We start from the raw sequence: 144,179 nt of genomic DNA, 5'->3' as shown, positions 1-144,179 counted from the left end.
TGAAAACCATTGATTTATAATTGCTTTCAAATGCTTCTTTATCTTATGTAGGTGATGAATTGCTACCAGAACAGAAAGCTGTAAAAAAACAACAACACAGCTTTGTGAGGATGGTCCAAATTCCTAAGAAAGATTAAGTGTCTGCTAAATCAATAATGAGACCTAAATTCATACCTCTATTGTAGATTCATATTATTTTAAACAATATGTATCTCTTTAATATTGATCTGCAAGATTATTTTGTTAAATAAGAGTTGCTTATATTCAGCTCTCTCTTCCTGTATTTTCTCTGTTGAATTTGTAAATTCAATTATGCTTGATTAAAAGAAAATAATTACAAAAAAATGAAATGTTCTCTTAGGTTTCCTGAATGGTTCTACTGATACTAGGATGAGGATAATGCCATTTGCCCAATCAACATTTTTCCCTTATTTCATTCCTGGAAGAAGGCTGATACATTAGGATATTTATCTCTATTTTTTCGTGTGTGCATTAAAAAAAAAAATTTCAAATGCCTTATAGAAACAATGTTATTTTGTGTATGTATTCAGTTTAAAATAATACTCATCTCAATTTCCTGCTCAAGTACCATAATTATATGGCAAAATTTGATTTTTGTGATTTAAAGTTTGTCGTTATTATCCCCATTTTTGCAGATTCAGTCTTACAGCTTCAAATTCACAATGTCTGGCAGTTATTTAAATAATGAATGGAGGGGCGCCTAGGTGGTTCAATGGATTGAGCTTCTGACTCTTGGTTTGGCTTAGGTCATGACCTCATCGCTTCTTTGTGGGTTCGAGCCTCCATTGGGCTCCATGCTGGCAGTGCAGAGCCTGCTTGGGAGTCTCTCTCTCTGCCCCTCCCCCACTTGTGCTGTTTCTTTCTCTCAAAATAAACTTTAATAAATAAATAAGTAAATAACAAATGAGACTAATCATAGAGCAGGGTTATCATCTCTTTAATTCTAGATATCAAACTTCCCTTAAAAGCTTTGGAAGCCACATAAACCATTGAGTCCTGTGTAACATTATTTTACAAGTAAAACATGTTAGTCTTTTAAGATTGTTGTTCTCTCTCTCACATCACTTGCTCTGGGGTAAGCTGACTGCCATGTCCTAGGGAATCTTCAGAGGAACTAAGGTTTTTAGCCAATAGCCAGTGAGGACTGAGGTCTCCTGCCAACAATGACATGAGTGACCTTGGAAATGGGTCCTCTAACCTCAGCCAAACTTTCAGATAACTGCAGCCCTACTGACCTCTTCACTGCAGCTTCGTGAGAGACCCTGAACAACAACCACCCAGCTAAGTTGCTCTTGAATTCCTGACCAACAGAAAGTGAGAAAATACGTATTTGTTGTTTGAAACCACTAAGTGTTGGGGTAATGAGTTATGCAGCCATAGACGACTAATGTAGTGTAGCACCAACAAGAGATGGCTTCAACAGAAATGGTGATGTGGCATGCTTGAGCGAAAACAGCATGAGCTATTTCATCCCCACCCTTTAGTGCTTTTTGGTTAAGCACTAAGATCTGAGAGAGGAATCCAGGGCTGGAGTTATGGAGCCTGTAACAGGGTCCGCAGGATGGACTAGCTGTGCCAAGGCAACGGGCTGCATGTTACACCAGATGAGGACAGTATGGAAAAAAGTGAGACAAAAGCAATGCCCAAGGTAAAGTAGCCCAAGCTTTACCCTCACTGAAGTCACACCAGAGAGAGCTCAGAACACCCTTCCTCTCCCACAAGCACAGACAAATATCTCAGGAACTTAAAAAATCTTTGAAACTTTACACAGGGGTAAGGGGGGCAAAGGAGAAGAGAAAGATGAGAGAGTCATAAGAGACTGAGTTTTAAACTAAAAGTGATTAAAGTTACCTTGAATGGACAAGAATGAACTTTCTGTCACAGATGCAAATTAGGGCTTGAGAGTAAAATTAATTTCAGTTGTGGAGAAATAAATGTTATTTATAGACTTTTGAAATATTTGTAGTTACAAATCTTCACACCCACTATTTCACAATTGATAGGAACATCTTTATTCCAGAGCAAGATAAAAGAAATAGATCATCGGTGTCACAGAAAAGCAATTCTCTCTTTGTTCAGAGAGAATATGTAACTAAATTATTTTTGGGAAATAAGTAATTTTGGAGAACAAGATCTCTTGCTTTGTGCTAATGATGCCTAATACTTGTGATGCCATCACAATGTTCCATGGAGTTGTTCTTACCATTTTACAAACATTAAACTCATTCTGTGCTAACAACAAATTTATTGCATGCTTATTACCATCTGTCCCATTTAAAAATGGGGAAATTGGGGGCGCCTGGGTGGCGCAGTCGGTTAAGCGTCCGACTTCAGCCAGGTCACGATCTCGCGGTCCGTGAGTTCGAGCCCCGCGTCAGGATCTGGGCTGATGGCTCAGAGCCTGGAGCCTGTTTCCGATTCTGTGTCTCCCTCTCTCTCTGCCCCTCCCCCGTTCATGCTCTGTCTCTCTCTGTCCCAAAAATAAATAAACGTTGAAAAAAAAATTTTTTAAATGGGGAAACTGGGGTGCCTGGGTGGCTCAGTCGGTTAAGCGTCTGACTTCGGCTCAGGTCATGATCTCGCGGTCTGTGAGTTCGAGCCCCGCGTCGGGCTCTGTGCTAACAGCTCAGAGCCTGGAGCCTGTTTCAGAGTCTGTGTCTCCCTCTCTCTGACCCTCCCCCGATCATGCTCTGTCTCTCTCTGTCTCAAAAATAAATAAACATTAAAAAAAAATTAAAAAAAATGGGGAAACTAAGTCAAAGGAAGAGCAAGCAAACTGCCAATGGTCATAGTCAGTCCGATTCTGGAGTCTCTGAACTTAACTACTACCTTCTCATGCTCCTCAGGATCTATCTTATATTTCTTCAAATTCTTTATTTCCAGGACATCAAGTTCATGCTGAGCATTTTGACTAAGTTGGAAAAGTGTAAGATTTGAACTCAGATTTAATGTGGATCCTCCTGGTAACACTAGACGAAGAGCTTATTGGCTGGTCTCTAAAATACTGCACTCATTTACATGCATAGATATTTATGGAGATTATTCCATTAGTATCTGGATTTCACTTTAAAGGTGAATAGCATTAGGTGTCCTGGCTGTGGACTGGAGAGCCACACAGATCTTTAAGGACTGGCTTGTAAACATGTAATCAGAAGATCTGGTGCTGCCTGAGAATCCAGAGCAGGTTTTAAATAGCTTACAGAGAGCTCAGCTGGTCTTTCCAAGTCCAAGTTATCAAAAATAGTTTCCTAGTTTATGTGTGTGACCTTCCCTGGCCACAGAAACTGAGCCATAAAGACTATTCTGCCTTTGCCTGTCTCTGGAGACAAGAGCAAAACTCATGATTTTTTCAAATATGAACTACACTTTAAAAATCTAAATAACATAGGGTTAGTATACAACCCCGTGAGGCCCATGGATTTCCCTGAATTCAGTGGAATCACTCTTTCTACAAAATACTTCTAAGATAAGGAATAGGGCCGGGGCCTCAGTGGCCAAGTCCTGCCTCCATTAGAATATTTAGCCAGAATCAGAGACAGCCATAGAGAGAGGCCTGAGGATTCCTCTATAGACAACTTAAGAAACTCTGATATTGTTCATTAACTTGTTTTACCTAACTTGTCTAATAGTTTACTGGAAGAAGTACCAATACAATCCAATGGCTCTGCTCACTTCTTGGTAGGTCTGGAAGATAGGTTCCAGCATTTCTAAATCTATTTTATGAACTTTCCCCCTGAGAACAGTTCTGACCAATATGTGTATGTGAAACTAGTGGAGAAGAAGAAAAATGATTGCAATGCTGAGATATTTTCTAGAATGCTAATCATGTGGAAATATTGTAAAACATGAAAAACAAATGAAATAAAACTAAGGATAAATATTCAAAATACTTAGGGAGCCAAACTGTGGCATTATTCTTTACTTAAAAAATTAATACTACTTTGGTCCAGAAAAAAATACGTTTCAATGTTCTTTTCCATAAAAGGATTTTTTTAAGTTCCCACCTGGTAGAACTTGGTATATTCATATGAAATACTGGGCCTTGATCTTCTTAATACCATTGTTAATCAACAAGGGACTTGGTGTAATTTTCTAGGTGAGTTGGTTGGAATTTAACACTGTTTATTTTGCTGATAGGTATTTTCCTAGTAGACACAGATGTTGAGGGAAAGCGAGTTCTCATAGAAAGAGGTTTGCAACACTAGGTATAATTGGCATTTAGGGAACCTAAAGGTTAACCTACTTCCTAGAATATTTACTTCTTTTGAAATAGATTTCTTATAATTTATTGTGGAGCTCTGGAACTTGATTTGCTTCACAGTTAGGATCTTAGCACAAAGAATTAAAAACAGATCTTAAAAAACTATTGCTGACAACTGTTCGTTGGCTGATCCAACAGTTCTTCCTACCCCTGGAGTTGGAGAATTTTCATGAATTTTCTTGATTCTCTGGTGAAAGAAACATGTGAGGGAGCACTGCTACTCTCCTCTTCCTCTTGCCCTTGTTGCTGGTACTACGCCCAAGCTCTAGCAGCCATCTTGTGACCATTAGGAAACTTGATGGAGGTAAGCCACTAAATTGATGTCTACCTCAGTTTTCCTCTGATGCCAGCAGAAAGAAGACTATATTTTTAAAAGCCACGCAGATTTCCTAGAATTTGATTTGTATATACTCCTAACTCATACAATAAAATATAATTATACCAAATATCACTATACCAAAGACCTAAAGCATGATGATATTGAAGCCAGACTGGACATTGTCCCATTTTTTTCAATGCAATGAAAAATTTCTAGACCAGTGTCAAAATTGAAAAGTGCATTTACTAGTTTGCCATTTCCCCTTTCTATTTACTATTTTTCAAAAATGTTTATTTTTGAGAGGGAGAAAGAGAGAGCATGAGCGGGGGAGGAAAAGAGAGAGAGGGGGACAGATGATATGAAGTAGGCTCTGTGCTGACGGAAAACCCGATGCAGGGCTCAAATTCATGAACCGTGAAATCCTGACCTGAGCTAAAGTCAGATGCTTAACCAGCTGAACCACTCAGGCACCCCTCCATTTACCATTTTTGTCTTTTTAAGTCTAATTGTAAGTACCACCTATATGAACTGAGCAAATTGTATTTGTTTTATAGGCAGTGGTTTTTTATAAATTGGCCATTTCCCTCAAAACATTATTATAAATCAATATAAAATGAAAGAAACTTTGAAAGAACTCCTGAGATTTGAATAGTAAAATGTAATTAATAGCAAAAGGATAAATTAGATCTCCTTCCTTTCCCCATTCTTTCTTTTTAATTTCTTTCTCTTCAACTCTTTCCTTCCTCTCTCAGTGGTTTCTTTATTTAATCTTCTCACTCTCCACCTTTCTAACTTTCTTTGATTACCAGTGTAATGTGATATATTTTTCAAAAAGAATATCAATATTTTTCTCAGTACTTATGTCCCTTTGTGGCAGACATTTTTTCTTATGCATTTTGTGGGGATTTTGCCAACATGTTATACGAAAGAACCAGTAATGGAAAATTTTGAAAATTTTTTAGTTTCAAATAATTTCCCCCATTTTTTTTTCTGTAGAAACACAATCCTTGTTTGAAGTACATACCATTATGTGACAGTTGTGGATTTTTGATCCAAGCCAAATTATGAGATCACAAATGATAATTATATTGGATTATTTGCCAATATTTTTCCACTCACATGTACAAAAATACCATGTATTTTAATGTTATACATACTGACTAAAAGAAACAACTCCATCAGTGTCTGAGAAACAAGATAGGATTAAGCAACGTAATTTGGTATGTTTAAATGTTTTAAACTGAACAGGATCAGAAAAAAATGCTTAATACTCAATAAAACATATTGAAAGCAAGCCCATACCATTTCCCTGCACAAGAACAGTCACTTAGACAGTATATTAATAAAAGAAACAGAACATATTTTCCAGTTTTCACTAAATTCAAGAAAGCTTAGAATAATGCATGAAAACAATGTTTCTCTGCTCATATTAATTTGAAAACCCGAACAGACATTATTTAACCAGAATCCAAAGTTCAGGGGCAAGATTGCTGAAAGATCTCTAATTTTAAAATCACTGTTTGTAGAAGTAAACCTTTGTTCCCAGTCTGTAAATTATTAAAATGAGTATATAATGAGTTCCCAGGTCTCCTCATTAAATCTCGCACATGCAATGAGCTGTTTCCCGGTGTATCTCACTCTCTGGTACCTCATTACTAGCGATGGTACTGGCACTTTGAGATTTATTTGCAAAGGATACACAGGGATTCAATGACTGCCAGAACTTGTCTTCATGCAAATGACAAGCCAACTGTTCTGCCACGTTCTCTAAAAGTTAAAGTTTGAGAACCTCAGTGGAGGGCAGAGTTCTTACTTTAGAAGCTTCTCAAATGTCCATTCCTTTATTGTCTGTATAATTCACTTTGGTTTTTGTCTCAAAGTCCTTATTTTGCCTGAGGCAGAAATGTTAGGTTAGTCATTTTGAAGTAAAAATAAATTCAGACGTTTTTCAGTCATTGAATTTTGAAATTTAATTATATTTAGGATGTTCCCCTCCCCCTGCCTTCAGTTTTTTCTTGTTATCCTTTACCCTGGGTGGATTTTTCAATTTTAAGGGCTTATGCATATGCCATTCTGGGTGGTGTGAGAGAGGACTGATTTCATCCAGGTCTTGATTTGCTCAGTCCCAAATTAGATCTTTACTTTCTACATAATAATTTATCCTATCAGATTCATGGCAAAAGCTAAGTATGATCCTTTCTCAAATGGCAACCTGGGTAGAATGCAGCACTATCCTGGCATCTCCCCTGCTTCATACCACTGGTGACTCCCTGAGCCCATTCTTATCACTTCTCTTTTGAGGGTGGCTCCCATAGGCCCCGTTGGATACACCTCTTCTTCATCCCAGTTGTAGGACATCTGCAAGGGTAACAATGAGTTAGCTTCCATGCCATGTGTGGGGCCAAAAGGAACTTTTGGAACCCCTTCTGCACCCCACAGTTACCATAGGTATCTTGGGATGGTGTGTATGTCTCTTTCACACCTAAGTGTGCCACACTACCATGTCTAGTTCCCCATCCTTTTTCTATGTCCTTGAGGGTGTAATAGGCTCCTGACTTTCAGAGATCCCAAGTAGAGACCAGAACATAAGTTTCTTTCATTCTTGGCTTCCCACCAACACCCCAACACCAATCCCCCAGGACTTGACTCAGAAGGTATGAACTAAAAGTAGCGTGACTAAATCTCCGGATTTGGATGAGAATGAAAGAGTTCCCAGGATGCAGGAGTTTCAGTTTGAAAATACAGAAAGTCCTGGAGATGATCACTGTAGACACTCTGTAGACAGTGTAATTCTCTTTTTTCCTGTCCAAAGTCTCCTACTTCTTGCTCAGAAGATTCTGTATCTAATGAGGGCTTGTTCAGATCACTTTTTCTCCTTTAAAATATTTTCTGTCTGGAAATGGTCTTTGCAGCTTAGAAATGAAAATTTGACATCCATTTTTTTTTCCCTTTCACCTCCAAAATCTCTTGAAGAAATACACACTTTTTTTCCACATGTAGTTATATTTGGAAGGATCAATAGGAAACCAGGAAGGATAAGGGAAAATACCAATTAATACTTCACATGTCACATTACCATACTTTGTTTTCTTTTTAACTTTATTGGGGTATGTTTTACTTATCATAAAATTCATCTATTTCAAGTGTGCAATTCAATGGTTTTTAGCAATTTTATCAAGTAGTGTTACCATTCCCATAAAATAGTTACAGAACATGTTCCTTTTCCCCAATAATATCCTTCATGCTTATATATAGTTTGTTCTTTTTCCCACCCTTAGCCCCAGGAAACCACTAATCTACTCTTTATCTCTTTAAATTTCTCTTTTCTAGACATTTCGTATAAACAAAGACATTCTAAACACTCATATCATATGATACGTGCTCTCTTTGGTTAGCTTCTTTCATATAGCATAATGTGTGAGGTTCATGCATGACAGATCATGTATCAGTAGGTTGTCCTCCTTATTGCTGAATAGTATTTCATTGTATGGATATACCACCTTTTTCCCTATCTACATACCAGCTGATGGACACTTAAGTTGTTTCCAACTTTTGGTTACTTTTTTATTGCTTGTCTGAAATTTTTATTTTATTTATTTTTTATTATTTTTTATTTTTATTTTCAAATAGGATAATTGTACTTATTTTTTAATTTTATTTATTTATTTATTTATTTATTTATTTATTTATTTATTTATTTATTTATTTATATTATTATTGTTTTTACTTTACATCCAAGTTAGTTAACATATAGTGTAATAATGATTTCAGGAATAGAATTTAGTGATTCATCACTTTCATATAACACCCAGTGCTTATCCCAAAAAGTGCCCTCCTAAATGTCCCTTGCCCATTTAGCAAATCCCCCCACCCAAAACCTCTCCAGCAGCCCCCAGTTTGTTCTCTGTATTTAAGAGTCTCTTATGGTTTGTCTCCCTCCCTGTTTTTATATTATTTTTGCTTCCCTTCCCTTATACTCATCTGTTTTGTATCTTAAGGTCCTCATATAAGTGAAGGCATATGATATTTGTGTTTCTCTGACTGACTAATTTCGCTTGGCATAATACCCTCTAGTTCCATCCATGTAGTTGCCAATGGAAAGATTTCATTCTTTTTGATTGCTGAGTAATAGTCCATTGTATATATATACCACCTCTTCTTTATCCATTCATCCATCGATGGACATTTGGGCTCTTTCAATACTTTGGCTATTGTTGATAGTGCTGCTATAAACACTGGGGTGCATGTGCCCCTTTGAAACAGCACACCTGTATCCGTTGGACAAATACCTAGTAGTGCAATTGCTGGGTCATAGGGTAGTTTTATTTTTAATTTTTTGAGGAACCTCCATCCTGTTTTCCAGAATGGCCACACCAGTTTGTGTTCCCACCGGCAGTGCAAAAGAGATCCTCTTTCTCCACATCCTTGCCAACATCAATTGTTGCCTGAGTTGTTAATGTTAGCCATTCTGGCAGGTGTGAGGTGGTATCTTATTGTGGTTTTGATTCGTATTTCCCTGATGACGAGTGATGTTGAGCATCTTTTCACGTGTCTGTTAGCCATCTGGATGTCTTCTTTGGAAAAGTGTCTTTTCATGTCTTCTGCCCATTTTTAATTGGATTATTTGTTTTTTGGATGTTGAGTTTGATAAGTTCTTTATAGATTTTGGATACTAACCTTTTATCTGATATGTCATTTACAAATATCTTTCTCCCATTCTGTCAGTTGCCTTTTAGTTTTGCTGATTGTTTCCTTTGCTGTAGAGAGACTTTTATCTTGATGAGGTCCCAATGGTTCATTTTTTGCATTTGTTTCCCTTGCCTCTGGAGACATGTCAAGTAAGAAGTTGCTGAAGCCAAGGTCAAAGAGGTTTTTGCCTGTTTTCTCCTTTAGGATTTTGATGGCTTCCTGTATTACATAGATCTTTCATCCATTTTGAATTTACTTTTGTGTATGGTATAAGAAGGTGGTCCAGGTTCATTCTTCTGCATGTTGCTGTGCAGTTTTCCCAACACCATTTGCTGAAGAGACTGTCTTTCTCCCATTGGATATTCTTTCTTGCTTTGTCAAAGATTAGTTGGCCATAGGTCTGTGGGTCCATTTCTGGGTTCTCTATTCTGTTCCATTGATGTGAGTGTCTGTTTTTGTGCCAGTACCATCTGTCTTGATGATTACAGCTTTGTAATATAGCTTGAAGTCTGGAATTGTGAGGCCTCCAGCTTTGGTTTTCTTTTTCAAGATTTCTTTGGCTATTTGGGGTGTTTTCTGGTTCCATACAAATTTTAGGACTGTCTGTTATAGCTCTGTGAAGAATACTGGTGTTATTTTGACAGGGATTGCACGAAATATGTAGATTGCTTTGGGTAGTATCGACATATTAACGATATTTTTTCTTCCAACGCCTGAGCATGGAATGTTTTTCCATTTCTTTGTGTCTTCAATTTCTTTCATAAGCTTTCTGTGGTTTTCATTGTATAGATTTTTCACCTAGGTATTTTATGGTTTTTGGTGCAATTGTAAATGGAATCGATTCCTTGATTTCTCTTTCTGCTGTTTCATTATTGGCCTATAGAAATGCAACTGATTGGTTATTTTTTTAAATGTTTATTTATTTTTGAGAGAGAGAGAGAGAGAGAGTGCAAGCAGGGAAGGGGTGGTGGGGGGTACAGAGGATCCAAAGCAGGCTCTGTGTTGACAGCAGGGAGCCTGATGTGGGGCTTGAACTCACCTGAGTTGTCATGAACCATGAGATCATGACCTGAGCTGAAGTTGGAGGCTCAACTGACTGAGCCATCTAGGCATCCCAAGTTTTGGTTATTATAAATGTTGCTATAAGCATTTTTGTGCAAGTCTTTGTGCTGATAGGTATTTTCATTTCTCTTGGGTTTAGGAGTTGAATTCTGGGTTAAATGGTAGTTTAATGTTTAATATTTTGAGAAATGATCGAACTGTTTTCCAAAATGACTACATTATTTTACATTTCCATCAGCAATGTAGGAAGGTTCCTGTTTATCCACATCCTTGCCAATGCTTGTTATTGCCTGCCTGACTTATAGCCATTCTGGTAGGTGTGAAATGATATCTTATTCTGGTTTTAATTTGCATTTCCCTAACAATATTATTCAGTATCTTTTCTTGTGCCATTTTTGCATTAACCATTCATGTATCTTCTTTTCTAAATATCTGTACACATGTTTGCCTTTTTTTGATGGGCTATCTTCATATTATTGAGTTATAAGCATTCTTTGTAAATTCTGGGTATAAGTCCTTTGTTGGGTATGTGTTTTGATAATATTTACTTCCTATTTATTGCTTGTCTTTTCATTTTGTTAATGGTGTCTTTGAAGTGCAAAAGGTCTAATCTTTGGTGAGGTCCATTTTAACAATTTTTTCTATTATGACCTATGCTTTTGGTCTTTGTCTAACACAAGTTCTTGAAGGTTTTCTTCTACATATTCTTCTAAATGTTTTATTATTTTGACTCCTACATTCAAGTATATGATCCATTTTGAGTTAATTTTTGTTTATGGTCTGAGATGAAGATATAAGTCAATCTTTTTTTTTTTTTTTTAAATTTTTTTTAACGTTTATTTATTTTGGGGACAGAGAGAGACAGAGCATGAACGAGGGAGGGGCAGAGAGAGAGGGAGACACAGAATCGGAAACAGGCTCCAGGCTCCGAGCCATCAGCCCAGAGCCCGACGCGGGGCTCAAACTCACAGACCGCGAGATCGTGACCTGGCTGAAGTCGGACGCTTAACCGACTGCGCCACCCAGGCGCCCCAAGTCAATCTTTTCATATGTGGATATCTAATGGTCCCAGCACCATTCATTGAATAGACTATCCTTTCACTAAATGAATTGCTTTGGCATCTTTGTAAAAAAAAAAATCGCTGACTAAAATAGAAAGCTTTATTTTGCAGTCCTCAATTCTATTCTAAAAATCTATATAATTACATGTCTGTATACCAGTATCAGACTGTCTTGATTACACTATCTTTTTATTTGTTTCAAGTTTATTTATTTTGAGAGAGAGAGAGAGAGAAAGAGAGAGAGAGAAAGCACAAGCAGCCTGGGGGCAGAGAGAGAGAAAGAGGGAATCCAAAGCAGGCTCTGTGCTGTTAGTGCAGAGCTCTATGCAGGGCTTGAACTCACAGAACAATGAGATCATGATCTGAGCTGAAATCAAGAGTTGGACACTTAACTGATTGAGCCACCCAGGCACCCCTATTCGATCTTTTATAATAAGTTTTGAACTTAGAAAGTAGAAGTCTTCAAACTTTGTTGTTGTTTTTAACTTTGTCCTTTTTTTAAAAAGTTAATTTATTTTGAGAGAGAGAGAGAGAGAGAGAGAGAGAGAGAGAGAGAGGGGCAGAGCACATGAGCAGGGGAGGGGCAGAGAGGGAAGGAGAGAGAGAATCCCAAGCAGGCTCCATGCTGTCAGTATGAAGCCTGATGCAGGGCTCAATCTCTCGAACCATGAGATCATGACCTGAGCCAAAATCAAGAGATGAATGCTCAATCAACTCAGCCACCCAGGTGCCCCATTTGTTCTTATTTTTCAAAATTACTTTGTCTATTTTAGGTGTTTTGCATTTTCATAGAAATTTTAGGATTTGCTTGTCAATTTCTAAAAAAAAAAAAAAGGCTGCCAGAAGCTTTTCTTATTGATATATATTTGACATATAATATTGTGTAAATTTAAGGTGTTCAACATGTTAATTTGATTCATTTATATATTTTAATAGGACTGCATTGTAGTCATAATTAGCATCTCTATCACATTATTGAATTTTGATAGGGATTGTGTTGAATATATAGATAAATTTGGGAGAGAATTGTCATCTTAACAATATTGACTCTTCTAATTCATAAACACAAAATGCCTCTCTCTATTGATTTAGGTCTTCTTAAATTTACTTCAGCAAAGTTTCAAAATTTTCAGTGTATGTTTTGAATTTCTTTTGTAAAATTTATTCTTAAATATTTTATTCTTTTTAGTGCTGTTGTGAATGAAATTATATTCTTAATTTTGTTCATATATAGGAATACAATTGATTTTTGTATTTTGATTTTCTGTCTAGCAACTTTGCTGTACTTTAAAAAAAATTGTTTTTAAGTTTACTTTTATTTTTGCGAGATTGAGACAGAGCGTGAGCAGAGGAGGGAGGGAGGGAGGGAGAGAGAGAGAGAGAGAGAGAGAGACAATCTGAAGCAGGCTCTAGGCTTTGGGCTGTCAACACAGAGCCCAATGTGGGACTTGAACTCATGAACTGTGATATCATGACCTAAGCTGAAGTCAGATGCCTAACCGACTGAGCCACCCAGGTGCCTGATGCTGTACTTTATTTTTAATTAATAGAGTTTATTTTTTAGAGCAGTTTTAGGTTTACAGGAAATTGAGCAGAAAGCACAGTTCCCATGTACCTCCTCTACCTATCACCTCCCCACCCTTCCTACAGTTTTCCCTATTATTAACAACTTGTATTAGTGTGATACATTTGTTATATTTGATAAGCCAATATCGATGCGTTATTATTGACTAAGGTCCATAGTTTATATTAGGGTTCACTTTGTGTTGTACATCCTATGTTTTTTTTTTAAGTTTATTTATTTATTTTCAGAGACAGTTTGAGGACTAAGAAGGGGGTGGGGGGGCAGAGAGAGAGAGGGAGGGGGAGAATCCCAAGCAGACTCCAAGCTCAGTGCAGAGCTAGATGCAGGGCTTGGTCTCATGACTATAAGATCATGACCTGAGCTGATATCAAGAGTTGGTCACTCAACCGACTGAGCCACCCAGGTGCCCCTTCCTTTTTTAAATTTAATTTATTAATTTCATTGACACACAATATTACATTAGTTTCAGGTATCTTTGGGGTTTTTACAAATACAGTTACCATTATAGTATCATACAAATAGTTTCACTGTTCTAAAATCCCCCCTGCTACAGCTTTCTCCTTCCAAAGTCCTGAGACACTTTTTTTTTTTACTGTCTCAGTAATTTTGCCTTTTCTGGAACGTTTGTTGTAGCTTTGTAAAATGAGCATTTGTTACATAGAGTCTTGTGGTGTTGAATGGTGAGACCTGGTTCAACAAAAGACCACGAGGGAATTCAAATTGAGAAGTTTAGGGATATCTGGGTCACTCAGTCAGTTAAGTATCCAACTCATGATCTCAGCTCAGGCCTTGATCTCAAGGTCGTGAGTTCAGGCCCCACACTGGGCTCCACACTGGGTGTGAAGAAAAAGACAAATAGAAAAGTTTATTACTCATAGGCTATGGAGGAAGTACACAGCATACCTTGAGGGACTACCTGGAGTAGTCAAGGCAGAGTGTAGAAAGAAAGTGGCAGGATCTGGTGCACATGCCTTTATTAAAGTCCAGGGGTGGAGTACTTTGGGGTTCCTAGGCTGTGGCCAGATTGGCCATTCACACTAAAACAACAGGGTTTTGATAAGATACACAGTGTCTTATCTAAAGGGTGCACAAGGTGTAGGGGAGACTTTATGACAAGAGCTGTTGGGGAATCGTATCAGGAACTTAAATTTACTTGTGACTTTGCAGATTGTTATATGGGGCATGAGCTTGCATGAGGGTCTAATGTCAGTTTAAATCCCCTGAAGGTCACTTGACAAACAAAATGGATGCTGAGCCACAATACCATGGAATAACTTAGTTAAATTCTCAACAGTCGTATGGTTGGAATCATGCAGTATGCAGTCTTTTTAGATTGGCTCCTTTCACTTAGTATTATGCGTGTAAGGTTTCTCCAATGTCTTATTTCTTTTAACCACTGGATAATATTTCATTATATTAATATATACAGTTTGTTTATTCTTTCACCTATTGAAGGATATTTTGGTTGCTTCCAAGTTATATAAGTTATGAATAAAGCTTCATGTATAGGTTTTTGCGTGGAGGTAAGATTCCAACTCATTTGGGTAAATATCAAGGAGTGCAATTCCTGGATCATATGGTAGGCCAATATTTAGTTTTTTAAGAAACTGTCAAGCTATCAGTCTCCAGTGTGGCTATACCAGTTTTTTAATTTCCACCAGTAATGAATGAGAGTTCCTGTTGCACCATATCCTTACCAGCATTTGGTGTTGTCAGTGCTCTGGATTTTTGCCATTCCAATAAGTGTGTAGTATTACCTTAATTTGCAATTCCCAAATGATTTATGATGTGGACATCTTTTCATATGCTTATTTTACATCTGTAAATCTTATTTGATAAGGTATCTGATCAGTTCTTTTTTCACTTTTTTCCTTTTAAGATTTATATTTTTAAGTAATCTCTACATCCATTATGGGGCTGGAGTTCACAACCCTGAGATCAAGATTTACATGCTCCTCAAAGGAGAGAGGTAGGCACCCCTCTTTTCTCACTTTTTAATTGGGTTGTTTTCTTATTGATGAGTTTAAAGAGTTCTTCGTGTATTTTAGATAGAAGTTCCTTATCAGATATGTGATTTACAAATATTTTCTCCTGAGGTTAATTTTTGTGAAAGATGTATAGTCTCTGTCTGGATATTTTGGCTTGTTTTATTTTATTTTATTTTATTTTATTTTATTTTATTTTATTTTATTTTATTTTATTTTATTTTATTTTATTTTGCATTTGGATGTCTAGTTGTTCCAGCACTATTTGTTGAAAATTCTATTTTCTTCATTGAATTGCTTTTGTTTCTTTGTCAAATATCAGCTGATTATATTTGTGTGGGTCTATTTCTGGACTCTCTATTCTGCTCCTTTGATCTATTTGTCTATTCTTTTGCCAATACCACACAGTCTTGATTACTGTAGCTTCCTTCTGTTTTTGATTTCTAATTTAACTCCATTTATATGACTTAAATCCTTTTAAATTTATTAATACTTATTTCATTGCTTAACATATGATTTATTCTAGAGAATGCTCTAAGTGTGGTTGAAAAGAATTTGTATCTGTTGTTAATGGTGTTAATTCAAGTGGGTTGATATTTTTTTAAGCTGTATATATTCTTGCTGATTTTCTTCCTAGTTTTTCTATCAATTTTTGAAAGCAGAGTATTGAACGCTTCAACTATCAGTGAATTTTCTGTTTCTACCTCTAATTCTGTCAATTTTAGTTTCATATATTTGTGACTTAGTTGTTAGGTGTACATAGTTTATTATTTGTTCCTACTAAGTGGATTCATCTATCATTGTAAAATGTCTTTTCTGTCTAGTAACAACTTTTTCTTAACGTCTGTTTATTATTATAGCTCTTCACCTCTTATTTTGGGTACTGTTACTATTATATGGTTTTTTTCTATCTTTTTACTTTTAACCTATTTTTTTTAATATAAGGTGTTTTTTATATATAATTGGATCACGGGATTTTTTTCATGATTATTAATCCATTCTACTTGTTTCTGCATTTTGGATCAGGGCATTTCATTCTTTACATTTAATGTACTACCCATAATGTAGGATCTATGCCTTCTATTTCACTATTTTGTTTTGTATTTTTTAAAATTTCTTTCTTACATTTATTTATTTATTGAGAGACATAGAGAGACAGAGTACAAGTTGTGGAGGGGCAGAGAGAGAAGGAGACACAGAATCCGAAGAAGGCTCCAGGCTCTGAGCTGTCAACACAGAGCCCCACGCAGGGCTTAAACTAACAAACTGTAAGATCATGACCTGAGCCGAAGTCAGATGCTTAACCGACTGAGCTTAACCGACTGGCGCCCCTTGTTTTGTTTTCTGTATGTCTTTTTTATCCCTATGTTCCTCCATTACTGCCTTCTGTTGTGTTAAATAGCTATTTTCAAGTGTACCATTTAAATTCCCTCCCCCCACCTTTTTAAAAAATATTTTTACCAGGCATCTGTGGGTGTAGCACATCAGGTGAGTCACAACCATCCTCTGGGTCAGTGCCCTGCAAAGGTCCCTGGCACTGAGAAAGAGCCAGAGCTATATGCTTGGAAGACCTGTGGTGGGATTGGACATGGGGATACTGAACACTTGCTACCCTACAACCTCTCCCATGGTCTTTGCTCCATTGTTGCTCTCCTGGGCTCCATGATTTAGGCTCCATTCACTGGACCTTTGAAAGTGATGAAGCTCAAGCTGGCCCCACGGGAAGAGGAGAGAAGGAAACTGTGAGGTCAGTTCACCCTACTCCACCCTTGCTCAGATACCAGGGTCACATCGTGCCTCTTTTACTCTTTTCTTAAAGTTATTTTCTTAGTGGTTGCCTGGGGCATTATAGCTAGCCTCCCAATTTAAAGTAATCTAGCTTAGATTAATATTAACTTAATTTCAATAGTATACAGAAATTTGCTTTAATACGGCTCCATTCCCTCCCTTCTATGTGATATTATCATTATATAAATTATATCTTTATACATTATAGGACCATCAACACAGGTTTATATTAATTGCTTTATACAGGTTTCTTCTAAATCAGAAAGAAGAAGAAAAAAGCTACAAAAATTTCATTTGTATTTTTTTTATATTTATCTATGTAGTTACCTTACTGATACTCTATTTCTTTATGTGGATTTCAGTTACCCTCTAGTGTTTTTTCATTTTAGACTGAAAAGACTCCCATTAGGACAGAAGTGATGGTTGTGAATTCCTTTAGCTTTTGTTTACAGTGGAGTATCTTAATTTTTCCCACAATTTTGCAGAATATTTTGCTGGATGTAGAATTCTCGGTTGATGGTCTTCCCCTCAAACCCCCGGTACTTCAAATATGTCATCCCATTGCTTCTGGCCTCCATAGGATGGGAGTAGGCCAAGTTAAAAAATCCACAAAGTTCAGATGTTTTTCCTGAATAAATTCCCCTCAGATTGTTACAAATCTTGGATTAGTTTCTAAACTAAAGAAACGGTTGATTTTGACAAATACATATACATATATATATATATATATCATTTTTATTATATATATAAAATATATGTTATATCATATTTATTTATTTGAGAGAGAGAGAGATTGAGAATGAGTGGAGAAGGGAAGTGAGAGGGAGACAGAAGATCCAAAGCAGGCTATGTGGCTGTCAGCATGGAGCCAGACACGGGACTCAAACTCGTGAGCCATGAGATTATGATGTGAGCCGAAGTTGGAAGCTTAACCGGCTAAGCCATGCAGGCACCCCAATATCATATTTATATTTAAGTCAGGGCTACAAAAAGTATACTTTAGACATTACTATCATGAACTGTGGAATAAGATAGGACTGGAAGCACATGAATTGGGCATATTCCTTAACTTCTATGTCTTTTTTTGCATATCTGTACAATTGAGTTAATGATATACACTCAATAAGACTGACACCTTTTGATCTGTCATATGACAGATCTTCTCTTAGTGAATCAATTATAGAGAAAGAACAATAAAGACAAGCTGTAAGTTCTTCAGGGTGGCATGTCACTGTAAAATTGAATGTTCTTCAAAATGTCTCCTCTGCTGTTCTCAGTCTCCTGTTTCTTAAGTTATGTGTAAGAAGGCACAAGCATGGCAGTTTCTCATTAGCCTTCTAGAGTTTCTATTCAATGGCTGAGCTCATATATATATATATATATATATATATATATATATATATGTATATAGTGTGTGTGTGTGTGTGTGTGTGTGTGTGTGTGTGTGTGTGTAAGACACTCCTTTGGGCACTGCAGAGTGATGTCAGTGAGCCTAATATTGGATGATGTGCACATTTTCCCTTTTGATGTAGTAGCTCCACATAGAATTTTCAAGTGCATCACCCCCCCAACCCCCCCAGACCAGGGGTACTGTTTAAAGAGTGCTTCTCTTGAGTTTGGAGAATCTCTGATAGTCCTGAGAAAGCCAAAAGAGACCCAGACCAAGTCTCTTGTTTTACATTCCTCATTTTTAGAATCACAAACATACCTGAATACTGTAGGACTACAGGAATGCATGAGATAGCATAGCTTTTGCTCTTTGTATCAATCAAAGCAACAGAATCACTAGAACATCTATATCTATATCTTTATCTACATGTACATCTGTATCTATTTATCTCTGTATCTTTAGCTGTGCCTATATCTGAATCTCTATCTCTATCTAATCACATATCCATACAATTACAAGGATTTATTTATTATAGAGATCTGAATTTATGCAGTTGTGGGAGCTGCTGGGAAAGTTAAAGTTCAAGTAATCCAAAAGGAATAATGAGTGTAAAGGTAGAGGAAAACAAGGACAGGCAGGAATGTACAGGCATGAGTTGGAGCCCACGAGAACAAACTGAAATCTGTGTCAGTTCTCATTACCACTAACCTTGATGGTGTGGCTAGACTGCAGAAGTTGGGGCCCTTCATCACGGAGCTAAACACACACCTGAAGGTGGTGAAGCTGAAAGAAGATGTGAAGGTGGAGCACTTGAAGGCTTGGTCATCATCTCACCAATGAAGTAAGCCAGCAGTTACATTATAATTACAGTAAAGGGGTAGGCCATTGTATAGAAGACAATGTAAGTGGTAACAGAAAAATTGCACAAAGTGCTTATTAAAAATGGCAGGACAGGGCCACCTGGCTGGGTGAGTCCATGGAACATGCAACTCTTGACCTCAGGGTTGTGAGTTCGAGACCCACACTGAGTGTAGAGATTACTTAAAAATTAAATTTTTAAAAAAATGGCAGGACAGATTATATTCAAGATTATATAGGGAAAAGAGAGACTTCAGTTTAGAACTGAGCCTAACTCCAAATATAGCAAAGACAGCTAAGGATTCTGCCTATGGGCAGAATGAGGGAGTCAGTGGATGGAAGATAACTAAGAGGAACTTGATTAGATATCAAGGGTGTGGGCATTCTTCTAAACTATGCTGAACAGGCCAGGGAGGCAGCTTAGTTGAGAAGAGGGCTCAACAGAGCCTGATTAAAGTTTGATCAAGGAGGGGTTCCTGGTCAATATGAACTATCAAAATAACTGCTATTACACTTGTGTACTTCAAATCTCATAGAAGAATTGTCCCGATGGTCTATTCTAACTGAGAAATTTGGGAAATGTAGTTCAGGTTAGCCAAAGTGACATACTGCAGAGCTACCACACTCCTATTTGGAGGCCATGGTTCTTCCTCGGATCTTATTTTCCTGCTGTGAGATTCAGGTCATGGGTAATGGATTCCCTCACTGCCTCTTCTTAAAACAATAGGTAGGTGGGATATTGATGGGTAGGACATTGGCTAACTCTGCCTCCTATTTCTACTTTGTGTTTTTTCCCCCCACGAGTTAAATTATATTTTACTTAAAAAAATATTTTATTATGATAAGAGCAATTAATATGGGATCTATCCCCTTAACAAATTTTCAGTGTACATTATTGTTGACCATAGTGATACAGCAGATCTTTAGAGTTTATTCATTTTATTTAGCTTAAACATTGACTATTGCTTAATAACTCTGCATTTCTCCCTCAGCCTCTGGTAACCACCATTCCAGTCTTTGGTTTTACAAATTTGGCTATTTTATTTTATTTTTTTCTTTTTTTCTTTGATTCCTAAACCAGACAGAGACCCAGTAAAAAAAGAGAACAACCGGCCAATATCCCTGATGAATATGGATGCAAAAATTCTCAATAAGATACTAGCAAATCGAATTCAACGGCATATAAAAAGAATTATTCACCATGATCAAGTGGGATTCATTCCTGGGATGCAGGGCTGGTTCAACATTCGCAAATCAATCAACGTGATACATCACATTAACAAAAAAAAAGAGAAGAACCATATGATCCTGTCAATCGATGCAGAAAAGGCCTTTGACAAAATCCAGCACCCTTTCTTAATAAAAACCCTTGAGAAAGTCGAGATAGAAGGAACATACTTAAAGATCATAAAAGCCATTTATGAAAAGCCCACAGCTAACATCATCCTCAACGGGGAAAAACTGAGAGCTTTTTCCCTGAGATCAGGAACACGACAGGGATGCCCACTCTCACTGCTGTTGTTTAACATAGTGTTGGAAGTTCTAGCATCAGCAATCAGACAACAAAAGGAAATCAAAGGCATCAAAATTGGCAAAGATGAAGTCAAGCTTTCGCTTTTTGCAGATGACATGATATTATACATGGAAAATCCAATAGACTCCACCAAAAGTCTGCTAGAATTGATACATGAATTCAGCAAAGTTGCAGGATACAAAATCAATGTACAGAAATCAGTTGCATTCTTATACACTAACAATGAAGCAACAGAAAGACAAATAAAGAAACTGATCCCATTCACAATTGCACCAAGAAGCATAAAATACCTAGGAATAAATCTAACCAAAGATGTAAAGGATCTGTATGCTGAAAACTATAGAAAGCTTATGAAGGAAATTGAAGAAGATTTAAAGAAATGGAAAGACATTCCCTGCTCATGGATTGGAAAAATAAATATTGTCAAAATGTCAATACTACCCAAAGCTATCTACACATTCAATGCAATCCCAATCAAAATTGCACCAGCATTCTTCTTGAAACTAGAACAAGCAATCCTAAAATTCATATGGAACCACAAAAGGCCCCGAATAGCCAAAGTAATTTTGAAGAAGAAGACCAAAGCAGGAGGCATCACAATCCCAGACTTTAGCCTCTACTACAAAGCAAATTTGGCTATTTTAGATACCTTATATAAGTGAAATCATGTAGTACTTGTCTCTCTGTGTCTGGTTTACTTCTCATTCTTTGCTTCTCTCTTAGGGTGAGCTTTCTGGTCTCCTTCCCTCACTCCCAGGTCTTTGCTCTCTTATATGGGATTAGAGGCATGGTTTCATTTGGGAGGGGACCTGGTCATATTTATTGAGATCTATACAGTGTTATTAGTGGATTTTCTTGGATGCAATCTGCCAGAAAATAGCTACAACCAAAGCAAAAACATAAACAATTTCATTTTCATTTACTCTTAAAGGATAATTGGGAAATAATTTATTTCCAAGGCTGGGGGTGTGCCCCAAGCTCATAAGACTTTGGAGATACTCAGAACAATGCTTTGCATTGTCAATATATGTAAGAGCTACTAAGGCCCAGGCCTTGCTCAGATATTCAGAAATTTCCATCCTTCTGTTTGTGGGGTCAGGCTTTCTCCTGTATTTCCTGTTCACATTGTTCTGAATGTGACCCAGGCTACCAGAATGACGGCTGTTTAAAGGACAGTCTTGTCTTGTAGGGTATTTCATTTTCCCACCTTGTTAATTGGCTTCCATGAGCCTGATGAAAGGTAAATACTTTGTATCTTGAGAGCCTGATGATTAAAAATGGGAGGAAGAGGAAATAGATTAAGTAATAGGAAAGTAAGTGAGCTAATTCCTCCATGTTTCTGAGAGGAAATCATTAGATGCTTTCTAAAGTTGAGTTATTTAAGAATAAAAGTCTTCTCATATTATTTAGAGTTATGGATGTAACTACCAAAAAGAACTAAAACCATACATGAATTATTGTTTCCAGAGGGAAGAACTGGAAATGTATTTGGGAAAGAGTGAAGTAGAGCAAGAAACCCTGTTTTGTTTTTTTTTTGTTTTTGTTTTTGTTTTTGTAATACCCTGTTTTTTGAAATTCTTTTTTTTTCCATCTGAATGTATTATTTTGATAATAATTAAGAAAGAAGTCAAAGTAAACACTTCCAAGTAACTTCACACTATTTTACTTGGATGCATCGCATATATTTTGTTAATGATTGAAAATAGGCTCTATTTAACAAGGTGGAACAAAAAGGACAGACTGTTTTATTTCAGAGAATCCATGAATATCCTTTTCAGCACGATGGGCAGAAAAATTCAGAAATTATAATTTATATACATTTTTATATTAAAAAATACCTCAATTACAATGGATAAAGAGAAGATACAACTCAAGAGAATATTTGGATATTGCTGGGGCACAAGTTTTTTAATCACTAATGTAATTGGGGCAGGAATTTTTGTGGCCCCCAAAGAGGTACTGAAATACTCTTGCATGAATGTGGGGCTCTCCCTGTGTATTTGGTCTGTCTGTGCCCTGTTGTCCATGATGACCACTCTCTGCTCAGCAGAGATAGGTATAACCTTTCCACGAAGTGGAGCTCACTACTATTTTCTCAAAAGATGTTTCAGCAACTTAATCTCTTTCCTGAATCTCTGGACAAGCTTGTTTCTGGGGCCAGGGTTAGCTGCCAGCCAAGCCCTGCTCCTCGCCGAGTACAGCATCGAGCCTTTTTATCCCAGCTGCTCTGCTCCAAAGCTGCCAAAGAAATGTCTGGCGCTAGCCGTATTGTGGACCGTGGGAATTCTGAATTCTCGTGGTGTGAAAGAGGTGACTTGGCTTCAGACAGCGAGCCTAGTGCTGAAAATGGCTATACTCGGCCTTATTTCCCTGAGTGGAGTCGTGCTGCTGGTGAGAGGAAGGAGAATGTAGAAAGATTCCAGAACTCTTTTGATACTGATTTTCCAGAAGCTTCTGAGTTTATAGAAGCCATTTTCCAAGGATATTTTGCGTTTTCAGGCGGGGGGTGTTTTACATATATAGCAGGTAATTAACAATTCATTGAGAAAGAAAATCTCAAGTCATGACTTACTGCATGCAATGTGAAATGTACTTTCTTTTTGTATATTTTGAGTTTTACTTTAAATACATGATGATTCAATGTTTATTCTTACTAAATTGAATCAGAATATGGCAGTCTTGCACTTATCACCCAGTCTTAATGTTTTCCTCCCTTCATTCAAAGGTGCTTATTTTATTGAATGACTTCTTTTTTTCCACTTTCTTTTCTGGGGCCATAAATATGGGATCTCCATGTCAATCTAGTTTCCTTTCTGTTAATGGATGAATTCTGGGATTGTGGAAATAGTCCCCTCCCATGAAACTGTGAATCCAGAAATGATCCAATGTCAGACTGTGTTTGTGTTGTGAGTGGGTGTGACATACTTATGCTCTGAAGTACTTTTAAAGAGAAGAGAATCATAGATGGACTAAATTACTCTGAGGCTGGATTTAATGCTCTTTCCTTCAGTGTCAAGACAGAAGATTTCTCTCTGCATTTTTAAAATGCAGTCTCAGGGTGACTGGGTCGCTCGGTTGTTTGAGTGTCTGACTTAGGCTCAGGTCACAATCTCGCAGTTCAGTTCAGAGTTTGAGCCCTGCGTTGGGCTCTGTGCTGACCGCTTGGAGCCTGGAGCCTGCTTCAGAATCTGTGTCTCCCTCTCTCTCTGCCCCTCTGTATTTGGACTGTTTCTCTCTCTCTCTCAAAAATAAATAAACATTAAAAAATAAAAAATAAATAAAATAAAAAATAAAATAAAATCAGTCTCTTCCCTTGAATTCTATCCTTTCCCTCTCACCTCCTAAGGGATCTTCCCCATTTATTAATTTTTTTCAACTTCAACCTTTTTACTAGTTCTTTTCCTTAACCTTTCAATGTGAAGTGGGTTCTACTCTTAAAACACATGTGATATTTCCTTTAATCTTAGGACCCCGAGTCACTGATGTGTCCATTACTCATTAAATAATTTGGTCAGCAAATATCTTATTAAACACTGACTATTTTTGAAGCCCTGTAGTAGTGCCTTAAGATGAGTAATATGGACGCTTTATCCTAAAGAGGCTAAAGTCTAATGGAAGAGATAAAATCTAGATTTTGGTCTGACCTGTAGCACTTATGAACTGTGGAAGGTATCTTTACCTGTCTGGACTTACTTTTTTTTTTTCTCCATCCGAAAAATGGTCATTATGACTTAAAATCACTATGATTTTGTGCTTATAAGTAACAGCATGATAGTATTTAATAAGTGGTTTTAAGGGGGAACAGTATGACTACTATGAGAATTCAGTAGATGGTGAAATCACCTTTAGCTGTGTCATCAAAAAGGTGGCAACTTTCACTGAACTCAAAAAAGTCCACCAGTAAAAATATATGAGTGAGGCTGTGGAGACCAGAAGTATGAAGGTGCATATAAGACACAGCATGTAACTTTGGGTGACTTAAAAATGGTTTCCATCTGATGGGCTGGATAATAGATATGATTACTAAGGGAAGCATATAAAGAGAAGTAGAACAAAATGGCATAGGAGTGGAGACAGATGACTGGAGAAGTCCAAATTTAGAGGGTAGGTGGAGAAAGAAGATGCAATGAAGAAGTCAGAGGAGGTTTAGAGAATTATAAAAGAAAATCACTACATGTTCCAAGAAGAGGGTGTAATCAACATGGTGAAGTGCTTCCAAAAGTTGAGGAGTATGAGGATTGAGCAGAAGCCATTTCACTAAGAAATCATTGGTGAACTTTGGATACAAGAGGAAAGTCAGTCTGCATTGAGTTAAAATGTGAAGTATTGAGAAAAGGAAGCTATGGGATGAGATTACTGTCTTAAGCAGTTTGTGATTAAATGTGCCACTGCAATTGAAAAGACTAGGATAATTAGCTCAACTTTCCCTTTCTGTGTCTCGCTTCATCTTTCTCTCTCTTATAAGGATAGAAGAGATATCTCTGGTTTTGAATTTATTCATCTTGTTCCATTGCCAGAGATGTTTCACTGCTGGATAATTTTTCTCTGCTGAAAATGATTCACAAAATTTACTTACCTATAAACTATTATAGAATTCTTCACAAGCAGCTGGCAGTAAACAAAGGTGAAGGAATTTCAGTGTATGCTGGGATGTTAATTCACTTAATAAACTTTAAATACAGCTAAGCTCTAAGTAACTCTTTTACCTGTAAAAAGATGATATGTAGGCAGCTGACTTAACACATTGTAGGAACATCTACCTTCTAAGTTCAAGACCAAAGATATTGACTGTCTGACCATAATAACTTTGAGTTATGTTATGTTATGTTATGTTATGTTATGTTATGTTATATTCCTTACCTTCTCTCTATAAATATGATACACAATAAGAAAAAGTAAAAGGCCCAGAGGAAAGTATAGTTAATCCTAAAAGTTGCCTTTTTGCTTGTTCAAAATCTTTGACTAATAACCATAGTCATTAATAACTTATTGAGTGCTAGGCATTTGATTGGAATTTTATTGTCTCTGTATTTTCCATTTTCCCCAAAATACAGGTCAGGAAATTGAAAACTTAGCAGTCAATAAATTGTCCAGAAGGCCACACCTAGTAAATGGTTCAGGCAGCATTTAAATGAGAACTTTCTAATTCTTTACTCTTTAAGTGCTTAAGCAGTTCATATTATTATATATCATGGGCATTATATTCCACCCCTGGGCAGATACAGATGAAACAGATTTGACATATATCGAAGGATAATTATTAACCAGAGGGATTTGGCTTTGAGTAACAGAAACCCACACACATTGGCTTAAACAATAAAAGAGGAACCTGCTGGAAGAATAATGCTGTATTTCAAGGAAGACCTGAGTAATCAATCTTCAGGAGCAACAGGAGATAGGGAAGCTCTAGGACTTAAAAACTAGATCTATCAGTCACCTTTCTTTTTTTGCCACCATTATGATGCTTTTTTTCCTGATTCTCTCAGTTTTGTCGACATTTGGCTCAAATTCTTGAGAGGAATCTTCTTGTGTAGTGACAACGATTGGCTTCCAGTGAGTCAGAGGTCTTACTTGGTTCTCTCACCAGCAGCCAGGACACAGGGCCACATTATATATACAGAACTATAATGCTCAATTATTTATGTCAGGGATAATTCTCAGAGAATGGCAAAATTTGGGAAAACAGTGTGACAAATGGAACAATATTTGAGAATAAGATTGTCTTAGAAAATCCATTATCTATGATGCTAAATCATGACCTCTTTTCTTTTTTGCACTTAATACTGACATAAAGGGAAGACAAAGATCCTACAGGGAAAGAGAATTTGTGATTGACTCTTTTACTTTTTACATATATGCTATGAGAATGTTCATTTTCTTTTTTTTTTAATGTTTATTTTTTGAAAGAGAGAGAGAGAGAGCAAGCAGGGGAGGGACAGAGAGAGAGGGGGACAGAGGATCCAAAGTAGGCTCCTGTGGTGACAGCAGAGACCCCAATGCAGGGCTCAAACTCACAAGAGCCATGAGATCATGACCTGAGCCACAGTTGGACGCTTAACTGACTGAGTCACCCAGGCGCCCTGCTGCGAGAATGTATAATAGGACAATTTTGCCAGCCGAGGAGAGCTTCCTCTCCTATGTTCCCAAGTTATAATTTTGCTGAAATCTAAAATAAGAGTAAGGGTAAACCAGGCAACTAGGAAAGGAAAGAACATTCCACATGAGAGTATGGGTATAGGGGGCATGACATTTTTGAAAAACTGAAACCTGTAGGCCTATGACACAGATAGCACAGGGCACCATCAAATTATCATGTTATGTATTTTCATAGCCCTGTATTTCTTTTCATATGGACAGTTACCACAGTCACTATTATAACTTTTATTTATGTGATTATTTAATTTGTATATAGCTCTTCTTGAGGTTAGACTTTATGTTTGTTTTTGCTCACTATCGTATTCCACTACCCAGATTAAGTGCCTTGTACCTAACAGATGAAGCTGAAGACACAGGTAGTCTCCAAACCATACAGGATCTTATGGACTCATCTTTGATTTTCATTCTTGTGACTTTCTTCAGAAATGTTATCATCTATAAGGAAAAGGAAGAAAATGTCCCCCTTTTTACACTTAACACCAAGATTATCCAAGAAAGGAGATAGGTGTGTAGCAGTTCATCAATGTGTTTGTGCCTATGTGTATGAATAAGTGTGACAGTGGCCTGAGTGGATAGGAAGAATTCAGCCCCATTGGTAATGCAGGAAGCAGTTTTAAAGATAAATTTAAGACATAATTTTTTACCACTTGTTATTTTTCTCTTTTATATGTTATAGGGGAGCTGAAGAAACCCAGAAAGACAATCCCAAGATGCATATTTACTGTGTTACCTCTGGTAACTATCATTTATCTGCTGGTTAACATTTCCTACCTGACTGTTCTGACACCCAGGGAAATTCTTTCTTCAGGTTTGTATGCAAGTGACTAAGGCAATAAATAATAATGACAGTTCTAGTCCATTTAGTATAAGTAAGTATCACTTTACCAGTCAGACTACTGTTTGCTTTTCATTATTTTATATAGAGTCACCTTGTAATTTTCAAAATATTGAAGGGGCCAAAGAGTATGATTTGGCTTAGGAAAGAGTTTTAGATTTAAGCATGATACTATGGAAAACCATGTTTCTGATGATATGGAAAAATATCCATAATGCTGACATATGATGCAGACTAGGTTCAAAGTATTTGTATCCCTTTCATGATCTTTCCTCACCAGAGTCACACCATACAATCAGTGCTTAGGTCTGTTAAAACTTTTACAAAAAAACCTGTAACTTTTACAACAATTATTTTCTAAATATTCTTCTAGGTGACATAAAGAATGATAAACTTGAAATGTGGGACATTAGCAGTTAAAAGGGTAGAAGTTAGGGTCAATTACTGGATATAATTAATATTATTAATATGTAATATAATAATGTTTATTATAAATTACTCTAAAGTTTATGGTGGCAAAGGGGTCCTGAACATATTGGAAATATGACATAAACTTCCGATATAAACTATCATCCAGTACCTTTAGGAATAATCTCTTTTGAGTAGCTATTACTGTTTGATAAATCTTTGAGGCACTGGAGGTAAATCTAAGAGAGGTTTAATATAAAAGTTTTAACACACTTTGCCTTGATTCTTGTGTTACTGCCATTCAGGAATCTGCCTGAATGGTATCAGTATTGATTCATAATGCTCTAGTTGTCTTAGGGACATGTAAACTAGATATGATCAAGATTTTGAGTATTTGTGGGAACAAACCAAAGGCTAATTTAGATAAGAACAAGTAGTAATTTATTAACTACTTTGATTATGCAGAGAATAAATTTATAAAATTAATTAGGGTGTGGTCAGGGCTGTTGCCCAGGTGACCCAGAGGTTATGGTTCATTGAATCTGGCATTGGTTATGACTATCATTTCTCTGGTCACACTCATTGTTAAAAAATTATGATTATCTTCTCTGGGGTATCCTAATAGTTGCAGCAATTTTATGGGTGGCACAATTGTTCCACACGTGTGGAAGTCCCATGAAGGAAGACCCATGAAGTGTTTTGACTATAGTTGCTTGTAATTTGGTTTTTAATGCTTACTCTTCTAGGCGTATAATCCTCAGACCTTGTTTAGATCCTGTAATAATTTTCTGGAATTCAAATATCTATCTTCTATTGTATTAGGAATTTAAGTTAAGAAAATAATTAGAGCTATACATTAAAAACATATGTATAGGAACAACCATCATAGCATTACATATGAGGGCAAAAAATTAAAGATCACCAAAGTATCCAATAAATTTGAAATAAATAAAACATTTAGTGAAATCCAAATAATAGGCCCATTCTGAGTTTTTTCAAAGACCATATTGTTGTAAATACTTAAAGTAAAGGGACAATGTTTATAATGTAACAGCGATGGAAAAGCAGGATCTATATTATGATATAAAATGGAAAGTATATAGTTAATGGTGGAGATCTGTTGGAATGATATTGTGGGTGATTTTTGCTTGGTTCTTTCCTGGATTTCCCAAATTTTCTTTAATGAACCGTATAATTTATATAGTGAAATAAATAAATTATAAGTGAAAGAAATAGATTTCTAAATTAAGGAAATGTAAGGATTAAGGAGTGTTTTCAATCAAATGAGTGTATTTAAAAGAAATGAAAAGTTCCAGAGGAATATAGAGTATCTAAGATGTGGTGTGAATTGGATGCTACATTTTCTTTGATGAACACTGAAATAAATTATACCAAGCTGTGATACATATTAGATTCTGTGGTTTATATGGAGAAAGAACCAGTGCTATTAATCATGTATTGTTTTTGTTTGATAAGTGTTAGAGCTCTGACCTGCTTCTTTGCTGATTGTTCTGTTAGAAAAAAAATGGGCATAATTTTAAATAAGTTTTACAACACAGTGGGAAGGATGTTTCTAGAATGAGGTGTGTGCAGGGGCACCTGGGTGGCTCAGTCAGTTACGCGTTCGACTTTGGCTCAGGTCATGATCTCGTGGTTTGTGGGTTCAAGCCCTGCATCCGGCTCTGTGCTGACAGCTCAGAGCCTGAAGACTGTTTCGGATTCTGTGTCTCCCTCGATCTCTGCCCATCCCCCACTCATGCTCTGTCTCTCTATCTCTCAAAAATAAATAAATGTTAAATAAATTTTAAAAATCCACCAATTGGTAACTAATTTAACTTACAGTTATATAATAGAATATTGAGCATTCTTTAAAATAACTAGATGGATGCATATGTACTAATATGATCAAGATATATTGGAAAGTAAAAAAATCAAGCCTAAGTGTGCCTGCACACACACACACACACACACACACACACACACACACATACACACATACATACACACCTTGCATGAATGCTTATATAGGCATAGAAAATTTCTGAAGGCATATCCAAAAAGATACTAACAGTAGTTACATCTGGGGTGCATGAATGAAGGATTGGTGAGGAGAGGGACATTTACTTTTTACTTTATGTGCTTCAGTGCTATTTATTTTACTTATTACCAAAAGTATATATAATACAATTATAAAAGAAAATAAATGACATGAGGAAGAGAATAAAAAAAAGAAAAAACTTAGTTGTGGAATAAAGATAAAGATTATGTAGCAGAGTTGAACTAGAACCTCCTCTAATTAAAACCGGGTTTGTAGAATACATGACAGGAAATAAAGACCAGGAAATGATGACTTTGCCACCAGAAATAGGTATTTCTGATATGTGATGGAAAATGGAAAATGTGTGGAGGTGTGGGTGTCCAGGAGGAACAACTAATAATACTTTATTTGAAATGAACAATACGTGAGACAGGAAATACTTTAAAACAAGACCCAACATTGTAGAATAGCACTAAAGAGAGAAGTGACAATAGCATTTAAGGCTGTTTAATATATGTGCTGACGAAGTAGGCACGCACTTAAGGCTGTTTAAAATGGGTTCAAAAATAAATATTTTTAAGAACAAGGACCATTGATGATAATTTAATTTTGTCATATTGAACAAGTTTTACTATTTGTTATAAGCCATTATGTTGATGCCATAGAGGCAACGTCTGCCCCAGAGCAACGCCCCAGAGCACGACTGCCAAGGACACTAGGTCTTCGTGTGCTCATTCCACTGAAAGACTGAGACCTTAGTTCTCTGTGTCTAAATGATCTGTCCAACCTTATGTCTACACAATATGAATTGGACTTAGTTTCTCATAAGCAGTGGGTGCATTTCTTCACTGGCACCGTTTTTAATCTACTGACTTGTAACGAGTTAGTGTTTATAATAGAAGATCTCTTCACAACCTCTTCACTTGTGACAACCAAAATATGCCTCCAGATATTGCCAAAAGATCCCTGAGGAGCAAAATCACTTCCCATTGAGAACCACTGGTCTACAGTTTAGACAAGCACCCAAATGTCTTGAGTGTTTTAATCTGTGTGTAATTTGTTTTCTCTGTCTACAGGGTTGATTTTTAAATTCCTATTAAGTATTTAAAATTGCACCACAACATGGGGCCTTTGTAAGGCTCATTCCTGTGTCAGCAATGTTGCTTTTTTTTTTTTTACTCTGATTGCAACTCTTAGCACTCTGTAGTTTTAGAAAATAAACACGCAATCATGAATTCAACCTTTCATTTCACAATTATTATTGAAAACTTAAACAACAACATTTCTGAGACTTATTGAAGTACAAGCCTTTATAGTAAAGAAATGAATGATACTTGACCTCAAGAAGTGAAGTTTCTGGTCTGTTGGGGATGATGCATGAGATGGTAACCATTTATGATACAGTGTGATAGGGCTAAAATGGACATATGCAAATGGTGTTAGGTACATGTAAAGTAAATAATGAAATTAAACAAAATTGAACTTTCTTAACTCCCTTTTGAATTTCCTGCTTTCATTTAGAGATAATCTTTAAAGGTTTATCATTAATTTCTTATTTTTAATACATTGTCTTTTGTGTGTTCTTATTTTTCTGCAGATGCTGTGGCTATCACGTGGACTGATAGAGTAATCCCCTCATTAACATGGGTTATTCCTTTTGGTATTTCTGCCTCAATATTTAGCAACCTTCTGGTTAATGTACTTGAATCATCAAGAGTAACATATATGGCTGGCCAAGAGGGCCAACTGCCTTTGCTATTTAATATGCTTAATATTCACTCCTCTCCATTTATATCTGTGCTAGTACTTGTCACCATGGCATCAATTGCCATTGTCTCAACAAACCTCACTGACCTGATAAACTATCTTTATTTTGTAGTTTTTATTTGGTCTGTATTATCAATGATAGGAATACTAAAACTGAGATACCAGGAGCCAAATCTACCTAGACCTTACAAGGTAATTTTTTTCCATGTGAAATAAAATATACTGGGTGTAACCATGTTTCAAGACTATATTCAGAACATATATGGGTAGGTATTTTTATTAGTAACAAATTGTGAAGCCCATAAAGGTAATCTTGTCTTAGTTTTTATTGGGTAGATTTTACTCAGTTTAAAATCTCTTGGGTTCCATTAGGTTTGCTAGAGAGAAAGATAAACCTCTGGGTGGTGAGGCAGATCATTATGAGTCTTTTGACCAGAGACTATTTAATTTACTAATGTAGCTACCTATGCACACTGGTATCTTGTACAGTCAGGGTCAGATTTAGCAGGTGGGAAATAGAAGAGGCAAGTGATAACATCTGTCCTGAAACATCGACCTAACTTAATTTGATCACCAACAAATTCCATCTGTTCCACTTTACTTCTTTTAAACTTACTTTCATTTGGGATGAGGAGGAGTTTTACAGGAGAGCCCTTTAATGGTAGGAAAGAAAATAAACAAAAACTTGGCAGTGTAGGGATACTATTGGAGAAAAGTGACCTTGATGCTCTGATTATCAGAATAGTCTTGGTGAGCTAGGCTTCATGTTAAAAGCTTTTCTTGGATTATCACATTTAATCCTCTTAGTAATACCAAAGGCAGATACTACTCTTATCCCCATTTTACAGATGAGGAAACAGGTTTAGAAAAGTTGTTACTTGCCCAACCTCACACTGCGTGGTAGAGTCAAGATTGAAATCTAGGCAGTCCCTTTGGAGTGTTTGCCTTTTAGAACATACAAATAAATATAAGAAATATATACTATAAACAATTTAATAAAGAGCACAGGGAGAAAGAAAGCAATGTTCCAATGACTTACAACCAACCTTCCTTTTCCATCCTCCCTTCTACTTCTTCCATCCAGCCATCCCCTAACTGTTGCGTATTTGAGTATCAGTTATTGAAAGCAACTATACTTTAAGCACCTTACTAAGTATTCTGGGTGCAAAAAGGAGTAAGACTTGGCTTCTGCCCTTAGGCAGGGTGTAATCTATCTGAACAGTCAGGTGAACCAAAATTCACAGTATGATTATTGCCATATGGTGGCCTCCAGAAGGTGTTCAAAAAAAAATACATGGGGAAGGAGGGATCATTTTGTTCTTTAATCTCTGATCCTCAGTGTCTTCAGGTCTCAAATGGGAATAAATAATGCCTACCTCCTAGGACTGTGGAATATATTAAATGAGCTAAGACATACAAACAATCCAGAGTCTGACATTGATAGTTATTATGGTTTATATCATTATTTGATACATGTTTGCATTAAAAAGAAGGCAAGGGCAACCACAAGTATAACTAATTAACATTTGTCTTGAATGCCACATGAATGCTCTTTTCCCTCAGTTATTTGATAATTGATACTGAGTTGTGAGATGACAAATTATCTTTCATCTTTCCTAGGGGTGTTTTACAAATTAGGAGGAGATTCTTTTTTTTTTTTTAATTTTTTTTTTTAATGTAAGCTCTATGCCCAACTCGGGGCTTGAACTTACCACCGTGAGATCAAGGGTTGCATGCTCTACTGACGGAGGCAGCCAGGTGCCCCAAGAAGAAATTTTTAATTAACTCCCTAAGGGAATGATCTTTTAATTAAAGGGATTCATAAATATGAATATAGCTATGTTATATTTTGGGGATATAGATTCATATCTATTTATTAAAGATATATATCAAAAGTGACTGCCTATTGAATTTTCTCCCTAGGTTGGGTAATATTTGGTGCAGGACCCTTAATCCTAATGCAAAGCAGGTACCAAGAATAGGGCTTCAAGTTTTTTGGCTAAAACAAAAACAAAAGCAAAAACCCACCAAAAGTAGAATTGTCTTGGCCAAAGTTTTTGTTTTGAATTTTTTTTAATGTACTGAGCCTATAAAGTCATAATATTTACCTGTTAATATCTGCCTGAATAACAGAGTGTCTAGGGATATTCTGTGTTTTTGATATGACTTTCTTATTGCCTTGAGATATTTTCTTGGGAAAATTGTGACTTTCTGAGCTTTAGGAACTCCCTTTTAATGAATTCATGCTGCCTAGATCAGAAGATGGTTATCTTACTAGCCAATGATCATGATTATTTCCACTCATGAACAGGCAAACACTAGATGTTCATTCCCTTCAACCATTGCCTTGATGTTGAAAGTCTTCAACATTCTAAACTCAGATAATTTAACCCATTTTCTTTCATTAACTTATATCTTATTTTTGTTTATATAAATATGCAGTACTTTATATAGGTTTTCACATCTAATTTTATTTTTTGAATTTTTTTTTCAGGTGTTTTTTCCATTACCTTTGGTAACAATGGCCATCAGCCTATGCTTGGTTTTGGTCCCTTTGGTGAAGTCTCCACATATGCATTATATTTATGTGTGCCTCTTTGTTCTCAGTGGACTTCTATTTTACATACCTTTAATATATCTCAAATTGAATTTGGTTTGGTTTGAGAAAATGACATGTCATTTACAATTGTTGTTTAATATTTGCATCCCTGATGTGACTGAAGAACAGATGTCAGAAGTACAAACTTTTTAAAAAATAGCCTTTTAAAAGCACTCCCAAATTAAAAAAAAAAAATCAAGCACATTATGGAACATTAATGATGAAATGCCCATGGTAACTTTCTTTCTTGAATGAGATAGTGTATAAAGAAGTGCCCATGATAGTACCTAGTTTTAAAAATCACACAAAAATTGTTATGTAAAGCCAAAGCTCTGTTTTGGTTTGCATGGTTTGATACATTGATGATATTTCCCCCTTTCTTCCATTTTTTTCTGCACCCACCCTTTACTGCTGAATTTGTGGTGATTTTGTGATAAAAGTTAACAATTAAAATAAAAAAGCGTTCTCTTCTTCATTCCTGAGTCCTTACATTGGTGCTGAAGATAAAAGAATAACCCCAATTGTCTGATTAGCTTTTCCCTATTTGTATTTTTTCAACCTAAAAGCTATTTGAAGCATGAGTTTTTAGGTTATTTTCTTTTGTACTCCTTCTTCTAAATTCTGAGATGCTTTAGAAGAACAAGTTTACTATGTTTTCATTTGATTAAAATGTGACTTATCAAGGGACACCTGAGTGGCTCAGTCAGTTGAGCATCCAACTTTGGTTCAGGTCATGATCACACTGTTCGTGAGTTCAAGCCCCACATCGGGCTTTGTGCTGACAGAGCCCCCCCCCCACCCCTTCCCCAACTCGTGCTATATATCTCAAAAATAAATAAATAAATGTTTAAAAAAATTTTTTTTTAATGTGACTTACCAAGGCACCTGGGTGGCTCAGTGGGTTAGGCGTCTGAATCTTGGTTTCAGCTGAGGTCATGGTCTCACAGAGTCATGATCTCATGGCTGGTGGGATCGAGCCCTGTGCTATCAGCGAGGAGCCTGCTTGGTATTCTCTCTCTCCCTCTCTCTCTCTCTGCCCCTTCCCTGCTGTCTCTCTCTGTCTCTCAAAATAATTAAATAAACTTTAAAAAATGTGACTTATCTGTAACTACGTAATTGTGTGTATAAAGTGTGGGTAACAGGTGGCAGAGTGGACTGTATCCCAGTTATGGCGCCCACCCACTATCAATCAATATATAAAATATGTCTATTTAACTTAGACTTTTAAAGGACCTGGGTTTGGAGATGTCCTTTCAGAAAGCATAGGGGCAATGTGGGAAGGTGTTTAGTGACATTTGTTAGCCAACTCTTCTCCCCATCTCTCTTCATCCTTCCAAGTTGATACCCATATACGTCAAAGGACTTCCCCCTTGTGAGGATCCATCTCCTGATGTGATGACTAATTTTATGTGTCAATTTAGCTGGGTCATGATGCCAAGATATTTGACCAAACATTATTCTGGAAGTTTCTGTGAAAGTGTTCCTTGGATGAGATTAACATTTAAATCAGTGGACTTTGCATAAAGCACGTACCCTTCCATAATGTGTTTAGACCTCATCCAATTAGTTGAAGACTTTAATAGAAACACTGACTTCTTCTAAGCAAGAAGGAATTCTGTCAGCAGATGGCCTTTGGACTTGAAATGCAACAGTGACTCTCCAGCCTGCCAGTCCACAGGAAGAATTTGGACTCACCAGCCCCCATAATCATGTGAGCCAATTCCTTAAAGTAAATTAATCTCTCTCCCTCCCTCTCTCTCTCTCTCTCTCCCACCCCCATCTCTCTCTCCTCTATTCATCTTCCTATATGATATATATATATATATGTGTATATATATATATATATATATATATATATATATATATATCCATCCTATTGGTTCTGTTTCTCTGTAGAACTCTGATTTTTCTCAGCCAACTCATATACCCTATTCTTGCCAACTAAGGGCCACCCCTTCCAGGTCTTCATGTTCCATCTCATTTTGGCATATTGTTAAACATTATTCACACTTACACAATAACATATTCAACTTAGCAGGATAGGTACAGCAACACAGTATGTGGCAAAGTAATTCCTGGATTTATTTCCATAGAAGTCATTTACATTTTTCAGATTCAGCATCAGAACTTCAGATTCTGGGGACTTACCTAGTAGATATTTAAATTGTAGATGAGAAGACCACAGATTTGATTAATAATTAGAATTAGAGATTAGATTAATACTAGATGAATTAATATTAGATTTAGATTAATATTAGCTTTAGAGAATTGATTAATATTAGAATTAGAGAAAAGTTTAAATGTCTACAGCACTCCCACAAAGTAACTCACCTGCCTATGCTTGTATAGTCCCAAGGGTAGGGGGTCACTATTCGTTAAAGACTTTGGTCTTATCTTTGGAGAGTTTTGCCTTTCAAAAACATTTCTTAACAAGAAGATGAAATGTGATTTCTACCTATCAAGTAAACTTCTCTTCACATTACATACTTTCATATTTTTGGTGATAGCCATCTCATGGTTCTGAGTCTTCACTTTTCCAGATTTACACACTACTGCCCTCACCCCCCATGTGCTGCCCTGCCCAGTATTCAGGAGTTGCTACTTTTGAAAACCTTGATTCCTTAACCCCTCACTAGGATCTTTTTATGTTAAGAACCCCCCGATTTTTATGCTGTAGACAATGTAGACTTTCCAGATATGGTCTGATTGTGGCAGAGTAGAACCCAGCTATCATGTCCCTTATTCTAAATATTATAGTTTTGTTTGTTGTTTTGGAACCATAGCACAATTCAACCTCCTAAGTATTTCCTATAAATTATGGCTTGAGACATGCCTACTCTAAGACAATGTGGGATAGATATCCCCTCTACAAGTCTGTCAGGTCAATAAAACTTCTCAGGGAAACTTTTGACGTTTGTTCCACAACAGCCTGATGGTAGCAAAAGCCAGGATTTTAACATTTGTCTTTCAAGGGAAAATTGCAGCATGAATTTTCTGTAATATATATATATATTTTTTTTCTATGATATATATATTTTTCTTATTATAATATATGTATTAACATTACATATACATACACATATATGTATGTATATACATATACATATATGGAAATAAGACCTTCTAGAATGTGTGTATAGCAAATCTTCTGCTTTTCAATTCTTTTTGTACCACTCTTGACCATGAGTGCTTTACTTTCCTATAATATTTACTTTAAGTAGTGTCTGTTTTGAAGTCATCTGTCAAGAATTCCTTTGATGATGTTATGCAAGGGGCTTATTTGCTATACTCTGAAGTGCAGTTAATGACACCTATTTGACCCAAGTGAATTATGGAAATTAATTAGTTGTGTAAGACTGTACTTTGAAGTTTAAAAGTAATCCATCTCTATTGTATAAATAGGGCCTTAGAGATATTAACTCTTGTTTCATGAAATTGGCCCAGCAGATGACACCTGAGGAACTTTCACTTTCTCTCTAGCCAGAGCAGGTTCAGAATATCTCTGAGAGGGTGTATTAGCTTCCTAGGGTTGGTTGCCATAACAAATTATCACAAATTTGGTAGCTTAAGAAAAATAGAAATTTATTCTCTCACAGCTTTGGGGATAGAAGTCCGAAACCAAGGTATGGGCAAGATTGGTTCTTTCTGGGGAGGATGTGATCTAGTGATGGCTGAAATCCTTGACTTTGCTTGGCTTGTAGCTGCATCACTCTGGTATTGGCCTCTGTCTTCTTCCCCTTATCTCTCTGTATGTCAAATCTCCTTCTCCTCTCTTTTAAAAGGAAACTCACCCTAAATCCAGGACAATTTCATCTTGAGATCCTTAATTACATCACAAAGACCCTTATTCCAAATAAGATCTCATTCTAGTGTTCCAAGTAGATATTCTTTAGGGGAGCTAATATTCAACCCATGAAGCTAGGTCTTCCTAGTTATTAAATTCAATTCCCGGTTTGTGTGGTAATCTCTTAGAGCCATGCAGGCTCATTCATGAAGGCCACCCTTTTTTACTTCTTTCTGTGGGTATCAACTCATCTCCATGCTAGAATTGGAGCTAAAATATGCAATCTGGAAGGATCTCAAACTCTATCCCAGGATGTCATACTGTGAGCCTCCATATTAGCAACTTGTCCTGAAAGGACAGGATCAATATTTCACAAGAGACCATAAACTAGACGTAAGGCTCATAGCCAGGTAATCTCCAGAGCTGGATTATTATGATCCTGATGTCAGAGACCCTAGCAGACAAAGAAAGCCCTGGGAATTGTTGACAAGCAAGAATCTTTTTTTTTTTTCCTTAAATATTTATTTATTTTGGGGAGAGCACGTGAGGAGGAAGGGTAGGGAGAGGGGGACAGAAGATCCAAAGTGGGCTCTGTGCTGACAGGCTGACAGCAGTGAGCCCAATGTGGGGCTCAAATTCACGAACTGTGAGATCATGACCTGAGAGCCACCCAGGCGTCCGGACAAGCAAGAGCCTTGATGTTGCTATTTATGCCATGTTTTGTTGTCTAGGCTAATGATGTGGTTGTGAAGGAAATAATTGTGCTGCAGTGGCTCTGTTTGTGTCTTTACATTAGGCTTAAAAGACGGGGTTTTTGGAGATGATATTCCTCTCAGTTGCTTTGTTCAATTTCTTGTATGTGAAGCTAGTAGGAAGGTAAGAAAAGTCATTTTGCTTAAGTGTCAGTTCTATGTCAATGCCTTAGGCATGTTGGGATGTTTCCCAGCTTATAGTTAAGGGCTCATTTAGAAGCATGAGAAACAAACTACTTGAATGTAGAAAAGTCACACAATAAGTTTGTAGAGAATAAAGCTTCAGCATTATATTTCTAAGGAAGGCACTTCTGAAACGTTAAGATGAGGGAAAAAATTAAGCTTCCCTTTATTTTCACTTATGGTGTTGGACCTTCAATGAGCCTTTTCACTATAGAAAATATTTTTTTTTGGTTTGGGGAAATTTTTCTGGATCATTACATTGGCAATTTCTTACTCTCTGTTTCTGTTGTTTTCTTTTTATAGAGTTTTTATTATTTTGGTGTTGGACCTCCTGGACTGGTCTTCTGAGTCTATTCTTTCTTCCCTATTTTTAATCTACACTCTGGAGATTTCCTCATGCCTCCCTCTTCCTTCATTTTAATTATTATAGGTCTTATTTGCATTACTTTTTGGTAACATATTCTTTGGCTCATAGATTCAATATCTATACTTGTATTTCTGTTGTCCATGTTGAAGTAGGGCTTTTCTCAGATGTTTTGTAAGCCTTCACTGTCTGCTTATAATTAATGAATCAAAAAGTTGATGGGAATTCTGAATGTGTGCATGAGGTTTATGAAATTGAAAACTGACTAGAGTAGTCCCTCTTATCTATAATTTCAATTTCTATGTTTTCAGTTACCTGCAGTCAACCATGGTCTGGAAGCAACCTCCTGCATGTTGACAGAAGGTCAGTAGTAGCCTAACACTAAGTCACAATGCCTATGTTACTCACCTAGTTTCATCTCATCACATAGGCATTTTATCATCTCACATCACAAGAAGGGTGGGTACAGTACAATAAGAGATTTTAAGAGAGAAAGGGAGACCACATTCACATTGCTTTTATTACAGTATGTTGTTAAAAATATTCCATTTTCTTAGATATTGTTGTTAATACCTTAAGGTGTCTTATTTATAAATTAAACTTTATCATCGGTGTGTACATATAGGAAAAAAATAGTATATGTAAGGTTTAGTACTATCTGTGGTTTCAGGCAGCCAGTGGGGGTCTTGGAATGAATACCTTATGGATTAGGGGGGATTACTGTATATGGTGATATGGGTGGGCTACTTGTTGAGGACTTCCCAAAGTTAAAATCTGTATATCTGTCATCTTGGGCTGGTCAGGTTCCCCAAGGAAATCTAACCTTCTCAGGGCAAGGCTCTGTCTGCTGGTTACTGGGAGCTGAGCTGGAAAAGGACTAGAAAGCACAGTCTCAGCACTTAGTAATAGGTATATATAATTACATTTAAATCTCTTATTTTCACATGGTGTGTAGAATCCCAACTGTGCTGATGTCTCCCAGAAACCAGTAGTAGGGTAGGATAGGAGCAGTTACTATGGGTGAAGAGTAGAATGGGGAAGCTAGACATTATTTTCACTTAACCTCCCTATTAAAGTGCTGCAACTTCCGCCCCCTTCTCCAGGCCTGTGTAATTCCATGACTTTATGTGATGCTCTGAGCAGTCTGCGTTAGAAGCCAGATTGCTTCTCAGCTTTTCCACTTTTAGTTTAGGGACCCACTCTCTTGAGTCTGCTAATCAGTTACCTTTCATGAATTCACTTTCCAGTTTCTAATATTTTATTGCTTTCCTCTTTCCCTCCTTCCTTATGGAGTTATTTATGTAAAAATTTCCTCTGCGATAGTTTTAGTTGGATTCCAGAAGAGGGGCTTAAATAGAGAGGCTTCGTTCAGTCTACCATCTTATCTTAGAAGCTTAAGTTTCAATACATTTAAGAATTTATTTTTACTTATTTTTATTTTTTAATGTTTATTTTTATTTCTGAGAGAGACACAGAGTACGAACAGGGGAGGAGCAGAGAGAGAGGGAGATACAGAATCTGAAGCAGGCTGAGCTGTCAGAACAGAGCCCGATATGGGGCTCGAACTCATGAACATGACCTGAGCCAAAGTTGGATACTTAATCGACTGAGCCACCCAGGCACCCCAATACATTTAAGAATTTTAAAATATATGTTGCAAAGATTTTTAAAAATAAATACTATGTCAATCAAGAAATCTGAATTGGAGCCAGTGGCAGGCAAGAAAAAAAAATCTGAATTGATAAGACTATTTACTTTTAAAAAATTTAAAGGAAAGGTGTGGGAAGAGATTGACTTATAAATCTTTGTCTCAATGACATAAATTGTTTTAAAACAAAAATGTGATATTTCATTGTGTTTCATGGTATAATGAAAAATCTTCTTTTTCAATGGCTGTCATTCACAGCTTAAAATCTACAAAGATATCCTATATCTTTATTACTCTCCAGTCCTACATTTTTAGGTTAATTGGTCATTCAAAATTCCTGTCTGTGTTAGTCCTATGGAGGAAGATATGTGTTGTGGCAAGCTAGAAAAGTCTTCATTACATAGAATCTATAAGCACTTCAGCGCAAGGGAGATCCTATTGCTTGTTCCCTTCTCCCTTGCTAAGCAAAAACCAATTTTAAGTAAAAAGCAAAATCATTTCCAACTTCAGGGGATGAATCATAATTGATCTTAGCTAATCATTGTAATCTCATGCTTCTTGGCTGTGATTAACTTAGGTGTGGGCATGTGATCTAGTTTTTGCCAATAAAATGTAAGGGAAAATCTGGTGTAGAGTTTCTAAGAAAGATTGTTCTCCCCAGTTAAAAGACAGAAACCAAGGGTGCCGGGGTGGCTCAGTTGGTTAAGTAACCAACTTTTGATTTGGGCTCTGGTCATGATCGCACAGTTCATGAGTTTGAGCTCTTGATTTCAGCTCAGGTCATGATCTCACATGATCTCACCTGGAGATTGGCTCTGTACTGACAGCACAAAACCTGCTTGGGATTCTGTGACTCCTTCTCTCTGGCCCTCCCCCACACTAAAAAATAAACATTAAAAAAAAAAAAAAAAGCGAAACCAGAAACCAGAAAAAGTTTTCCATCCGTTCCTTTCATGGATTTTGTCCTGTAAAGATGTGATACTTGAAGCTGTTCCAGCCATCTTGTGGGCTTGAGGTGAAAGGTAGGAGAACCATGGAGAAACAGACAGAACCCTCATGTTGTTAAGCTGAAAATTTAACCTCCCCTGGAACTGCTTGTCTCCAGACTTTAATTGAACATGCTTATGATTTAAGACACTTTTACCAGTTATTCTACTTTAAGCTAAAAATATTTTAACTGGCAAAAGTGGTAAAATGCAGGGTGCTTGGTGGTGGTCACTAAGTGAAGAGAGATGGTAATAAATCTCTTTAAATCTGTTTTATCATTTATAAACTAGAGTTAAACTTACCACTTAAGTTTGTATGGAAGTCATATTAAAATGGTGCAGATGCTCTGGAAAACAGTGTGGAGGTTCCTTAAAAAATTAAAAATAGAAACTATCCTATGACCCAACAATAGCACTACTAGGAATTTATATACAAAGGATATAGGAGTGCTGATTCATAGGGGCACATGTACCCCAATGTTTATCGCAGCCCTTTCAACAATAGCCAAATTATGGAAAGAGCCTAAATGTCCATCAACTGATGAATACTGTGGTTTATATATAAAATGAAATACTACTTGGCAATGAGAAAGAATGAAATCCTGCCATCTGCAGCCATGTGGATGGAACTGGAGGGTATTATGCTAAGTGAAATAAGTCAGTGAGAGAAAGACAGATATCATATGCTTTGCTCATATGTGGAACATGAGAGAATTAACAGAAGACCTTGGGGGAGGGGAAGGGAAAAAATAGTTACAAACAGGGAGGAAGGGAGGCAAACCATAATCTTAAATACAGAGAACAAACTGAGGGTTGGGGGTGGGGGAAGAGGGGAAAATGGGTAATGCACTGAGGAGGGCACTTGTTGTGATGAGCACTGGGTGTTGTACGTAAGCGATGAACCATGGGAATTTACCCCCAAAACCAAGAGCACACTTGTATACACTATACATTAGCCAACTTGACAATAAATTGTATTAAAAAAAAAACAAGATATTTTTCTCAGTGACTGGCATATGACAAAATCTAAATAAATAGTAGTTAACATTATTTTAAATTGATTAAGACCTCTACCTTCTTTTATTAAAAAATTTTTTTATTAATGTTTTTATTTATTTTTGAAGGAGAGAGAGAGACAGAGAATGAGCAGGGGAGGAACAGAGAGAGAGGGAGACACAGAATTCGAGGCAGGGTCCAGACTCTAAGCTGCCAGCACAGACCCTGATAAGGGCTCGAACCCACAAACTGTGAGATCATGACCTGAGCCAAAGTCAGACAGTTAACCGACTGAGCCACCCAGGCACTCCTACCTTCTTTTATTTTAAAAACTGTCTTGGGGCGCCTGGGTGGCGCAGTCGGTTAAGCGTCCGACTTCAGCCAGGTCACGATCTCGCGGCCCGTGAGTTCGAGCCCCGCGTCGGGCTCTGGGCTGATGGCTCAGAGCCTGGAGCCTGTTTCCCATTCTGTGTCTCCCTCTCTCTCTGCCCCTCCCCCGTTCATGCTCTGTCTCTGTCCCAAAAATAAATAAAAAAAAAAATAAAAAAAAAAAAATAAAAACTGTCTTAATAACACTCATGATTTAGCCTAATGAGACTATGTAAATTGGAGGCAGGCACAGCCTTATATATAGCCGTACACACACACACACACACACACACACACACACACACACATATATATATTTTATGTTCAACATGTGACACATGGTAAATAATCCATAAAATTTATAAAACAACTAAACATAGTAGGTATGTAATACATTTTTATTAGAGGAATAAATAAGTGTACAAATGAGTTTCTAGTGACTGTTGTTGACTCTAAATTGCTAGAAATGGTAAAATAGTATCTAAACAAATTCTGTAAAAATCTTAGTAGAAAAAAAACTTAGTAGATATAGTTCCTCTAGAGAACTTATGACAACATGCTACATGGAAAAATATGAACTCTCCATAGAACATTGTGTTGTGCTACTTACCGCTAATAAAGTAGCCCGTCTCATCATGGGAAATTATCCTGGAGTTCCTTATGAGAAATCTCTTTGAACTGTGTTAAGGACAGACCTTGTCTCTCATTCTATCTGGGATTTTATCTGAAAATCTTACAGGCTCCTGAAGTATCAAATTTCAATTTATATAATATGCATTTAGCGTTTTGCCATAAGCAGAACTAATTAAAACAAATTGAGTGCAGCAGAGAGGCTTCTACAAAACAAGGTGTTCCTTATAAAAGCCTGTGGCCTCTGTAATTCTCTTCCCTTTCTGAACTGATGGGTTCATTCTGGGCAGCAACCAGAGTTTCTACTTGAATTTCATCATCTGTTGGTCTCAATCTTACCATAGCAGTTTGTACTTTTAAAAGACATACATAAAATTGAAAGATAATATTATTTTCTTTTGCTTACAGGAAACACGAATTGTGTTTTTCACTGAAAAATTCTGGCTCACATAATTCTTGATGTCACAACTGAACTCAAAACTCATTCTTGTTTTGGAATTTTTTAAAAGCCTGATTGCAAGTTCTGCAGAAATCATAAGAACTCAAAACTTTGTGATGTTTTGATGCTGGTTCAACAGAATCCAAGTTACTTTAGGTCAATATAAAGGAAATGACTTAAACCAATGATTAAATTTGTGTAAAGTCCACTGGAAACAAGTAAATGATTTATGTCTAAATATTTTATGACCCTAAAGGCTGAATCTGAGACATACGGTTTTGAAAAGCCAAAGTCATCGAAGAATCAATGCTGTAGTTTCTTTGGTTGCTCTTCTGGAAAGCCACTGAAAGATTATGGGCATGCATCTGTGGTTGAGGGAAAAAAGCCACTAATGGGGCAGTGCCATATGCTTTCTTCATCTTATATATGAGATGAAAAATGGCCTTTGTTGAGTCTCATGGGATTAGTAGTCTTCAAACCCCAGTCAGTGGAAGACTTAGCCTCTGGTCTGATGAGGGAAATGTTCATTCACAAACTTGTGCATCAGTAATGACAGAAGGACAGAATGGCAGATTTAGGGACTGACTACATCAAGGAGATTTTAACTGTGGTAAAACTAGTAAAATGAGGGCTCAAGCTCAAGTGTGAGAGAATATCCAGCCAGAGTTTCTAAATTAGGGTATAGAGAAAGTTTGAGAGTGACAATTATCAGTCTCTGGAGATTTCGTTTTCAGGTTAACACTGACGATGGAGGTGTGCATGACAATATCCCATTCTCATAGGGTTGTTGTGAGGCCTACACAAAATTGTGCATGTAAGTTGTGGAGCCTAGAATAAGTACCCAGCAATTGTTATATATGTGCAGTAAAAATAGCTGTTCTACAGAGGCAAATTATTTAGATTATTTTTGGATGCTACTCTAAATCAGGCAACTATGAAATGAGCAAGTCAGCCATTCAATCTCAGGGATCCATGCTCTACTGATTCTTATTTTTATAACAAGATAGAATGGATGAAAGAATTTCTGACATGTTAGGAGAGAATTACCTTTCATTCCACAAGTGTCAAGGCTTTTTAAACAGCCTTAGATAATGTTCAGCAAAGTTGAAAACATTAAGGCTAATTACTAGAACCAGAGCTTGTTGCCAAATAGTATGTCTGAGATTGTGCAGAAGTTACCCACCAGCCTCGTGTGCCTCAAAACCTCTCCTCTCCTCTCTCCCCCTTCCCACTACATCTTGCCAACTCTCTACTGCCAACTTTCTATTTCTATTAGAAATGGTTGACAACTCAAAAAGTTAAGTATACTAAAGAACATGGCCAAGCTACGTGTTCTTTTCAAGTTTTGAAGGGGTACATTTCAGAATACAGAAAATCAGAAAGAAAAGAAAACCTCTCAAAACTAAATGAAAGGGCAAAGGAAAATATGAACCCATCTTCAGAAACATGACTATAATTAGCATACCGCACACACAAAAGCATTCTCCAGCCCCTAGGTCAGTGATAGACATTTCTCTGGAAAGTGTCTAAAGGTAAGTGTTTTAAGGATTCATTTATATTTTATATTTTCTTCTTATTTGGGGTATGCCTGTTTCTCAACTTAGTAGTGAAAATTATTTCCAAATGTGTGCGTTTCTTTCAAAAGTTGAAGATGGAGAGGATATCACATGTAGAGGAAAAAATATCAACATGTCCCAAAGTTTTATGTGGGTTGATCCAATCTCAAAGAAGCAGTTCTTTCAATACAGTATAAAATTGTTACTTAACTGTACCCTAATATTTTCATTTCCCAACTTGAGCTGTTGCACTAGAATCTTTTACTGATATTTCAAACTCAGCATGTATAAAATTGAATACCTTTAGAGTAGTCTACTCTACTTTTATCTCTCAGTAGGCAGCATTAATATCTTCCTAGCAATGTAGACTCATACTTAAGGGTCATCTTTGAGTCCCCCACTTCCTCATATTTAATGGGCAATCTCATTCTATTAATGCTACCTTGACAGTGTTTCTCACATTGCTTTTCTCCTTTCCATTACTGCATCTACTTTTTTAGGACAAGTCCTTAACTTCTAACCATCAGTGCTGGGGTATTTTCCAACACCAACAACCAAAGTTCTTTTTTTTTTCCTAGCAGCTTCTGCAATACTCTTCTTTGGTATCATACAAAGATATTTGGTCTTTGTCCCCCATTCTTGGCATTCTTCCTAAACCCTTGGAATTTCCTGAGTGATAAGGTGATAGGAGCTTCTTTTGTTCTAACAAGGTGACTCTTGGTGACACCCTAGGTAGCTTCAGGATGGGGGCTGGTCACTGGAAACATCAAGCCTTACTTGGAAGCTTATACTTTTCAGCCTCACCTTTCCAATCTGGTAAGGGGAGGGGGGGCTGGAGATTGAATTAATCACTAATGGCCAATGATTTACTAAACTGTATCTATGTAATAAAACCTCCGTAAAAACCCCTGCATGATGGAGTTCAGAGAATTTCTAGGTTGCCAAACACATCCACATGCCAGGAGAATGGAACTCTCCATCTCTAGGGTTGACAGAAACTCTTGGGCAGGACCCTTCCAGATCTTGTCCTATGTGCCTCTTTATCTGGTTATTCATTTGTATCTTTTAAAATGTCCTTTGTAATATACCAGTAAATATAAGTAAGGTGTGTTCCTGAGTTCTGTGAGCTGTTCTAGCAAATTATCAAACCTGGAGAGGTGTAGTGGCAACCATGGTTTCGTAGCCTGTTGGTCACAAGTATGGGGGGAGGCTCAGGATTTGTGATTAGCATCTGAAGTAGGGGACAGCCTTATGGTACTGAACCCTTAACCTGTGGAGGCTGCACGAACTTTGGTTACACATCAGTATTGAATTGAATTGTTGAACATCCAGTTGGTGTCCAGAGAATCTGAGAAGTGGCTGCTTCATGTTTTGGAAAACATTCTAGCATTAGTGTCAGAAGTGTTACATGAAAAACCCCTTACCTTCCAATTACTTTTTCAGCATCTAGTTGCATTCTTTTCCAACCCATCTTCCTCACTGGTGCTAATTTCATCTTCCTGAAGGACAGCTACGAACATGTCATTCCCTTGTTCATCCAACTTCATTGATCCTAAAAAGATTCAGGTGATGTTTAAAGTTCTTCCATGATACTTACATATGGTTCTGGTCTTTAAAATGTGTATCATTTATTGAGCTTCCATGTTAAGAACAGGTGGAGACTTCACCTGTGTTATCTTTTATTCTGATTCTTAGGTCAGTGTGGTAAGACACTACCAAAAATCCCCTATCCCTTGACTTGGGTGGGGGTGGGTGGGTGTTTTATAGTTATTGGGAAGGTACAGTTGGTTATGGAGTCCTCCCATGCTGAATCAATGGAAGAGACTTTTGAAATGCAACCAAGGAAAGATGAAGTTCTTCTTTTAACACAAGGGTTTGAAGTTGTGCTAGTAAGAGAGATATGAATCTCTTATGGAGCTGCAGGGAGGCTGTCTAACTTGTTTCATGTTCTTTAGGACAACCAAAGAAAAACAAATCAAAGACCCAAACTCTGGTTCACACTGGAGGATTATTTTCCTTTCCTCCCCCATCCTGAAGCTTGAAGCTTCCTCTTCTTCAGTACCCGGCAGTGAAAACCAGGGGAAGGAAGGAAATGACTATGATTCACAACTAATGCTGGAAGAAAACAAAATTTCCCAGGTGCTAAAGAAAGCTTATGAACAGCTAGCTGCTGGGGAAATTGCAGTACCCAGGAAGTGGGGAGGGGGGAAGAGCAACATGATGAAGAAACTGGAGACTTTGGTGGAGAGATGACAGGAGCATTAGAAACAGAGAGAGGGTTACTATAGAATGATCTCTAACTTAGGAAGTATGCATTTGAGGGCATCCTGAAGAACTGGGCAGCTCAACTCTATACTGTTTTCTATTTACTGTGGTAAAATCTACATAACATAAAATTTACCATTTTAACAATTTTAAAAATGTATAGTTCTGAGCCATTAAGTACATTTCACATTGTTGTGCAACCATTATTACCACCATCCACCTCTAGATTTTTCTAGTTACCTCATGTAAGTGGAATCACACAATATTTGTCCTTTTGTGACTGGCTTATTTCACTTAGCATAACGTCTTCAAGGTTCATCCATGTTGTAGCCTATGTTAGAATTTCTTTCTTTTTTCTTTTCTTTTCTTTTTTTTTTTTTTAAGCTTATGTATTTATTTTGAAAGAGAGAGAGTAGAGCAGGGGAGGGGCAGAGAGAGAGAGGGAGAGAGAGAATTCCAAGCAGGCTCCATGCTGTCAGCAGAGAGCCCAACATGGGGCTCGATCTCATGAACCGAGAGATCACGACCTGAGCTAAAATCAAATCAGATGCTTAACTGACTGAGCCATCCAGGGTCCCCTAGAATTTCTTTTCTTTTTAGGACTGAATAATATTCTCTTGTATGTATATGCCATGCTTTGTTTATCCATTCATTTATGGATGGACATTTGGTCAACTCCTTATTTCTTTAGATAACTAGAATAGAGTGTGAAATGCCACCCCCTCTCCCTAAGTCTGTGTCATTTGGATTTTATCTTTAGAAACTTGAGCATAGATGGGGCTTCTGGAACTTGGCTTGGAATTTTCTGGGTAGGGTAACAAAACTCCTCACCTATGGGCCAATTCAATAGCAGGTTACTGAGACTCTTTCAGTTTTTGTGTGAGAAAGCTGAGCTAGGAGAAAAATAATGCCAAATGTCTTTACATCTTCTCATTCCCTAACCCCCCATCCCTCAGACTTCCCACCCTAAAGCCAGAGGTATTGACCTTAAGACTCAGATGCAACTATTTTACAGAAGATCCTGAAGCTCTCAACACCAGAGTTACTAAGTGGCAGAGTCAAGAGTTGAACCTAAATCTATCTGTGTCAACACTCAAAATATTTCCATCATGGTGTTGAGAAGGAAAGCTGGTAAAAAAGCAGATAAAAAGGGGCAGCCAGATGTCCGATGCCAGATAGTCCCCTTGCATGCTTTTGGCTTCTTCAAATCTTGCTTGCCTCTTTTATCAGCCTGTAGCCAGGAACCAGAAGCTTGACTGTACTAGCCCCGCCCATCGCAGAAGCACAAATGTATAAACGACCAGTAAAGCCTGAGTCAGATGCTCAGTCTTTGGAGGGGACTCCACTGGGCAGGCACCAGTGCGAAATAAACAGTCTTTTCTGATTCCCCGAGTGCTTGTCGCTTGTCGCTTGTCGCTTGTGTTTTCCTGGGCGCCAAGAATTTGCTATCACAGTGTTACTTTTACCTTGAAATGGCCACATTCTAACATCTGAGAGGGAGAGCCTGGGCCAGGAGAAAGAGGCTGCACTGCCAGTGGGGGGCAGGTCAAGGGCACAAGTAAGCGGATGGGTTGTATATAAAAATGGCAACACTTTGGACTTTTAAGTGTCCCATACGGCTACTGCTTTCACATTTCTCCCTCTAATGTATTTTTATCTCAATCTTAAAAGTCATCATGTGAACCTGTTACCTTAAACACTGTAAAATAGTATGATTGTAGAGGAATGTCCCCCCAAAATAGTTGCTCTTTCCCTCCTGCCTCTTCTTCCGATAAGTAGCAACTTCCCCTTTACTGCCTTTAATTTTACAACTTCCTTATATACAGTCATGCTCTAATTAAACTGACCTGGTTACTGTTACTTCAACATTACATTCATTTTCTCTATCTTTGTGTATTTGTTTATAGTATTGTTACCCGAAATGTTTTCCCCTATTTCTATCTTTGTCATCAGAATACACCAGCCTGAATCTTTGCTTGAAATCTCTGTTCTCCAAGTAAAAATAATCTCTCTACTGAACACACAATTCTTACAGGGAATTTACCAATATTTGACATGTATGTTATAGATATGATACATATATATATTTCCTCACTTCAGATTATAAACTTCTAAAGGGCAGGGATGTATTTAATTGTTAAGGTATAATTTTTAAAATAGTGAAATCACTGACCCTATACCAATGAAAACTGAACATGTATCAAAAATTACTTAAATCATTAATGAACCAGTAAGATGTTAAAACTGTTTCAAATAAGAATTTGGTTTGCAGAGATTTACGTTTTTACAGGACAAAACTAATTTGCATTGGCAAGAACATAAATTATTTACATTGTAATCAGTTTTCTACATCTCCACTCTGTCTTCACAGAGTTGCAAAACATTAGTCAACCAAACAGAGTCAAAGGTCACACCTCTATACAATCAGATAATCCCTAGAGAGTCTTCCTGTTAATACCAATGTCTCCACTCAAAAGACACCAGTAGTACCTCCTGGCCATCTCCAGGTCTTTGATAAATCCTCCTCATATTAGCCATCTTCATTTCTTATAAAATACCAAGAACCAGTGCCTTGCAAATATCATACTAGAAAACAATATATCATTGAATAAATATGATTACTGCTATGTAGAAAATATAAAACAAATTAGAAATCTGGAAAAAGAAAACCCACAATTAGATAACTCCTAGAGGTACATTTATTATATTTTCTAATAAATCTAGGCTACTTTAACTCATCAGGCCTTTAATTTTAGAATGATTTAAAGTTTAACTTATCAGGTCTTTAACTTTAGAATGATTTTTAGTCATATTTGAAAACTCTTGGTTTGAAACCTAGTAGTTGGAAACCCAGATTATCTGGTTTTAATTAGCTTAGCCAGGACATATTGAATTATGATGGTCAATGAAAAATTAACACTGAATTTTTGGGAATAAAATAAATCATATCGTGGACATTTGCAAAATACCTTATTTTGATTATTATAACATTAAACAACCCAGTTCTCCCAAATGATTCAATAAATAAACCTTTCTAACATTACCCTACTTGAAGCTTCTTGAAGCCCTTTAGTTGTCCTACTTATTAAAGCAAAATAGTACACAATTTGGAAAACCTATGTATAAAATAATAAATGAAAAAATTTTTATCCTATAAAATATAAATTTTTTTTTTCAACGTTTATTTATTTTGGGGACAGAGAGAGACAGAGCATGAACGGGGGAGGGGCAGAGAGAGAGGGAGACACAGAATCGGAAACAGGCTCCAGGCTCCGAGCCATCAGCCCAGAGCCCGACGCGGGGCTCGAACTCACGGACCGCGAGATCATGACCTAGCTGAAGTCGGACGCTTAACCGACTGCGCCACCCAGGCGCCCCTATCCTATAAAATATAAAAAAAGATGATTCTTTCATTTAAGAAATATTTATATGCTCTACTATTGCCAGGAAAAACCTTTTTAAGACTTCAAGTGTATTCTGGGGGTGGAGATGGGAAATAATCTGATAAATAGGAAGCTACAACATCATGGCCCATCCAACATACTGAATCCTTTCTATGCAGTGCTGCTTTCCTGGTACCTGGGGAAAATGCCACAAGTCAGCATAGAATGTATATGTTACAGTTTTAGTTGAGATTAAAGACAGAGTTCCCAAAGAGACCAGGTCAGCTTTATGCCTTATTGTAGAACCAAACTTACTTCTATAATTAGTTCAACTAAAAATTACTTAAGTTGTAAGAAGAGAATGTAAGGTTACTGGCTTAAAGCTTAAGAGGAAAATTAACTCAGGAAACTTCTCACAACTGACTTCCTGACAAATTGTTGGTGGATATGTAGACCTGGTCAGACACAAAAGTGGTGATTCCTCTGTACAACTTGGTTTGCATTTCCCTGAATGTTATCAGTGATGGCACTGCACTGATCTATCCATCTACCTAAGCATTTTGGGAGCCAGGGAACTTTCCAAGGAGCTGGGACCTTGTGTCACCTTCACAAATAGTCTTGGGAGTTGTTTCTAGTTGATGTTGATAGTAAGGGTTCGGGGGGGGGGGGGGCGGGCTCTGGCCAGATGGCTAGCTAATCCACTTCCAAACAGCAGTTGAGGAACTGTGGCAGGACCATAGGCACAGCTGATTGAAAGAAGTCCTGGAAGAAGGCTTGGGGCAAAAGGAAGAGAAGTACAGACAAATGAAGGGCAAATTCTGCTGCGGAAGCCTTAAGATTTCATCATTGCCACTGGAATTCTTCCATGAGGAGAAAATCTGTCTCTGCTGGATGAGAAGAAATTATTGAATTTAACTCATCTCACATCCTAAATTACCATTAACATGGTGATCATCAATGTGTAATTATTGAGTGTCTGCTGGTTTTCGGCTCTTTAGCTAGAGAATATGCAGCTTTTATAAACCACAGAAAAACAATGGAGACTTTCTAGGAGATTTGACAGAGAAATGAGTAGTTGCATATTAAACATAAAAATTGTATGTAAATATACACAGCCATGTAAAATGAATGCATAGTGATAGCCAAGTGGCTATTGTAGCTTTGAATTAGTGTCTGGACTGGAGATGATACATTCAAATTGAGAATAGGTGATAATCAGTTTTTACTGAAAGCAATATAGGGGCTCCTGGGTGGCTCAGTTGGTTAAGCGCTGGACTCCTGACCTTGGCTCAAGTCATGATCTCACGGTTCGGTTTGTGAGATTAAGTCCTGTATCGGACTCTGTGCTGACAGTGCAGAGCCTGCTTGGGATTCTTTGTTTCCCTATGTTCCTGCCCCTCTCCTCCCAGATCCCTCCCCTGCTCTTGTGCTCCCACATGCTCTCTCTCTCTCTCTCTCAAAATAAATAAACATTAAAAAAAGAAAGCAACGTGATTTTTAAAAAGCATTTTATAATCTTTTAAAATATTTCCTGAGCAAATTACTGTGACATTAAGCTTATGAAATCAATGACATTTAATAAAAATCCACCATGAAACTGTTTTAGGTCCTTAGAGTACTATGTTCTTTAAATGCAGAGCATTACCATGATACCCTGCCTCCCACCAATGATCTTAGGAATCTCTGGGACCACTCAAAAACAATGACAAACATAAGTTGCTTAATAGCTGTAGGCTCTCTGGCTTCTTACCTATAAGCAAACTCTTTGGAAATGAAAATATTAAGGACAAAGTGAACTACAGTTACGGTCTTTTCAGAATTCTGAAATGTTTAAACTTTTTGACAAGTTAACCCAAATGAGATTCAAACAAGGAGCCTTTTAGAGAAAAAAAAATCTGCCTTTTGGGGGAAGGAAGAGCTTCTTTCTGTAATGTGAAATCTTGCCTCCCTCTGTGTGGGAGTGGTCCCCGGTATCGTCCTTGCCCTCCTCTGGCTCTACCCCAGGCCTGGGGAAAGGCAGTAGCCCTCTGTCCATGAGCCCAAGGTGGGCAAGCTTAACTGAGTGTAGGCCCACTCTTCTTTACTGACACCACCACTATAATACACACAATAGCTTTCTCGAACTTTATTACACAGCTCGGTGTAAGTCAAGGCTGTTACCAAGTGTGCACCAAATATGGCTTTTCCCAAAGTCCAGAGAGACACAGCACTCAAGAGGCTAAAATACTCATGGGGAACCCCTCATGGACGCATCCATGTTTCTAATCTGACTCCTAAAATATCATGCTTTATTTTTCTGACTTCTGCCCTGCAAATCTTTGCTTTCCTTATGGGAAATCATGCCTCTTAACTACAGAGGTTGATCTCCTCCCACAATCCATTCTTCTTTTCACAAAAGTACATTTTCCCAAATCTGAGTCATTCATTTCAAAGTAACATTCCAGGTGGGTGGGTGGGTGGGAGGTGGAGAGTCAATGATCTGTGCTGACACTCCCTAAGTAGCTTGGTAACAAGCTTCCATGAGAGCAATGTAAGTTTACAAAATGGCAGTTTCTCCACCCAATTGTGCGTGGAAAAATACTTAAAACACGCAAAGACACACACACACGACCTCCCAAAGCACATAATTCTGATAGTGAATTCCAATTCTATAATAGAGAAACATTTTTCTCATCCATAATTAAATTAATAGTTCACATTTTTTAAGCTAAGCAAAAAAAATAGTATTTTCCTTCTTCCCTTGTTCCCAATATTTTTTTTAATGGCCAACACTTTTTCTTCACAAAGGCCTTACCAAAGCTCTGAGATTCCTTCAACTTCTTTTGAGGAGAGAGAGGAGATTTTATTCTTCAAGTTACCTTATATTCCAATAGTACAATAGCTCAGGAGCTTTATTATGCATTCATTAATTCCTCATTCATTCACTGATTCATTTAAAAGACATTTGTTGAGTACTACTATGTGCTGCTTGGTACTTGGGGGATATATAAATATAAACAAGATATGCTTTCAGTCCACAAATATCTCACAATGTAATTAACAATAATAGCATGTGAAAAGTGCTATAGAAGGTGCTAGGCGGGCATGGAGAAAGTTGCAATTAAATTTTCCTTGGAGAGTCGTGGTCTTATTTCTCACTTATTTCCATTGATAACGGGAAGTAAAAATTCAGTTGTGAAAGAGAAAGATGTTTCTTTTCCATATGTATTTGTACTGTGCCATCTCTCAGAATTAATATTTAGTTTTTGGAGGTGTGTGTGTCCCTTTCAACAATCCTCTGTGTTCAATTGAAAGAAGAAATTGGCACACCTTCAACATAAGAGTGATGGATGATGCTGCAATGGAAGATGCCCCCACCTGGGTAGGTTCTGAAATATCTTCATTTTATCTTAGGGATTAGTGATTTACACTAAGTGAATCTCAGCATGAGTCTCAGTTTATCTCACCAGCTTCACCCTTAGCTTCCTGGGCTGTTTGTACAGTCACTTTCCCATAACTGTTACTCCCCTGGGCCTCCTGCTCTTCTGGGTCCACAGCTGTCTCAGGTTGGGGGAAAGGTCAGTGATGGTATGAAAATGTGTAATCCATTCATTCATTCATTCATTCATTCATCCTTTAATATTCACTGAGTGCTTGCTATAGAACAGGCACTGGAGTAAGTTCTGGAGATATAATGTGTAGTAATAACAGAGACATTGTGACAAACTGCTAGCTGTCCTCCTAGATTTAATCCCTCCTTCTTCCCTGGAATAGGTGATTACCCGCTAAAGATTACATTTCCCAGATTCTTTGGCAATTAGTTGTGGTCATATGACTAGGTTATAGTTGGTGAGTTGTTAGTAGAAGCAATGTATGCTCCTTTAGGGGTCAGTCTCATCCTTTAAAGTATTGAACTTGTGCTACTGCTCTGGTCCTTTTCTCTTGTAATTGACAGGGAGATAGTAAGAAATTGTCAGCTCCCTTGACTTAGGGATGGAAACCATGTGTTGAGGAAAGCTGAGCCATCCCACAAGCTCCATATTGCCCTAACGTGGAATGTTATATGAATGGGAAATAGGCTTGCAACTGGTATAAGTTTTATTATTTGAGGTTCTCTTTGTTAAAGCATTTTGCTCTGTGCCTTTATTAATGCAATCCCTGCCTTCATGGATTTTACAATCTACAAAGAAACTTAGATGTTAATCAACAAATCTCAAAATATATATATAATTACAAACTGAGATAAAAGTTATGTAAGAAAAGAATGTGGTGTTATAAGAGCATACCATGAGGATATTTGACTTAGTCCTGGGGGGTCAGAGAAGATTTTAAAAAGGGTAAGAATGGAGTGAGCGTCAGAGATGTGTTGGATATAGTATTTGACAACTTACAAAACTGATTTTACAATGAGCCGGTTTTTGAAGACCATAACCTAAATACTTTTTTGTATAAATCTTTCTGCCTGATGTGGTCCTTGGGATTGAGGGAGCAGTTACAAATGTTGGTATATATTGAATAGTCAAGTGAAGCAATACAATAAACTGAAAAATATTTAGCATAAGACACTGAATTAGGATGAAGTACCAAACAGTAGTGTCTAGTAAACTATATAAGCTATGAATCTTATAAAAAGGAAAGCATCTTAAATTCTTACCAAAACAACATTGTTAGTATTTAAATTATAATACTCAGCTCAAAATGAAAAAGCAGAGAAAATGTTTCTATAAGGTAACTCAACATAAATAAATATATGAAGACAGCTGAAATATTTAAAACATCCAAACAAAAACTACAAACTATATCTCTTATTAAGGAAAAGATTGAAGTTATTTTTGGTCTAAATTGTTGGCTTTTTGTCCACAATGATCAGATACAACTGAAAGACTGCAAGTATCCGTTCACTTCACATATACTTGGAACTAGAGACTAATTACAACTAATAGTGTATGCTGACAAGGAAAGGCAACATAAAATTTAAAAAATGCTTCATGAAGAACAGGAGACACTTTTTGAATGATATACACATAAGCAACTTTAATAAGGTGATGTACAAAGATGAAATTTTACAACCAAGGGAGACTGCATTGTTGGATCACATCCAGATACAAGAATAAGAAAACCAGTGGGGAGAGGCCAACACATGGATTACGAGTTGAGTATATCTGATTATTCTGGTTTAATTCCATTGTGGTTTGAGGGCAGATACTGTATGATTTCTATTCTTTTAAATTTGTTAAGATATATTTTATGGCCCAGAATGTGTTCTATCTTGCTCAATGTTCCATGTGAACTTGAGATGATTATTCTATATAGAATCTTTATTTCTGTTATGCTTAACATGGGGATAATTTGAACTTGGAACCAGAGAAGATTGACCAGATCCCCAATATTAATCTAGAAGATAATTACTGAATCACATCTGATACCAACACCAAACACAACAAAAACCGGTGATTATGGTAAAGAATAGCTACTTACTCCATATTACTTTACATTTTACAATGTTATCCCATATTATTCTATGATGGAGCAATGGTCTTCCCAAGTTAAGTTGCAATTATGTGGAAGAAATAATATATCCAAAAAAACTATGATGTTTATAAAAAAGTATTGCCTTGGCTAATTAGCTCATATGGTAAAATCAATCCAATTTACATTTAAATTTTTCATTTTCATTTTTTAATTTTATTTTAGAAAGAGAGCATGCGAGTTGGGGAGAAGAACAGAGGGAGAAAGAGAAAATCTTAAACAGGCTCTATGTTCAGTTGCAGAGCCCAATGCAGGGTGTGGCTCAATCCCATGACCCTGGGACCATGACCTAAGCGAACTGAGACACCAAGGTGCTCCAACTTTGATTTGCATACAGTGCCTTAAGGACAAAAGAAAAATATTCATTGTAAGGAGGAGAGTAGCATGGAAAATACATGAGTGGTTAAAAGTATTGATAGGGAAATAGTCATGAACATACTTCTTTTCCATATAAATGGAAAATTCTACCCGTAGATATAATCTTAGTAATTACGATGATGATGCAATTTTCACTTCATTAGAAGTTACTGGAAATGTTTTCCAAGAGAGTTCTGATAATTTAAACAATCTCTTTTGAGAGGAAATAGTTTAACATTTATGTTTTAACTACCTCATTGTATAAAGAGGAAGAATATGTGTTTCTGGAAAGCTGACTTTTGAAATAGGAAAGAAGAAATTTCAAAGAATTCATTGTAAAATATCACACTCCTCTATTCTGATGTAATTTTGTTATGATAATAAAAATCCTAATTCAAGTTAAATAAACATTAATATCCTGGTTCAATGATGACTATTTTATAGAAATAAAAATCCATCATTTAACAGATGAATTGTGATACTATCTTAAGTGGAAAATAAAAAAAGCTAGTGAAAATAGGAATACATTTGTTCAAGAAACGAAACATCCAGAATGATATTTAAATATTATTATATCATTTTCAAATCATTATCACTGGTACCACATTGTTTTAAGGTTTATAAAATCCACATAAGAACAGGTATTTATTCAATGGGTATTAATTGAGCATCTCACCACGTGGCAGGCACTGGTAGGCACTGAGAATACACTGTTGGGCCAACAGGTAGAGTCACTAACCTCTTAGAATTTATAGTTTCATGGGGAATAAAGGCCAGTATATTTGATAGTTCTTAAATAGGAGGAAGTCTGACATATTAGAGGAACTTAAAGTTAGTTGTTGTGGTGAAAGCACAGAATGCTAAAGGGAGTCTGAGGCTGCAGGGGAGAGATAAGCAGTGGTGTGCTGGTAAACTGGTTCTCGGGGGGGTTGGGGGGACGCTGTGTTTTGTAACATTTGCCAATTTCTCCTACCGCATCCAACTTTAAACTACCAACCATTCAAAAATCAATTTACAAAATTCCACAAAACTTAACCATCTGTATGCCATTGCCACCCAGTATGAGCCTGCTAAGACACACCCCTTTTCTCACACAAGGGCCAGATCATCCAGAGCTTTATATGCCATGATAAGGAGCTTATTATATTAAGGAACAACAGAAAGTCATTGAAGGGATTGTATTCTTAAAAATACATATTTGGCTATAATATGAAGAAAAGATTGGAGAAAAATATGATAGGATGTAATGAAATAGCTTCTGTTGCAGGGTCCTGTGAAAGATGATGATTTGGACAAGGGTGATGGCAAGGAGTAAGAGAAGTAGAAAAACTCAAGAAATATTTTGATGGTAAAATCAACAGGACTTAGTGATAAACCAGGGCACAAGGAAGAGAATGGTCTGTAGTGTAACTTACAGGTTTCTGGCTTGCAGAACTGAATGGGTGGGTGGGTCAAGATAGAAAACACTGGGGGGAAAGCAGGTTTGGAGGAAAAAGATTATGAGATTGGTTTTGGACATGGAGATTGTGAGTTGCCTTTCAGATCTCCAAGTAAAATGCGGAGTGGGTAGTGAGATATGTAGATTTGGAGATTAGAAGAGGTCCAGGCTAAAGATAACCTTTTGGGACTTAAGCGTTCAATAAAATGATTATTGACACCATGCACTTATATTATTGCCTAGGAAGAAAATACAGAGTGAAAAAAATGAGGACACCTAGGAATAAACCTTGAGGATTTATAGCATTTAAAGGGCAGGCAGAAGAGACTGAGCCAGCAAGGGAGAAGTCATGGCCAGAGGAGTAGGAGGAAAGCCAGTAGAGTAGAATCACAGAAGCCAAGAGCAATAGTGCTTCAGGATGGGCAGAGGGGGAGGATATTGCTAAATGATAATTCAGGGAGTAACTTGTCCAAACTCATCCTGGGGATTGAGAGCCAAGAATTCTTAATTCTGTGTTAGTTACGAACACAATCTCAATCTATTCAGATCAAAGAGAAAGAGATTTTTGTGAGGATACATAGATTTCATTGAGAAATGAAGATAGGACCTGAGATTGATGGGAATCAGAATTTTTATTGTCATTTTATTATGATTATCATATTATATTTAAGATATGATTAACATTATAAGTTTACCATAGGTCAGACACTGCTCGGTACTTTATACACATCTTTCTTTTGATTCTAACGACAACCCTATGAGAATGATGCTACCATTAGCTCCATTTTATGGATGAGAAAATTGAGCTTTGAAGAAATTAAGTAACTTCTGCAAGGTCACAATAGTTGATATGGAGCCAGAGCTCCAACTTAGTTCTGATTCTGAAACTCACACTCCTGAACATTATATGAGTTAACACTAACCAAGGCAGTTATTCCTTCCATTGCCCTCTCTTTCAGGGTCCCACAGTCACTTCTGCTTCTCTCTATAGGAGTGTTCCACTTCTTTTCAATGGATGGCTTCCTCAGTTTCAGCTTGCACAAGGCCCAACATAGTCTCAGCCCTGACTCTTTATGAGCTCAGTCTCTATACATCTCAGTTCCAAACCATACAAGAGAATCTGATCAGACCAGCTCATTTAGGACATAGAGGGAAGTCAGGTACCCCCTCATGATCCAAACAGCTCTGGTCAGGGATTGAGGTCACAAGGACAAGAGGGATTTGGGACAGGGGACTTTTACTTCAAAGGGAGCTATATAGAAACCAGATTGTTGTCTGGGCTATACTCCAATTCTGTCTTTTGTTATTTTCAACCTTTCTCTTGGATCTCTTTCCTAAACATATAAACATGTTCTTCTCAGTATTAATTGAACACTTATGATGGTAAATGACAGAAGCCCAGTTAGAATTCACTTAAGCTGAAAGGGGTAATCCTCTTTTTTTTTTTTAAGGGGGAATCTTATTATAAGGATCCTAACGATCTCATTGATCTCTAGGGAAAGAATGTTGCTGGATCTCAGGAACAACCAGAAGCAAGGATCTAAATGTTGCTAGGACTCTGATCTTCTTTTCTTTCTTTCTGTCAGTTTTGTACCTTTGGGTTCCTCTCAATCTTGGCTTCATTTGTCTTCTTCATTGCAGTTTGCTTTTCAACACATGATAAAACAAAACAAAACAAAGCAAAAACAAAAAACAAAAACCCACATGACCACAAACTTATTTTAAAGTTTATAGTTTCAATCACTGGAATGAAATTGACTCGATATTTTCTCTGGTACGAAATCTAAAAATCCTATGGTAGAGATACTTTGGCTCATTTAAGTAAATTAACCACTCTTCATTTATTCAACTGGTTCTTGAGGTAGGGTTATTTGGACCAATTTTAACCTCTACCAATTAATCTTGACCAGAAAATGGGTCATATAAGAATACACCTTCCCCCAAAAAACCAGGAAAACTGGGATAAGGTGGGAAGAGGACTCAGTTTCCAGGAGAAGATTGCACCATTGTCTTGTTTCTCATGGCTGGCTTCCTGCACTCCAGCTTGCACATAGGCCATCAAAGTCTTAGCCCTGAGTGTCCATCAACTCCATTCTTGAGAGGGCTGGGCTAACTATGATCTTACCTTTTACCTTCCTTTTCACAGACCAGCTTGTTGAAAGAGGAATCTATATTCATCTTCATTTTCCTGATTGTAAAGCCAGGATTCCATCAACTGCAATTTGATAATTTGACTTACATTTTCACCATCTAAGAAACTAATTTTGCCAAGGTTGTCACAATAAACACTTTTCAGCCCTTATCTTATAAGAACTCTCTTCACTTTATGTCATTATTTACAATTCCTTTGTGGCAGAGACTTCCAGTTGCTTCCCAGGGTCTATTCCCCCCTTCTTCCTTAGTAAAACAGAGCCCCATTTTTAGCTGGCTGCATGGTTGCCCAGAATATGATGTATATTTCCCAGGCTCCTTTGAGGTCAGATGTGGCCATGTGGCTAATGGACTGGAAGTAGAAGAGTGTACAAAATGTAGAGTAAACTGCTATCTTAAAAGATTGGTGCTCCCTCCCATCTTCAATATGTCCTCCTTTGTACCGGGCTGAACCGTGGCCAACCAACTTAAACTTTCAAGATGCTGAGTACAATATAGAAAGAACTGGATGATAATGGAGCCCCTGCACTAGCACCAGCTGCCTAACTCCACATCTAGTCTGGATGAGACAGAACTGTAATATGCAGCTAAGTCTAATCCTAACCAATATATACTTTCTTGGAACTCCCCTCCCTTTCCTTTGTTACTTTCTGTGATTTCTGCCCCTTACTGATCTTCTTCCTATTATTCTTGAATTCCAGCTCAGTCTTTTCCTTGATCCATCCTCCTTAATTGTCTCCAAGGTTCCATCCTAAGGCCTGTGCTTATTCTAAATATTCTATATGTGAAACCTCATAAATATCCACACTTTGATAGCTAAATTGTATATTTGACTCAGAAATACAAGTCTCTAGTGTTTCTATATTCTCATAAAGCACTTGACCTCTAAACAGTTGGAACATTTTCTTCAGTAGTGAGCCCACCATCTCCATTAGTGAGCCCACCATCTAGGAGAAAGAAGACTGAATTCCTATGGACCTCCCTTTCCGCTCTCCTGCAGCAGTCCTCAAGCTGGTATTCTTCTCCTATTGAGACCCTCCTCCACCTTGCTGCTGAAGTAGTTTTTCTAAAACCAACCTTGATCATGTCACTTCACCAAACCATAAATCATTTAGACTCTCCATTATCTAAAGCATTTAGTCTATTCACCTTAATGTTTCATAATAGAAACTTCAGGGACTTTCCTCTCTCTTCAGACTTATTTTCAGCAACTTCTCCTTCAGATTTTGAAACTCCAACAATACCAATCTATTCACAGCTCCTAAATGAACCATGATGTCTTTTTCTTCTATCCGTTGTAGGTGTTGCATGTTTTAAAAATGCTCTTTTTCTGTAAGGCATGCCTCTTTTCCCCTGTTACATAGCAAATTCCCACTTATCTTATAAGATGCAACTCAAATAGTCTTTCCTCTATAAAGATTTCCCTGACATCTTCAGGTGTATGTAGATTGACACTTTCCTTCAAAGCTTCTAGTAACTTCCTAAATATGCACAAGCCTGAATTATATCCACTATAATACAAATTACATTACTTACACATATGCATCTCTCTCTGGAGTACAAGCTTGCCTTTTTACATCTGGAATTTGTCTTCTCCCTGGCATACTATAGGTACTCACTAAAGTGTTGCAATTATTTTTTAATTTTAAAAGATAAAGATATAGGAAAATCAATGTTCGTTCAGTTATAACTACATGAATCTAAAGCCTGACTATAAGCTCACCAATAACAGATGCAAAGTGGGGTTGCCGCTCAGTGCACAATGATTCTCCAAGTGGCCCTGACTGTACTGCCTTCCCTTTCACTTTCTTCCCCTTATCCTTGGCATTGGCTGTTCATCCAAAACTAGAGATGCTAAATCTAGCTGGGCCCATCGGATATTCCCTCTCCAGACATTTGAAAATAAATTGAGATATGTAAAATTTGAAGGTTCTCAGAGCTGAGTCATCTGACGTGAGTATCCCAGAGAGAGGGTTCGTGAACAACCAGTTATGATGATTTCCCTGCATCTGCTCTGATTTCTGTCCTCTTCAAGGTCTATGAATCCTGCCCTTCCTTTGATTTTGAGAGCAAACCTTTTAACCTATTCTCCTGTTTCAGTTGGGTTAGCCAGTCACTTTCTTTTGCTTGCAAATAAAAAAATCTTAACCAAAGCACCAATTAGAAAAGTACTAAAGGGATGCAAACACTATTGGTAGATTCTCTATTCCATGGGTTAATGATTAGGTTCTCATAAACCCACACAGTGAAGCTTTTTGAGCATACGGATTTGATTGCCTTATAAGAGATTAGACTTAGCAGAAGCAAAGGTAGGCAAATACACAATAATCTTTTCTACAAACCATATTAACACAATTTAAATCTTTTTTTTTCCTTTTCAGGTGTCCTTTTTTTTTTTCCTTTTCAGGTGTCCCATTTTCATGTTGTTTATAAAAAGATTATATTTTCCCCCTTCTAGAAACTGAATTTCCACTTCAGATTTAAAGTGCCATGTCAAACTAGAATTTAAATAAAAATTTGGATAAAAAACTTAAAAAAAGATAAAAAACATTTTTAATTGGGCTGAAGAATAGAATAGAATTGAATACAATACAATAAAATATAATAAAATGTCATGTCAAATTAGTAAAGGACTTGGGCTTAAATTGTTCCTAGAGATTAGGTCTACTTTCCCTCAATGCCAATTAAAATGACACGGTCTGACATAATGTAGTATCTGGCGTTTCCATAGCAGCTTGCACTAAGCAGCTTTCCTTGCTAATTAGCCTGACAGTGCCCTGTGAAATACCTTCTACCCAAAGATGATATGGCCCTTTTGTAAACACAACTTCATATGACAGGAAACGAAAAAAGCAAGATTTATCCAGATGAAACAGAAAGGGGAAATGTGTTCAGCCAAAGTGTTAAATCTAAGCTGAGAATTGGCAGAACCCTGGGAAGAAAATATCTTCTCCTGTTTTGTTATCACACACACTCAGTGGAATACTTAATAATCAGAAGGAATTAAAGGCTTGGTTTTGTAATGCAGTTTGGCAATTGGCATCTCCACTACCCACGGTCTTTGCATACGGACACAGACATTATTTAATACTGATTTAGAGGACATATCAGTCCTCTGATTCAGTCCCACCACTTCCTGTCAACAAGAACACTAATATAAAAACTCTTCACGTACCCACTGGTTATTTAACAAAGTAATCTCAGCTCTCAGGAAATAGAAAATAATCCATCAAGTCAAAGGGCTTACTGAGAATTCAAAGCTGTATCACGATTCCAGGTACTAAAGTTTACATTGAGCTCTATTTACTCTTCTTTTAGACCTAACTGAGCTGGTATAAAAGTTTAGTTTTATTGCTTTCAGTTAGTTCAGCAGCAAATCAGATTCAATAGGAAGAAACTAGAGAAGAAGAATAAAAAATAATTTCTATCACACTGACAGTGAGAGGAGGAAAAAGAAAGTTATAGAAAAAGTAATCCCTAAACTGCAAAACACGTACTTGTCTGGAGTCATTTCAAACAAGGGCAGGGTGGCCTGGCTGGCTCAGTTGGTAGAGCATGTGACTTTTAATCTCAGGGTCCTGAGTTCAAGCCCCATGTTGGGTATGGAGCCTACTTAAAACAAACAAACAAACAAAACAAAACAAAAAAGGGCAAGTGGGCTTATTCAGTTCAGCAGCCCCTCAGGGAACACTGTATTATTATTTTGCCTTTTTAATGCCTTTGTATATTCTGAAATTATAAGGAAAGATATTTAATTTCTAACAGTAGTATTTTTAAATTAAAAATAGAACTACCCTATGACCCAGCAATTACACTACTAGGTATTTATCCAACCAATACGGGTATGCTATTTATAGCAACACTATCAACAATAGCCAAAGTATGGAAAGAGCCCAAATGTCCATTGAGGGATGAATGGATAAAAAAGATGTTTTATACACACACACACACACACACACACACACACACACACACACACACAATGGAGTATTACTTGGCAATCAAAAGAATGAAATCTTGCCATTTGCAACTACAAGGATGGAACTAGAGGGTATTATGCTAAACGAAATTAGTCAGAGAAAGACAAATATCACATGACTTCACTCATATGAGGACTTTAAGAGACAAAAGAGATGAACATAAGGGAAAGGAAACAAAAATGATATAAAAACAGGGAAGGGGACAAAACATAAGAGACTCTTAAATATGGAGAACAAACAGAGGGTTACTGGAGGGGTTGTGGTAGGGGGGATGGGCTAAATGGGCAAGGGGCATTAAGGAATCTACTCCTGAAATCATTGTTGCACCAAATGCTAACTAACTTGGATATAAAAATAAATAAATAAATAAATAAATAAACAAACAAACATGAAAAAAAAAAAGCTTATTTTGAGTAAAAATCTATTCCAATTGGGCACATGGGAAGTAGTTAAAAGTGCTCCAGTGCTGGGAGTGAAGAGAAAGACTTATGGAGAAAAGGCTGAAGCAAAGAAAGGAAATTATTCAATTGGCTATGGCTTAAGCATTTGTCTTATTTGGAAAAGCCTATTGGCTGCTTATGATGGGTTGTCCTTTTGATTTCTTAACTTCAAGTCATTTACAAGCCTAGATTTGGTTCTGTTTTCCTAGGTTGCTAAGGTATTGGAGTCACTTCAGTCTAATGGCCTGTTTAATAAATTTAACAGAATTTGGAAAGACCAAAACATAACTAGGCTAGAGGACCCATGGATTTCTTTTGGCACAGATATTTTCAGTACTCGGAAGATAGAGAAAGTAAAACAACTAGACTGAGAGACTGCCACAGTCTCACTCCGTGAAAATGGAAACATGCTGAAAGGTGGGGACCCTGATGGCTCAGCCACGGATACATCTCTGGAGTGCACTGTGATGCTCAGCACATAAGAGGCATACTGCACATATCTGTTGAATGAATAAACCCATGTGTGAGGCAAGTATTGCATCAGTACCTCACCCTTACAGCAAAAGGGGACATGGGATCTGTTCGAGCACAGCATTTGCTGAGAGAGTGGAGCAGCCAGATTGTCATTCTTGCCTGCAGTCACAGCTGGCATAGCACTCACAGTCAGAAGCCAAGCCAATTTGATCACAGAAATATACTTTGGCCAAGAACTACTTAACTAAATGGAGCCTACTTCCCATGGTCCACAAACACAGGTGTTTACAAAGGACAAACCCAAAGGACAGGGAAATTCACTGAAGTTGCTCCATGGTGTTCTCTAAACACCAAGATAAACCTGGGTAATGATTCTCAGCCCAATTTGCCTGCCTGCTCAAACACTTAACATCTACCTTGAAATTCATAGGAGTCTAAGAATATATAAAGAACTGGTTACTTCCCCTGGTTATGAAGTACATCAAAAGAAAAACAATAGACTGAATTATCAAGTGAGATTTACTCTGCATTGCACTGTTTATTCAACTAATTATGTTATCTTTCTCCTTCAAATGGTTCAAAGCATGTGAATAAAACCAGAAGTACAGAATATTCCACTTGGGTGATGAAAATTAATAGGTATATTAAGGGAGTAAAAGGTAAATGATATTTAGAAAAAGAGAGATTGGGGTGCCTGGGTGGCTCAGTTGGTTAAGTGTCCAACTTAATTCAGCCTAGGTTATGATCTCGCCATTCCGGAGTTTGAGCCCAATATGGGGCTCTGTGTTGACAGCTCAGTGCCTGAAGCCTGTTTCAGATTCTGTGTCTCCCTCTCTCTGTGTCTCCCATCCCCCACTTGCACTCTGTCTCTCTGTCTCTCTCAAAAATAAACATTTAAAAAAACTTTTTTAAATAAAGAAAAAGAGAGAGATAGAAATTACTTCAAACATCTGCTAATGGCATTTAACTTTAATTGCAAAGTCCCCAACATTACTTAAACCAGTGTCTGCCTGTCTACCAGACACCAAGCCATACCCCTTTTGCACTATCAGGAACAGAAAGGCACACAGAGAGGCCACTGTACTTTGAACTAAAGGAATATCAGAGCTATTCTGAAATAATTGTTCTGGAGATTTCATATTTATTACATACTCTTAGTATGATCTCCTGATATTAGGAAGTATTTAGGCATCTGTTCAAAGCAAACAATTTTCTTTACTTAAATGTGGAACCCTTTGGGAGAGAGGGAGAGCTATTCCACAATAAACTCCTTCAGGTGGAGGTTAAGATTAAGTAAACCATGCCCAAACACAGACTAAAAGCCACATAAATTCATGGCATCTTATGAAACCTCTGTAGTTCTACAATTTTTTTCGAGATAAGGAATGCTAAAAATGCACTCACTATGGAATAGCCTTGTATTTCCTTAGTGCCATCCACTCTTCCTAGGCACTTACAATAAATCAAATTGCTAACTGTTTCTCAACTGCATCATTCCAAAAGAAGAGAGCTTCAAAGGAGACACTTCCCAAGTTAGCCATTCAATGGTCCTAAAACTTTAACTGACTTACACTTAGGAAGATGTGAAATATAGACCAAAGTGCAGGAAAGTAATCAAAGATGTAGATATTTTGGACATCCTAGTCTGTATTTCTCTATTTTTCTAACCTGTCTTGTATTTTCTCCAGAACCTGCTTCACAGTCATGGAGAAATATTATGAGACAAGTCTAACTCAAACACTGTTATTTGCTTTGATAGTATGTGGGAGTGGAGAGTTAAAAAATCAAGGAGTAAAATGGTTTCAGAGCTGAGCTTCATTCTCCATATTCATCCAAAAATTTAGGATAATGGCTGAATTACTATTGTTCCACCCCTCCACGACAGAATCTCTTTACTCTGCTGGATAGAACCCAGTAGATGAAAGCCTCAAAAATAAATATTTTAAATCTTGTCAGGTATCAAATAAACACACTTTGACTCTAAGAAATTAATTGGTTAGAGCAGAAAAGCCTTGAGGAATGAGTATGAGTCAGAGGAATTTGCATCTATCTTCCCTACTTTCCAGAACATTGTGTCCCTAGGCAAGTTAACTGAACTTCTAAGATTCAGTTTCCCCATCTGTGAAAGTGAAATAATTATATCTACTTCTTAGGATTGCTATAGGATAGGTAAAATAATTTAGTTAAATGAGTAATATGCAGCCGGGCACAAAGTACAAGCTCAATTGTTTTATTCATACCTTCTTTAGACAGACTTGCATTAGATTGACTGGTGCATGTGACTATCCCAGTCACTCGACTGAAAGCCCCTGGAAAATGAAAACCATCTCTTGTCTTTGAGTTTCTATCCATTCACAACACAGTGTTGGCTTAAAACAAATTATACTTCTTTTTAAACAAAATCAAACATTTGCTATTTGATATTGACAGGTATAGATATATGACTAAAATAATTTTACCTTATTCCCAGATTACATTTGGCTAAAGATTCATTAATTAAAATAAATGAGGACCATCGCCTCCCAGATCAACCTGCACATCACCAGATGGTGCCCTTCGTGCAGTACTCTCTTCTGCTTCCAACCCAAGGCCTCCCTTCCCCAATCTCCTAGAGTGGCTCATGTGCTTGTCTTGCAGCTCCAGTTACTCTGCCCATTTCCTTTCCCATTCCTCCCCAAGTCCTTCATCACACTGTCTGCTGCTACACTGCTGCCCACAGTCATGTCTCCTATTTTGTTTCTAGGAACTCATTCCTCTTTTTTCAGTCTCCTCCCCTCCCCATGCCTCAACTCAGTCATACAGTAAATTCTAATAGAAAGTTAGGTAAATAATGTTCCTACCTGCTTAAATGGAAACCTCCACGCTGGATATAAACTCTTCTTGATGGTTCAAGAAACTTTCCTCTATCACCCTGTTTTATGTTTGTTTTCAGAACTTATATTTTTATGATTTGCCTTTTTAGAAAATATCTGCAGGGCCACAAAGACGGAGTTAAAGAGAGGTCCTGCTCCTTTAGGACCTAGTCCTCAGGGACATGGGGCACCTCTCAGCACCAGGAGGGATGAAGGTGCCCACAGAGCAGTTAGCACCCTGAATGTGCCCTACTACATAGGTATGCCCTGCTGTGTCCTGAGACTCTTGCTTTACACTTACAGGCAAGTCACCACACCAGAATTAACCCAAATGCAAACACCATAGCCCTCCTCTTGGGGGCTGCATATATATGTGTTGGGTTTTTTTTTTCAAATGAACAGTATTTAATTCTGTCCAAGAATTAAATTTATTCTCCTATTCTAAAAATACTACTTTTTTTTTAACGTATTATGTTTCCATTTTTATTACCTTCTCTGAGATCAGGTGGGGCTTATCAAGAGAGTATGTGGTAGCCTTGAATCTTTAGATTTGAAGTTACTATTGGGAAGACTTTTTTTTAATTTAATTTATTTGTTTTAATTTACATCTAAGTTAGTATATAGTGCAATAATGATTTCAAGAGTAGACTCCTTAATGCCTCTTACCCATTTAGCCCATCCCCCCTCCCTCCAGTAACCCTGTTTGTTCTTCATATTTAAGAGTCTCTTATGTTTTATCCCCCTCCCTGTTTTTATATTATTTTTGTTTCCCTTCCCTTATGTTCATCTGTTTTTCTCTTAAAGTCCTCATATAGGTGAAGTCATATATTTGTCTTCTCTGACTAATTTTGCTTAGCATAATACCTTCTAGTTCCATCCCTGTAGTTGCAAATGGCAAGATTTCATTCTTTTTGATTACCAAGTAATACTCCATTGTGTATATGTATATATGTGTGTGTGTGTGTGTGTGTGTGTGTGTGTGTATGTATATACATATATATACATACACATACACCCCACATCTTTTTTATCCATTCATCCATCAATGGACATTTGAGTTCTTTCCATGTTTTGGCTATTGTCTATAGTGCTGCTTATTTATTTATTTTAAGAGAGTGTGCATGTGTGTGCATGCAAAAACGTGACTAGGGAGGGGCAGAGAGGGAGAGAGAGATCCCAAGCAGGCTCTGCACTGTCCATCAAGAGTCTGATGCTCAACTGACTGAGCCATCTAGGTTCCCCTTAAATAAACTCTTGAAATTTGTAATAGTTTATCTTTTAGCAGTTATATAATTTGAATCATAGAATTTTACAGGTGGAAGAATTTGCTCATTAATTTATTAAAGAAATTTATATTAAATGCTGCCATGTGTCAGCCTCTGTGCCAAATACTAAGTATACAGTAGTGATAAAAAGATAAATTTCTTAGTCTCATAGAGCATAGTTGGATGGGGAAGACCAATATTACAAAACAAACAAATAAATACATTTATGGTTATAATTGTTGTAAGAATTGTGCGGTGGGAAAAAAAAAGAAAAAAAAGGTAATGTGAGGTATCTCATTAAGATTGGAAGACCTCTTTGAGGAGATGAATATGCATTATTATTGTATACTGGTGGTTTGCACAATTCTAAAGTTATGAAAATTGCCCACTGGAGTTGGGCAACATGGTAACATTAAAACCTGATGGAAAGGAGCCCACCATGTCAAAATCCAGTGAAAAAGTTTTCCGTAGAGAGAACAGGTATGATGGCTTCAAAACAGGAACAAGTACGGGGTATTGGAAATCTGAAAGAAGGCCAGTGAGAGTGTAATAGTTGGACAGAGAGAAGTCAATAGGAAAAAAAAAATAGAAAAGTAGCAAAGACCTGACCATTCTGGGCCTAATGGGTCATAGTAACATTTTGCTTTTATTTCCAAAGCAATGGAAGAGTTTTAAATAAAAGAATGATAAGATCTTAGGTTTTAAAGTGCTCTTGAGAATGAGAGGTAGGGAGCCAAGATGGCAGAACAGCATGGAAGTTTTTTGTGTATCTCATGTCCATGAAATACAGCCAGACCAACACTAAACCATCCTACACACCTAGAAAACTGATCTGAGGATTAACACAACAATCTGCACAACCTGAACCACAGAATTCAGCAGGTACACGGCGCAGAGAGCTGAACTTGGAGAGAGAGAAGCTGCGGAGGACAGGCAGGAGCTTTTGCGTGTGGAGAGAGGACGGAGATGGTGGTGAGAATATATGAAAGGCACCCCTCCCCAAAAGCAGCTGGAGAGAAAGTGGAAAATTGGAAACAGCCGCAGGGACTGAACTAAAAGGGAGAAAGGAGAAAGGAGAGGGTTTAAGTTCCATTAAGACTGTAAACAAGGGGAGTGCAAAGTCTGCAACTCCTCAGCTCATTACCTGGCGGTGCTCTGGTGGGAAGGGCGAATCCCCAGGAGAGTGGGGTCCAGGAGGTTCTCGGGCCACACGGGAAGAAGCGGTACCACTGCTGGAAGGACATTTGGTAGAGGCTGCGAGGCAACCTGGGCCCAGCAGACCCCAGAGAACGGCCACATTCGCTGGTGCTGGAACAAGGTCCTTAAGGGTGAAGACTGGTGCTAGAGGTGTGTTGTGATTTTCCATAATCCCTGAAAAGCTGCTACTACACTATGTCGCAAACTTTTTCTGGGGTGGGGTGGCACCTGGCTGCAGTCTCTGGGCAGCAGCAGCAGCACAGTAATGCAAACCTTCCTGGGTGCGGCCGGCATTTGGCCATTGCTCCGTGAGACTCTCCGTAGAGGGGCGGAACGAGTCAAAGCCACATTCCCTCAGACGTAAGGAGCCGGGGAAAACAGCCGCATCCGAGAGAAAACTCAGGAGAGAGGTACTATGTGGGGCTTGGTCATGGACAGTGTAAAAGCAGGGAGTGGACGAAAGCTGAAGACAAAGTACAGGTGCATGATTGCTGATCGGGGAGAACATTTTGATACTTGAGACTGGGTAACTGGGTGCCGCCATTTTCACCAATCCCGCGCATGCGCATACACACCTACAAGTGCCACAACAACCAACCCCAATAGGCTAGCAGCGCCATCTAGTGGAGAACGGAGCTGTTACACTAAGCCCCGCCCAACTGGGCCAACCTCCCTGTTCAAGAAGAGAAGTCTCACCTCCTGCTTAGTTTATGGACTACAAAGCACTTCATAGTCTGACTTCTAGGGGAAAAACAAAGTAATTTCAGTCGTATTTCAGTCTATTAGGTCCATCTATTCAATTTCCTTTCTTTCTTTTTTCTTTTTTTCTCTTTTTCATTTCTTTTCTTTTTCTTGAATACAGAAAAATTCATTTTTATTTTCAATTTTCATTACAAATATTTTTCTTTAATTTTTTTACTATATTTTTTACTTCTGTGTAAATTTTTTCGAATTCTTTTTTACTTCCATCATTTTATTTTAGTCTACTAAAGTGTATTCATTTTTTTTCAAATTTTCAAACGGTTTCCTTTTTTTTCTTTCCCCTTTTTTCTCTAATCTATCAAGCCACTTTCAACACCCAGACAAAAACACACCTAGGATCTAGCATCATTTATTCAATTTTGTGTGTGTGTGTTTTTAATTTTTTAATTTTAATTTTAATTTTTTCTACCTCATTAATTCCTTTTCTCCCTTCAAAATGATGAAACGAAGGAATTCACCCCAAAAGAAAGAACAGGAAGAAATGACAGCCAAGGACTTAACCAACACAGATACAAGCAAGATGTCTGAACCAGAATTTAGAATCACGATAATAAGAGGGCTAGCTGGAGTTGAAAATAGATTAGAATCCCTTTATGCTGAGATGAAAGAAGTAAAAACTAGTCAGAATAAAATAAAAAATGCTATAACTGAGCTGCAATCATGAATGGATGCCTCCGTGACAGGGAAGGATGAGGCAGAACAGAGAATCAGCAATACAGAGGACAAACTTATGGAGAATAATGAAGCAGAAAAAAAGAGGGAGATTAAGGCAAAAGGGCACAATTTAAGAATTAGAGAAGTCAGTGACTCATTAAAAAGGAACATCAGAATCATAGGGGTCCCAGAAGAGGAAGAGAGAGAAATAGGGGTAGAAGGGTTATGTGAGCAAATCATAGTGGAAAACTTTCCTAACCTGGGGAAAGACACAGATGTCAAAATTCAGGAAACACAGAGGATTCCCATTAGATTCAACAAAAACCGACCATCAACAAGGCATATCATAGTCAAATTCACAAAATACTCAGGCATGGAGAGAATCAAGAAAGCAGCAAGGGAAAAAAAAATCCTTAACTTACAAGGGAAGACAGATCAGGTTTGCAGCAGACCTATCCACAGAAACTTGGCAGGCCAAAAAGGAGTGGCAGGATATATTCAATGTGCTGAATCAGAAAAATATGCAGCCAAGAATTCTCTACCTAGCAAGGCTGTCATTGAAAATAAAAGGAGAGATAAAATGTTTCCCAGACAAACAAAAATTAAAGGAGTTTGTGACCACTAAACCAGCCCTGTAAGAAATTTTAAGGAGGACTTTTTGAGGGGAGAAAAGATGAAAATATAAATACATACATAAATACACACACACATACATACAACCAAAAGTAACAAAGATTAGAAAGGAACAGAGAACACCACCAGAAACTTCAGCTCTACAAGCAACATACTATGAACATACTTCAACTCTACAAGCAACATACTGGCAATATATTCATATCTTTCAGTACCACTCTAAACAGCAATAGACTCAATGCTCCAATCAAACGATATAGGGTAACAGAATCAATAAGAAAACAATATCCATCTATATGCTGTTAATAAGAGACCCACTTTAGACCTAAAGACACCTTCAGATTGAAAGTAAGAGGATGGAGAACCATCTATCATGCTAATGGTCAACAAAAGAAAGCTGGAGTAGCCATACTTATATCAGACAATCTAGACTTTAAAATAAAGACTGTATCAAGGGATGCAGAAGGGCATTATATCATAATCAAGGGGTACATAGACCAAGAACACCTAACAATTGTAAACATTTATGTACCAAATGTGAGAGCACCCAAATATATAAATCAACTAATCACAAACATAAACTCATCAATCATTCCTTAATGCCCCTTACCCATTTAGCCCATCCCTTCTCCCACACCCCCTCCCCTAACCCTCAGTTTGTTCTCCATATTTTTGAGACTCTTCTGTTTTTCCCCCTTCCTGTTTTTATATTATTTTTGTTTCCCTTCCCTTATGTTCATGTTTTGTCTCTTAAAGTCCTCATATGAGTAAAGTCATATGATATTTGTCTTAGAAAGACAATTCTTAATGAAATCTCTGAAGCTCTGGATCCAGTTCCATGAGCAATTCAAATTCCCAATGACACGAAGCAATATGTTTCCTTTTTGGATTTTAAGGTAGTTTGATAAGATTTCTGCCATTTTTTAAAAGTTTGTTTATTTATTTATTTATTTATTTATTTATTTATTTATTTATTTATCCATCCCTACACTCAACCTGGGGCTCAAATATAACTTAAGGAGAAAATAAAAAATGAAACCACCACTAAGAAAGTAGAATGCACACATGTACAAAATAGAAGAGTCAGGGCATTTGACATTTTTTTTTTAAACAAGTAAATTTTGATAACTAAAGATTACAACCTTCTCCCAGCAATGAGTGGTTGCAGCCTTTGAAAGTAAAGGAGGATTAAAAGAGAATACAGAGCAATTTTCTAGCTTCTGTCACAAACACAAGTAGGCAGAAGGATTCAGGTCCCCAAGGCTGTACACACAGGCTTTGAAGAAGTACACAAAAGACCACTAAGCCATAGATGGACTGGAAATAGCTGACAAGTTTGGCCTGCATCTAGCAGGGAAATATAGGGTGATAGAGGTGGCCCTGACACCAGAATGGACCACTGTCCTCATTGGACACGGAAGAAAAGATTTATCCCCCCAGTGAACAGCGTGGTTCAGTTCTATTCTTTTACTTGCTCTATCTCATTTCATTGAGCAATGTTCAGAAACTTTTTAAATGGGTTGGTGGGGGAGGGGGTGGTGCAAACCAGGAAAGAGCTATGATGTTAAAAGAGCCATCGGAAAATAGTTGCAGATGGTTACTGGGCTGTGCTGGGTGAGATCTAGTTTTGATTCATCTACTCTTAGCTCTTCTGACTATAGTTCCCTTATTTGAACTAGTGTCCATTCTGGTTCTGAAATTCTGTGCTCTGGGATGCCTGAGTGGCTCAGTTGCTTAAGTGTCCTACTCTTGATCTCAGCTCAGGTATTGATCTCAGGGATATGAGTGCAAGCCTCACATTGGGCTCCACCCTGGGTGTGGAGCCTACTCTAATCAAACAAACAAATAAACAAACAAATAAAATAATTAGAAAAAATTCTTTTTCATGGTACCCATTTTAGTGTTTCAGTACCCAACTTAAATCATCTATCTTATTTCTTGGTGTTTCTAGGATAGATACACCAGTGACAAAATAGAAACGTGTTTCTCAGATGGCCATATTGAATAAGGAAACAAAGGAATATTCAGCCTAATTACTAAAGTTGTCAGATCAAGATATGACCATTAAAGTAAAGAGATTTACTGTAAAAAGTTAATGGATCATCCATATAAGTTAATATTTTTTGGAGACGTGTTGATATTTAGTTTGAATTTGTGCTGTAAGACATAGACTTAGCTGCTGAGAACGTGGAGAATTCTAATCTTTTGGGAACATAGAAACCAAATTGTGCTGATCAGGGGTTCTAAGACCCATAAAGCGTATCATAAAAATATGAAAATGGGCTCTGCTACTCTTGCTTATATCTCTTGGAGGAACCATGAGTTACTCATCTGTTGTCTTGTTTGGTTTCTTTTCATATCCCTGTGTACATATAAAATGATAGCATTTGTTTGGCATCTGAAAGCAAGCAGGAAAGACTGCCAAGGGTCAGAGGAGACTGGGGACCATGGGTACCCCAAGGCTATTGGAATCATCTCTACCCCATCATACATAGGTATACATAGGTATAGCTATGTGCTTTGACATACTGGCTGAGAAACTCTGGTTTAAAAAAAACATATGTAACTTCTATGTCCCCATTATTATTACTTTTCTTTTTTTTAATGTTTATTTGTTTTGAGAGAGAGCAAGAGAGCAGGGAAGGGGCAGAGAGAGAGAAGGATAGAGAGCAAATCTCAAGCAAGCTCCGCGTTGTCCGTGTAGAGCCCCATGAGAGGCCCGATTTCACAAACCATGAGATCATGACCTGAGCTGAAATCAAGAGTGAGACGTTTAACTGACTGAGCCACACAGGAGCCCCTATTATTACTTTTCTTAATAAATGTTCCCAAACCTCTTAAATTCTTGCTGTGGGCTTACATCAGGTATGGAATCAAGGATCCCTAAAATAGTTTAATAGGGATATTAGCACTTCACAATCTTGAAAAGAAAGACCCTCAGTTTACATCAGCTTTGTACAAAAATCAGTCTCTTTTATAATGTTTATTTAATAAAAAGAGAGCTTTTCCTTTGTATCTGCAACCACATTCATAGAATGTCAGAGGTTGGGGGTCACTTTCCATGAACTGCTTGCTAATTTTGAGATGAGCCTCTTAACCTGTGTGTAGCTATTAGGTTGGGTCCTTTTGATGCTCAACAAAAGCAGTGGTGCTGCCTTATGTTGGTCTCTGAGAGGTTAAATAAACCCTGTTGTTTCCATAGTGCCTATGAGTTATATTTGAAATTGGCTTTTATTTTTTTTTGTTCTGAGCCTATTCTTTCCTAATTAATTTACTGCTTTCTAATAGTTATACCCTGCTGGGAAAATACGTAGAGAAAACCTAAAAGGACTAAGGGAGAAAAGGTTAAAGCATTAATTTGACTTAAGAAGAGTATGCTCCTCATTCAACATTCACGACATTTGTTTTTACTTATTTTTCCTCAGGTAAGTTATCTCTCAAAGGAGGCTATTCTTATAGCTTCAATGGAGAGCTAATTTTGAAACAAGTCATTTTCTCTGAACTGAGTGCTGAGGTCTGCTTAATTTTTACAGAGGCATCCCTTTTCTCCTTGCTGTTGCCCTCCATATTTTACAATTACTCCTGTCTTAAGTCAATTTATGCTTTCCATGTGGCCCAGGAGGGGGTTAGCCCAGGCCCAGCTGTTTTTGATTTACATACAACTCCTCTCTCCAAAGTCTTGCCTGAAAATGGCCTCATCAAGGCAGGATAGCAGAGGCTACTTCCTGAACATAAAGTTGTATGTTTACTTCTAGGAAATATACCGATTTAAATTTCCACCTGCTCTTCCTGGATTTATAATATTTACCAAGGGCTTATGCATCTGTCCTGCCCACTCTTTGCTATTCCACTTGACTTACTTTTATTTGGCTTTAAGCAATAAAAGGTGACTAAGGAGATAGAAATGATTCATTTCTAGGTGCCATGAGGAAATCTGAGAGCACAGTTTTCTTCTATTTCACCAAAGATGAAGCCTTAAAAGTAATTTTTCCCATTTGATCATTCAATCCTGAAGATAAGCTTCAGGAAATATCAGCTGGTCAGAATTTAAGTCTTTTTTTTTTTTTAGAGCAGTTTTAGGTTTACAACAAAGTTGAAGAGGAGGTATAGGGATTTCCAACTTACCCCTGCTTCCACTCATGCATAGATGACCTCCCCCATTATCAACATAACTCACCAGAGTGGTACATTTTTTTCTTTTTAACAAAGGGTGAATCTATACTAACACATCATAATCACCCAAAGCCCATAGTTCACCTTAAAATTTATTCTTTGTGTCGATTATTACAGGGGTTGGGACAAATGAATAAGGACATATATTCACCATTATAATAGCATATAGAATATTTCCACTGCCCTGAAAGTTCTGTTTTGCCTGTTCGTCTCCTCCTCCACTTCCCTCCACCCCTGGTAACCATAAATTTTTTATTGTCTCCATAGTTTGGCTTCTTTCAGAATGTCATAGAGTTGGAATCAGACAATATGCAGCCTTTTCAGATTATTTTATTCACTTAGCAATATGCATTTAAGGTTTCTCTATGTCTTTTCATGGCTTGATAGCTCATTGCCTTTTAGTGCTGAATAATATTCCTTGTCTACATGTACCACAGTTTATCCATTTACCTACTAAAGGGCATTTAGTTGCTTCCAAGTTTTAGCAGTAATGAATAAAGCTGCTATAAAGATTTATGTGCAGGTTTTTGTGGGCATAAATTTCAACTCCTTTGGGAAAATGCCAAGGGGTGTAATTGCTGGATTATATGGTAAGAGTATGTTTAACTTCTGAGGAAATCACCAAACTGTCTTCCAAAGTGGCTGTACTATTTTGCATTCCCATCAGCAATGAATGAGAGTTCCCGTTGCTCTGTGTCCTGGCCAGCTTTGGGAGTTGCCCATGTTCTGGACTTTGGCCATTCTAATAGGTATGTAATAGAACCTTATGGTTTTTAATTTGTATTTCCCTGATAACATATGACATGGAACATTTTTTGATACGTTTACTTGTTACCTGTATATCTTCATTATTGAGGTGTCTATTAGGGTCTTTGGTTCATTTATTAATCAGGTTGTTTGCTTTCTTATGGTTGAGTTTAAAGAGTTTTTAACATATTTTGGGTAATAGCACTTCACCAGATTTGTTTTTTGCAAATATTTTCTCCTAATTTATAGTTTGTCTTATAATTCTCTTGATATTATCTTTTGCAGAGCAGAAAATTTTAATTTTAATGAAGTACAGATTATCAATTATTTCTTTCCTGGATGGTGTCTCTGGTGTTGTATTGAAAAAGATCACCAAACCCAAGGTTATATAGGTTTTCTCCTAGTTATCTTCTAGGAGCTTTATAGTTTCCTGTTTTATATTTAGGTCATTATATAGGCCATATATTTAGATCATAATCCATTTGAGTTATTTTTGTGAAGGGTATAAGGTCTGTTTCTAGTGTCTTTTTTTTTCTTTTTGCATATAGATGTTCCAGCACCATTTGTTGAAAGGACTATCTTTGTTCTATTGTATTGCCTTTGTCTTTGTCAAAGATCAGTTGACTATATTTATAGATCAGCATTTATTTTTAACCAGTCCACAAAGTTTTCATCTACTCTTCTTGAAAAAAAAGTAGCATTGGTTAATGCATTGGATGGATATGAACATCAATAGTTTCAAAAAGTAGAGTTGGATGCTTTGGACTATAACTTTAATTTAGAATGAGAGCAAACTGATTGTGACCTCTGTTCCTCAATCATCTCCATGATTGACATGACTGACCTTGCTGGCCAGGTGAGGAGCCCTTTCTATCAAAGCATGTTTCTCCATTCTGAACATGCTTGCTCAGCTAAACAGGATGCCCTTCCAAAAGATGGAAGGGTATATGATATTTATATTTTATTTCTCTAAATTAAATTCTTTCCCACCCATTACTTTATAACCTGTTGTTTCCTTTCATTCCTTGGCCTAATCAATGGAGGTTTTTAACCTGGAGTCTATGGAACTCTAGGCTGCACGTGAATAGATTTTAAAGGGTCTGTAGTCTTTTCAAAAACTATGCAAAATTTTGGGTCAATGTGCAGATGTTTATTATTCTGAGGGAAGGTGTCCATAGTGCTCATCAGATTCTTAAAGGGTTATGTGAACCCAAGTGATTCAAGTCACTGTTAACAACTCATGTTAAGTTCTATGGCTCAGATAATCCCAGTATTTCACAGAATTATATTTAGCACAAGGGACAATTAAACTATGAAGTATTAATTCTTTATAATATGATTTATGTTTATGTATTTGCATGTGTGGATCTTAAATAACTTTCCTCTGATCTTCCTACTGAAAAACCTTGAGGCTTTGAAAGTTTTATCCATGTAAATCACTGTCATCACAAAAGTGAATCCTTTTGCAGTATCACATGATCTGGACACTGGGAGCTGAGAATTATGGCTATCTTTCTTCCAGGGCTCTGCAAATCTTTTTTTAATTTTTTTTATTTTTTTAATGTTCATTTATCTCTAAGACAGAGAGAGACAGAGCACGAACGGGGGAGGGGCAGAGACAGAGGGAGACGCGGAATCTGAAGCAGGCTCAGGCTCTGAGCTGTCAGCACAGAGCCCAACGCGGGGCTCGAACTCACCGACCGTGAGATCATGACCTGAGCCGAAGTCGGATGCTTAACCGACTGAGCCACCGGTGCCCCATGGTCTCTGAAAATCTTAAGTAAAATATTATTGAATTAAAAAATCTAATCGTGAAGATTATTAAAATCTTAGCCATATGTTTCCTTTTAATTTTCACTTACACGTGGAATCTAAAAAAAGAAAAAAATTAACCCCTAGAAATAATGAGTAGAAAAGTAGTTGCTAGAGGCTGGAATATGGGGAGATATAGAGAGGTTAGTAAAAGGAGACAAACATTCAGTTCTAAAATGAATAAGGTTTGAGGATCTAATGTATAACATGGTGACTATTGTTGATAACATTGTATTGTATAACTGAAATTTGCTAAGACAGCAGAACTTAAATGTTCTCATGGGGGAAAAAGATAACTATGTGAAGTGATGGATGCATTAACTCAATGGGGGACTTCTTTCACAATGTACATATATATCGAATCACCACAGTGTACCCTTTAAATATCTTACAATTTTGTCAATTATACTTCAACAAAAGCTGAAAAAACAAAATCTTTAATTTTTAAAAATTCCTGATGTTGCAGAAATAAACAAATATATTAGTATTCCACTCTTATATTTAAGTAAAAACAGAAAATTAAAAAGAAATCCTGCATTGAAACAAACCAAAAATGAAAAGCTGCAAGCATCTTATACAAAAAAAAAAAAGTATATCTCAGCATGAATAAGAATAGTTCAATTTAAAAACCAACATAAATAGGATATGAAAATGTATAAATTATTTAAATTCTAGAATTGCTGTTTGTTCAAAAAATGACCAAGGTGATAATGGCTTTTACCTACGGAGAGCTAGATTCAATATCAGTGAATCTGGTGCTGCCAAGTCTTCTTGGAAAACAAGACGGGTACATTGTCAACTGGAGTTGCTTATTCATATCTGGCTCTGGGAATGGCATTTCTGTCTTCAAATGGTATAGTGGTAGTCCTTCCAGGTCCAAGACTCACTTGTAGGTGACATGTCCAGAAACAATGTTTGTCTGGACCACCTGCAGAGATGACTGGAGAGGGAGAGGCTTATATAGGACTTAGAAAGGACTTCAGAGTAACCAGAAAAACCTGTTGGAGACATCCAATGATGGTCACTAAGCACCATTGTCCTTCTTGGTAGTATTGCACAAAAGTACTCTAAATTTAGTGATTTAAAACAACAACCATTTTATTGTGCTCAAGGATTCAAGTCAGAAATTTAGGAAGGACTTGTCTAGGAGGTTTTCAGCTGGGGCCTCTCATATAGTTGTGGTCTAGTGTTAGGCTTGGTCTTTAATTTTGTGTCTGATGATTTTACTGGGACACACTTCCAACATGACTCTCTTCACATGGCTGGTAGTTGATGCTATTGTTGGAGCTCCACTGGGGCTGCCATATTTACTTATATTTGGCTTCATGTGACTTGAGTGTCCACACTTGATTTGGCTTCCTCACAGTATGGGAACCTCAAAAGAGCTGGACTATCTACCTGTAGCTCAGGACTGCAAACTAGCAGGTAAAGGAAACTGCATTGTCTAAGAAGTCATAAAGCACCACTTTGTCTGGATTTTGCTGGTTATGAGCAAGTCACTAAAGCCAGCTCAAATTCTAGGAAAAAGGACAAAGGCTCCATCTCTTGGTGAGGGGCATGTCAAAGAATGAGCAGACACATGCTAAACCACTGCAATCCTCTCTAGTGATTGGATGCCTATTCCTTGCTAACTGCAATTGAGACCTCATACTTTCTCATTTACATTTTTAAGCATATTTCCAACTTTGTCAATAAGAGATCCACACCATCTAGCAAATGAAAATAGTCTCAGGGGTTCCAGAAGTCACCATTGTCATAGAGCTACTGATATACTTTTATAGTTTGTCAATGATCCTAACTTTAAAAAAATTTTTTTAATGTTTATTTATTTTTGAGAGAGAGAGAGAGAGACATCCAGACAGACAGACAGACAGTGTGAGTGGGGAAGGGGCAGAGAGAGGAAGACACAGAATTTCAAACAGGCTCCAGAGCCTGACCCAGGGCTCAAACTCACGAACTGCTGAGATCATAACCTGAGCTAAAGTAGGATGCTTAACCGACTGAACCACCCAGGTGCTCCAATGATCTTAACTTTTAAATGGCATTTGTGGATCGGGTCAGAGTCATAATTATTTGGGGACAATTCCTTTCTAATATATTGATTTACACTAGTCTCTACATGCATCTTCTTATTCTCTCTTCTTTCCAAAGATAATCCCAACTTGCCTTCCTGTGCCTAAACAGCCAGGTGTCCATGTTGAGGATGGCTCTGCTGAGTTGGACTCAGTGATCAAGTCTTCAGTCAGTGGAAGCCAAAACCTACAGCATGGGGTAACTGAGAAGGGGAAAGGGGTAGAAAAGTGATCAATGGGGGGCTGGATAGACTAATGAAGATGTAAATGAGAAGAAAGAACATAGGAGGTTGCTTAAGGAAGGTGGTTTGGACCTTATTATAGCCCCTAGATCCTATTTTCATATGTATAAAGCTTATACATTTTATGACAACATAGCAATATGACACCAAGAATCCTGGCATCAGCTATTTGTGACAAGTCATATGAAATCACCAAGAATGACATCCTCTGATCATGTCACATATATTCCTCCCAATACTATTCTATACATACATGTATTAATACTTCCATTTGCTGACATGAAGAGAAAATGACTCAAAGGAGCTGAAATGAGTCAAACAATAAGGAGACTTTTATCTGCTCCTGAAACTAAGACACAACAGTAACTGTAATTGTATCCTTCCCATACCTACATCCTATCTGTGAGATCTGACATTATTAACAGCATTTTTTAAATAGTGGTAAACATAAGAGTTACTACTAATGATATCCTCAGATCTGATCATCATTAAGTCTTCCTTCACTCTAGTTTTCTTTTATTTCACCTTCTCAATGTCTTACTCCATTGCTGCCATGCTGGGGGGTTGAGATGGAGGTGGAGGTGGACACGTCAGAATGGTTACATGAATTCCTTCATTGTCCAGCAATAGTTTACTTAGCCTTGGGCCAAACTCTTCCAGATCTAGGAGATCCAGGATGGTCATTTCCATTTGCCCTCAGCCCATGCTCTTTCTTAAGGCATCTGGAACAGATAAAATGACTGCATTTCTTCTTAGATGTTCTCTAAATATCCTGAGAATTGCAACTGCTATTTTGAATCCCATAGAGCACCGCAAATTCTCCCAACTGCAAAACCTCATTAGAGACTTAGTTCCTGTCCACGGGTAGACTGATAAAGAAGGGCATGTGAACTGATACAAAAGGAAACGGGAGCAAGGCTAGAGGGAGGGGTGACACAAAAGGGTAAGGAATGGACAGAAGTCTACACTAGGGTATAGGCAGGACTGCTGTAGACTGCATGCAGTTCTGGGTATAGAATTCATTAGAATAGTGTTCCAAGACCAGCCATGCAGCAGACTATAGAGGTGGAAATCGGAGCAATTGATGAAATACTGCTGGGAAGAATGTGGGAAAGGGATGGTAAGGAGTCTCAATTGCTTAGAAAAAGGCTTTTAGCCTCATTGTTTTCTACACTGCATATATAATTGACTTTTGGCCTCATTTTACATAAGATAAAATGCTTTTCAAAGGTCCATGATCTCCACTGTAGACCAGTTTCCTAGGGCATGACAGAGAAGTCAGATCCCAGCTCAGACACCTGAAAGCTATTAAAATCCAAGGCAAGTTCTTCATAGTTTTGGTTTTGTTTTGCTTTGTTTCAAGGCAAGTTCTTCATTGCAGCGTGTGTATCTTCCTAATGGGGGCATGTTCTATTTGCCTCACAGGGTTGTAGGGAAGTTACTTGCTCATATAATCACACAATGGTTACACTTGACTGGGGAAGGGGCTTGGGGAATTGGAGCCATTCATTTGTGTAGAAGGAAAGGGACTTGCGGCCCTTTGGATAACTTCAGCCTGTTGCATTATGGCCCATTTTAGGGCCCCCCATACATACCATGCAGAGGTGAGTGGGCAAGGGTTGGGCTGAGAATCTCACAGTAACTTTCTCTAAGCTGCCTCTTTCCTATTATCATCTTTGCTCTCAGCTTGAAACCTTAGACCTTCCCACTGCAGATACCATAGATTAAAATGTAAAATATAGGCATTTCCTGGTCCAGGAAACTCATGCACGGCCAGGAGCAAGTCAGGGAGGATGCTTCCCAGACCAGAGGCCACATGTGGGAACCAGGCTCTTTGGGGCCAGCTGACAAGTCTGCAGTGGAGCCCTTTACAAGGCACTGGACTTTAGCCACCATGACATGGGTATGAGCTAGGCTTTTTGCACTGGGAAATCTAGGTATTTGACTTTCCTTTCAGGAATCTGAGCCACTGCTTTTCCTTATGCTTAAAAATCTCTATTAATAAAATTACCAAAATATTCTATGAAAAAGTTGGATTTGGCAGAAAAATAGATTTACTCCTTGGTCCAGGTGCCTAATTTTAGATACAAGTATATGTAGATTATCTGTACATACACTCAAAGAGTTTCATATATATATATATATATATATATATATATAATTTTTTTAATGTTTATTTTTGAGAGAGAGAGAGAGAGAGAGAGTGTGTGCGCAAGTGGGGGAGGGGCAGAGAGAGAGGGAGACACAGAATCTGAAGCGGACTCCAGGCTCTGAGATGTCAGCATAGGGCCTGATCTGGGGCTCAAACCCACAACCTGCAAGATCATGACCTGAGCCGAAGTTGGACACTTAACTGACTGAGCCACCCAGGCGTCCCTATATGTTTATATTTTAAAATATAGTAAATACAGATTTTCTACTTAGGAATCTGTTATTTTTAAAGAAAGAACTTGACCAGTGTTTGTTGATTTTTCCTTTCCTGGGTAGAAATTCTAAAGAAATTCTATAAAAAGTCCATATCTTGTAAACTGAATGTGGGATTTATTCTTCTGAATGAATGAAATACAATTCGCAGGGTTACTTTCTTCTCAGGCAAAGCATGAAGGAACTGCAAGAGATTTAAAGGGAATTGTGAGGAAAGTTTAAACAGGAGCATTAACAACAAATTTAATACTACTTGCATCTAAGGAATATGATTCAGAATTGTGTAGCTTTCCCAAGACAACCAGTGAAAGTGTATTAGGAAAAAAAAATACAATATTTTCATCACATGTGGTCCATGTTGGCCTCATATAGCCCTGGATTTTTGTGGACATAGGGGAGGAAAAAGAAAAGCAGACAGTACTTGGGCCTGTGGAGAAGCATAGGAAAGCAAGAGTAAAACACTTTAGTTAGATCTGATTGTTAATACAACCAAACAAGAATAGGAAAAGTACTATAGGTCAATTAGGATTAATGTCTAAGATCTGGTAAAAAGTGAGACATAAATGGGGAAACAAAATTTAAGGCCGCTGGAAAAAAAAAGAAATACTATTTCAGGGCTGATTTACTATGTTTCTAGTGGGTCCGCAATGGTGTGGATTATTTTTATATAACCCAGATAATATAACACAATTCTTTTTTTTCCCCCTCAGAACCTCTTCTTACTATGTAAGGTTTTCCGCATGTGAGGTCCCTCACTGGGTTATAAAATTGGAATGTAACTGTTAATTTTAGTTCGATGTCTTTGTGAAATGCATTCTGCTATCCACACGATATTTCTCATTTCTTGTTCCTTCAGCTTTGTGTATGCGTAAAACACACCATAGTGGAATTGCCTGTTGAATGCCAGCACGTTCATTTGTACCTGAGGAAAGAAAAAAAAATACGGACCATCACTTCTTGGGAGCATACCACATTTATGAAGTAACATTAAGCTACAGACTAACTTGTGTTTGTGCGGTGCTTATTTGTATTTAAATAGGCAATGTCCAAAATGGGTCAAATAGAAGAAAACAGTAACAACCCATCAAGTTCTAAAGGGAGCATTAATGTCACTTTATAGATGAAGAAAGACAATAGTAGTTTTACAAAGGCAAGTTTATATAAATAAATAAATAAATATAAATAAATACAAATAAATAAATACAAAGTAGGTTTCTAGAATTGCAAGACGAACTCCAAATCTGAGCAGCACTGCTACCACAAAGATAACGAAAATCTTGGTGTTTGTGTGGAACTTTGTGGTAATATAGTTGGCTTTTAGCCAGAGGCTTGTTTCACTCAGGTAAACTACTTTTCCTTGGCCACAACTTTGAGCATTTTAAAAAGGTTTGTAGGCTATCTAACTCTCCTCCATGGCAATGTCACAGGCCCCTGGGATTTGGAATGAGTGACATTATGAGCTTTCTTAAGATGCTCTGTAGCAACAAGACATATGGTTGAATTGTTTTGTTTTGTTTCTGCAGAAGGTAGATCAGTAAAATAAAATTTTCAAAGAAAATTTGTTTAACTGGGGTGAAGTCTGAAATGGAATAATTCTTTTATTCTTTTCCATTTTGAAAAAAAGGATGAGAGGTACTGAGTCCCTCGTGCAGCTCTGAAAACCTCAAGCCAAGTATTCAGGAAGTGGACGTCCTTGCTTGCAGGAACAGACACTTAATTTTCCTGCCAAGGGCAGCTTTCTTAACAGCTTTCTTTGAAGCACTTGTGCAATAGTGTGGAATTTTAAAAATATCCCTAAGATATGGGATAACTTGCATTGTTTTTACTTTTTTCTGTGACAGGCACTAGAGAGCTGTTGGAAAATGTGTACAGTAGGACTTACAGGAAGGGCCCCGTACTGCTTTGTGGAGCCAGTCTTACCCTAAAATTTGGATAGATTTCAGGGTTCTCTGTCAATCAATTAAAAGGGAAGAGCCAGTGGTTTTAGAGAAATGAATAGAATATACCAGAAAAACTCTCTAAATTTGGGAGACCTTATTATCCCCCTCAAAAAAAGGCCTTTTTGTTGAATGGTTTAGTAGCCCAGGAATTGACTATGAATGGATTAAGTGTTCTGCTTTTTAGGAAAGAGAATCATCCAGACTCTCTGGATGGATTTCTATACAAATAATTAGTAAGTGTTGCAATTGTGTTCATAAGCTATATTATAACCGTAGACAAATCCTTCTTGAAGAAGGAATGGATCAGAGAGTAAGATGCACTTAACAGAGTGTACAGCATGAGGATAGTCAATATATGATCATGGGAATGTCCTAGCTCTGATTCTCTGGTGAATTATGGAATTGCTGCTTTCCTTGCAGAGCATCACTATGCACACTATGTGTTTCTGGGTAGGACAATTGCACAGGAAGCCATCATAAGAAAACCATTGGCCTTCCAGGGATGCTAATACTCATTTGGCCATCAAATTGTGAATGTGTTTAATCAAGTGAACCAATCAACTGTAAAAAGACCCGCCACACACAAAAAGAAAATCCGAAGTAAGAAAACATCTAAATCCCAGAGCAAGAGACAAAGAGAACATAAACTAATAGATTTCCATTTATATCATACCTCACGCTCATAAAACACATCCTCCAACGTCTTTCCTCCACTGCCATCACCCACAGCCTCAAACAAAGGCTTATATACCTAAAAAACAAAAAGATTATTTTAAACGAATTCTCATTTCTTATATATGAGGATATTTTCCTGGCTATATAGAAAATGATGTATCTGTCTGTTCTAAAAAATCTATCCAGAAGAGCTGAATGGTTTTTTGTAGGATTTTGGCCTCCTGAAAAAATACCCCAAAAATCCAGATAAAAAAAGTATGGATAGAATTCTAGCCATTGGCTTATTCAGGTCTTTAGAAGAAGCAGCAAAAGCAATTGTACTCTCAATGTACATTAGATGAGCTATTTTCTACATTCAGTTCTTAGGGCTAGTTGGGCACATTATAGAGGCTAAATGAATGCTTGAGGTTTAACCATCACAGGTTCATGGGTTCTTTGGCATGGCAGTTGATAAACTTCACATGGAATTTCAGGTGTGGAAGGGGTGGAGATTGAGGAAACGTTCAAAATTTAATATTATGCTCAAAAGCTTCTTGCAATGACATGAGATACTACAAAGTTTTATGCAGTTTACTGGCTTCTCTTTTCTGGAAGTCTTCAGAAACCCATAGGAAAAGATAAGAGTGTCATTCCAGTTCTGGAAAAGTTACCTGGAGGAAATCATGTTTCTGTAAATTAGAAAGAATGGGATCTGGGGATGAGGTGTAGAACCTGGATGTGGATTAAGGGCAGGACATAGCAGCCTTCATTCCAGTGCCTATTTCTGGCCACTGAAAAGGTATAAACCAAAATGTCCATATTTTCCCTTGTATTTCTGGTAGACATTCTGTACCTGAGCCTGTTTCCCCAATGGGCACTTGAAAGGACTACTGGGTCAGGCTATTTTATATAACTTTGACATGAGCTCACATATCCAGAACACTGCACCAGTCCCTTGGGGAACTTGCTTTCTCAAGCACTTCAAATGAAGTGCTCAAATGACTGCTCCTTGGAGATTTAAACAAGTACTTGCTTGGCAGGAACCTCAAAAAAAAAAAAAAAACCACTAGTATGGGTTAGAAACTTCAAGTATTTCTTTGGGAGACACAGTTACAGAATGACATTGCTTTCTACCTTACAAACATTATAACTGCTCTAGATAAGATGTGTAATTTTGATGTGTGAACTTCTAAAGTACACGTGATGAAATAGCATGAGGCTTTCAGGGTCCCCAGTGTGGTCACGTACTCCATAATGGTCTGCTACTCTCCTCATCTGATCGAAGTCTTCTGCTTGAGCCAACAGGCGCAGCCCCTCAGGGTACAGCTTGCCACAGGTCGGGTAGAGGGTCTCCCGGTCGTCTTTGCTCAGTTCAGTGCCAAAGGAGTTAAGAGTGATGATAAAAGCACGTCTGTCAGCCTCAAACTGAATTTGCAAAGACATAGTATCAGCAAAATCTAACCATGTACTAACTGCTGTAAACAGAACCCTAAGTAGACAAATTTATGTCCAGAGTGATTTGCTCTCTTTTCTGGATTTATGTCTAATTTTAATACAAATATGTGTTATTAATATTCCCTTAGTCTCAATGGAGTAATTTTGCTTCCCAGAATAGGATCACCTAGTGATAATAGGTTAGGACTCTTGAAACCCCACTAAACTTTAGTTCCCAGGAACTCTGCAATTAGTTACTCATGTGTCTCTGCCACATAGGCCACTAGAGTCTAAAATATCTCTCCCATGAAAATGGGAATAAACCTACTTGTTGGGGTCTGTTCAAGAATAGGACAAGATAATGTAAATGGAAGTGCCTGGGGGGTATTTGGAGCAAAAAGTGCACGGAATAAATATTAACATCTCTTTCTGGTTATTGATGTCAGTAGGATTTTTTACATAATGAAACTTCATGCTATATGCCATTTGTTTATACTTTTTAAAAATGTTTTATTTATTTTGAAAGAGAGAGAAAGAGAGAGAGAGGGAGAATGTGAGCGGGGAAGGGGCAGAGAGAGAAGGAGGGAGAGAGAATCCCAAGCAGGCTCTGTGCTGTCAGTGCAGAGCCAGATAGGGGCTCGATCTCATACACAGTGAGATCATGACCTGAGCCGAAATCAAGAGTCAGATGCTTAACCGATGAGCCACCCAGGCACCCCACCATTTGTTTGCTCTTTAATAGTTTTGGTTTTCTTCTTTAAAGTCCTAGGTTGGACATCAATAAATCTAACTCAGTAGCTAAGAATTACATGGTCCAGGACAAGTTACCTTTCTCTCTGGCCTCAGTTTTCTCACTTGTAAGATGATAGTGTTTGACCTCATGATCTTTCAGGTGGGTCACGTATGCTCATGGCCTGCCTTTGTGCTCAGCACCACTAGGCAACTGAGCAAACAGCTCCAAGTCAAGCCTATTTCCTGTAACCACTCTGTTTTTCTTGAAATTTCTTACTATTCCTTTGGTCTCCATGTTTCTTCTATCTCTTGGTTCTTTTCCTACCTCTTCTGACCATTCCATCTCAGTCTGTCCTTTCTGGGATCCTCTCTGCTTATCATGGGAGTTTATTATAGTGTCCTTGAGCTACAAAACTCTACATTCCTGAAACACCCTGCACTTGCATTCTTTTAAAATCTGGAAATTCTTTCTCTCCTACTCCACTGTAAAATCTTTGAGGGAAATCATGTCACTCTTTTTATTTTTTATTTTTAATATCCAGTGCCTGGAAGTGCATAAGAAGATCATTGAATCTTCAATGAATCTTCATTGAATCATTGAATCCAACAGGATGGTCTGTGAGTCTCTTATTTTCAAATTTCTATAATATTCTCTACAATGTTGCTACTCAAGGTGTGTTTCATGGTTCAGTAGCTTTGATGTCACTTGGAAGCTTGTTACAAATGCAGAGTCTCAGGCCATAGTCCAGCCCTCCTGATCCAGGGCTTACATTTTAACAGTATCCCAAGGTTATTTGAACGAACACAATAGCTGAAATAAATTGCTCTGCAATAGCCTTTGATCAGCGTACTTTTGACTAATTACCGAATCTAGACTTGCAACAGATTTTGCTGGAACTCTTCTGTTAGAACAGGTGTTTCCTATCAAGAGGGTGAGCTTTAGTTCCTTCTGATCCTTTTGATTGATCTCATGGAAAGTGTGGGTGACCCAGAAGCAGGGAGTGGCCTCATTTGGAAGCAAAGGCAGCTGCCTCTGGCCTCTGAATGTCACCAGTCCTAGCAGTAAGTTTAGACCTTCCAGGGACAGGAGAAGAAATGTAAGAGGGAGATTTCATGGCAATAAGAAACCTTGAAATAAAAATTAGAGCAGGAGGAGCAACAATAGAGCCAATTGTCCCACATGCCCTTCAAGGTGCTTCCTAGCTCTAAGATGTTGGTTTTTATTCCTGTTTCCCCCCACTTTTATTGAGAAATAATTGACATGCATTGCTGTGTAAGATGTTGGGATTTTCCAGAGAGAAGTAGGGTGGGGCAGCAGAACTGCAGACGGCCCGGCAGCGGAGGCCGTTCTGGAGGAGGACGCCGCGTGAAGTTAAAGCATGACATTGTGGAGGAATGGTCATGGCTCAGGCACTGGGAAAGCAGTTGAAGAAGAAGAAGAAGGCTGGACAGGTAGCTAGGAAGAGAACAGGAAAGGCTTCACGTGCCATGCCAGGAGAGGACTTTGGTTGATACAATTGGTTATCTGAAACACCACACACATTCCAACTTCTTGTTCTTGTAAATACTTCTTCCCTCTGCCTACAATGTGTGTACTTCATTCCAGAACTCTCCATGTTGAAATCTTACCTACATTGAAGGGTCCCATTAAATGGCTTTTATTTTATTTTATTTTATTTATTTTACAAGAAGTCCTTCTATTTCCTTCCCAATTGGGTATGATTTCCTTTGACTCCTTATTATACTTCAGTTTCCCTTTTATTATAACAGTCTGTATTTACCTCAGCACCCTTTTCTAATGTAGAGGTTCTTTGTGTGTGAGGGTGTGTTTTCTTAGTGAAAAGGACTATAATCTTGGAATTGTAAAAGGGCTATCCTGTGTTTGACCATCCCTAAGCAGACAGTTTGACACAACATCTGATTATGGAAGAGTAAATGGGGTGGTATTAGATTTCACTTAAGCCCTCTCTGTCATTTTTAGAGGCCTGATTTCTTTCTCTAGAGGATGCCAGACGTCCTATGTCCTTTCACCCTTCCTTATGCTCATTCATTTTAAAACCATAACTTATTTTTTGTTGTTGTTGCAAAAACTAAGTGTACTGTTGACTTATTCAAAGTCATTATCACTTGCACATGATGGAGTTGGGCTGATCACACATTTTTGCTGGTTCATCATTTGAGGAAAGGAATACCTTGTGGGGGCAGTGGGTGGAAGAGTCAACGACAATGGAAGAGTGAATTGGAATCAAGCCCGGCCTCATTAGCATGTGTACCAACCAGGGAAGATGAAACAAACTTATTCATCTGTGCTTGTTTTTCACTGTTTCATTAAACATATAGATTGTCAGGAGAGCAAAGACAAATAATAAAAGGCATAAAGGCAAACAGTACATTGCAGTGTATTTCCCTTGACCATAAGTCAATTTCTTTTTTTTTTTTTTTCCCCATAGGAACTCACAAGCTTGTAATTAGGTCAAATGTTTGCATGCAAGTCCAGGTTAATGCTCTCTTTCACCATATTAAGTCTTTTTCAGTCTCCTGTCAACCCAGATTAAATAAGAACATAGATGGAAGAATGTGATAACTGAGGTGCTCTAATGTTGCACAAATAAAATGAGAGGTAATTACATGATCTGATATATTTATATAAATCTGAAAAATCTCTTCTGATCATATCATTAGACACATTATAATTGCATGCTCTGTGTAACTAATACTTCAGTGTAATGTATAAAGGTAGTTGAGTGGACTTTTATTTTTTTATTTTTAATTAACATTTCTTTAATGTTTATTTATTTTTGAGAGACAGAGAGAGAGACAAAGTGTGAGCAGGGGGAAGGCAGAGAGAGAGGGAGACACAGAATCTGAAGCAGACTCTAGGCTCTGAGCTGTCAGCACAGAGCCCAACGTGGGGCTCGAACTCACGAACCGCGAGATCACAACCTGAGCCGAAGTCAGACACTTAACCCACTAAGCCACCCAGGTGGCTCAAGCGGACTTTTATTTTTAACGCAGCTTAAAAAAGAACCTAATCTAATATGGTAGTATCATGGGTATAGGAAAGGGATAATGAGAACACTGGGTATTATATAGTATTTTGATCAAACCCTTCCAGTGACAAGGATTCTTCTACTACTATGCTGTCCTTTCTGCATTACTGAGGATTACAGAGACATAATTCTTATCTATTTTTGATTTTTATACCACATGCAGTATGATCTTGCTTATGAATTAGTACTTACTTTTATACAAGAATTGTAAATGCTAACTTTAATGTATAAGTAAAATAGTGGATGAACATAGAGGAACCAGAGAGAGGCTGCCTGAGTTCAAATTCTGATATTACCACTTCTTAGGTGTGTGTCATCAGGCAAGTTACTAGCTTCTTTGTGCCTCAGTTTCCCCTTCTGAAAAATAGATGCTAAACTCCCATCTTGTTGTCGTTGTGCTGTTTTGAAGTCCAAATGAATTCATGTACATTAAGCACTTAGGATAGCATCTGGCACATAATACATGTTAACTATTGATAATGTCATTGTATACCTCTTGAAATGTTCTGAGTTTTGCCATAGCTCTTATTGCACATAGTTTGTGGGTATAAAGCACACAAGCCATTTCTAAACCACAGGAATTATGCCATGTTGAAATTACACTTTTGAGCCATGAATAATGTGGCTTCTTATAGTGTGGCTAGTAGTTAAAAATTTATGACAAGAAAGGGGAGTGCTTCTTAGGGCCAGCAGATTACTTATGTTCAGAATGTCTGAAAGAGACTAGCTCACTTTCTGACATTTAGTATGCCATAAAAAAATGTTATTTATTTATCAGTGCCCATTTCCTGTGTAATATAGATAAAGGCAAAAAAGAATTTTTGGAGTTCTCCAGTGATAAATTTTTACTTCAAGGACTGCTTTTGCTTGAAGAGTTTCAACAGGGGATAGCAAAGTATCTTCAACTGTAAAATTTTAAAGATTAAATGTTTTGAGGGGAACTAATTTTATCATATGCAGTTTCAGAACATTAGGTTAAAATATATGCAGATGAAGTTATTCAAGTTTTTTGTTTTTTCCTTTTTTTGCTATAAGGCAGTTCTTACCAGGCTTTTCTTTCATTCATTCTTTCTTTCTTTCTTTCTTTCTTTCTTTCTTTCTTTCTTTCTCTCTTTCTTTTAATGTTTTTTTAAAAAACTTTAATGCTTATTTTTGAGAAAGAGAGAGAGAGAGACAGAGAGCAGGAGTGGGGGAGGAGCAGAAAAAGAGGAAGACACAGAATTCAAAGCAGGCTCCAGGCTCTGAGCTGTCAGCACAGAGCCCAATGCATGGTTCAAACTGATGAACTGCAAGATCATGACCTGACCCGAAGTTGGACGCCCAACTAACTGAGCCACCCAGGTGCCCCATTACCAGGCTTTTCTTGAAATCAGGTTATTGAACTATTTAATCTACCTACCAACGAAATCACTGTGACAGATAATCTAATGATTAAGGATATTCTTTAGACAAAACTTAGTTTCACAGGACAAAGCAAAGGGCTTTTCTAAGTCTAGAATGGTACCTGCCTCCCTCCTCCACCATTTTGTTATTCATGTGAAGCCAGAAAAAGAGATCTATAGGAAACACAGTACAAAATATGCCCAGCATGTTCCCAGATCCTTCTGATCTCTGAGATCAACATGTGCGAACAGGAGGATCTCTGAGCACAGATGAAATCTGTGATAAGAAAGGGAAATTAAGAAGTTTATAGCATCAATTAGAGAGGTAGAAAGCAATGGTGGCATTTGACAGATAATTAAGTGAGCATGCCAACTGTGAATCACCTAACCCCAAAAGTCTTCCTAACCAGAGCTGGAATGCCCGAGGGTTGTTTGAGTTTCCTTTATTTTAGGATTTATATAAGGAACAAGGCCCAGAGTGGACTTTGGTTCCAAGTTGTGAGAATTCCCAGATGCCCAGTGTTCCCTCATTGGAGGGAAGTTGAGTGATTATTACAAGTACTCATATTTCATCAATTGTTAATAGTATACCAAATTTTTAACTAATTATAATCTATTCATACCACATAAAAATGAATCATGACCAAATTTTGTAAGCATTTTTCTTTTCTAATTCCAAAATAACTTTTCAATGTAGAAAACTTGCAAAATACCATTCTTAACTGAAAGCATCAAATGATATATATATGATAAAATATTTTGTTTATTTTATTTTTATATAAAGGAGCTTCTAAGATAAAGAAAGATAAGTAGGACTATGCAAGTGAAGAGTGTGTAAGCATATTATTTGGCATAAAGAAATTCAAGGACTTTCTTACCTCAAGAATGGGACACATGATTTCTGCTGTGACATCACCATGATTCTTACAGAATTTATAGAATGCCTCGAGGTAAGACTTAAAAAGAAGAAAGATCATAAAACAATAAAATGAAGATATTTTCCTTTGGAAATTTGTAGATCAGCTTTTCATGGCTTATTAAATACTTTAATGGAGGTTGAATTACTTGTCCCATAGGGCGATATTTTATTAAAAATTTGGTACAAACTTTCACAATGAAGTATGTTGCACAGCTTTAAAAAAGAACAAAATTGTACTTATCATACCTTATGATTCCTTAACAAGCACTTTTTTTTGCATGGTTCTTGGGTTTATTTCACATGATTAATGTTTGGTACTCTAATAAGAGTGCCAAACTCTTTTATGAGCTCAACAAATAATTCTAGATTTGGTCCTGTGCCGACATTTAATCTCTCTTGGTGCTCAGGAGACACGTTTGGGATGGCTTTGAACATGGGAGACACGTTGGAAAGGCAGAGTCTGGGCTGTACAGTTAGACTGACTGTGTTTGAATCCCAACTCAATTACTTACCATTTAACTGACTTCTGCCAAGTAAATCTTACCTCTCCATGTCTCAGTTTTCTCATCCGAGGAATGGGGATAGCACATAGTTTTGCTGTGTGGATTAAGTGAATTAATGCCTATAATTTACTTAAAACAGTGCCTTCTGTTAGCTATATCTCAAAGATGGCTGCTCTAAGTCCATAAGTTTCTTTATAAAGAGGAAAATTGCCTGCAACACAATGCTTTTGAAAGGACCTTATGTTTTAGCATAACCAGTTATGTAAATGGCATGACAGTATATATTCCTTCAGTTACTCTGTGAGAGTGTATGTCCAAAGATGCTATTGTTGTATGAGTGTAAATGGACAGAGTTTGCTCAGTGCATATGACATAGAGCTACTCAAATGGTGGCAGCATAGGCAGATAGCTGGCCAGATCATGCAAGGTGGTACCTATGTTGTAGTGTCCACGAGTTGGTCATCTTCGTATGCTGCACACTGTCAGTAAATGGACAGGTTAACTGTGAAACTCAAAGACTCTATAATAGGATTAAGGATAGAGATGGATGCTACATGACACAAGGCTCACTGTGTATGCTGGGTTTTGTGGTTTTTTTTTTAAATTTTTAAAAAGATTTTATTTTTTTAAGTTTTTCTTAATCTTTATTTATTTTTGACAGAGAGACAGAGCATGAGTGGGGGTGGGGTACAGAGAGAGGGAGACACAGAATCCAAAGTAGTTTCCAGGCTCAGAGCTGTCAGCACAGAGTCCGACGTGAGGTTTGAACTCACGAACTGTGAGATCATGACCTGACCCGAAGTCGGTCACTTAACTGACTGAGCCACCGAGGCACCCCTAAAGATTTTATTTTTAAGTAGTCTCTACATCCAATATGGGGCTCGAACCTACAACCCTGAGATCAAGAGTTGCATGCTCTATTGACTGAGCCAGCCAGGCACCCCTATATGCTGGTTGTTTTAAAATGGATATGGTTCATCTTGCTCATCTATCCACCCACCTACCATTCACCCATCCAGGTGCTACCTTTTATGCTCTAGGCACACCAGGCAAGGAGCTAGGAATACAGAGAAAGATGGGCGCATTACTTCCTCTCAAGAATCTTGCTGCTTCAGGGGAAGCTGACGTGTATGTATTTAACCAAAAGACCAAGACTGTAAAAGCTGTATTCCAACCATGTATAGCTTCATAATTGCAGAAGTTGGCTAATGGGCAAAGTAACTTTTGATAAAGAACTCTGGTTAAGATGTATTATGTAAAAAAGAAAACCATAATATTTTGGGAGACACTTACCTTGTACAGTTTATTGCGCAGTAATTCAATATTCAGTTCATCTAGGGTATTTTCAGACATGCAGTCTTGAAAGAATGGAGCTGAAAGTGGAAATGATCACACAAAATAAATTCATCAAAAGCATGATTATCAACTATGGAAAGATTTCCTGCACATACCATCCTGTGCTCATTCCTGACCAGGACACTGTGGAGTGGCAATCCACAGACTGGATAAAGCTACCAGTAATGGTGACAGTGAGAGTGATTAGTTATTTAGCATTTACTCTGTGCAAGCTGTTCACTAAACATTGCATGTATTTGATCCTCACAACACCTTGGACCTGTTCACTTTATGCCTTACTTTTTGAAGTGCCCCTACCCCTCATCTAATCGTAATATTTATCACTTCCAACCTCACTATATGCTAAGGATTGAGCTGTGCTAAAACTGTGTCATATTTAGTTTTCAAAACTCTGTTATACTAAGATACTATTGTTTTTATTTTATTTTTTTTAATTTTTTTAACGTTTATTTATTTTTGAGACAGAGAGACAGAGCATGAACAGGGGAGGGACAGAGAGAGAGGAAGACACAGAATCTGAAATGGGCTCCAGCCTCTGAGCTGTCAGCACAGAGCCTGACGCGGGGCTCGAACTCATGAACCGTGAGATCATGACCTGAGCCGAAGTCGGACGCTTAACCGACTGAGCCACCCAGGCGCCCCATTATTGTTTTTAAAATGAGGAAACTGAGATGCACTGAATTGCCCCAAGTCACCATGTTGGGACCAGACAGAGCCTGGAATCAAACATCCATGATTATAGGCTTACCCTCTTTCTTTCACACTCCCTTAGCACCACACATTTAATGACACCATTTTTTTTCTTTTTAAAATTTCTGTTTTCAACAGCAACTATTTTGACAAATGATCTACAGTGAATTGCTATGAACTGCTACTATCCAGGTTTCCTGACAATAAAGTATATAAAATTATCCCATTAGCATTTTGAATGCTAGAACTATTATCAGTGCTACATTATAATGAAATTAGCATTTGTTTCCTCATTGCTTCAGGTCATTTGACAGGCACCCCTGAGCGTCTCAGAAAAATGGCATTCCTAAACTTTCTAAACAAAATGTACACAGCCTTATTTAGACAGAAATTTAAAAGGAAAGGATAAGGAATTAATCATATAGAACCCAGTTAGAAAATTAATTTTTTGAAAAATGACAAGTTCTATCATTTATTTACTATGATCTGGTACAAAGTACAAAGATGTGGAGGTCGAGAGGTAGCCCCAGCTCCTACTGGACTACAAATGGATCTTATGTGACTCTAGGAAGGTTACTTTCATTTGTTGCCATCTGAAAAATGAGGGAGCTGAACTAGATGATTCCTTAATGTCCCTTCCATGTCTATGAATCTGTATAGTATGATATTATATTCATGGAGAAAACGATGAATTGAATGTGCATTTTTTACTGACTATGATGATGTGCACACGCAGCTATACAACTGCTTATGCATTTGTACCTAATGGTGTTTCAACCAGAACAGCATTGAAGAGGTCCGAAGGTGTCTCAGCAATGTTGACTGCTTCCATTTCTGTGAAACGGCCCAGTGGGTGGCACTTCACCAGAATTTCTTTCACAGATTTTTTTTGCAATGCACCGTTCATCAATAGAATCACATTGTCTATCATGTAACTGCACCTGGTTTAGAAGAAAGAAATCAATTGCATGAGAATAAGAAGCATACCACCAGTAAAAAAATAAAAATATAAAAAAAAATAATAAATAAACAAAAATATAGTTCAGGCATATACTTTTTCATTAAGGAAATATAGGAGTCTCTTATTTTGAACTTTGGGGTTTGGGAGATATGAATGGGGTAAAATATCTGACTCTCTGGGATATCATAGTTTGAAAATCAATGTTGTAATAACTAACTAAAGCTAAATAAAACCTAGGCTGGTGGAAATTTGCAGAAAATGACCCCTACATTGTAATTGGTGAACGTGGTATGAGGGTGAGTGTGAAATTGTGTGGTTTCTCAGAGTGGGCTATGGTCTTAAAAAGTTGAGGAACACAGACCTGGAGCATTTCACTCTATCTTAAAAACTGACTAAATCTGTAGTAAAGCCCATCATTGAGGGGTGCCTGGGTGGCTCAGTCAGTTAAGTGGCCAGTGGTCTTGATTTTGGCTCAGGTCATGATATCACAGGCAAGAGACTGAGCCCCACCTTGGGATCCATGTTGGGTGTGGAGCTTGTTTAAGATCCTCTCTTTCTCTCTCTCTCTCTCTCTCTCTCTCAAAAAAAGTCAATTTCCTGCCTGTTTAAAAAAAAGCCCATCATTGATCCAAAATTAAAATTTTTTTATTAAATTTAATATTAAAATATTTAATGTTTGTTTATTTATTTAAAAATTAAAATATTCTGTATTCTTTTCCTCCTATGAGACCATGTAGTGAACTTTCTAGCCATTTTCTCCCTAGATCCCCAAGAGCCCATAGGTTCATATTTTATATGGTTACATGGCTAAATATAAGCTCTGCCCAGGATATTCTGGATGCATATGCTTGTTCAATCATGTGCTCAGCACCCAAGATATTCCAAGCAATGAGGTTGAGAAGTAAAAGAAACATAGTCCCCTTACTTCACAGAGAATATAGTTGGAGGGAGGAACTGGACAAAGAATCCATTACAGTAAATTGTAACCAAGCACAGATGCTAGGCAAATTATAGTGTAGTGAGGGGATTCAGAGCTGGGCACCAAAACAGCCTGGGATGGGACTTCTAGGGAATGCTATTCAAGCTGAAACTTGCAAAACAAGTAGGAGCTATCCAGGCAACAGTGGCTAGGAATTAAGGAAAAGAGCACTTCAAAGCAGAAGGAAGTGTATGTGAAAAGCCCCAGAGAAGAGAATACAAGGAGTTCTCTGCCTGGAGCTGGGCACTGGAGGTGGGGCTGTGGCTGAACAAGCAAGGTTTTGACAGACAAAATGAAGAATCTGGGTGTGGGGGGCGATGGAAGATACTGAATGCCTTCAAGCAGAAGGGGGTGTTATGATTTATGTAGAATAATGATTAAAACAGAGAAGGGTAAACAAACAGATAGTGAGGTGCTTTACAAAAGTTACATCATTTAATCATGATAACAACACTGTCATGATAACAAGGTGTACTGTGATTATCTCCATTTTACAGATGAGGAGCCAGAGGGGCCAAGGAAGGTAAAAATCTCACTCATGATGACACAGCTAACAAATGAAAGAGCTGAGGAACTCAAAAGCAGTCTGCTTCTGGGATCTTTCTCTTAGCCTTTATATTATGCTGTGTTTAGCAGTCAAGGATAGTCAAGAATGACACATAGGTTTCTAGGTTTACAAGATGGTGGAGTCATTTATTGAGATGAGAGCATTGGAGGAAGAGTAGGTTGTTGTGGGAGCAGATGCTTTGGACAGAATGAGTTTAGATGCCCGGGAGATATCCAAGAGGAGATGCTAAGTAAGCTTCAGAAATATGAGTCCTGAAGACAGCTGGGAGCAGACATTTGAGGGGGGTTTGTGGGGGTGGAGGGTAGTTTAACAGTGGAAACATAAGTCTTGGGTATGGTTGGGATCACATCCTAGAGTGCATATAGTGTTCTGCCCTGAGAACCCTGGAGAAACTCAACATTTGAGGACCTCGATGGAATCTCAGAAAGAATGACCAAATAGGAGGGGGAAAACCAGCAAAGAGAATTCTACAAGTCCTAGGAAGAAGTGGTCAGAGCATCAAAGGCCACAAGAAAGTCAAGGTAGACATTGAAGTGTCCATAAGATGCAGCAACTAAGTGGTTATCTGGCAACACAGTGAAAAAACTTCCAGTGGAGTTTATTGGTGGAAGGGACACAGGAGAAGGTGGCAGAAATGTGATCACGTGTGTTTAAAGTGAGTGGGAAGTAAAAAGGTTTAAAAAGAAAAGATTTCAAACAACAAATTGACCTTAAAAGGGGAAGACAGTTCAATGGAAACCCAGGGGCCAAGAGGCTTTGGATTTTGGTTTTTGTTTTTTTAAGATGGGAGAGAAAAGAACATGGTCCAGTGGTGAAAGGAAGAAGGGAGCCGAGAGGGTGAGGTTTTGAATCAGGAGAGCGAAGGGGCAGCCAACTTAGGAGCTGAGGTTCTCCAGGTTTGACAGTGACGGGACTAACCCCTGCCACAATTCAGGCTTGAAAAGTAAATGAATAAAAATTAGCCAAGTCTCTTAGAAGCACTGTCCCTGGAACGTGGCTGCAGTGGTCACAAGACTTCCTGTGCAAGAGTGCATTTCCCGCTGGAAGAGAATCTCCTTCATTGTGAAGCTTTGACAGTTTACCCCAATAAAAATTCTATCTGAAGAAGTTTAGAAGCAGGCAATTATCCCTTTATAAAAGGCACATGACTCTAAAGTTTCTTTGCCTCCCAAACAGCAGTACTAAATTTAGACATTATAGAATTTTAGACTCCTTTTTATCTCTTGAAAATGATATTAAAATGGAAGTGCTTATTTAACTGTCCTTTTATGGCTCAAAAACTATTACCTGAGAGGGGAATTGCTAGCACTTAATAACCCTTAGCAGGCTCCAGACATTTAATTGTTCCCCACAGCACCTCTGTAATGTAAAAGCATATGAGCTGCTAACATTCCCAACTTGCAGAGGACTATTAGACCAACGTTGACAGGCAACCAATGTCAGTGCTGTAAGGATTTAGGCGACATGTAACACTCAAGCCTTTGCCTGTGCAGTAGGTGTGCTCATGTGTGTATTGAGTTAAACTTACTTGCTTTTAGGGATGTCTGGTTGGCTTAGTTGGTAGAGCATGACTGTAGTATCAGAGTCATGAATTGGAGCCTCACACTGGGGGTAGTTTGCTTAAAAAAAATCTAAAAATTTAATTTAATTTTTTTTTTTTTTTTTTTTTTTTTTTGCTAATAGTCTAAGCCCTATATTGCAAAGAGCAGGGCTATAGAGATTGGTTTTATTTCAACTCATTATTTAAATGGTCTTGTTTCTAAGATGGAACAGTAGCACAGTTTTCCTAGTTGTTCAGGAAATGAAGACAGAACACAGGACTTGGTCCATGGCAGGGGGCAGAAAGGAGAGGACTTCTTTCCTGTCCCCTCCCTCATCCCCATCACACATATGCTGGTATATAACTATCATTGGCTCTCTGGGGTGGCAGGGGGAATGGCATGCCTAGAAACAGTTTATATTCTCCAGACTCTAATCTTTATAGACCTTCAGGGCCATGCATACAGTGATATAGTGGTAGGGAATAAAATCACTGCTGATATTGCTTGAGTAATTTCTGAGCTTAAAGACACTTGGATGTTCACCTAGTTCAATGTTCTCATGTTTTAGATAGTTGTGTTCATAAGTAGTGACAGAGCCAGGATGAGTTGGGTTAACTTTTCTTCTACTAGTAGTCTAGACAAACATCCTCATTTTAGCCCCCTCCTAAATATTTTATTCTATAACTCTGATATTGGCACCTACGAAAACCATGATGTCACCGAAAATTGTGATAGAGTGAACGACTTAATTTCAAAAATTTTAGGTTGTAAAAATTATAATTTTTAAAATACCTGCCCTCTTGGAGGCTTTTACTGTGTGTCAGACGGTGCATGCATGTTCTCACTCAAGCCGCACTAATCAATGAGTCAATGCTGAAAGGACCATCACTACCACCACTTTATTTAAATATCTTGTCCAAGGTCACACTGCTAGAAAGAGGCAGAGTTGGTACCCCAAAACCAAACCTCTGACTCTGTATTAGATTCAGAAAAAACAGCTAAAGGCAAATGATATTTTCACATTTCCTTTTGGTCTTAGTGCTATTTTTTCTCTCTCTCTTTAAAGTTTATCTCTCTCTCTCTTTTTTTTTTTTTTTTTTTTTTAGTAATCTCTATGCCCGAGGTGGGGCTAGAACTCATGACCCTGAGACCAAGAATTGCATGCTTCTCTGACTGATCCAGCAAAGCACCCTTATTTTTCCTCTTTTTGTTCCCAAACTTATTTAAGGGTCTTGAAGCTAATTAAAATATATTTCTTATATGCTAACTACCAAATTCTGGGCTGTCATAACAGTTGCTGAATGGTCAGATAATGTAGAGCCATAATTTGGCGAGTTAGAGGAATTATTCTTCAGCTCTAGTCAAAACCTCTGCTCAGCCTCAGATCTATATTCTTTCACTTCCTTTTTGTGGCTATGACTGACTGGTCTTCTCATAGACATCACAGTCATATTATCTCAAAACCTGAATGCCCCTAATGTTTCTCTTTCTTCTGTAATTACTATCAGCAACATCACTACTTTCATTCCTAAAAATCTGTCAATGGCTTCCTTTTGCCTTTATTTTTTTATTATTATTATTATTTTTTAATTTTTTTTCAACATTTTAATTTATTTTTGGGACAGAGAGAGACAGAGCATGAACGGGGGAGGGGCAGAGAGAGAGGGAGACACAGAATCGGAAACAGGCTCCAGGCTCCGAGCCATCAGCCCAGAGCCTGACCCGGGGCTCGAACTCACGGACCGCGAGATCGTGACCTGGCTGAAGTCGGACGCTTAACCGACTGCGCCACCCAGGCGCCCCATTTTTGCCTTTAGAATAAAGAACAAATTTCTCATTATTGTACACAAGGCTCTTTATTACTTGGCTTCTGATTACTTCTCCAGCTATGAATGTGACTAATATCATTAAAAAGAAAGTGTGCATTTTAGAAAAGTGAATAGAACAGAACCCCACCCTCCCCCACCCTGCAAAAGAAAACTCTTAAGGGGCAGTAAGAAAACTTTGCAAGGAAGACTGAGGAAGGGCCAAAATGGGAAAAGGAGCACGAAAAGAAAGTGTCATCACAGAATGCAGGGGACATGGACATCAACAACTGAATACCAGGGCAAGTTATGAAAGGCTGAAAATATATCCTACTGGACCTAGCAGCTAGAATGGTTTGGGTGGCCCTGTGGCATAGACAACAAGACTGAAGTGGTTTGAGTAAACAAGTGAGAAAATAGAGGACTCTAGACTATCCTTTTTTTTTTTTTTAATTTTTTTTTTCAACATTTATTTATTTTTGGGACAGAGAGAGACAGAGCATGAACGGGGGAGGGGCAGAGAGAGAGGGAGACACAGAATCGGAAACAGGCTCCAGGCTCCGAGCCATCAGCCCAGAGCCCGACGCGGGGCTCGAACTCACGGACCGCGAGATCGTGACCTGGCTGAAGTCCGGCGCTTAACCGACTGCGCCACCCAGGCGCCCCTAGACTATCCTTTTTAAGAAGCTTAGCATCAAGGTGTGGGGAAGGTAGAATATCACTGTCTTCAAATAGTCACTGTGTAGACTAATCAAATCATCCATATGACATTTTGTAAATCTTAAATTGTCCCAGTAGAAGAGCCCGGGCTTTGAAACAAAGAAACCTAATTCTGAACCTAACTCTGTCACTTAAAAACCAGTTTAACAAGAGCTCCATTTTCTCAGTCTTAAAATGGAAATATTTATTCAACTTTGAATGGTTGGCATTAGTATTAGTAACACAAATGAAAGCACTAGTAGAGTGCCTCAGATAAAGGAAGGCAAAGTCATACACTCTTAGAGGAAGATAATTTCCTATAAACCAGACTTTGGAGGAAGGGGAGCAGAAAATTATAAGCCACATCATCTTTGGTATAAAAATTTGCAATGTTTAAACTCTTTTATGGTCTGAGATTTCTACATTTCTGTAGTTTCACATTGAGTTCTAGCCAATAGAACCTTGTCAAAATTTTCTCAGACTTTATTAACCCCTTTACGGTGTAAAGACAACAACTGAGAGGTAGTCATTTAGAAGACTGGAACATCCACCAGACCATAAATTATGTTTTTTGCTGGGATACTTATTAAACATTAAATCTGATTTATACCTGTTTTATAAAACTTGTTACCATCCTGTTCTGCATATTGTAACCCTAGAATGATCCTTGCATGGTCATTATTTCACAATGTTTCCTATAAGGTACTGGAACTTCAAACAGTTTAATGTTTATCTCTTTGGGAATGTAATCATTAATCTGAAAACAATTCTGATTAACTAGCTGTCATGAATGACAACTGCTTTTATATGTAAAAAGGCCTGAATCCCTTTGTTAGCTGGAGAATCTTCAGGGCTCTGTCTGAACTTCTCCATTTGGGTGCATTTGGATAGTAAGTAACTTGGTGCACGTGGTGATTACAACAGTTTCATTATCTAAAAGCATTGTGACTTGATCGTAAGAGCCACATCCTGATATCAGGACTTGATTGCCATACATTCCTTTCTACCAAGAGGTTGAATCAGTATCTTTCCATCTGCAACACTTGATACAACATTCTTGATGACAGTTCTGCTTAGGTGACCAGAACTGTGATGTTTGCTAGGTCACACTGGTACCTACAAAGAATACAGGGACAGGGACATGAAATGCATAATCAAGAGTAATTGTCCGTAGACAGGATTGGGTGATGTCTGAAATACACTTGGTGTACCGTAAGTTATTTCATTCCTCAGTGCAATTCCTCAATGAAATGTGCTGATCCACCGCTAAGAGGCCTGACAATATTTATTGTGACATGGACAATAGGGCCTTATTGGAAGTATTTTCCAATGTATTAATTTTTTTAAATGTTTATTTATTTATTTATTTATTTATTTATTTATTTATTTTTTTAAATTTTTTTTAACGTTTATTTATTTTTGGGACAGAGAGAGACAGAGCATGAACGAGGGAGGGGCAGAGAGAGGGAGACACAGAATCGGAAACAGGCTCCAGGCTCCGAGCCATCAGCCCAGAGCCCGATGCGGGGCTCAAACTCACAGACCGCGAGATCGTGACCTGGCTGAAGTTGGACGCTTAACCGACTGCGCCACCCAGGCGCCCCAAATGTTTATTTATTTTTGAGAGACAGAGAGACAGAGCACGAGCAGGGGAGGGGCAGAGAGAGAGTGGGAGACACAGAATCTGAAGCAGGCTCCAGGCTCTGAGCTGTCAGCACAGAGCCCGATGTGGGGTTGGAACTCACGAACCGTGAGATCATGACCTGAGCCGAAGTCAGACGCTCAACCAACTGAGCCCCCCAGGCGCCCCCCAATGTATTAATTTTCAAATGGAAGTTTTCCTTGATCACATTGGGAAACATCTCTTTTACTCCAGATTCATTTAATCCAGTGCTAACTCCATATCCTCACATAGGGCAGTTCTGCTATTTAGTCTGACTTGCTAAAGAGAATGTTGAGATTTAGAATATCCCCATAAACATCTGACCCTTCTTGAAATTTGACTTCTTTTGGGTAACATAATCTTACTTCCCCTAAAGTTTCCCTTTTTTAAATAGAAGAAGTGAAAATTAAAATAATTTTAAAAAGCAATTAATTTTGCTGTCACACTAATTTTTCCTTCTAGCAAAATAAAATAGTAAAAAATTGCTCAGAAGTCAGCACTGCCTATAATAGCATATTTTAGAACAAGACTGCTGATCACTACGCATTTCCCAAACTCTTGGTAGCTCTGGAATCTTTAGAAGACTCTTTTCTCTGGTACTTCTCTACAATCTTGGTCTAACCCATCTGTGAGGATTTAAAAATTCTTCAAACTTTTTTGTCCTTTTCTACATCAGTGCCCATGTTCCTATTATTCTCCATTCTCTAGCTATTTTGATTCTCTCTCTAAATGTTTGTATTTATATTTATCTTGTGGTGAAATTAATTTTCAATATATATTGGCAGTATCAATGGTGAACATAAAGAATAGTTAGCTCATTCGTTCACAAATATTTGTTGCATATCTGAGGACATAAGAACTGGATTCCAGTGCTAATTCTGCCCCTATTCAATTGTGTGCTTTTGGATAAGTCATTTTACATATTTATTTCAAATACAGCTATTTACAGATAATTCTTACCAATCTTTATTAGTTATAGGAGTTTGTTCAGTACATTTTTTGTGGCCTCCAAGAAGCCTGAACCATACTTGTACAGAATACAGACACGATGATGATTTTTTTCAATCAATGAATAAGTTTTTCTTTATGTTCATTCAAGTACATTAACTCTGTCAGTCACTGGGTAAACAAAGGTGAAGGACTTAATTGACTACCTGGTATCTTACCCTGAGCTGCCTTTCTAGGGTCATAGTTGCCTATTCCTTGCTTTTTCAATACTTTTCCATTGAGGAGATTTATAATATTAGAGAGATTATTCTATGTCACCCCTTCTTTAGCCATGCTTGTAAATACTATGGTAATTAACAGGAAAACACCAGTGGAGTGATGCTTCTTGTCAGTTAGAGAGGTTAAACAAGTTGTATCTATCATAGCCTGTTCATTTGGTCAAGAACAGTTAACAGGTGGATCTCATCCTTCTTATATTCAACAAACCAGTCACAGAAGATGTTGGAGCATATTATATCTTCTGATGAGAAAAGAAAAAAAAAAGATCTGAGAGACTAGGAAAGGAACAAAACTTTCATATGCTGTTGGAGTATGAGAGCAATCTGCTAATATCTATCAAAATCTAGGACCTGCATATCTATTGAAAAAGTAATTTCACTTCTAGGAATTCATGCTAAAGAAATTCTGGCATGGGAAAGCAAAGATATATGTACAATGATGCCTGTTGAGACATTATTTGAGAAAGCAAAGAAATGAAACAACGTAGATGGATGAAAGGGGAATAGTTAAATAAATAATGGTAGATGTAACACAGTGAGATACAAAATATTTTTTAAATAAGATAGAACTTATGTGCTTATGCAGAAAATTCTCAGGGCACATGAGTGGCTCAGTTGGTCGAGCATCTGAGTCTTGGTTTCACCTCAGGCCATGATCCCAGGGTTGTGGGATCAAGCCCAGTGTTAGAGCTGAGCATGGAGCCTGCATACGATTCTGTCTCTCTCCCTCTGCCCCTCTACTCCACTCATTCTCTCTCTAAAATAAACTAAAAAATGAAAAAAATTTTGAAAAAAAGAAAATTCTGACTAGATTATGTAAAAGATAACTTATAGGTAATGTATATAATTTCACTGTTCTAAAGCAAACAATAAAACCAACTATGCATATTTATATTTGTTTGTTTACATATAAACATGTATATACATAAAACTTTTTCATATAGAAGAAATTATGCATCAAACCTATGAAGGTTGGCGTGCCTGGCTGGCTGGCTCAGTCGGTAGAGCATACAACTCTTGATTTTAGGGTTGAAAGTTTGAGCCTCACATTGGGTGTAGAGATCACCTAAAAGTAAAATCTAAAACAAATAATAATTTTTTTTTAAAAGTAAAAAAAAATAAACCAAAACCTCTGGGCTTTGGGAAATATATTCAGAAATATAGTCTCTACTTAATCTTGGTTTCCTTATTTCTAAAACATGGATAATATTAGTGCCACCCATATGGTTGTCATGAGAATTAAATGAATTTAATACATGTAAAGTAATTATAAAAGTGCTGCCTTGTAGGGAGCACTAAATAAAATGTAATAAAAAATTCTTTAAAAAAAACATAGGCACAGGCTTCTTTTTCAATTAAAAAAATAAAATAAACACGAAAAAGTAAAATACAAGGACTGCAATGGATATCTGGATCAGTACCAGGGTGGATTTCAGTCTTTCCAGGTTATGAGACAGGCTCAAACCTCTGCTACTCAACAAATGTTGGGGAAAGAGCAAGACTTTGGAAAGCAGTTTACTGGGATCAGTCATGGCCCCTGGTGGTTGGTTGCTACCCTACCCAGAATGTCGACGAAGAGCGAAGGAAAAAACACGTCTCTTTTGGCCCTGATTTGTTTCCCACTCAAAGAGAAGTGTCGTAGGGATGGCATCCTAAGCTCTTTTACATCCAATATCTTAACATCCTTAAACCTCAGACACTAATTTTGCTGACGTCACTTGCCATCGGCAGCCCAACATTACTAGTGGTTTTATGTATTGTGTTTCTGCGGCTGCACTTTGCCTCCTCCCAGCCACATCCGTGTACAAACAGGCTCTCGTCCTTCAAGTCTTCAGCTTTGGCATCACCTTCATTATGCAGTCTTTTCTCGCTTTCACCGGTGAATATTACACCCTAATGCAAAAAATTAGCTGCATTTTTTGGGTACGTGCATATGTTTATATTGAATATGTATATATTTTTTCATTCATCCAGTTTCATGGGCGTGGGACCTATATAGTCATACAGGGCCACGCTTGGTTTAATTCTCTGCTACTGCTCTCTTGAAATTACTAAAAATTTTTTTAACAAGGGCCCTGTATTTTCATTTGCACTAGGCCTTGCAAAATACATAGCTGGTCCTGTTTTCAAATTACACTTGCAATTCTATATTGTATATAATTATTACTATTCTAGATGAGGAAACCAAGTCTTTGAATGAGTAAGTAACTTTTTTTCAAGGTTCCATAACTGCTCTATTGTAGACTCAGGTTAGAGTCTACCGACTAGTTACAAGAATTTCTCACCTGCATCAGGGTCACCTGGAGGGCTTATTAAAAGTGCAGATTCACAGACCACATTCCAGGGCCTAATAAAACATAATTTTTATAAGCAGGGTCTTGGAATCTGCACCTTAAGCAACTCTTCCACTGGTTTAGAGAACAAGATTATATTCAATTCATCTCTAATTTTAGAACCTAGCATAGGCCTTCACTCACAGCAGTCACTTAGTACATGTTATGCTGACTAAGTGAGTGTCATTCAGTTATAGACAGATCCAGCATTGCTATTGCAGAATAGCACCAGGGTTTTTCAATTCTCAAAGTGCTTGAGAGTTTAAATGCTGGAAGCCTTATCAGCAGCTACAGTTGAGACATTTTTGCCACATACTTTCTTGCCATTGAACATCCACATGGAATCCCTGGATATAAAATCGTTAAGTTGTTGCAGTTCTTAAGATTTCAGAAGGACTTTTCTGGCCAGAGATTCAGAATCACAAATGCATAGTGGTGTCAAAAGGTCAATCTCATGATATTATTGGGAAGGTGATTACTGAAATCAAGATTTAACAAATTAAATACTTTGTGGACTTTGATGTAAGGAAGACACAAAACTCAGCACTTCTAAAATGTTCATGACCAGATGGAAAGCTATTTAGTCATTTAAAAATGCTAAGAAAATTTTTTGACATAGAAAAAAAAATGCTGATACTATACATAGAAAAATTAAGATTCAAACTTATATCTACAGAGTGATTCTAGTTCTTTTAAAATGTATAGAAAAAAATATGAAAATAATGCCAAATGATGATGAGATTAAGGGTGTTTTATTTATATAATTTTCTCTAATTTACAGTGGGCTTCCTATTCTTTTTGATTAAAAGTAAAGCCGAAATCCTTTATCTTACTTGCAAATTCTTTTTTCCTTAGCTTAGAATTTCCAGGAATTTCTCTTTCTTATCATAAATCAAGATGCTAAATTCTGTTACGTCTAGCTCCCAAATGTGTTCAACCCCTGTTCCCTCCTCACCATCTCTATTTCCAGCATAAACTTTTAAAATATGTCTCTGTTTTCTCTGTTTCAAGTCCTATCCCTTCAATGCACCTTTCACAATACCAACAGAATCATCTTCCTAAAATATACATCAGATCAGTCCCCTCACTTTTCAGGGCAGTTTAAGAGCTGAAAAGTAAAAACAAACAAACAAACAAAAAAGAGAAAATAACACCTTTGGAATGCTATCGAGAGTGACCTGATTTCATACCTTAGCTTCTGTATTTACTAGCTAGTTACAAGATCCTTTAAGGATGCCCCAGGAAATAGGCATAATAACAGGAGTGTTATTATAACACTATTATAACACTATTATAACAATAATGTTTGCCATTATTGAACAAACACTGCACACACAGTAAGAACAGATACTTTACCATTGATTAGAGGAGAAACTAAAGCCACGTCACATTGCCTTAGGCAAAGACGCCGTAAGTGTTCAACTGGTCTTCCACATGGCTTCTCAGCAGAATACGCCCCACCTTACAAGGTGGTGACCGTTTGGTGAGGGGTACAGTCAGCAGCATGTAGGAAGCATGCCAATAGTGGAACCCTTTCTGAAAAGCCTTCCTTTATTGACTTTTACTCATAGAGACTTAGAGTCAAAGCCCTTAATCTGGCCAGGCTCTTTACTCTCTTTTCCCAGCCCTTATCTAGACTCCAGCCACATCTGAGATGACTAGTTATTTCCACATACAAAATCTTCTAATGCCTCACTAGTTATTTTTTCAACTTAATGCCCTTTTAAAATTTTGTTCAAATTCTATTTTCGCTGCAAAATCTTTTAAAATCAAAGTTAGGGGGCGCCTGGGTGGTGCAGTCGGTTAAGCGTCCGACTTCAGCCAGGTCACGATCTCGCGGTCCGTGAGTTCGAGCCACGCGTCAGGCTCTGGGCTGATGGCTCGGAGCCTGGAGCCTGTTTCCGATTCTGTGTCTCCCTCTCTCTCTGCCTCTCCCCCGTTCATGCTCTGTCTCTCTCTGTCCCAAAAATAAATAAACGTTGAAAAAAAATAAAATAAAATCAAAGTTAGTTATTCCATCCTTTAGCCTCCTCCAGTTGAATGCATAAGCCTCTATTACAGCTGTTGCTTAATTCTGTCTTATTTTTTCATCATTTGTGAACACATCAGCTTGCTCCATTAGAATGTAAAAATGTGAGTGACCCAGAATTATGTTACTGATTTTGTGACTAACGAGTGATGGTGCAACCAATTCATCTGGTTGGCTGAGGACTTTCCTGGTTTTAGCAGTAAAAAATCTGCATCCTGAGAAACCGCTTGGGGCAAACCAACGTATACAGCCTCCTAATGTATAGTGCAGGGCAAAGCCTGTAAAAGATTTATAATACATCATCAGGATAGTTAAGAACTTTGAATTGCCTTTATAAGAAATCCTTAAAGATTTCATCAGTGTGTGGTCCTTAACTTATAGTTAGTTCTTGGCTAATATGAGTCCAAGTACTTAAGACCATATTTCCTTGGTCATCCTATATTCAGAAAATTTATATCCCCTGAGGTGGAATATTTTGAATACAGAAAGATTATTTTTAAGAGATGGCTAATCTCAAAAGGGATGAGAAGTTGAAATGCTGCCAGAAAGCGTTGAGTAGGAGGGAAGAAAAATAAAACAATCCAGTCCTATATTAAATAGTCTCTTCATTAAAACCCTATGGATTCATTCTTTTGTTTCACAAAACTGTGTATAATTATAGTATACAAAACCCCCAGATCTTCCTGCTATTAAGTATTTAAAAATATCCATTCCAGATTTTCAAAGTAAGTTTCACATATACAGTAATTATATCACACAAATGTGCCGTGCTTGGATTGTATTTATTAAAACAACTTAAATTTAGACTGTCTCTATTAGGGTTGACTTAATATTTCCATAAGGATGGCCTGGACATTTCCTCATAGAATAGGAAGTAATTATCTTATGGAAGTTCATGGGTGCTAGTTAGACACCTGACTTCACAAAACATTCTAGAAGAGAAATAAGAAAAGTAGTTTTAGGACTCTCTCTCTCTCTCTCTCTTTTTTTTTTTTTAGTACTCTTTTTCATATGTACACCTCTTGTTATGGTAACACATCTCTAGATTCTGCACAGAGCAGTTGGATGCTGCCTAGCCTGGCAACTCACATGATGCGGTGGGACGAATCATGGAATGAGATTGAGAAGACACAAGACAGATCAGAGGATGATAAGGCGATAGGGGAGTATTAGAGACTGTGGCTAATTAAAGAATGCAAGCCTTGACTAAATATATTTTTAAAAAGTACTTTAAACACTCACCTGGTCATACAAAAATGTATCTTCAGGCATGACACCTGGTTTTTATCCCTAACATACTGGCCAGCAAATAACCAATATTCAAGTGCTATATAAAATATAAAATCCTGAGTTGTCTAGAAGTATTTTATAGCTCTGTGTAAGGTGCTGCTAAATACGGAATTATATATTGATTCCACAAATATTCAGTGCCCATTACATACTAGGAAGTACAGATAGAGATACTAAAAGAACTAATTTAATGAACTTATAGCCAAGGGGTTCAATCCATTGAGCGTCTGACTCTGGATTTCGGCTCTGGTCATTATCTTGTGATTTGTAGGTTTGAGCCCTGCTTCAGGCTCCGCGCGGACAGCCTGCTTGGGATTCTCTCTCTCCTTCTCTCTCTGCCCTTCCCCCCCCCCCCCTCCGTATCTCTCTCTCAAAATAAATAAATAAAAACTTTAAAAAAAAGAACTTATAGCCAAGAGAGTAGATAAATTAAAACATGTCCATTACTAACACCACTAACAATACTGATAGTACCCAAACTACCTCTCCACTTTCAGTTTGCATTAATAGTCTATGCAGGGCTTTGTGACCACCTATATTCTTATATATAGTTTTTAAACATTGTTAATGACTAGAAATACTTGGAATTTTAAGTAATTTTGTATTAGAAACAGAGTACATTTTAACTAGATCAACATGTTTCTTGTGAAATAAACATGCTTGCTTAATTAACGTTAAGGCCTTGTCCAGGTTTAAGATTCTATAATTAGGAAGCACTAAATCATGGAGTCATCACATAAGAGGAAACATTGACCAAGTGACTCAGAGTCACTCTTAGGGCTAGAGCACTTTCTAATATATTTTGAGCAAGTTTCTGTCACGTGAGCTCTGTCTCTCAACCTGGCAGCTTTCTGACTCCATTAAAATTGGACTGTCCTCTGTCATTATCATGGGTCAGATTTTCTCGATTCATCTAAAATCTGAGCAAAATACGTTTGCAAAGCCTACTGCCAACATTTATTTTAAAGTATAACTCCGCCACTTGATCTGTGACCCAGGCAAACTACTGAACTTAAATTTTAGTTTCCTCATCCTTAAAATGGTGATGATAAGAACTAAGATTTGTCAGGTTTAAAGGAGACAATGTTTATAAAGCATTTAACAGAGCCCTGGCATATGTAACATTCCATAAATATTGTCTAGTATTTTGACTGCCATTTCTACTTCCACACAGATAGGGCCATCTTGTCTTTGTGCCGAGGAATCTTTGATGGTGTCTCCATAACTACCCTTGCCAGACATTTTTGCAGGAGGCATCACTGCTTGGAAAAAAGCTTCTCTATCAGGCAGCCACTGAAGATTAGATATGAACCTGGACCTGATTCAGTCCAAGCCCATGCACTTTGTACTTCACCTCAACCCTTGCAAGGAGGTAAGAATCCTATGAACAAACTTGGCTTCTTCTTTTGTCTCTTTTACATTTTGATTTTCTGCTTCATATTTTTCTTATTTAAAAAATATTTTATTTTATTTTTTTCTTAAGTAGGCTCCACACCCAACGTGGGTCTCAAACTCACGTCCCCGTGATGGAGAGTCACATGCTCTACAGACTGAGCCAGCCAGGTGCCGCTTCAGATATTTTTTTTTTTTAAGGAAGAATCTTGCAGTTAAAAGAATACTCTCTTTCAGTCTTGCAGATTGAAAAATACTCTCTTCTGTGATAAAGCCCTATTTCCTTAGCCTGCCACTGAAGAGTGTGCATACTCTGTCTGGAACTTACTTTTCTAACCTCCCTTCCCCATTCTTTCCTCCCCTTTTGGCACAGCCTACTCCTGCCCAAACTGACCTGTGATTCAACATACATGCAGTGCCCCTCCCATCTACATGCTTCAACCCCAGATGTTCAGCCTTCTTCCTCATCCCCAAATTCTACTCCATTTCCAGGTTCAGCAGCAATGTCAGACCCTCTGGGAAGGCTTCCAAGAACCAAAGAAAGTGCTTGGGCTTTGCACTGAGTCAGATCCAAGTTCACACCTAATAGTCATCTCTGACTAGCTGTGTGTTTGTGGATCCTTAAAAAAATCAGCATTTGGGGTCTCGCCTATAAATAAAATCCTAACCTACAGCAGTGATAGGAAGTCTAATTGCACAAACAAGGTGTATTGGCACTAACCACAAGTCTCAGGTATATCAGCGATTACTTCTTGCCTCAAACCATGCTCATTTCTTCTACTTGCTTATTTATAGACATGGTATAGGAACAGCTGGACAGCTATTGGGTTAAAAACAATTTGAGCTGGATCCCTCGTCTTGTTCCCTACAATAAAGTAAATTCTACATGAACCAAGGTTATTTATTTATTTAATGTTTATTTATTTTTGGAAGAGAAGGAGAGACAGAGTGCAAGCAGGGGAGGAGCAGAGAGAGAAGGAGACACAGAATCTGAAGCAGGCTCCAGGCTCTGAACTGTCAGCACAGAGCTAGATGTGGGGCTTGAACTCACACACTGCAAGATGATGACCTGAGCTGAAGTCAGATGCTTAACCGACTGAGCCACCCAGGCACCCCTGAACCAAGGTTTTAAATGTAAAAAAATGAAATATCTAAAAAGAAAAAAAAAGAAACATCAACAACAATGAATGAATGAAATGAAAGACAGGTAAATTTACCTATGAATTTGGAGTGGAGAAAGACTTTCTAAGCAGGATACAACAATCAGAAGTCAACAAATCAAAGGATTGATGATTATAGCTAATTAAAAATATTCAGTGTTTCTATAGGGAAGAAAGCTATCCAAGTTAAAATTACTTCACCCTGAGAAAATAATTTTGCAACATATATTATGAAGTGCTAACTTTCTTAATTTATAAAGAGCCCTTACATATCAACAAAAACTGCTGGCTACGCCAATAAAAAAAAATGGACAAAGGATTTGGTCAGGTAGAAAACCCATATGACTAATAAATACAAAATGATCTTCAATTTTGCTAATAAGCACAAATTAAAACAAAAACAGAAAATATAATTTGTAACCTATTGGATGGGCAAAAACTGAAAAGATAATATTCAATGTTGGTAATGGTGTCAGTCCACAGGTCTTCTCATGCACTGTTTTGGGAGTGCAAATTGGTACTACTTTTGTTGAGCACAACTTAGCAAAATTTACCAAAATTAAAAAAAAGAACATTTCTTTGATTCACTACTTCCACTGCTAAAAATTTAGCTTAAAAATAAATTCCAGACTGACACAGTAATAAGCTAATCACAAAACTTTTTACAATGGAAAAAAATTATTCTCTGTTAATAGATGTAAATTGGGTCATGATACATACCAAACGTGAATTTCTAGGCAGTTATTTAAAGAGAATGGTGTTGACAAGGGTATTTCTGAGAAATATTAGGTGGGAAACAAAGTGCAGAAGGAATGTGATTCGTTTGCATAAATTTGAAATGTGGAAGTGGGGTGGGTTGAGTGTGTACCAATAAACATACTCAGATGTAAATATTTTTCTAGAAAATACATAAGAAATAGAGAAGTGTTTACTTTGGGGGAAAGGAACTGAGAAGGGAAGAAGGGGAGATGTGAAATAGAGGAACATTTTTATTTTATACATTTGTAAACCAGTCTAGGGCCCAGTCTAGTATTCACAGTTTTGTATATTACAATGAAATTGTACACACATGATAAACAGCTCATCTATTGCGGATGTTTGTTCCCAGCTTGTCAGTTAGAAAAACTGGAGAGGCCCAAAGTTTGGAGCACTGTCTATAATTTATTAACTGGTTAATAAGAGTACAATTTATTATTGTGTGGAAATTCAGACTTTTTTTAGAATGAAAGGCCTTCACAATGAAAGATTGGAGCTACTGGTGATGGAAAATGATAGAAATAAAATACATATAACTATGATGGGAGCTACTTTTGCTGTTGCAAGGGGAATCAGAAAAGGGTAGATGTGGCCTTAACATCAATTTGTGATATTTCAGCTCCACCCTGACAAGTGATCCAAAAATGTCATATATATTTACCTTCAGTGCCAGCAGCCACAATCCTTCAACATCAGCACCACTTACCATTTTTTAAAATGAAAACTGAAAACACTGCCTTTTTTTTTTTTTAAACTAAGCTTTACACCCAACGTGGGGCTTGAACTCATGACCCTAAGTTCAGGAGTCACATGCTCTACTGGCCGAGCCAAGCAGGTGCCCCTGAAAATACTGCTTCATGTGGGGGCCACCACCATTTACATCATCATGTCTATAAATAAATCTGTTTTCTAACAGTGAATATGTGGCTCTGTGAGCTTATCAGTTGCTAAAATTTGAATTTTTTCAAACTTACAAATGAGAAAAGGTTTTAAGCCTCATGCCAGCCTAGTTCCCCACCTATAACTGTTGAGGGTCGTTTGCACAATCACAATGGGGATTAATAGGGCTTCCTGGGGCGCCTGGGTGGCTCAGGTCATGATCTCGAGGTCCCTGAGTTTGAGCCCCACGTCAGGCTCTGTGCTGACAGCTCAGAGCCTGGAGCCTGTTTCAGATTCTGTGCCTCCCTCTCTCTCTGACCCTCCCCGTTCATGCTGTCTCTCCCATCTCAAAAATAAATAAACGTTAAAAAAAAAATAAAAAAAAAATAAGGCTTCCTGCTACCACTTACGTCATGTATGTAAAAAATGTGCTCAGAGGTTCCAGGGAATGATTCCGGAAATATTCAAATTCTCTGCACAGCTTTTTCCTCATCTCCGTGTCAATTTTGGAAACAGTAAGAGGATTTGTTTGATTAGCCAAGAAGTTGCCATAATCAGTGGTCTGGAGATGAATTTTCACATCTGAAATTAAATGAAACCTCAAATCAGATTAAAATTTGAATATGCATATCTAGCTTTTACAATGTTAATTGAGTTTATTGTGACTTTATGATAAATGTATATTAAATTATCTTATTAGACCTTAACATAAGGTATTTATATGATATAGCCTTGAGTGTTACTCTCTAAAGCAATACAAAATTCAATGTTAATACAGATATTCTGATACAACAGAAGAATTTCAGTTATCTAAAAAATCTAGAATTATTTAACACAGCTGAAAAGAACATTAACCACCACCTACTTCTAAGTTTACCTTAGCCGGTTGTAGTCATTTGGAAATAGCTGCTCAGAAAACTGTAGAGAAGGATACTAAGACTCCATCTCAGCTTGATGGAAAAGAGAACTTTATTAGTGATGTTTACCATGGCTATGGAAGGTGGAATGGACAGTCATCAATAATACCCTTTTATTATAGATGAAGAAATTGAGTCTCATTGGGGCTAAATGGTGGAGTCAGATAGTAGTAAGGCTTGAATTAGGAGATGGATCTACTTATCTTAAAATCCAACATCATTTCCAGAAGACCATACTAGGCGTCCTGTAAATGGCCATGTGTTTGAATGCCAGGTGATTGCTGAAGCATTAAGTGGGAGAGGAGAGGTAAGAAATGAAGCCAGAGAAGTAAGCAGGGGATGTCCCAAGAAAGGCTTGAATGGCATCCTTCATCCTGAGGATAAGAGGCAGCCACGGTGGGCTATGAATTGATTGCTCTGGGAGCTGATGAGACGATGGGTTTGCAATTAGGCACTCAAGTGATTCTTAACGTACCTGAGATTCAGAGGGCAGGCACTCTTCCTTAGTATCTGGAGTATATTATGCACTGGAAATATTCTTTACCTGACAGCAGAATTCATTTGCTCAATTACCTATTTAATTAACTTAATTTTTAAAAATTATACCTCCCCCCCTTTTTTTGCCTTGTCTGATTTGGCTTTTATTCTAGCAGTTCAGATTTTTATACAATTTGACAGTTTGTATTCTCAGCACTGAGGAATATTTGCCAACAGAAGAAACACAAATGTTATTTCTTTCAAAACCATGATATTTTGCTCATGTGGCATATGTTTCTTCTAAGCAAAATAACTTCCAAACCTTTCAGCTGCCAGTGAGATACTGAAATTCAACGTCTCAAGTGTTTCAGACCCCATAGGAATCTTGTAATATTGTGGTCAGTGGAGAGGCAAATGAAATAGAAGGAACCTTTTTTTCCCAGCATGAAAACAATCCAAGGGACACTTGCATTCAGATTCTAAGAAAATCTCAGGATCTGAACTGTTTGCTCTGAGATGATGATTGACTGCCAATAAGGTCAACAATGCATGTAGTTTTATAGTTTTCAAAATGGGTTCAACATAATTTTTTCTCTGCATTTCCCCAAGTGCTTATTTAAATAGGTTTGTGATAAAAAGGACTTTGTGGTCAAATAAATTTGGAATAAACAGGCTTCTTAGCTGCAGGAACTGGAAACATTTAACACATTAATTTGAGTGATTTTTGAAAAGAGTATGGTGCCGAACCTCCCAAGCCGCTAGAAAACAATGGAACCACCCACAGAGCAGACTGGAAAATTACACTGCTTTTTTATCCAGAGAAGTAATGTGGCAAGTGACATTTCTCTTTTTTATTCAAATGAGGCAATGGAATGTTTTCCAAACTGGGATCACTACCAACTAAATCAGTTTAATAGGTCCCAAACAGCAAAGAATAAAAGGATTCGATTAGGCTGTTGTAACAAATATCAGAGTATATAACACCGAGTAGCATATACATATATGTGCGTACAGGTTGTAGTGTAAAAATGGGTCTTCTGTGGGTTGCAGTCACTGGGTTCAGGGAATTATCTGAGGTCACTTGGCTACTGAGACAGGATAATGATCTGGGACATTATGATTATCTTCTATTAGCTTGTGAGCAGATCATTTTTAGAGAAGGGTAATTTTTTTTCCTGTGCAGTTTCCCATTTGGGGCTCTCTATAAAAAAGTGAATGCCCAGACCTTTCACACTGCAGGTAGGTTTTATTTATTTATTTATTTATTTATTTATTTATTCATTCATTCATTCATTCTAAAATTGTTTAATGTTTATTTCTATTTATATATTTATATCAGAGAGAGAGAGAGAGAGAGAGAGAGAGAGAGAGAGAGAGAGAGCGCAAGTGACAGAGGGGCAGAGAGAGAGGGAGACAGAATCCAGGTTCTGAGTTGTCAGCACAAAGCCCAATGCGGGGCTCCAACTCAAGCCGTGAGATCACAACCTGAGCCGAAGTCAGAGGTTTAACCAACTGAACCACCCAGGGTCCCCCCCCAGGTAAGTTTTATGCCAAGGAAGCACCTTCAAGAGGTACCTGGAAAAGGTGCTATCCTTGAGCAGTCCCCTGCCTTTTTCCTGCACCCTGCTGAAGCTGAACTTACAAAAGTTATCCGACCTTTTTGAATTGTTTCTTCATCTGCAAAATGGATATAGAATTCGTGCTTTTAGGTTGTTGTGGGGATTAGACAAGATGATGTAGGTGAAGAGCCAGCATATAGGAACTACTACTTAATATTATCTTTTTTCTTCTCACTTTTACCACCTATTTCAAAAATAATTTGATTCATTTCGCTAAAGACTTTGGTTTTTATTCTCTAAATCAGACTATTCTCAGCCAATATATTGGCATCAGCCATCACATCTTATAATTACTCAGATTTTAATTTGTATGTATCAGTATCTATAAAACCAGAACTTCTCCCTCCATTTTTGTTAATATACTTCCATTCTCCCAGTGATAAAACCTCAAATCCTCTCTGGTACTTTCTTACTCCAATTCCCCTTTATTTTTCCTTAATGTCCTCTCTGGTTTCCACTCTGCGTGCCCCTGGTTTAGAATGGCCACATGACATCAAGATTACTGTGGTGAGCTCTTAAATTGATTCTCCCAAGTTCATTTCCTCCTCATGTACTCTCTGCCTCAAATTTAATCTTTACTAATAATTATTTTGATTTTGTAATGCTCCTATATGAATCTTGGAGTCACTGAAAGTTGTAGGGAGATTAAGAATGACCTTCATAATATTTGTAGTGTTTTGCCACTGACAGAATGGTTTTAATGGACATCAACTCTCAGTCTTACCCAAATTTCCCATTTCATAGATAAAGAAACTGAGGCTCAGAGAAATAACATGTTCATGTTTTCTATGCTTGCAAGTATTTGACTGAAGATTCAGACATGTCTCTTGTCCTCATTAGTTTTTCTAAAGCTCCATAATCAGACCTCCAAAGTCCTTCAAAATTTTTCCCAGTCTAAATTCTAGCCTTTTCTCTAGGTATTCTAGTATTGCAGCCAAACTGGTTTACTCCTCACCTATATGCTTTTATTAAATACAGGAATCTGTATTTTATTAATTTTCCCTGCTGGAGCCCAGTGTCCAACCATCTCAAAACTGCTTCCCTGCATCTCATTGGCATTTTCCTAGCCTATAGCCATGAAGATCTGTTTCACTTTTGAGTATATCTGCTATTTATAGGTTTCAACTGTTTTTGTATTTTTAAATTTTTATTGTTTTTACTTATTTATGATATCCTTTCAGCTAGATAGTGTTTAGGGAATGAATAATATCTTATTGTATATCATTTCTCCACATCACCTAATGCAAATTTTATTGCCTAGATGAACTTCAAATATTAGATTTAATTTGTGATTAAAAACTTAGGACCATGGGAATTCAGGCTGGTGCAGCCACTCTGGAAAACAGTATGGAGGTTCCTCAAAAAACTAAAAATAGAACTACCCTACGACCCAGCAATTGCACTACTAGGTATTTATCCTAGGGATACAGGTATGCTGTTTCGAAAGGACACATGCACCCCCATGTTTATAGCAGCACTATCAACAATAGCCAAATATGGAAAGAGCCCAAATGTCCATCGATGGATGAATGGATAAAGAAGATATGGTATATATATATACAATGGAGTATTACTTGGCAATCAAACAGAATGAAATCTTGCTATTTGCAACTATGTGGATAGAACTGGAGGGTATTATGCTAAGTGAAATTAGTCAGTCAGAGAAAGAAAAATGTCATACTACTTCACTCATATGAGAACTTTAAGAGACAAAACAGATGAACATAAGGGAAGGGAAACAAAAATAATATAAAAACAGGGAGGGGCATAAAACATAAGAGACTCATAAATATGGAGACCAAACAGAGGGTTACTGGAGGGGGTGTGGGAGGGGGGATGGGCTCAATGGGTAAGGGGCATTAAGGAATCTACTCCTGAAATCATTGTTGCACTATATGCTAACTAATTTGGATGTAAATTAAAAAAAAATTAAAAATTAAAAAACAAACAAACTCAGGACCAATATAGCACTTCATTATACAATTCCATGTTACCAAGGTTGAAACTCCACATTTTGATTCTTATTCACCAGAATGAATGTTTCCAAACAAACTGGTGCTCTCTGAAGAACAGAATCAGCTACATAGAACCATATACTAAATACCATTAATCATAACCATGAGATGGGAAGAATTATTTCAGGAATTCAAAAGTCTAGCAAAAGAGGGGAAACTGATTCTTGTTGTGTATACACTACAGTTCAGGGAGGTGCTTATGATTTCCCAGGAATTCTTATGATAAGCAGTTTACAAAACATTTTCAGGAATTTCTGATGCTCCTGATGATTTAGGATTAGGCCAGGGAGATACCATCTAAGTATCAGATAAGAAAACACCATGCTAAAAGTTAAGCAGCTGGCTTAATATCCTAGAACCAGAAAGTGGAAGTGCTAGGACTTGAACCCAAACATGTAGATATTTCTAAAATGAATTTTCAGATTCTTACAAGGTACAAAACACAGCCTTAGGCTAGAGGAACTTGGACAGAAAATTATATAGTTTCTGTCCCTTTTTTTTTAAAATGGATATTTCTTTTTTAAATTTCGGCTTTATTGAAGTACAATTGACAAATAAAACTGTAAGATATTTATTTTAGAGAGAGAGTGTGTGTAAGCAGGAGAGAGCAAAGAGAGAGAGAGAGAGAGAGAGAGAGAGAATTATAAGAAATCTCCACACTCAGGGCTCAATCCCATGACCCTGGGATTATGACCTGAGCTGAAATAAAAAATCGGAAGCTCAACCGACTGAGCCACCCAGGCGTCCCGCAAACTTTAAGGTATTTAAAATGTACATTTGATGGGCACCTGAGTGGCTCAGTTGGTTAAGTGTCCCACTCTTGGTTTCAGCTCAGATCATGATCTCATGGTTTCGTGAGTTTCAGCCCTGTGTGGGGCTCTGCACTGGCAGCATGGAATTCTCCCTCCCTCTCTCTCTGCCCCTCCCCCACTCACACTGTCTCTGTGTCAAAATGAATAAACTTTAAAAAACAATAAAGTGTACATCTGATACACATATACATTGTGAAAGGATCCCCCCCCCCCCACACCTATTTAACTGACACCTCAGTGGCCTCACATATTGATAGGCTCTGCCCTTAAGAAGCTTAGAATATAGGAGGAGATGGATTCATTATTCAATTATGAGTTAAGCCCTTAACTGTGGTAGTTCAGGGAGCTAGAAGATAGTCAAGTGCGACAAATGTCCTCCCTCAGCATGACGCATCTATGCAAGTGTCACAGAATTAGGACTGTTACAAGGCATAATAGAGTACAAAGTTAAGGCTTGTCAATTGTACTCCAATAGGGGTACAGGAGGAAAAAATTTACAGAGGAAGTAACTCAGAGTGGAGACTTTAAAGAGGAATAACTGTTCTCCAGGCAAACAGGATAGAGAATGGAATCTGTGACTGAAGGAATAGCTTTACAAAAGGTAGAACCATTTTGAGGAAATGCTTACAAGGTAGAGATCAGCAAGACTGCTCCAGTCTTTTGAGCCAAGGGTGAAGTTTATCCTGTATGGTGAAAACCATTGAACTATTTTTGAACAGGAAAGTGAAGGTATTGGATATGCACTTTTAATATAAGGTGAAAAAAGTGCTATAATTAGAGGCACAAATAATATTTAAGGGAGCATGAAGAAAGCCTTTTGAACTAAGTCATATATATATATGTATATATATATATGTTTAAAAATAGATAGTAGGTATAAATACAGGTAAAAAGTAAAAGGTCACCCATACTTGTCATCCACCACCCCACCCACTCATTCCCAGAAACTATTCTTAGTTTCTGTTATATCCTTTCAGTTTCTTTGTATCTAGACCATCATATAGAAAAAATATTTTTAAATTTGTCTGCCTTTTTACTAAAGAGTACTATGCCACACATAATTCTTCCCCTTGCTTTCCTCCCTTAATAGATCTTGGCGATCTTTTTGTATCAGTTCTCTTAAGAGAGTGTCCTCATGCTTTTTCTTTTAATAGCTGCAGAATATTCTGTGATGTGAATGTTACATAATTTGTTTAATTAGTTCCCTGCAGATGGACATTTGATTTGTTTCCATCTTTTGCTATTCTAAACAATGCGATATGAAATCTCAGGCCAAGTGTATATGCACTTGGAATTTTGATAGGTACTGCCCAATGGCCCCCTTAAAGATCTTTTTTTTCAGTATTTTTATTCACCAGAGTGGAAGCCCTTTTAGGGAAGGGACTGTATCTTATTTAATTTTACTTCCTTGACTCTAGCCAGAAATGTTTAATATGTTGTTGTTAAATTAATTTTTATTGGAAAGGAATGAAGGTCATGTCCTCTAAACGGTGAGATATAATCAACTTTCCTCATTCCCTTTCAAAAAATTACTTTTCAAAAAAGGAAAAAGTTTAATTCAGAGAGCCAGTGGACACTTTTCACCAAAAATTTTAGAAAATATGAATTACTAAATTCTAGAGATCTAAAATATTAATTTTACCAACTTGTCATTTTTGAAGAGGAAAGAATATTTGCAAAAGTCTTACTTGTAATTTAAAAAATTCTAATGAGAGACACCTGGGTGGCTCAGTTGGTTAGGTGTGCAACTTCAGCTCGGGTCATGATCTCACAGCTCGTGAGTTTGAGCTCCACATTGAGCTCTGCAGTGGGGGTGCGGAGCCTGCTTGGGATCTCTCTCTCCCTCTGTCTCTCTGCCCCTCCCCCACTTGCGCTCTCTCAAAATAAATAAAGTTAAAAAATTAAAAAAATAAAAAATTCTGATGAAAATAGCAGTGTTGCCATGATAAGACATGGAGAAAACTTAAATTCATGTTACTAAGTGAAAGAAGCCAATCTGAAAAGGCTACTTACTGTATAATTCTAACTATATCACATTCTGGAAAAGGGAAAACTACAAGAGAGCAAAAAAGATTCGCAGTTGCCAGAAGTGGGATGGGGGAGAGGAATGAACAGGTGGAGCAGAGGATTCTTAAGACAGTGAAAATACTTTGTATACTATAATGATGGATACATGTCAATATATTTGTCCAAACCCATAGAATGTATAACAACAAGAGTGAACCCTGATGCAAACTACGGACTCTCCGTGATTATGATGTGTCATTGTAGGTTCATCAATTATAACATCAATTATAACAGGCTACGGTAGGGAACGTGGACAACAGATGAAGCTGTGAGTGGATGCGGGCAGGAGGCATATGGGAAATCTTTAAAATTTCCTCTCAATTTTGCCATTAACTTAAAAGCTGCTCTAAAAAAAGTCTTAATTTTTTAAAAAGTGTTAATTCTTTAAATTTTTTAAAGTGTTTATTTATTTTTGAAAGAGAGACAGAGTGTGAGACAGGGAGGGGCAGAGAGAGAAGGAGACACTGAATCTGAAGCAGGCTCTAGTCCCTGAGCTGTCAGCACAGAGACTGACATGGGGCTCGAACTCACAGACCAGGAGATCATGACCTGAGCCGAAGTCAGAAGCTTAACTGACTGAGCCACCCAGATGCCCCCCAAAAATGTTAATTCTTTAAAAGAACATTTTATGCCACTTTGACTTTATTATTTTGCTGCAAAGTCACTTTTAAAGACTTTAAAGTTTCCACGTAGTACAGCCTTCCAGCACTACCAGTGGGATAGGCCATGTGAACTAGCTTCCCCCTTCTATCTCTGGGAACAGCAGAGTCACAGAGTGTCCTAGCAACTGATTCAGGTCACTGTTAGTCAGGGGCAAACCTTGGAACAGATGAGTATTTCTGGTCACACTAGCACAATTATATATGCAGTTAAGCACAATTATGAATTCTAGGACTTTTCAAAGTTTTTCTAGAAAATGTTCATTTTCTCTTCTAAATTTACCTGAAACCTTATATTCTTTCTAAGTAAGTGTAAAACAATTTGTTGATGTCAGAACACTCTTGACGTCTAGAGGACTTGATAACACTAAAGGCAAATTTAATCTCTGCCAAATTAGCTCTTCTTTTACAGAAAGTGTCTGTGTCAGCACATAGTACCACGACGACAGTTTTATCCACTCTTCTTCCCCTGTATTGGTACAGTGCAGATTTTGTGCAAATGTAAACAGAAATCCTTAAGTCCTTAACATTGATCCTGATAAATGCCCTTGATTTTTTTTTCTTCAGCTTTTTTTTTTTTTTAAGATTTTATTTTTAAGTGATCTCTACATCCATTGCAGGGCTCGAACTTACAACTCCAAGATCAAGAGTTACGTGCTCTACTGACTGAGCCCACCAGGCACGCTTCTCTTCAACTCTTCATCAACTCAGAAGATGGCTTGGTTTCTCTCAGCGTATTTGCAGATACAACAGCTGCATTGCTTTCCCCAAGTTATTTATTTCCCAACGTCCTATGAAATAATCAGGTAGGGCAGACCTTATTATTATCCATATCAAAAAGGAGCTGACATCAACATAGGCATAATCATTTATCTTTAATTCGTGCTCAGGAGGCACAGACATTTTAGTGGAAAAAGAGTTGTGGATATGTCTATACTCCATCCCTGACAAGAGTGTCAGATTAGACAGAGCCATTCTAAGCCTCAGCATCCTCAACTGTTAACTGCAGACATGAAATCCTTATTTAGATTTATATTCTCAGCAGCCAGTATAACCCGTAGTTTAATGACCCACACTTGACACTCCTGGGGGTCTCCAAACAGATTGGCACACAGATTCAAACATAGTTATGAAATGAGTGGTTGAAAAAAATATATTAGGAGGAAAGAAAGATAGAAACCTGAGGTAAAAGAATAACAAAGTGTTGATGGATGTGACAGGATCTCTTAACCAGGGTGCAAGGATGGCTTTGGGTGGCCCAGGACCCCTGATATTACATGGAAAATTCTGTGTGCCTTTACCTGGGTGTGTTTTTCTAAGAAGAGTCATTCTCTAGATCTTCGAAAGGGTCTGAAACCCATTTTTTCCTCCCAAATTGAAGCTGATGGTGATTTCTTTCTGAATTCTTTAGTGAGCTGGCTAAATCTGGTTTTGTATCATATTTTAGGTATTTTTTGTATTGTTTGTGTTAAAATTTGCATTTTTTAGCTTATTTAAAAGTTGGACTGGGGCATTTGGCTGGCTCAGTCAGAGGAGCGTGTGACTCTTGATCTTGGGGTCATGAGTTTGGGCCCCACTTTGGGTGTAGAGATTACTTAAAATAGGTAAATAAATAATCTTAAAAAAGTAAAAGCTTGACTGAAAACTAAAAAGAATTCATTGAAGTGGCTTCTGTTAGAAACACTCATTCTGCCTTGTGTTCATTCACTTTTTCTACTTCAACTTAAGCACATTTTCTTTTTTTATCCAAGTATAGTTGACATACATTATATTAATTTCAGGTGTACAACACAGTGATTCAACAATTATCGGGGTACCTGGGTGGCTCAGTTGGTTAAGCATCTGACTCTTGATTTCGGCTCAGGTCATGATCTCACAGTTTGTGGGTTCAAGACTCGTGTTGGACTCTGCACTGACAGTGTAGAGCCACCTTGGGATTCTGTCTCTCCCTCTCTCTCTCTGCCCCTGCTCCTGGTCTCTCTCTGTCTCAAAAATAAATAAACTTTAAAAAACAAAACAAAACAACCCAATGATATACATTACAAAATGCTCACCGCGATAAGTGTATGGTGACTGTCAGTCACTACACAAAATTATCACAATATTTATGCAGAGTTTCTGTACATGATTAACATTCTTCAGTCACCAAACTCCTAATATGCTGAAGTGATTTATGGTTTGGGATTATATTGTAATTATACGTAGCCTACAGAATTATTTATCATCTGAAAGATTTTTCTAGCTGTCTCCATTGCTAATGAAAGGAGTAGGTTAATCTCAACTTGGGCAGCTCCGCCTTAACTCTGGCTTTAACTGGTCAGAATTACAAACAGGTGACGCAGGACCCTCAGACTCAGCAAAGTCACCTTCAGGTTTTTTGTTTTGTTTTTGCTTTCAATACCCTTCCTAGCAGTTTTGATCCTTATTGCTTTCTTGCTTTTTCTAGAAAAATCTGGAAGTTTTAAAGCACCTTATTATTGACGTGTGTTGATTTTAGAAGTACATTTCAAAATGAACTAGTGTAGTTGTTTTTATAATAAAAATAATGTTTTATAGATGAAAATCTTTGGGAAAGTTTTGAAAGTATTGTAGCTTAAAGATAATTTCCAGAGAAAAGGGGAAAATGGGGAGGTATTAGTCAAAGGGTGCAAAGTTTTGGAAACACAAGATAAGTAAGTCCTAGAAATCTGTATAGCATAGAGCCTTGTAGTACACACACACACACACACACACACACACACACACACACACACACAAATAATAACAGGCAGGAAGAAAGTTTTGGAGGTAATGGTTGATTTATGGCATAGATTGTGGTGATTTCATGGATGTATACCTACCGCTAATCTCATCAGGTTGTATACATTAAATATGTACAGTTTCTTCCATGTCAATCACACCTCAATAAAGTGCTTAAAACAAGATCATTTTCATTTACCTAGTGCTTCAGTTTCTAACACATTTCTCATGTATTATCTCATTTATTTCTCCAAACAAAGCAGGCAAAGCAGGCTTTACTATCATATTTTACAAATGAGGACACTGAGGCTCAGGTTTTGAGCCTCAGGCCACCTACCTAGCCCCGGGAGGGGTCAAAGTCAGTACTTTTGAATCCAGGGTTAGCCTCACCACTTGCTCATCTCTTGACTTTTTTCTTACGCTTCAGTTAAAGGTAAAAACCTGAAATAAACTCTCATACCAATTTATACTAATAAACTAGGTATAGAATAAAATTCTCTAAACCAAGTTTCTTAGCATTTTGTTGGGGGGTGGGGAGGGCATTTGTCCCTGGGCAGTTTGCTGAGTCCTTCTCCAAATATTATTGATAAATATGTAGGATGAAAATACATAAGATTACAAGTGAACAAAAGATGTTAAAATACAGTTATCAAGATGTTTTAAAATGTGTAAAACATACTTACTTACTAAGACATTAAATATCAAGATTCAAGAGTAAGTGTAATACCTAGTATAAGTGCAAAATTGTGAAAATATAAATATTTCAAAGTATGCAAGAATTGTATAGGGATATGAAAATATTGACTTTCTATTGGTGACAAAGCACTAACCACTGATTGTTGCCTACATTCATAATGAAAGGAAATGCTAAATTTCACTTAAAGAAAATTGGAAATAAAGATGGAGTTGTTTGTTTTTTTTTTCCTCCTCCAAGTTCATGGACCCCTGAAGTCTGGACCCTGGGAATAAAAACCTATTCTGGACTCTCAGGCCATGGGAACACAGTCGGTTCTCTAAGCTCCCAATGGGAGGTGTCATTCCCTTTTCCCCTTTTTACATGGTGAGAAGAGCAGCTCTTACCTTCCAGGGTCTCACACTGGACCAGGTTGATGTAGTCCTGCTGGGTCAACAGGCTGGCCTTGCACCCTCGCACCAGGCCTTCCAGGTAGCCATGGTCCACGTTAAAGTAGAACTCGGCACCCTCCAGCATGACCAAAGAGATCAGAGCCAAGTTGGGCTGAAACAGCTCCGGATCCTGGTCAGCTCCTGAAGATTTGCTCTAGTCTGGAAAAAAATGCTCAATTATGAGTTCTCAGGAAGAAATCTGTCAGCTGATAGTCAGGGTTTTCATGACTAGTTTCTTCTGGTTTCTGTGGCTTTCAATAGCCTGCTCAGCCCTGTTTTCACAGCAACAGTGAATCAGCTGGATAACTCGAGTAAACCCTGGAAGCAAACCATGGAGAGTAGGAGACAGGGAGGGTCAGGGCTCTGCTCTATCCCTCCCAAAGGGAGGGTCCCCCTCCCAGCTGTGCCACTGGAAGGCCTGAAACACCTGAATGTTTGGTAAACATTCCTCCCTCCCTCGGAGCCTGTGAGCTTTCAATTGTAAATTGCATTTGTCCTCAATTTCTTGAAGATTATTAATATGAAGAAAGAGAGGGTTTTTTTTCTTGTTTTTCTTCTTTCTTTCTTTCTTTCTTTCTTTCTTTCTTTCTTTCTTTCTTTCTTTCGAGAGAAAGAAAGAACACAAGTAAGGGGCAGAAAGAGGAGAGGGCTTTTTTTCTCTTTTAAAAATTAAGTTTTGTAAATAGATCAGGTGTGAGCAGGCAGTCTGAAGGATCCTGAGAAGCTAATTCAGCAATGCAGTTGTTTACTGTAAAACAAATGTTTAGTAATGTCTTCGCATAGCAAAGCCTGATAGCTGTTTTCCCCCACCCCACCTCCCCCCCTTCCCCTAGCCCCTTGTCTGGGATCCGAGCCCAGAAAACAATCCTGGAGGCAAATACACAGAGCTGTGATTCTATAATAAGCCACTACCTTTATAAAATTGGGCCGTTTATAAGGTGCTCTTTATTTTCTTTTCCTATTTAAATCTCATGATTACTAGAACATATAAATTAGGCAGATAGTATTATTACCCAAATCACAGATAAGAAACCAGATCTCAGAATCCATGAGGCAGTTCAAAATGTACAGTTCATAATACAGTAAGTAGTTAATTAAGCCAGGACTTAATTATTGAGTTTCATGCTCCAAAAAAGAGTGCTTGTTCTCTCCTATACTTAGCTCAAAAATTGTGTCAAATATCCTGAACACTATTTTACATAGATAGTATTTCACTTTCTATATATTGTGTCAAATTTTTAATTGAATTTAAAGTGCCAGAAATTTCCTGATCTCTGTCTCAGTATGTTCAAACTGGGAGAAGCTAGATAAGATTGAATCACAAGAAATTCCGCTTTAGTTATTGAAAATCAGAGAGCCAAACTTGAGTTAGCACAGTATTTAGTAAATAGAGGTTCTTTTTATCACCATCATCATTATCCAACCCTCCCCCCAATAATTCCACCATCCCCAAACTACCTGAGTACATTTTAGGTTGAATCATTTGAACTTACAACTTGTGTAGATCAAAAATATATATATGGTTGCATATCAGTAATTTTATACAGTTCAATACAAACTTACAATTAAATAAATTATAAAACAAACTCATCATTCCCTAGACATGTTAGCATATTACTACTATTAATGCACTTGAGGTTATGTCTATTGTATATATGTGGTAGATATTCTGTATAATCGTGTGCTCCTATGCTTATCTTTTCAAGTAAAGGTTTAATGATGTCATAATTGTAGCTTGAATTTGACCATGGTGAGAGTGTTTATACTATGGAAACAGGCAAATGGTACAAATCAGGGCTTTATTTATTATTGTTGGTCGTTTGTCCAGACTTGAGAAAATGATGGAGAAAATGTTAACAATGCAAATTAAACTTAAAAGTATGTGGTATCTATAGCCATTACAATGTGAACTGCAAAATTTGAAGAAATAGTTTTTCATTATTCAAAAACTATTATCCAATGTAGCGAAGGTGGCACTCACGTAATGAGGAACAAGTGAAGTTCTGATGTATGGTTTTCTTGTTTCATCCTAATCTTTAATGTAAATAAAAATGTCAACCACCATTAATGTTGGAACTACATTTATTTGTCAATTGCAACCAAAGTTTGGCTACAGAGAGTAGAATTGAACAAAGATCAATGAAATCATTTTATGAAAATCAATGGACTATATGGAATTTACAGTTTGGAGTATTATTTTATTGTTATTTGTAAATTGGGTGGTACATATCCTTAATACTATAAAATTTATAATAAACATATACACACATTTTGGGGGGAAAGCTGTTATTAAACATTCGAAGTATAACTCACAATCCTCAGAGTTTTGCCCAGAGCTAGCCTTGATGTCAACGTGCTCAAAAAAGAATATTGTGTGTGTGAGTGCAAAAAGACTTTTTAATTTGTTATCTTTTATATTTATATGTAGAGCCAACTTCCAGTGTTTCTTTAATTTTTTTTTTTAACGTTTATTTATTTTTGAGACAGAGACAGAGCATGAACAGGGTAGGGTCAGAGAGAGTGGGAGACACAGAATCTGAAACAGGCTCCAGGCTCTGAGCTGTCAGCACAGAGCCGGACACGGGGCTTGAACTCACTGACCGTGAGATCATGACCTGAGCCGAAGTCGGATGCTTAACCGACTGAGCCACCCAGGCACCCCATTTTTTAAAAATTTTTTAATGTTTATTTATTTTTGAGACAGAGAGAGACAGAGCATGAACGGAGGAGGGCCCAGTGTTTCTTTAAAATGATAGATACCAGGGCTCCTGGCTGGCTTAGTCTGTAGAGCTTGGGACTCTTGATCTTGCAGTGGTGAGTTAGCCCCATGTTGGGTACAGAGGTTACTTTTAAAAAATTGTTAAAAGACCACAAAACAATTTAAAAAATGATAGATACCAACTTCTGCGATTACAAAATTCGCAGAATTTTCACATTGTCCTTCAAACTTGGCATAAACAAAAATGTCTCATTCCTGCTCAAGGTGGTCAAAGATGAGATCCAACTCATGAGAGATGAGAGGAAACCCAGTACAGTGACATGTAGTTGGAGCTTCTTTATAAATGCGTCTCTATGGTGCAAACAAAATAAAAATGTTCATTTCAGTGTTTAAACTACCAATGATGTTTAGGAGAGCAGCTTGGAGTATGACAGAGTGTGGGTTTAAGTTATTTCCTCTCTAAGTACCAGTGTGTAGAATGAGGACAGTAACACTTACTTCATAGTTTATTGTAAAGATTAAAGATATAAAATCCTTAGAATGCTTAACACATGTAGGCATGTGTGCCAAGTATGTAATAAAAGAAACTATTGCAATGGCTTCTCCTCTCTCTCCTATACTACAAACCACTATAATCCTAATCCCTTAACACTAGATCCTTCAGACCAGGAACAGTGTTTCATGCATCTTTCTGTCTCTCAACTGTTTAGCAACACACCGTGAGGGGAGCAGATGTTCAATAGGTGTTTGCTGGAGGAACCAGAATTGGACTTCTAAAATGACCGAGCTTGCTCTGAAAGTCGTTAACTGTGTGTTTCTCTAGGAAAACCTGTATTTGGTAAGTGTATTTGAGGAATGAGTTTATTTTGTGGGTTTTGCAGCATGATACATACATGTGTGTATGCTTATCTATAAGGTATATAGGATTTATTGTGACTTTCTGTCAATTTTAAGAGCCTCCAAGTGTCATTATCTTCATAGCATTGAAAGAGCAACTTGTTTTTCTAAGAAATAGAGATACTTCTTGGAGAGGTACAGTGTCTGTTATCCTGAAAACAAAAAGTTTCTTTCTAGATGTAGTAAGCTCTTCAAAGGATAGTGAGTAAGCAAAGGAGATCCATCCAGGCTGCTTCCCATGGACAGTCTTCTGGATGTTTTGATGAAGGTGACTGAGGCAGGTCAAGGCCTTGTTAAGGCCTCTGAGGTAGTTCTCAAGGTAGACAGCCATACCCACTTCTGAACAGTCCCTGGGAGTGTCTTTAGAGGCAGAGTGTTGGGTAAGATGCACCCTGGAGTGGAACCAGGATGCCATCCTCAATGATAAAGTCAAAGGCCAAGTCAAAACTTTTTCCTAAAACCAACCACAATATGCTGGTTTGTTTGTTTAAATTTTAAAACATTACATGTCCCATAATATGATGTATAACCTCTATGTATCCATCACCCAGTTTCAGTAATAATCCACTTACTTATAGCCAATTTTGATTTAGCTATGCCAGTTATCAGAAAGCTTTTGCTGTACAGGGCAAGAAAGTAAATATTTTAGGCATTGAGGGCCAAACTGTTCTGTCACAAATACTCAACTCTGCCATTGTTGCTGAAAAGCAACCATAGACTACACATAAATAAATGGGCATGACTGTATTCTAATAAGACTTCATTTACAGGGGAGCCTGGGTGGCTCAGTCAGTTAAGCATCCAACTTCGTTTCAGGTCTTGATCTCACAGTTTGTGAGCCTGAGCCCTGCTTCGGGTTCTGGGTTGACAGCTCAGAGCCTGGAGCCTGCTTCAGCTCCTCTATCTCCCTCACTGTCTGCCCCTACCCTGCTCACGTGAACACTCTCCCTCCTTCAAAAAAAACGAATAAACATTGAAAAATAGAAGACGATGCACTTTGAATGTTAAAAAACAAAAACAAAAACAAAAAAACAACTTCATTTACAAAAACAAGTGGTGGGCCAGATTTGGCCTCTGGGCTATAGTTTATCACTCCTTGATCTATAACCTTGTCCACTTCCTTCTAACCCTGGATTATTTTTAAGTAAACCCCAAATATCATATTATTTTATTCACAAATTTTAGTATCTCTAAAAGATAAGGACCCTTTTACAATATAATTATAATTCTATTATAATACTGAAGTTATTTTAATATTAAATATCACTGTTAAGGGGCGCCTGGGTGGCACAGTCGGTTAAGCGTCCGACTTCAGCCAGGTCATGATCTCGCGGTCCGTGAGTTTGAGCCCCGCGTCAGGCTCTGGGCTGATGGCTCAGAGCCTGGAGCCTGTTTCCAATTCTGTGTCTCCCTCTCTCTCTGCCCCTCCCCGGTTCATGCTCTGTCTCTCTCTGTCCCAAAAATAAATAAACGTTGAAAAAAAATTAAAAAAAAATTTATAAAAAAAAATATCACTATTAAAATTTTCTCAGTATTTTTTTTTTAACATTTGGTTCGTTTGAATGGGAAGACATAACAATTGGTTTATATGTCTCTCAACTTTCTTCTAGGTATACCTTCACTCCCACTAGTGCTATTTTGTCTTTAAGAAACTGGGTCATGTGGTGCTCTGGTGGATCAGTCGGTTAAACATCCGACTTCGGCTCAGGTCATGATCTCATGTTTCATGTGTTGAAGCCCCACATCGGGCTCTGTGGGGCTCAGAGCTGGAGCCTGTTTTGGATTCTGTGTCTCCACCTCTCTCTGCTCCTCCCCCACTGGTGCTCTGTGTCTCTCTTTCTCAAAGAAATGAGTAAACATTGGAAAAAAGAAGAAAACAAGAGACTGGGTCGCATGTTTTGTAGAGTTTTCCACAGTTAGGAATTTGGTGATTGCCTCTGAGGTGTCATTTAACTTGTTGCTCTGTCTCCTGTAATTTCTATAAATTGGCAGTTAGATCTGGAAGCTAGATCACTTTTATGTTAGATATTTTTGTAAGAACACTCACAACAATATGGACTATTTCCATCAGGATGCATGTAATGTCTGTCTCTCACTTTTTTTTTTTGAATGCTTACGTATTTTTGAGAGAGAGAGAGAGAGAGAGAGATAAAGTGTGAGCAGGGGAGGGGCAGAGAGAGAGGCAGACACAGCATCCGAAGCAGGCTCCAGGCTTTGAGCTGTCAGCACAGAGCCCGACGATGGGCTCGAACTCACGGACCATGAGATCATGACCTGAGCCGAAGTCAGAGGCCCAACCGACTGAGCCACCCAGGCACCCCCTGTCTCTCACCTTTTTTTTTTTTTAATTTAATCCAGATGCATAAGTTTTATTTTTTTTTTGTTTTAAGATTATTTTTATTTATTTATTTATTTATTTATTTATTTATTTATTTATTTATTTATTTTAATATATGAAATTTATTGTCAAATTGGTTTCCATACAACACCCAGTGCTCATCCCAAAAGGTGCCCTCCTCAATACCCATCACCCACCCTCCCCTCCCTCCCACCCCCATCAACCCTCAGTTTGTTCTCAGTTTTTAACAGTCTCTTATGTTTTGGCTCTCTCCCACTCTAACCTCTTTTTTTTTTTTTTTTTCCTTCCCTTCCCCCATGGGTTTCTGTTAAGTTTCTTAGGATCCACATAAGAGTGAAACCATATGGTATCTGTCTTTCTCTGTATGGCTTATTTCACTTAGCATCACACTCTCCAGTTCCATCCACGTTGCTACAAAAGGCCATATTTCATTCTTTCTCATTGCCACGTAATATTCCATTGTGTATATAAACCACAATTTCTTTATCCATTCATCAGTTGATGGACTTTTAGGCTCTTTCCATAATTTGGCTATTGTTGAAAGTACTGCTATAAACATTGGGGTACAAGTGCCCCTATGCATCAGTACTCCTGTATCCCTTGGATAAATTCCTAGCAGTGCTATTGCTGGGTCATAGGGTAGGTCTGTTTTTAACTTTCTGAGGAACCTCCACACTGCTTTCCAGAGCAGAGCAGGCTGCACCAATTTGCATTCCCACCAACAGTGCAAGAGGGTTCCCGTTTCTCCACATCCTCTCCAGCATCTATAGTCTCCTGATTTGTTCATTTTGGTTTTGATTTGTATTTCCCTGATAAGGAGCGACGTTGAACATCTTTTCATGTGCCTATTGGCCATCCGGATGTCTTCTTTAGAGAAGTGTCTTTTCATGTTTTCTGCCCATTTCTTCACTGGGTTATTTGTTTTTCGGGTGTGGAGTTTGGTGAGCTCTTTATAGATTTTGGATACTAGCCCTTTGTCCAATATGTCATTTGCAAATATCTTTTCCCATTCCGTTGGTTGCCTTTTAGTTTTGTTGGTTGTTTCCTTTGCTGTGCATAAGCTTTTTATCTTCATAAGGTCCCAGTAATTCACTTTTGCTTTTAATTCCCTTGCCTTTGGGGATGTGTCGAGTAAGAGATTGCTATGGCTGAGGTCAGAGAGGTCTTTTCCTGCTTTCTCCTCTAAGGTTTTAATGGTTTCCTGTCTCACATTCAGGTCCTTTATCCATTTTGAGTTTATTTTTGTGAATGGTGTGAGAAAGTGGTCTAGTTTCAACCTTCTGCATGTTGCTGTCCAGTTCTCCCAGCACCATTTGTTAAAGAGACTGTCTTTTTTCCATTGGATGTTCTTTCCTGCTTTGTCAAAGATGAGTTGACCATACGTTTGTGGGTCTAGTTCTGGAGTTTCTATTCTATTCCATTGGTCTATGTGTCTGTTTTTGTGCCAATACCATGCTGTCTTGATGATGACAGCTTTGTAGTAGAGGCTAAAGTCTGGGATTGTGATGCCTCCTTCTTTGGTCTTCTTCAAAATTCCTTTGGCTATTCGGGGCCTTTTGTGGTTCCATATGAATTTTAGGATTGCTTGTTCTAGTTTCGAGAAGAATGCTGGTGCAATTTTGATTGGGATTGCATTGAATGTGTAGATAGCTTTGGGTAGTATTGACATTTTGACAATATTTATTCTTCCAATCCATGAGCAGGGAATGTCTTTCCATTTCTTTATATTTCTTCAATTACCTTCATAAGCTTTCTATAGTTTTCAGCATACAGATCTTTTACATCTTTGGTTAGATTTATTCCTAGGTATTTTATGCTTCTTGGTGCAATTGTGAATGGGATCAGTTTCTTTATTTGTCTCTCTGTTGCTTCATTGTTAGTGTATAAGAATGCAACTGATTTCTGTACATTGATTTTGTATCCTGCAACTTTGCTGAATTCATGTATCAGTTCTAGCAGACTTTTGGTGGAGTCTATTGGATTTTCCATGTATAATATCATGTCATCTGCAAAAAGCGAAAGCTTGACTTCATCTTTGCCAATTTTGATGCCTTTGATTTCCTTTTGTTGTCTGATTGCTGATGCTAGAACTTCCAGCACTATGTTAAACAGCAGCGGTGAGAGTGGGCATCCCTGTCATGTTCCTGATCTCAGGGAAAAAGCTCTCAGTTTTTCCCCGTTGAGGATGATGTTAGCTGTGGGCTTTTCATAAATGGCTTTTATGATCTTTAAGTATGTTCTTTCTATCCCGACTTTCTCAAGGGTTTTTATTAAGAAAGGGTGCTGGATTTTGTCAAAGGCCTTTTCTGCATCGACTGACAGGATCATATGGTTCTTCTCTTTTTTTTTTTTTGTTAATGTGATGTATCACGTTGATTGATTTGCGAATGTTGAACCAGCCCTGCATCCCAGGAATGAATCCCACTTGATCATGGTGAATAATACTATTTATATGCCGTTGAATTCGATTTGCTAGTATCTTGTTGAGAATTTTTGCATCCATACTCATCAGGGATATTGGCCTGTAGTTCTCTTTTTTTACTGGGTCTCTGTCTGGTTTAGGAATCAAAGTAATACTGGCTTCATAGAATGAGTCTGGAAGTTTTCTTTCCCTTTCTATTTCTTGGAATATCTTGAGAAGGATAGGTATTATCTCTGCTTTAAATGTCTGGTAGAACTCCCCTGGGAAGCCATCTGGTCCTGGACTCTTATTTGTTGGGAGATTTTTGATAACCGATTCAATTTCTTCGCTGGTTATGGGTCTGTTCAAGCTTTCTATTTCCTCCTGATTGAGTTTTGGAAGAGTGTGGGTGTTCAGGAATTTGCCCATTTCTTCCAGGTTGTCCAATTTGTTGGCATATAATTTTTCATAGTATTCCCTGATAATTGTTTGTATCTCTGAGGGATTGGTTGTAATAATTCCATTTTCATTCATGATTTTATCTATTTGGGTCATCTCCCTTTTCTTTTTGAGAAGCCTGGCTAGAGGTTTGTCAATTTTGTTTATTTTTTCAAAAAACCAACTCTTGGTTTCGTTGATCTGCTCTACAGTTTTTTTAGATTCTATATTGTTTATTTCTGCTCTGATCTTTATTATTTCTCTTCTTCTGCTGGGTTTAGGCTGCCTTTGCTGTTCTGCTTCTAGTTCCTTTAGGTGTGCTGTTAGATTTTGTATTTGGGATTTTTCTTGTTTCTTGAGATAGGCCTGGATTGCAATGTATTTTCCTCTTAGGACTGCCTTCGCTGCATCCCAAAGCGTTTGGATTGTTGTATTTTCATTTTCGTTTGTTTCCATATATTTTTTAATTTCTTCTCTAATTGCCTGGTTGACCCACTCATTCGTTAGTAGGGTGTTCTTTAACCTCCATGCTTTTGGAGGTTTTCCAGACTTTTTCCTGTGGTTGATTTCAAGCTTCATAGCATTGTGGTCTGAAAGTAAGCATGGTATAATTTCAATTCTTGTAAACTTATGAAGGGCTGTTTTGTGACCCAGTATGTGATCTATCTTGGAGAATGTTCCATGTGCACTCGAGAAGAAAGTATATTTTGTTGCTTTGGGATGCAGAGTTCTAAATATATCTGTCAAGTCCATCTGATCCAATGTCTCATTCAGGGCCCTTGTTTGTTTATTGACCGTGTGTCTAGATGATCTATCCATTTCTGTAAGTGGGGTGTTAAAGTCCCCTGCAATTACCACATTCTTATCAATAAAGTTGCTTATGTTTATGAGTAATTGTTTTATATATTTGGGGGCTCCGGTATTCGGTGCATAGACATTTATAATTGTTAGCTCTTCCTGATGGATAGACCCTGTAATTATTATATAATGCCCTTCTTCATCTCTTGTTATAGCCTTTAATTTAAAGTCTAGTTTGTCTGATATAAGTATGGCTACTCCAGCTTTCTTTCGGCTTCCAGTCGCATGATAAATAGTTCTCCATCCCCTCACTCTCAATCTAAAGGTGTCCTCAGATCTAAAATGAGTCTCTTGTAGACAGCAAATAGATGGGTCTTGTTTTTTTATTTATTCTGATACCCTGTGTCTTTTGGTTGGCGCATTTAATCCATTTACATTCAGTGTTATTATAGAAAGATACGGGTTTAGAGTCATTGTGATGTCTGTATGTTTTATGCTTGTAGTGATGTCTCTTGTACTTTGTCTCACAGGATCCCCCTTAGGATCTCTTGTAGGGCTGTTTTCGTGGTGACAAATTCCTTCAGTTTTTGTTTGTTTGGTAAGACCTTTATCTCTCCTTCTATTCTAAATGACAGACTTGCTGGATAAAGGATTCTTGGCTGCATATTTTTCCTGTTTAGCACACTGAAAATATCGTGCCAATCCTTTCTGGCCTGCCAAGTTTCAAAAGAGAGATCAGTCACGAGTCTTATAGGTCTCCCTTTATATGTGAGGGCACGTTTATCCCTTGCTGCTTTCAGAATTTTCTCTTTATCCTTGTATTTTGCCAGTTTCACTATGATATGTCGTGCAGAAGATCAATTCAAGTTACGTCTGAAGGGAGTTCTCTGTGCCTCTTGGATTTCAATGCCTTTTTCCTTCCCCAGTTCAGGGAAGTTCTCAGCTATAATTTCTTCAAGTACCCCTTCAGCACCTTTCCCTCTCTCTTCCTCCTCTGGGATACCAATTATGTGTATATTATTTCTTTTTAATGTATCACTTAGTTCTCTAATTTTCCCCTCAACTCCTGGATTTTTTTAGCTCTCTTTCTCTCAGCTTCCTCTTTTTCCATAACTTTATCTTCTAGTTCACCTATTCTCTCCTCTGCCTCTTCAATCTGAGCTGTCGTCATTTCCATTTTGTTTGCATTTCGTTTAAAGCATTTTTCAGCTCCTCATGACTGTTCCTTAGTCCCTTGATCTCTGTAGCAAGAGATTCTCTGCTGTCCTCTATACTGTTTTCAAGGCCAGTGATTAATTTTATGACTATTATTCTAAATTCACTTTCTGTTATATTATTTAAATCCTTTTTGATCAGTTCATTAGCTGTTGTTATTTCCTGGAGATTCTTCTGAGGGGAATTCTTCCGTTTGGTCATTTTGGATAGTCCCTGGTGTGGTGAGGACCTGCAGGGCACTTCCCCTGTGCTGTGGTGAATAACTGGAGTTGGTGGGCGGGGCCGCAGTCAGACCTGATGTTTGCCCCTGGCCCACCGCTAGGGCCACAGTCAGACTGGTGTGTGCCTTCTCTTCCCCTCTCCTAGGGGCGGGATTCACTGTGGGGTGGCGTGGCCCGTCTGGGCTACTTGCACACTGCCAGGCTTGTGGTGCTGGGGATCTGGCATATTAGCTGGGGTGGGTAGGCAAGGTGCATGGGGGCAGGAGAGGCAGGCTTAGCTTGCTTCTCCTTAGGTGATCCACTTCAGAAGGGGCCCTGTGGCAGCGGGAGGGATTCAGATCCGCTGCCGGAGGTTTGGTTCCGCAGAAGCACAGAGTTGGGTGTTTGCGCAGAGCGAGCAATTTCCCTGGCAGGAACTGGTTCCCTTTGGGATTTCGGCTGGGGGATGGGCGGGGGAGATGGCGCTGGCGAGCGCCTTTGTTCCCCGCCAAACTGAGCTGTGTCGTCCGGGGGCTCAGCAGCTCTCCCTCCCTTTGTCCTCCAGCCTTCCCGCTTTCCGAGCAGAGCTGTTAACTTATGACCTTCCAGACGCTAAGTCGGGCTTGCTGTCGGAACACACTCCGTCTGTCCGGCCCCTCCGCTTTTGCCAGCCAGACTCGGGGGCTCTGCTTGGCCGGCGAGCCGCCCCTCCGCCCCGGCTCCCTCCCGCCAGTCCGTGGAGCGCGCACCGCCTCGCCGCCCTTCCTACCCTCTTCCGTGGGCCTCTCGTCTGCGTTTGGCTCCGGCGACTCCGTTCTGCTAATCCTCTGGCGGTTTTCTGGGTTATTTAGGCAGGTGTAGGTGGAATCTAAGTGATCAGCAGGACGCGCGGTGAGCCCAGCGTCCTCCTACGCCGCCATCTTCTTCCAGCCCCCCAGATGCATCTGTCTCTCACCTTTTAAAGAAGTCAGCAGCCATTTGTATTACCACCTAGGTCTACTATTTCATTTGGGGTAACAAAATGATTATTTTTTAGTTTATCAATTCCTTCTTCATTTATTAGCTAGAATATGTCTATAAAAAAGAAACTTTTAATATCAACTATTGGTTACCCTAACTTACAGTTCTTACATGGAAAGGCAGGATAAATGCTTAATTACTACTTAACAGTTTTCCAAATAATGTGTTTGTTCCCTAGCATCCTTCAAAAGTGACCAATAAGAGTTTTATTGTTATAAAAAATATTAGTATCAATATATGGATCTAAACATAGTCAGCATGTTGTTTTGATATAACTCTGGCAGTCTTTGATAGTTTCCTTGCCTTCTGTAATGACAGGATAGTCCATGCTCATTTTGTACAATTTTTGCCCGGACCTGCAATCAGCCATTTCTCCCAAAAGCTTTGGTTTAACATTGCAGTTCTTAACGTGTGTTCAGAAAAAGGCAAAATTTCTTCAGTGTAGTGGGCAGTGCGGCAGGTGATGTGAAGGCCTCACGCTGTTCACTGGAAGCTAAGGTCAATACCCAGGGGTTGGGGGATTTCTAAGAGCAGATGTGCTCAGTAGAGGCAGTACATTTGTAGATGGGTTTGCCATTACCTTTCCTTAACATTCCCTTCCAGTACCTCAGCGTTTCTAATTAGAGCCTGTCAAAACAAAACAAACCTCCCATGTCATTCCAAGAAAAACATTATCCTGAAAAAAATGAGTTTTAAAGCCACATGAACTGAACTCCTGTGTATGTTCTTCAAGAATCTCAACTTGATTAGAGTGGATTACATTGAGAAAAAACAGAAAGCTTGTGACTGAATTCAGAACAGACAGGCTGCAGGCAAACCAAGATTGCTCCCTTGACATTGATTCAGAACAGCTATCAGGTTACCCAGCCAAAGTACACTTTTGGTTTAACTTGCTTCTTAGAAACAGGAGAATTTGTGAACTGTCATCAGAATCACTGACTTTCTGGGCTACTTCAGCGAGAAGGATCCTTTATGTTTGAGATTAGACGTGAGACTGTCTATACTTTGTTGATTTTGTAGAATTCAAAGTTTCAAGGGTATTTTAATATTTTCTTCTTCCTGGGGAGAAAACCAAAAGTATTTCAGGTGTTGGATGGCTATGAAACCTTTTCTGTCAATGATTTGCAATGTGCTATTTGCCCTAATGGTTCGCCTTTTGTACTTTAACAAAATAATATTTTTGCTTTCATATACTAATTTAACCTGGACCTAATATAGTATGTGTCTTCCTTCATAATATCTCATTGTTCTTTAGTGACCATATTTGATTTCTCATCACAAAATCTGTTCTGTGGCAAAAGTTTTTAGTTGGATTAGAAAAGAACAAAAATCAATCATCACTCATAATTCCAGATACAATATTTACATAGGTGTAACTCTGCAAATTAAAAACTTCAAAATCTTGGGATGGCTATTTGTTTCAAAAGCTTAAGGACATTAACTAGTACTTTAATTTAAATTCTATATTCTGAAAAATTACCTGAGAAAGATGATCATTTCCTCTTACATTTTTATATTTTGTTCTTACTGTTTTCTGCTCACCAAAGCAATGCATACTTTTTGCAAAACTTCAACCATTACAGAAATATATGAGATTAAATTGCCCCTAATACTACTCTAAAGAGATAACCACTGATAACAGTTTGGGTGAACAATGAAAAAGGTTATTTAAGCTCCAAAATATTTGCTACTATGGTGCCAGAATTAATTTTGCAAAGGGAGGGTCATTTTGGTTTTGAACCACAAGAGGGCACCATAACATTATAGTATGCTTCCTTTGATTTGCTTCACCTCGCCTGTAAATTTTTCATTTGAAAAATGTCACATCAAAGCTTAAACAAGTGACTTCCAGTTGCTTATGTTAAAAGATTCCTTTTAGACACCTCCCTAAGTTCAGGGAGTCTTGCCATGATCTATCTTTTACTCCATTCTCTAAACCATCTTTGGGCTTCATAAATGCAAGCCCTTTTCTTCTTTCTAGACTACAAATTACTTTTTTAACCTTTTCATCTGTTATTTCACAAACTGGTTTCATTGTGTTTTCAGCATCCCTGAGAGATGTTCTAGGGGAAGGAGGGGAAGAAAATCTCTGCGTACAAATGGGTTTGAGAAATGCAAGAGATAAGTATATCCCATTTTGGACAAATACATATTTAACATAAAAAGTCTCTGACAGGTACTTTGGTGATTAAAGTTGATTAACTTTATTTTATTTTTTTTGAAAAATTTTTAATGTTTATTTATTTTGAGAGAGAGAGAGAGAGCATGAGCAGAGAGAGAGAGAGAGAGAGGGAGACAGAATCTGAAGCTGGCTCCAGGCTCTGTCCGAACTGTCAGTACAGAGTCCGACTTGGGGCTTGAATCCATGAACCGTGAGATCATGACCTGATCCAAAGTCAGACGCTTAACCAACTGAGCCACCCAGGCACCCCAAAGCTGATTAACTTTAAAACAGCATTTTTCAAACAATTGATCGGGCAATGGCTGCATTTCTTTTGGTAATTCATGCTTTTAACAACCTGGAGTAGTAGTATTTGGAACATTTGGGAAATTCTGATTTATAACATTCATTATTTTAAAATGTTATAAAACTTATATTGCACTATTAAATAAATGATTTATCTCTAACTTGAAGAAATAATATATATATTTGAATTCACATGTATTCTAAAATGTAACAACCTTACAATGTTTTCTTCTCTCCTACAAGTACTTCCCATTTTTATTTTTTTCTAACTTGATGGCAGAGATCCCAGGACCTGTCTTGCTACAGCAGTAAGCTTGTATGGTAATTACATGAATTAATGATGGCAAATTCACCACTGGGAATAATAAATGGCATTATTATGACAAGAATACTATTTCTATG

General features: G+C 37.7%; 2 protein-coding genes and 1 non-coding gene across 5 annotated transcripts; 2 read left to right on the top strand and 1 right to left on the bottom strand.

The window, feature by feature from the left end:
• The first annotated feature begins 22,401 nt into the window (after positions 1-22,401).
• On the top strand, positions 22,402-34,509 carry SLC7A13 (solute carrier family 7 member 13). Its single transcript, XM_047841966.1, is given in 5 exon segments — positions 22,402-22,945; positions 22,948-23,079; positions 27,386-27,517; positions 31,588-31,949; positions 34,252-34,509. Coding segments are annotated over 5 exon segments (1,428 nt in total).
• Positions 34,510-64,695: 30,186 nt separating this feature from the next.
• Positions 64,696-64,768, top strand: TRNAK-UUU (transfer RNA lysine (anticodon UUU)). The gene has a single exon. It is a non-coding gene; the product is annotated as a tRNA-Lys (tRNA).
• A 20,224-nt stretch (positions 64,769-84,992) lies between these two features.
• On the bottom strand, positions 84,993-129,381 carry ATP6V0D2 (ATPase H+ transporting V0 subunit d2). 3 transcript variants are annotated; one of them, XM_047842518.1, is made up of 9 exons: positions 129,219-129,381; positions 117,244-117,415; positions 98,315-98,493; positions 96,800-96,879; positions 94,963-95,040; positions 88,735-88,911; positions 87,506-87,583; positions 85,616-85,814; positions 84,993-85,076 (listed from the first exon to the last, which is right to left on the bottom strand). In XM_047842518.1, exons 1-8 carry the CDS (start codon positions 129,346-129,348, stop codon positions 85,653-85,655), a joined length of 1,056 nt encoding a protein of 351 aa, XP_047698474.1. In that variant the 5' UTR covers positions 129,349-129,381; the 3' UTR covers positions 84,993-85,076; positions 85,616-85,652. The 3 variants fall into 3 exon arrangements, with proteins under 3 accessions (XP_047698474.1, XP_047698473.1, XP_047698475.1); XM_047842517.1 differs by having other exon boundaries at positions 84,993-85,814; XM_047842519.1 differs by lacking the exon at positions 88,735-88,911 and having other exon boundaries at positions 84,993-85,814.
• Between the last annotated feature and the right edge of the window lie 14,798 nt (positions 129,382-144,179).

The sequence above is a fragment of the Prionailurus viverrinus genome, chromosome F2, assembly GCF_022837055.1.
Source record: "Prionailurus viverrinus isolate Anna chromosome F2, UM_Priviv_1.0, whole genome shotgun sequence".
Lineage (NCBI taxonomy): Eukaryota > Metazoa > Chordata > Mammalia > Carnivora > Felidae > Prionailurus > Prionailurus viverrinus.
Note: the sequence above shows the minus strand (reverse complement) of the source record. Positions and strands in the feature narration are given on the sequence as shown.

Excerpts from the sequence above, each read along its gene's own strand:
- ATP6V0D2 (XM_047842517.1), bottom strand. The coding sequence starts at position 129,348 with ATGCTGGAGGGTGCCGAGTTCTACTTTAACGTGGACCATGGCTACCTG. Across the intron at positions 96,880-98,314 it reads TCTGGTTGAAACACCATTAG|CTCCATTCTTTCAAGACTGC; the intron begins GTACAAATGCAT and ends TTCCACTTTCAG. Across the intron at positions 88,912-94,962 it reads TCATGTGTCCCATTCTTGAG|TTTGAGGCTGACAGACGTGC; the intron begins GTAAGAAAGTCC and ends TTGCAAATTCAG.